We start from the raw sequence: 137,016 nt of genomic DNA, 5'->3' as shown, positions 1-137,016 counted from the left end.
CCACGACTCCATTTTGTTGATCCCTGCCTACAGACAGAAACTAAAACAAGAAGCTCCCACACTGAGGTCTGTCCAACACTGGTCCGACTAATCTGATTCCACACTCCAAGACTGCTTCCATCACGTGGACTGGGATATGTTTCGTATTGCGTCAGACAACAACATTGACGAATACGCTGATTCGGTGTGCGAGTTCATTAGAACGTGCGTTGAAGATGTCGTTCCCATAGCAATGATTAAAACATTCCCAAACCAGAAACTGTGGATTGATGGCAGCATTCGCGTGAAACTGAAATCGAGAACCACTGCTTTTATGGCAAGGTTACCGGAAACATGACCGAATACAAACAGTGTAGCTATTCCCTCCGCAAGGCAATCAAACAAGCTAAGCGTCAGTATAGAGACAAAGTAGAATCTCAATTCAACGGCTCAGAGACAAGAGGTATGTGGCAGGGTCTACAGTCAATCACGGATTACAAAAAGAAAACCAGCCCCGTCACGGACCAGGATGTCTTGCTCCCAGGCAGACTAAATAACTTTTTTGCCCGCTTTGAGGACAATACAGTGCCACTGACACGGCCTGCAACCAAAACATGCGGCCTCTCCTTCACTGCAGCCGCGCCCTCAGAGCATGCGCAGACCAGCTGGCTGGTGTGTTTACGGACATATTCAATCAATCCCTATCCCAGTCTGCTGTTCCCACATGCTTCAAGAGGGCCACCATTGTTCCTGTTCCCAAGAAAGCTAAGGTAACTGAGCTAAACGACTACCGCCCCGTAGCACTCACTTCTGTCATCATGAAGTGCTTTGAGAGACTAGTCAAGGACCATATCACCTCCACCCTACCTGACACCCTAGAACCACTCCAATTTGCTTACCGCCCAAATAGGTCCATAGACGATGCAATCTCAACCACACTGCACACTGCCCTAACCCATCTGGACAAGAGGAATACCTATGTGAGAATGCTGTTCATCGACTACAGCTCGGCATTTAACACCATAGTACCCTCCAAGCTCGTCATCAAGCTCAAGACCCTGGGTCTCGACCCCGCCCTGTGCAACTGGGTACTGGACTTACTGACGGACCGCCCCCAGGTGGTGAGGGTAGGCAACAACATCTCCACCCCGCTGATCCTCAACACTGGGGCCCCACAAGGGTGCGTTCTGAGCCCTCTCCTGTACTCCCTGTTTACCCACGACTGCATGGCCACGCACGCCTCCAACTCAATCATCAAGTTTGCGGACGACACAACAGTGGTAGGCTTGATTACCAACAACGACGAGACGGCCTACAGGGAGGAGGTGAGGGCCCTCGGAGTGTGGTGTCAGGAAAATAACCTCACACTCAACGTCAACAAAACTAAGGAGATGATTGTGGACTTCAGGAAACAGCAGAGGGAACACCCCCCTATCCACATCGATGGAACAGTAGTGGAGAGGGTAGCAAGTTTTAAGTTCCTCGGCATACACATCACAGACAAACTGAATTGGTCCACCCACACAGACAGCATCGTGAAGAAGGCGCAGCAGCGCCTCTTCAACCTCAGGAGGCTGAAGAAATTCGGCTTGTCACCAAAAGCACTCACAAACTTCTACAGATGCACAATCGAGAGCATCCTGGCGGGCTGTATCACCGCCTGGTACGGCAACTGCTCCGCCCACAACCGTAAGGCTCTCCAGAGGGTAGTGAGGTCTGCACAACGCATCACCGGGGGCAAACTACCTGCCCTCCAGGACACCTACACCACCCGATGTTACAGGAAGGCCATAAAGATCATCAAGGACAACAACCACCTGAGCCACTGCCTGTTCACCCCGCTATCATCCAGAAGGCGAGGTCAGTACAGGTGCATCAAAGCTGGGACCGAGAGACTGAAAAACAGCTTCTATCTCAAGGCCATCAGACTGTTAAACAGCCACCACTAACATTGAGTGGCTGCTGCCAACACACTGACTCAACTCCAGCCACTTTAATAATGGGAATTGATAGGAAATGATGTAAAATATATCACTAGCCACTTTAAACAATGCTACCTAATATAATGTTTACATACCCTACATTATTCATCTCATATGTATACGTATATACTGTACTCTATATAATCTACTGCATCATTATGTAATAGATGTATCACTAGCCACTTTAACTATGCCACTTTGTTTACATACTAATCTCATATGTATATACTGTACTCGATACCATCTACTGTATCTTGCCTATTCCGCTCTGTACCATCACTCATTCATATATCTTTATGTACATATTCTTTAATGAAATAATAAAATGTTGTGTAGTGGCTTTGCTGGCATGCATCTATACAAATTGGCTGAGTTTTCCCCACCAAGATTTACAGGCTAAAATCACCACTGGTGGCTAGTAATAAGCTAGTCCTAAATACACTGAAGAAAAATATAAACACAACATGTCTAGGTCCCATGTTTCATGAGCTGAAATAAAAGATCCCAGAAATGTTCCATATGCACAAAAAGCTTATTTCTCTCAAATGTTGTGCACAAATGTGTTTACATTCCTGTTAGTGAGCATTTCTCCTTCGCCAAGGTGAACCATCCACCTGACAAGTGTGGCATATCCAGGGTTGAAAGTAAAGCGGTATGGTCCAGTAACATGTGAGCCTTCGAATTGACTGGAAACCTGGTGGTATATGCTCCAAATTGACTGGAAACCTGGTGGTATATGCTCCAAATTGACTGGAAACCTGGTGGTATATGCTCCAAATTGACTGGAAACCTGGTGGTATATGCTCCAAATTGACTGGAAACCTGGTGGTAATATGCTCCAAATTGACTGGAAACCTGGTGGTATATGTGTAACGGCGTTCTTCGTTTGTAGAAAGAGAGTCGGACAGAAATGCAGCGTGTTTGTTACTCATGTACTTTAATAAAGAAAAAAGGAACGATACATGAAATAACTTACTACTATGAAAACAACAAACGGAACGTGAAACTTATTACAGCCTATCTGGTGAATACAACACAAAGACAGGAACAATCACCCACGAACTACAAAGCGAAACTAAGGCTGCCTAAATACGGTTCCCAATCCGAGACAACGAGAAGCACCTGACTCTAATTGAGAACCGCCTCAGGCAGCCAAGCCTAACTAGACACACCCCTAATATACGCAATCCCAAATCCTATAAAACCCCAATACGAAACACAACACATAAACCCATGTCACACCCTGGCCTGACCAACTATATAACGAAAACACAAAACACTATGACCAAGGCGTGACAATATGCTCCAAATTGACTGGAAACCTGGTGGTATATGCTCCAAATTGACTGGAAACCTGGTGGTAATATGCTCCAAATTGACTGGAAACCTGGTGGTAATATGCTCCAAATTGCCTTGTGGTTTGATGAGAACACTTACATTTTGTTAAGGCAGAGATAAGTGGCCGAGATGCTCATGGACAGCTTACTCCTGTCTATACAGAAATGAATAAACATCATTCAAAAGCATGATTTGTCCACAGAGGATCATTAGCTTCTTTTTTAAAAAGCTGGATTTTTTAAATCGCATAGCCTACAGTCAGAACGTCCCGCAATTTGTGGAGCGAGCTGAAAATGCCAAATATATTATTATTTTTTGCGACTGTCACTGAAATCAAAGCGACCCATCCAGGCATATTGTAATATTAAAAGTACAATCATAGAAAAAGTGTTTGGAAAGCAAATGGCTATTACTGTAAAGGAAAGTGTAACATCTGTTCCTGCCACGCCGTCTAATGCTAATCCTGTGTCTCCTTGACCTGCTGCCACTCCCCCAGTGTTCTCTCCCTCTCTTTCTCTGTGTGTGTGTGATTGTGTGGGCAGAGACAGGTATACTGGAGTCAGAGCAGATTCCCACCAGCTGCAACCTGTTCCATAATCAAGGCCTTTACAAATACTCAGTCCTGCCATTTCCACACTGCTAGATCGTAATCTCTGCTCAGTCAGTCCATGTTTCTAGCTATTTGTTCCTGTTGTCCTGTTGTGCCTGTTTTCCCTTGCCTGACGCTGTTTTTCTCTCTGCTACAGTTCTGCCCGTTCTGACTCTGGTCCCTGTCTCCAGTCCGACTTCTCATCAGTCCTGCTACTCTATCCTGGATTCCCCACTCTACGCTCCCTCGGATTCCCCTCCGAACCTGCTTACCCTGTCCCAACACCTCTCACTCCAGCCTCAGACCCGCACATGGTTACCCGCAACACGCTCGGGCTTCCCCTGTCCTGCACTCAATCTTCCCCTCGTGTTTCAATAAATACCTTGGTTACCTCATCCAAGTCTCCTCGTCTGAGTCTGCTCTTGGGTTCACCCGTTACGGCTCCGCGTGACAGAAAGGACTCCAATCTGTCTTTTCGTTATTAAAACTTAATTGAGCGAACAGTGGCCTATTGGCACCAGCGGAGCACAGCGGTGAGTGTGCATATTCACTTTGTTTATAATCGTGTCAGTGCCACTTTTGTTTGTTTTGTTTTCCTCCTCCAGGTTAGATACTACTTGTGTCTCTCCTTTTCGTAGGCCAATTATATGGATCAGACAACATGATTTATTGATCTGTTTGTCAGTGTCAGCAGAATAGGCTACCCTGTAATTTTTGTAGTATAAAACCAATTGTGTTTGTGTGCACACTTGTGTGTCCCTTACCGGTAAGAAATGAAATCTCTTTTCACCCCTGAATAAACAGTATGATCATTACAGAGGTAAAAAAAAAGGAGTTTTGTCACACAACACAATGCCACATGTTTCAAGTTTTGAGGGAGCATGTAATTGGCATGCTGACTGCAGGAATGTCAACCAAAGCTGTTGCCAGAGGATTGAATGTTAATTTCTCTACCATAACCGCCTCTAACATTGTTTTAGAGAATGTCACAGTACATACCGTGATGAGTTCCTGAGCCCCGTTGTTGTGCCATTCATCGGCCGTCATTACCTCTTACCTGTGGCAATTGAGCAAGTTGAGGAGACTAAACTGCTTGTTGTAACTCTAGATTAACATGGTCAAAACATATTGATGCAATGTTTGCTAAAATGGGGAGAGGTCTGTTCATGATCAAGCAATGCTCTGCTTTCTTGACATCACGATCAACCAAACAAGTCCTACAGGCCCTAGAGCAGCACTGCTGGCCCGGAAATGTACACGGAGGGCTTATATCAAAAACATGCATGTCAATCTCTCCTGGCTAAAAGTATAGGAGAGATTGAATGCATCACTACTTGTCTTTGTGAGAGGTATTGACGTGTTTAAAGCACCAAACTGTCTGCTCAAACAGATTAAAAACATCAAATAACTCCTCACGACACCACACAGACTGTGAAGAGACACATACTGTACACACACACACATAATCTCTAACACACACATACACTCTAACACACACACTTTACACACACCCACACATTGTAATATTGCATTGTTGTAATATCGTACATTTTATATTGTCCATTTTTGTAGTGCACAATGTCTTGTGTGAATTGTTCTATTTATGATTATTATTCTGTTGTGATGTATTGTTTTGTTACTGTTCGGACCACAGGAAGAGTAGCGGCTGCTTTGGCAGCAGCTAATGGGGATCCTAATTAAATACTAAATGCCATGTTAATATTTTGGCTTTGTTAGGGAGACAGCCATTTAAAAAAGCAGAGTTCTATTTTGCTTTCATAACACGTCTAGTTTACATTCAATTGACAGGCTGAGCGGGCCAAAGAAAGCTGCAGATGTTTTGGTGTTCAGTCTCATCCAATTGAGGCCTCGGACTAAGCCACACGTGACTAGTTGAGCTTTTAAACAACTCACAATGAAAATCATTATGCATTGTATTGTCTCAGCTGCAAAGGAATGATGTGACTTTGCGAAGATAAATAGAAATAGGACTCAGGGAGAGGAGAGTCAATCATTTCAATTCTATGACAAACACAGTTATCACTCACCAGGAACTTATGGATGGAAGCTCATAAAAAGAGAGGGATGGTTAGGCACTGTCATGTTTGCTACATTTGATGGATTATTTTAATTAATATTGCTTATGCCTTTCTTTCTCTAAAACACCACTGTCTCGACACTCTTTCTCCTCAATTTCACAGAGCTTTTTTTATTTCACTCAGCTTTGAAATTAGATTCAATCAAATTGGTCCATGCATTCTGATGAAATGAAGCCAGTAAGGTTTGGTAATTACACCAAATTGAAGAAAGGGATGACATGTCACGTTTGATAAAGGATTGGGTCTCCAAAGGTGTTACTGAATTTCTCGAAACATTTAAAGTAGTTATGTAAGATATTTTGTCATCAGCCACCATTAAAAACCAAACAGTAGGCTACTTTATTTAGAGATGTATGACCTTAATTGTATCACACCATTGTTGATTAGAAGTTTACTGCACAGCAGGAAATGCTAACTTGTAGTGCATTCGAGGATTAAAAAGTATTCTAAAGTTTGTAATTTCCACTTTAAAATGTTAGACTTAATTTGCCAAAATGAAACATTTTTCATTAATTACAATCCACATAAAAATGCAATTTTCCTGTTGCTGCAGGACTATTTTCCAACTGTAGCAAACTGGCTCAAATTAAGATCTGTATACAAAACAGCTTTGGATGAATGTCCCTTGTGTTTTTGGCAAACATAACATACTGATTTAGTTCCAAATAGACTAGGCTAGAGCCATGGTAAAATCTTATCTTCTTGACATTTAGTCTGTCAAACATTGACATAAAGTCAATCATAGGGAAGGTGGATTAGGGTTTCTGGGACCCAAGTCTATGTGGAATAAGATAATCAACTCCCAAATATGAGCCAGGGTTGGATGTATGTCTTCAGGCGATCAACATCATGTGTGACAAGGGTTGTGGCATGACATCATTGGCTGATTGAGCCCCTGCTGTCTGATCTAAAAATGAATAGAGTCATGTTTTGTAGAAAATACTGTGGCATTTATTTTGCCGATTGCGTGATCACGCTAGCAGCGAGTAGATATGGTTGTCCTTGTTCAGTAGAGCCATTGGACTTGTCTCAACAACGTTCCTATCTGCCAGGACATTGCAGGATATCTAGGTTGACTTGTTTTCCCTGGCTTTGTAAAGACTACTGTAAGGATCGACGCAGGAGATGAGAAGCAGGTACCTTTATTTAACTAGACACGTCAGTTAAGAACAAATTCTTATTTACAATGACAGCCTACCAGGAAACAGTGGGTTAACTGCCTTTTTCAGGGGAAGAACGACAGCTTTTTACCTTGTCAGCTCAGGGATTCGATCCAGCAACCTTTTGTTTACTGCCCCAATGCTCTAATCACTAGGCTACCTGCCGCTGAATGAGGAGCTGGATGATGATTACCTGCTGAACATGGTGTGTTTGTAGTAGATGCTCTTTTACATAGGAACATACAGCCCCTATTTATTTGAGCCGGAATACACTGAATAGGAGTTGAGACAGCGAGAAAAATAATTGTGGCAGCGGCGACAGCCTAGACCAGCTGGACCAGGACTCAAAAGAGTAAATTACAAATTAGTAAGTTGTTTTGCTGTTGGTAGATAGATAGCAATATAAGCTATCTTTTTACACAAGGCAATGTTGTTCAGTACAGTACAATTCGGTGATAGATCTGGCAGTAATGGGCCTGCTAGTACCACTACAAGCCAAGCTAGCCAAGTTTAGCTAGTTAGCTCTGTTTGCTATACCTAAAATGTACTCTAGTCTAATGTTATAGCTATCTAACCAGCCTAGCTAGCCTCAGTGCTTCTCATTAGGAGCAAACTGGAGAAATGTTTTGATGATGCTGGCGGAGAGTAAGAGAATGACTTTGGCTTGATGACAAATATTAATCTTGGAGGAACTATACCTGTGTGTTGTACAGTGCATTCTGAAAGTATTCAGACCCCTTGACTTTTTCCACATTTTATTATGTTACAGCCTTATTCTAAAATAGTTTCAACTTTTTTCCCTCAATTTACACCCAATACCCCATAATGAAGTACCAAAAACAGTTGTTTTTTTAATTGCAAAACAAAAAGCCTGAAATATCACATTTGCACAAGTATTCAGACCCTTTACTCAGTACTATGTTGAAGCAATTTTGACAGCGATCACAGCCTTGAGTCTTCTTGGGTATGACCCTACAAGCTTGGCACACCTGTATTTGGGGAGTTTCTCCCATTCTTCTATGCATATCCTCTCATGCTCTGTAAGGTTGGATGGGGAGCGTCGCTGCACAGCTATTTTCACATCTCTCCAGAGATGTTAGATCAGGTTCAAGTCTGGGCTCTGGCTGGGCCATTTAACCAACAATGCAGTTTTAAGAAAATAGAGTTCAGAAAATATTTACTAAATAAACTAAAGTAAAAAATAAAAGTAACACAATAAAATAACAATAATAAGTCTATATACAGGGTGTACCGGTACCGAGGGGGTACAGGTTAGTTGAGGTAATTTGTACATGTAGGTAGGGGTAACGTGACTATGTGTAGCTAATAAACAACAATATACACTTGTATCAATGACCCCAAACACCTCATAGCACCACCCAAATACACTATATGCAAGTATTCCCTTCTGTAGTATTTATTATAAGCGCAGCCATGGGTGGGCCTGGGAGGGCATAGGGGCCAGGCCAGTCAGTCAGAATGTTTCATCAGCTGTCCAGGTGGCTGGTCTCAGACGATCCTGCAGGTGTAGAAGCTGGAAGTGGAGGTCCTGGGCTGGCGTGGCTACACATGGTCTACGGTTATGAGGCCGGTTGGACGTACTGCCAAATTCTCTAAAAAACTTTGGAAGCGGCTTATGGCAGAGAAATTAACATTACATTTTCTGTCAACAGCTCTGGTGGACATTCCTGCAGTCAGCATGACAATTGCATGCTCCCTCAAAACTTGAGACATCTGTGGCATTATGTTGTGTGACAAAACTGCACATTGCAGAGTGGCCTTTTATTGTCCCCAGCACAAGGTGCACCTGTGTAATGATCATGCTGTTTAATCAGCTTCTTGATATGCCACACCTGTCAGCTGGCCGGAATATCTTGGCAAAGGAGAAATGCTTACTAACAGGGATGTAAACAAATTTTTGCACAAAATGTGGGAGAAAAGCGCTTTTTGTTTGTGTGTAAAACGTCTATGAGCTTTTATTTCAGCTCATGAAACATGGGACCAACACTTTACGTGTTGCGTTATCACAATTCAGTTGTGAGCATACTATGATATGTTGATAAACATATTAATTGACATTTATAGTGAAATGGAGCAGCGGTAAACATTCCCTTTAAGAAGCAGCAAATACTCTCCATCATTTTCAAGTTAATCTGTGTGTTTGAGCAGGCTGATGTCCGTGTCTTGTGTTGTGATTGTGTACTGGAGTACACGGTAAATGGGTAAAATGGGAACAAATCAATATGAACATGGTTTGTTGTGTGTGGACTGACCACATCAGTGCCATTTGAGGTGCTTCTTCAACTTTTGAACTTGTTCAAGATCACTGAGCAAATACAATTTTGTGGCTGAACAGATCAGGGCTCTCCATCAAACAGAACACACTGAATGTGCTAACATCTTTCTCCAATCGGTTGGAAGATGGACTTTACACATAGACCAATCCTAAAACAAATAATTGACATGTTCACCATGGACCATCTTTTAGGATGTTTTTGCAAAGATAACCTTGTATGCCTCAGTACAAAGTCTGAGATTTTTACTATTTAGTCTGAAATATGTATTCATTTGATGATACAAGAGAAAAGTTTCCTCAGAATCAGTTTTTCTCTTCGTTTACATTTAGTTTATAGAGAACATTCTGTCTGTCACGCCCTGACCGTAGATTGCTTTGTACAGTATGTTTCTATTTTTAGTTTGTTCAGGGTGTGATGTGGGTGGGTATTCTATGTTGTAGGTCTAGGTTTTCTATTTCTATGTGTTTGGCCTGGTATGGTTCTCAATCAGAGGCAGCTGTCTATCGTTGTCTCTGATTGAGAGCCATACTTAGGTAGCCTGTTTTCCTATTTTGAGTTGTGGGTGATTATTTTCCGTTTCAGTGTTTTCACCATACGGGACTGTTTCGGTTTTCCTTTATTCTTTTGTTCGTTTGTATTCAGTGTTCAGTTTATTAAAGGCATCATGAACACGTACCACGCTGCGCTTTGGTCTTCTCCTTCTTCCACCAACGAAAATCGTTACACTGTCTTCTGATAATACAGAGATATTGTCTAACAAAACCAGAAACTGGTACTGTGAAATGTATTTTCATTCTTAACAGTCCAGTCAAAATAGCACTAATGCTATTGATATTTTATGTCAGTACAACAATGGCACAGATAACGCACATATACAGTATATGTATAAATCAGTGAAGATGAGCACAGATCGCAGGGTACGTAGAGGAGATATGGAAGGGGCCACAGTATCAAAGGCATCCACACGAATAGCAAGCAGCTCTCTGCATTCCACAGGGATATCTAAAAATTCCCATTAGTTATTCCTCAAGTTGGAAGCTGCTCTTTCCTTTTCATACATATGGTTTTGAAATGTGTTTTTATTCTATTCCTGACTGTGTTTCATTGATAAAATCATGTAGATAAATTAGCTGATGAATGAAATTGCACATCAATTATTCAATATATGGAAACTCACTGTTTATTGAAGGACTTTTGTTCTCGCTTTATGTGTGAATGGAAAACACAGCATCTTAAAATTGCATTTTACTCCCATTTACTGTAACAGAGTTCAATTGGAATTGGATTCTAAATTCTGGGAAAGGAAGGAGAGAAAGTGTCACAAAAGTGTCTGCATGGTTGGTCTACAAATAGAACCCTCTCTCTCTTAACGGGAGAATAATTATAGAAACATATTGAAACCTGGGTACAAACAGGGTTGCTAATCTTTTTCAGGAGACAGCCCTTTTAAGTTAGAGCATGTGTGGCCATTAGGGCCACTTACTGATCCTCAAGACAAGAGCTTAATTGATTAAGCTCGAAGGGCCCCCCACACACACACTTTTAAGCTAAATCCAACGACATAGTGACATTTTATTTAGATTTCACACTGAATTCACGTTAGTTGACAACTCAACCAAATATAAATCCCAACTAGGTGTTGAAATGACATTTGTGCCCAGTGGGTAGGTTCTTACCATCATCTATTGGCTGTAAGGGTAATATTATGGGGAAATAGTGGTAAATCATTATTAGAAGGTTTTATTGGAAGATAAGTACCTTTATTTAAAGCTCAATTTAAGTTGTTGGGAACAACATTTATTTGAGAAAAATGACAACAATAATCTGTACAAACACTTACTTGTGACCCAATATAAATAGACTAGCAATCATTTAGGACAGTTTTTTGCATCACAATAACACCAGATTTATTGACAATCGACAGTCTCAAAGCAATGTTGTTGTTTTCTTTTGTTGACCTGGTTATAAATATTCAAACAAACTAAACTACTATAATCTGGATAGGATGGACAAATATTCACTGGCAGATTTGAATTAACTTTGCAAAAACCCCACATGGTGGTAACAATCAGACCAAGGGCCTAAGTCAGAGCACATTTCTCCCTCTCACTGCGTACACTCTCAGAGGCAGCCACAGACAGCTAATGGCACTCCAAACTAAAGTCCCTCTTTGTCTATCCTTTAAGAATTCTTTCAGGTACTTCAACCGAACCACCATAGTAAAAATAGCACTTCTCTCTCTCAAAACTGTCGAGCTGATGACCTCATTGGCCTCTTCAGTTAGTGTCTTCCTTGAGAGCCCTCAGTATGTGGGCTCTGAGGGCTTTATTCAGCTGACTCAGTGGATGCCTGTGTTCTTACCTTTAAGGGCAGTTGAGAAAAGGCCTTCTTAGTGGCCATCAGGTACTTCCTGACCAGCGGAATTATAGGTAACCCTCAAGAAATCTTTGGCCGCCTCTTCAACTGTTTACAAGATGGGGGATGTGAGGAAAGAAGGGTTTATATCTGGACTAAGTGGATGTTATGTGTTAGAAGGGCCTCAGAATCTGGACTTCTTTCTTTCTGGCTGATCCTGGTGGCATTTTGTTAGCCTGACGACTCACACTTAATTATTCCGCTGCTCTGTTGTTCGCTACATACTTTAGTCTGAGACTGCCATCATTGAAGTTCTTTATGGTGATCAGGGGCAGGAGGGGCATTGTACAAAACAAAGTAATCAGTGATTGGATCGTTTCTAGCCAATCAGAGTATCAAAGCCAGTGACAAATCAATCCGCCGCTTTACCTACGTGTGTTCTGGCTCTGGCCCAACCCATCGGTTTCTGGACCAATCAGACGGCCCTGAATGTGTTCACATTCAGTGAAGGGTTGGGGAGGTATTCAGATCCAGACTCATTGTGGAGAAGAAACTAATGCCCATGGGTATGATGTAGCGTTTGGCCGGAGCAAGGAGTCTGGGTAGCCAGGCAAACATCAATTTTATGTATCCCTACCCCACTCTGTGGGCGTTGATTTAACATAGTTGGTTTGCTACCATGACCAACAAGGAATTAAAACTTTTCATCAATATGACTGTCCCATATTCACTAATGAAATCTAGTTGAATAAGGCAGCGTATTTGAATTTTCTCTCTCCAAAGACAAACTCGATCATTAGGAGGGATGTGATGCAACAGAGAGAATAATAGATATGAAACATAAAATGAAATATCCCTAGATTTTAGATGCTATTAAAAATGGGAGCCAAAAATAAACGAATATCAACATTAAAAAGACACCACGTTTTCCTCTGAGCTGTGGGGGTGGGAGAGCAGAACACAAAGAAAAATACATATTTGTCTGTTGTTTTTGGAGACTGATGCATACACTAAACTCAATCTGTGAGATGAGGTCCAGGTCCAGGTCCAGGTCCAGGAGGGAGTGTGGGTTGGGTAGGAACGTTGTAATGGGAGAGAAGTGGAACCAAAGTCTTAAGTCCTGGGTGACTTTGATCTAGAATACCTCTCCTAGCCTCAAGGATAGGATAGGAGAGTGGTAGGAGTTATTGGATAGGTTCCATTTTCTGATGTTTTCCAGCTGCAGGTCCCACTTATGGGGAATTGTAAGATGCTGCATTGAAAAATCCCGTTATTCTCGTTTGCACATTTATTCGTTTTGAGAGACGAGTGATTGATATTCTCAGAGTACCGGCTTGGAGAATAAAAGGTGAATGACCCTTTTCAAAAGATCTACAATACCGACATTCAATTAGGTCTTTCTAATGGATATTGCGAGTAGAATGAGAGATGTGAGAGAAGTCTAACTGCACAATGATGAATGAAAAGAGACCAGTATTCATTTTGAAAGGTGTAGTCATACTCTAGCTTGCTAATTCTGAATGCACATTACATGGTATTGTTTTATATTGTTTCCACCAAGTGGATGGCTAAACATAATTTACACTAAATGTGCTATTTAAGTAATGTTGTCAATTTGTGCATGTGTGGCACGTTTCTTTTAATATCAAACCACAAATTCCTATTTTCAGGCATTTTCTATAACAACAAAGCCTAATCCAAGTGATTGAAAAGAGGAAGAAAGGGAATGTTGTGAAATGCACTTTTATTCTCACCAATGGAGGCTGAGGGAAGATGAGTGGGCCGTTCCTCCTCCAGCGTGACAAAAGAACCATAAAGAATATGGATGTGAGAGATATAGAGAGATCAACCTGAGGTGGGAGCTGGAGCAGAACGCCAATTCATCACCGCAACCTAGCCCTTTCTCTGTTTTATCTGACTCTGGAGAGCGTTTACCATTCACCTCCATTCTACTCCTGTTCTTTTCATTCCTCCCTCTCTACTACTATACTGCATAGCTGTCTCACTCTCTTCACTTCTCCTCCCTCTACCCTGGATGGAATGCTGTCATCTACTATCATCTGTGTCGTTAACAGGGAAGGGATCAAAGTTTGGACCGAGTCTCAGGAGCGAGCAGATCAAAGTTAGGATATATTCTCATCTGGAATGAGGATGGAGGCTGATCAAGGTTTCACGAAGGGGAGGTCTGATCTTACAGAGGGACTTTAACCATCAAACACCAAAGGAGCTTAATGCAAAGAACGTGAGGCATAGTCCCACACACAACACATTCTAGTTCACAAAGAGGATCACATCAGAAAATGTTGTACAATTAGTTTTTTTTTAAGTATACTTTCTTGCCACAAACTCTTCTGCCGATGTTGTTCAATATATTTATACGTTGAGGGAAAGAGAACTACATGCTGTTTCTGTATCCCAAACGTGCTACAGGGCAGTGTGTGATCCCTGCTGGTCTAAGAAGAAGTGCTGCAGAGAGGAGAGGAGATAAACGACTGGGAGATCTAGAGAGAAGGTGGTATTCTTGATTAAAGTTGCTATTTGTATGTTCATAATTCACAGCATAAGAGCTCCAGAGTTCCAAGATGGAACATGTCATGTAAATAGATTTGATGATCATAGTGCCTGTGCCTTCCAGTATTAGTTTAGACTGATTGGTCATATTTGTTACATGCATATATTTGCATATTTGTAATATAACAAAAATACATTTCTCAAGTCTAGTGGCTTGGAATGGTAGCGTCCACTGAAGGGTCCACTTTGACAAGAAATGTGCTTCAGGTAGATGCAGATTATGGATTTCTATGTGATGTGTGATTGGGGTGGTCTACTGCCTGGAAAACGGTTCTAAATATGCTTTACAATACAAATGGCGCAACATGAATTGCAATTTTATTTAATGGGTGAGTGCCAGCACTCAACACAATGCAGTCTCTATAAAAGAGGGAGGGCTGGTGGGTTGGGGAGTTGCCATGTATTCTGGAGTGGCAAGATAGCAAGGTAATTATGTTTTTGTGTTTTTATATTCGTTTATATTTCTATTCATTTTGGCTCTGGCAGCTCCGGACAGGAGGGAGGCTCTGGAAGCGCTGGACAGGAGGGAGACTCTGGAAGTGCTGGACAGGCGGGAGCACCTGGAGGGAGGAGACGGAGAGACAGCCTGGTGCGTGGGGCTGCCACCGGAGGCCTGGTGCGTGGAGGAGGCACCGGATGGACTGGACCAATGGAGGCGCACTGGAGGTCTCGAGCACCGAGCACCGAGCATCGAGCCTGCACAACCCGTCCTGGCTGGATACTCCCCGTAGATGCCCACTCTAGCCCGGCCGATACGAGGAGCTGCGATGTAGCGCACCGGGCTATGCCTGCGCACTGGAGACACTGTGCGCCTCACGGCATAACTCGGTGCCTGCCCGGTCTACCTCTCTCCATGGTAAGCACGGGGGGTTGGCTCAGGTCTCCTACCTGACTTAGTCACACTCCCCGTGTGCCCCCCCCCCCAAGACATTTTTGAGGCTGCCTCTCGTCCCTGTTGCGCTGCTCCTCATAATGCCGCCGCTCGGCTTTAGCTGCCTCCAGCTCTTCCCGGCGGTGGCGATATTTCCCAGCCTGTGCCCAGGGTCCCCTACCGTCCAAAATCTCCTCCCAAGTCCAGGAGTCCAGAACCCTCTGCTCCTGGTTACCACACTGCTTGGTCCGGTTGTGGTGGGTGGTTCTGTAACGGATCTCTTCGTCGTCTGACGATGAGTATGAAATATCGGACCAATGCACAGCGTGGTAAGTGTCCATGTTCATTTATTAACTGAACACACAAAAACAAAATAACGAAGTGAATGGAAGAAACAAAACAGTTCTGCAAGGTGACATACACTAAACAGAAAACAACCACCCACAAACAAGAGTAGGAAAACAGGCTACCTATGTATGGTTCTCAATCAGAGACAACGATTGACAGATGCCTCTGATTGGGAACCAGGCCAAACACATAGAAATATAAACACAAGAACAAAACATAGAATGCCCCACCCCAACTCACGCCGTGACCAACCTAAAATAGAAACATACAAAAGGAACTAAGGTCAGGACGTGACACCAGGAACAGGGTTGGAAAGCCCTTCGCTATATTAATAATGCAAAAATGTGTCAAAGCAATTCGCTTTTTGTCCTGAATACTAAGGGTTATGTTTGGGGAAGTCCAATACAACACATTACAAAGTATCCCTCTCCATATGTTCAAGCATAGTGGCGGCTGCATCATGTTATGTGTATGCTTGTAATCGTTAACGACGGGGGAGTTTTCAGGATAAAAAATAGACAGAATTGGGCAATGCACAGGCAAGATCGAGAGGAAAACCTGATTAAGTCTGCTTTCCACCAGAAAATGAGAGATAAATTCACCTTTCAGCAGGACAATAACCTAAAACAGAAGGCCAAATCTACACTGGAGTTGCTTACCAAGAAGACAATGAGTGTTCCTGAGGCCGAGTTACAGTTTTGACTTATATCTAATTGAAAATGGTTGTCTAGCAATGATAAACAACCAATTTGACAGAGCTTGAAGAATTTTGAAAATAATAATGGACAAATGTTGCGCAATCCAGGTGTGAAAAGCTCTTAGAGACCCAGAAAGAGTCACAGCTGTAATCGCTGCCAAAGGTTATTCTACAAAGTATTGACTCAGGAGTGTGAATACGTATGTAAATTAGATATTTCGGTATTTCATTTTCAATAAATGTGCAAATGTTTTCACTTTGTCATTATGGGGTATTGTGTGTAGATGGGGGGGGAAACGATTTAATACATTTTGAATTCAAGCTGTAATACAACAAAATGTGGAATAAGTCAAGGGTTATGAATAATTTCTGAAGGCACTGTATGTTAGCTTTGGGTTAAAGGATCGGACCCTTTTTCTCACTTTTGCCTAAAATGACATACCCAGATCGGCCTGTAGCTCAGGACCTGAAGCAAGGATATGCATATTCCTGATACCATTTGAAAGGAAACACTTTGAAGTTTGTGGAAATGTGAAATGAATGTAGGAGAATATAACACATTAGATCTGGTAAAAGATAATACCAACAAAAAAACAAGTGTTTTCTATTATTTTTTTTGTTCCATCATCTTTGAAATGCAAGAGAAAGAATGCTATGGAAATAAAAAATGTAAGTTTACACACTGCCAGGAATGTCATATATTGAATGAATTCTTGACGCACAACCAAAGATTCTGTAATATCCTGTCAGTACGCCCACAATCGAGCCACTCAGCGCAAACTGGCCCTAACTGGAATAGAAAAGGGAGGCAGGAGGCCCCGGTGCACAACTGAGCAAGAGGACAAGTTCATTAGAGTATCTAGTTTGAGAAACAGATGCCTCACAAGTCCTCAACTAGCAGCTACATTAAATAGTACCTGCAAAACACCAGTCTCAACATCAACAGTGAAGAAGCGACTCCAGGATGCTGGCCTTCCACTACATGTTTTATTGACTCCAACCAAAGTGTATGTAAACTTCAGACTTCAACTGTACTTGTCCTCTTGCTCAGTTGTGCACTGGGGCCTCCCACTTGTCTTTCTATTCTGGTTAGAGCCAGCTTGTGCTGTTCTGTGAAGGGAGTAGTACACAGCTTTGTATGAGATCTTCAGTTTCTTGGCAATTTCTCGCATGGCATAGCCTTCATTTCTCAGAACAAGAATAGACTGACGAGTTTCAGAAGAAAGTTCTTTATTTCTAGCCATTTTGAGCATGTAATTGAACCCACAAATACTGATGCTGCAGATACTCAACTAGTCTAAAGACGCCCAGTTTTATTGTTTGTTTAATCAGAACAACAGTTTTCAGCTGTGCTAAAATGATTGCAAAAGGGTTTTCTAATGATCAATTAGCCTTATAAAATGATAAACTTGGATTAGCTAACACGTTGTGCCATTGGAACACAGGAGTGATGGTTGCTGATAATGGGCCTCTGTGTGCCTATGTAGATATTCCATAAAAAATCTGCCGTTTCCACCTACAATAGTCATTTATAACATTAACAATGTCTACACTGTATTTCTGATCAATTTTATTTATTTTATTTAATAGACAGAAAATGTGCTTTTCTTTCAAAAACTTTTGAACGGTAGTGTAAGTATTCAGACCCTTTACTCAGTACTTTGTTGAAGCACTTTGGCAGTGATTACAGACTTGAGGATTCTTGGGTAAGATGCTACAAGCTTGCCATACCTGTTTTTGGTGACTTTCTCCCTTCTATGCAGATCCTCTCAAGCTCTGTCAGGTTGGATGGGGAACGTCGTGGCATAGCTATTTCCAGGTCTCTCCAGAGATGTTCGATTGGGTTCGAGTCTGGGCTCTGGCTGGGCCACTCAAGGACATTCAGAGACTTGTCCCAAAGCCACTCCTGTGTTGTCTTGGCTGTGTGCTTAGGAGTGTTGTCCTGTTGGAAGATGAACCTTCACCCCAGTCTGAGGTCCTGAGTGCTCTGGAGCAGGTTTTCATCAAGGATCTCTCTGTACTTTGCTCCGTTCATCTTCCTATTGAAAGTTCTCTGGTCTTTCCCATAGTGATGGATGACTATGGGAACTTGGCCTGTATGTCAGCTCATATTTATACCCCAGTGAAACAGGAAGTCATGGCTTACCACTTAAGGATTCCTAATCACTCAGGTGATCTTAAAAATGTAAAATATGACTGGGAAAATACTTCAGTTAGATTAATTGTAGCACACATGTTTTGGAGAAAAATATTGATTTAATTTACTTTACATTTATTTTTTCCAATCATTTTACATAAATTAAAATGGTTAGATTTTTGGTGAATATTTTGAATGAAAGACCAAGATCACTAAATAATAAACAATATGACACGATTGTTCCCATGGACCATTCTTAACATTCCTATCTTATGAATATTGTTCCAAAGTTCATTCTCTTGGAGAAAAAGCTTTTGGTGGCAAGAGTCTCTCTCTACCCAAAGCACATTCCTTTCCCAATACTGCAGAGCAAGAAAGACTCTTTTGCAACACACAATGCATGACCGGGTGTTAAGGTGTACCAAACCGGCACAACTTCCCCCTCTCCTCTGGCTAGGTCTGGCTATCGATCAGCCATATGCCAAACTGATCTGGCGCCTTTGATCCTCACCCAGGAGAGAGTCATGAAAGCAATCTCCAAGCAGGCTGTCATCTGCCTCTTACTGAGGAGTGGCTTCCGTCTGGCCCCTGGCCTGATTGATGGAGTGCTGCAGAGATGTTTGTCATTCTGGAAGGTTCTCCCATCTCCACAGAGGAACTCTGGAGCTCTGTCAGAGTGACCATCGGGTTCATGGTCACCTCCCTGACCAAGGTCCTTCTCCCATGATTTCTCAGTTTGGCCGGGCAGCCAGCTCTAGGAAGAGTCTTGGAGGTTCCAAACTTCATCCATTTAAGAATGATGAAGGCCACTGTGTTCTTGGGGACCTTCAATGCTGCAGACATTTTTTGGCACCCTTCCCCAGATCTCAGCCTGGACACAATCCTATCTCGGAGCTCTATGGACAATTCCTTTGATCCCATGGCTTGGTTTTTGCTCTGACATATACTGTCAACTATGGGACCTTATATAGACATGTGTACCGTGGATATATATATATATATATATATATATATATATATCATCCTTGAGATGTTCCTATATTTATATATACATATAAATATATATAAATAAAGGTGATATTTGAGGCTCTCTCACTAATTGATTTTACAATGTGTACACACAGTTTGTGAGTGTGATATAGATACATGTTTATTTCAACATTATAACGGAAACCTTTTATAAACAATGTCAACACTGCCATGTTGATCTGTGCCTTGCTGTGGGAAAACCACATTCGTGTCTGACTTTTGGCTGCTGCATATGAACCTCCACTGACTTCACTCCTCAACTATCGTCTATTGTTGGTTGCTTTAGCCTTAGCACTCAGACACACCCAATATTTGAGGTGCTGCTCAGGGCAACGTTGTCTCGCTGAGTGTACCTTTAAATTATCAAGTCAATCTCAAGTCAAGTTAAATAAAGATTCGTTACATTTTTTTTTGTTTTATCTCAACATGCCCGGCCAAATTCAGAAGCTTGAAAACACCATTAGAAAATAAAGTTTGAAAACCATGATGGTTTTTATTTTATTTTTGTTTTGGAGTCAAATATAATAGTTCCAGTATAGTTTTAGTTTTTCAAAAAGTTTTAGTTGACTATAAGGACCTTGTAAGGCAGAATGTATTATAGTCAATCACAGACCTTCTGACCATGACTGTCTGTATTAGAAGAAAAGCTAGAAGTACAGTATGTCTGACTTTGGTCCTCAGATACCTTTAAACTCAACCCCACCCAGTGACAAAATAGATTTCATATTGTTTGGTAGGCAGTGAAAAAAATGAAAAATTGCTGTGTTTAAATCCTGCCTGTCGAGGGTCTAAAGATTAGTATGGAATATTTGAGTGACGATACAGAGAAGAGCTCCACAGGGAGCTCACAACATGGGGTATGGAGAGTAAAGCAGGTTTATTCAAATTCTAGGAACTTGTGGAAGAGTGGGACAAATCTAATTGTCTCGGAGCCAACAACATGGTACTGAGGGGAAGAAAAAGAGAGAGAGATAATTAAAAGGCAAGAGAGAGAGAGAGAGAGAGAGAGAGAGAGAGAGAGAGAGGAAAATAGAAAAAAAGAGAGTCCACCAGATTAGGTTAGGGAGAGAGACCAAACGCAGATTACCACCCAGCTGTTCCCTGTGATAGCCCTGCCCTAGTCTTTGAATACCTTAATTATGCTTCAGGGGGATCTGATGGGTCTGAACTGCATGACCAATGCTGTAAATGTAAATTATGTCCTGTGTGTTATGTATTGGCTCTGTCACTCAAGCAAAGCAGGGGGTGTATCTGCTCCAGCTGGCCAGCTATAGGTATCTATCAATCTTCAGTGAGTTGGGAGGGAGGTGGGTAGGGCTTGCAGCTAATAACAATGCATCTTACAGTTCTACTGTACACATACAGCGCAGAACACACACAAAGACTATGACAGACACACAGAGACGCACACACGCACACACACACACACACACACACACACACACACATATATAGCTACCTATACGTCCACTCCAATGTGTCATAAATCACCACCTGTCTATGTGTGGTATTTCGCTGTGCCGCCCAGCGTCCCTCAGAGACCAAACTGTCACCAGGCAGCATGCTCAACTGTTTTCATCTTTTTACAATCGATCATCTCATCACTCTAATGCACCGCATGGAAGCAGCTGGCTTAGCAGCAGGTAGGTGAGAGAAATGGTGATGTGAACTTTTATGTGTAGTTGAGGGAGGGTAGGCTACTGCAAACTCCTGAGACTAAATGATAAAGGGCAGCTATCTTGATTAAAAAATATGTTGTTCAAGGACATTATCATACAGTAGATACTGTATTAACTTGGTACAACCATTCCAGAATTGTTGTGCTGTTTAAGAAATATGATAGAATATTACTATTTCCTATAGACGATCTCGACAGATGACTATATTGAGCTCTTAGCCAGAGAGATCACTAAAGAGCACTAGATCATAATAGGCCTAAGCTAACTTGGAATGAATAAGAGTCCACTTGGTCAAAAATATACCCCATCTACCCCATCTTGTGTAGTACCAATACCATCTAAAGCACTTGCTTCTGTTCCTGAGAGTCTATTTGAAAATGAATAATGTTGCCTAGGCTACGGCAGGAGCAGAAGAGGAGAATTCAACAGTTTAGTTGTCTGTACATACAGAGAATAGAAATGGCTTCCACCACAGCAGTCAGCCATGGGTGGTGTGGGCAGAGGCTAAACAGCTGTTTGGAAGATGAGCACGACCTCTCCACTCTTCCCCAAATTGGAGAGGTTGAGATTGCAGGCTAACCCTTCCCCTGCACATACAGATACTGTATTATGAAATATGGATGTGATTGCCAGTGGTGATACTGTACAATACAGTGGAAGGAGCATCTCAGGTCACATTTGTCCACGTCAAATTGAATTAACCTCTTTGATATTCTCCAAATACTCAGGCTATGGCAGGTCAACGCAGTGATTTAATTGTGTTGTTTTCTAACTATCTTAATTTCACAAAAATGTTGTGCCATATAAGCCTTTTATTAGTTTTGCATACAGTGATGTTGAAATACTATTTTCTCATTTGTCCCACCATCACAAACACCTACTGTTGCTTTGAATAGGCCTATCGTTAAGGGCAGTTGGGCCGTAACTAATATATTCATTTCATATACTTGTAGTATTTAAATGTCCTCATAACACACAGCATCATGACGAAGTTGGATGCATTGTGTTTGTGAGGGTGTACTAAACTAGTTCACAGGATGTGTCCCCACCAAGAGTGTCCTTCAGCAGATAATTACATTTTCTTTAGAGATTATTGAATGTTCTGTGCTGCTGTATCCTGTCAGAAATACCCACCAAGGATGACCCAAGTACAATTCTGCACACCAATATTTCAACAATTGAGTCCAGGAGAATGGACATGACTGTACTGTGAAACTCGAGCATTTTATCCACTCTCTGATAAACGTATGCCGTAAGTCCACCACACAGCCAATAGACGTTCACAGCATTGAACACCCTCTGAGAAAATAATAACATTCAGTGAATCAAAGATAATCCTTTTTCTGGTCTCTTTATCAGAGAAAAGCTTAGAATGGCACACAGTAAGCCACCATCTGCTGCACGAGAGCAGCTAGCAGACCATTATCCATACATCAACCTCATATGGAAATTAGGGACATAAAGATGGGACAAGAATTGACTTCCTCCCTCTTTCATGTTCTAGAGAGAAATTAAAATGAATGACTTAGTAGAGTAGAATGAACAAAAGGTCTATAAAAGGTTCAGTAGTTCAGTCACAGGTGCGGAGGAGAAAGCGTTCGAGCAGGCATAAAAGAAAACGGACCCCCTAGAGAGAGCTCCTCAGTGCCATGAGAAGTTGATGAACACTGTCTCACATTTAGATGTGCCACTCTGAATAATACCCTTCAGCAGGAATGGTGCTGAGACTGTAGGGATGATGAGAGGAGAGACACAGTCCTCACAGAGTCCTCGCAGAGTCCTCTATTATATGAATTTAATGTTGAAGGGGAAGTATTTTACAACTTTATTTTGCAACTTTAATGTTAGATGGTTCCTCACGTTGGTCTATGGGCCAAGAGAAACAGTAATCCATGTTTTGGTTCTCTTTACACAGCAACCGCTAGCTGAAATTGCAAGCTGAATTGCTGAAATAGCCTATGCCTAAGGGACAGATCGAAATGTGATGGGGGGAAGGGGCTGATCCAACTCAATGTGTCACCCCCCTCCCCAAAGTAAAACATATTTTCACATGGCCCTTTTCTTGTACTGTAAAATAAATGAAACACCCTCCCCCCTCATAGAATGAACTCAAAATAATGTTAATGACCACAAATAACGATAACTGTAGGGACCCTGTGTTTATAAACGTGGCTATCAACTTTGCCACTTCAGCATGATTTTGTGGCACATTAGATGCCACGCAGGGCTACAGGCCAGAAGGTTGAGGGTTCGCCATCCACCACATACGAGCTCACTCTCCCTGCCTGTTTCATTACACTACGATCAGCAATGGCTGCAGATAATGATCAGCTGGGGGAAATCAGATGTTCAACATTTTGATGGCATAGTTATAATTATAGAAAATATATGCAACAAGTTTTCCACCATTTGGTTTCTGTGCCAATGCACCACACAACCAATAAACAAAGCATACAGACTTTGGGCACTTCAACATCATGGTTTACATTTTCAACACCACAATAAATAGACTATATCAATCTGGACAAACAGAAAATGCATCCTTCCCTACCTTGTAGGCGTACAGTACCTAGTATCGAAGGCTTGTGTTGACAACCTCTGAATGTCATTAAACTTTTTGGTGTTTTGTAACATATATTGTGCCTGGGATTTGCACAATAAAGTCTAGGACTTATTTCAATTGTGGTCCCTATGTTTTACATGAATACATGTACAATTACATACATTAGATACAGACACATTACAGAGATAGAGATGAAAAAATGCACTACCTCCAGATTATTTCTTTCTTTCTTTTTTTCTTTTTTTTTTGGGGGGGGGGTTAAGTACAATCTTTGATCTATGATATACAGGCATAATCAAAGTAACACGGGACAGGCGCACTTGCCAGTATTTAGGGTGTCTATAGCTAGGTTTCCATCCAATTGGTGACAGATCCTACCTGGAGCAGACAGCGTCATCAATAAACGAGTGATGTTGGCCAAATTAGACACATTTACGTGTTCTTAAAAACAGCCTATAACAAATGACAAAAGCACTATTCCTTATGTTTCAATGTACGTGTATAGCATATGACAAACTTCATAGCCATTTTTTGAAGGGGATTTCGGCTACTTTCCTAAACAATAATTGTCCACATCACGGTTCAGCTGTCAGACATTTGAGCACTAAATGTATCAGGGCATTGCATGTAAAGGCCCTGATACATTTAGTGCTAAAATCTATATATATATATGTATGTATATTGCATGGCACCCTATTCAAACACTCCATCTTTTTCACATCCCGCGGTATCACTAAAATGTATACTAAAATGTATATTGCCTTATCAAGCTCCCAGGCTGTGGGAAACATTGAGCCACTTTTATCCACGGTCGGGGAGAGATGACAAACCAGAATATCAGAAAAGCACATCTATTTCCACGTCACTGATCCAGAAAGCTCAGTGCGACTGGGGCCTTCGTTTTCCAGAGGGAGCCCCATTCTGGCCATGTCCTTAGCTCTAGTATTCTGTGTCTGTTTATTATTCATGAAACCTGAAGACAGAGATAAGATGCATCAGAGTTTCAGTGTCCTGCCTGAGTGCCTGGTCGGTTGGCTGGGGTGATGAAAGGGCATCGATGGAACTGAATATGTGACAAAACATCCCCATCACGCTATGATGAAAAGAGTTCAACCATCCAAGAAAAGTGGTGGTGAGAAGACAATAAACTTTTCAGATAACTAAAACAAGTGGACAGCCAAGCTTGGGCCCCTTTCAGACTGAGACTCAAAACACAAGGTTTACTCGAAATTACCATATCCTAGTCCCGCAAATATACATTTTTGATTTGTTTTAATTCAACAATTGTGTTCACTCTATGTAAACATGCATGGCATGTAGTGGATGACATCGCAACATCATGACATCATGACATCACATGACATCACTAATCAGATTCAATGCTTTGGACAAGCACACAGTATTAACTGATTAAGGATCAGGGACCACACACAATAAAGTCATATTGAAATCTGAAATTATATCCATCTGATACATAATCCTAACAATAACAACTGGTGTATTATTTGTTGTAGGTTCATACACATCCGAAACCGTTAACACTGATAAAGAAAAAGATGATCTGTTTGGTCTTGTTGGATGGCCAGATGTTCTAAACCTTGTTTCTGCTGTAACATGGTAAGCTGTCACAAATATTACTACGGTGCAGTGGGAAAGGCCATGGCACACTTCATGATGAGAGACACAGAGCACACTACAAGAAGCAAGGCACCAATCATAATCCTGGAGTGAGCATGACTGGAATGCGGAACAAGCACATCACTTCATCATCCTAGCCAGTGAGATGCTGGTTTAGTACTGTAGGTTGTGTCTTGAAACAGTTACGAAACGCATCACACAAGCTAGAACCCAACAAGATCGTTATAATTTCAGTTCTGCGTTGCGTTGCCTTGCTTGTGGGTACTAATTTCCTTGCATAAAATATGACTCATTTCATTGACATTGTTGGATTTTATGATAAATAGCGCTCTCTGCTGGTGTGTCAAGGAATGGGTTCACCTTCTTTAAAATCAAATCAAATGTTATTTGTCACGAGTTGACTACAACAGGTGAGGGGTAGACCTTACAGTGAAACGCTTACTTGCAAGCCCTTAACCAACAATGCAGTTTTAAGAAAAATACCTAAAAAGAAAATAAGAAATAAGAAAATAAAAACATTATTTAAAAACTGAATTAAAAATATAAAAATATAAGAAATAAAAGTAACAGATAATTAAAAAGCAGCAGTAAAATAACAATAGCAAGGCTATATACAGGGGTTACTTAGGACAGTCATAGTGTTTCCCAACTCCAGTACTCAAGTACCCTCAACAGTATTTTTTTATTTGACCTTTATTTAACCAGGTAAGCAAGTTGAGAACAAGTTCTCATTTACAATTGCGACCTGGCCAAGATAAAGCAAAGCAGTTCGACACATACAACGACACAGAGTTACACATGGAGTAAAACAAACATACAGTCAATAATACAGTAAAAAAAAACAAGTCTATATACAATGTGAGCAAATTAGGTGAGAAGGGAGGTAAAGGCAAAAAAGGCCATGGTGGCAAAGTAAATACAATATAGCAAGTAAAACACTGGAATGGTAGTTTTGCAATGGAAGAATGTGCAAAGTAGAAATAAAAATAATGGGGTGCAAAGGAGCAAAATAAATAAATAAATTAAATACAGTTGGGAAAGAGTTAGTTGTTTGGGCTAAATTATAGGTGGGCTATGTACAGGTGCAGTAATCTGTAAGATGCTCTGACAGTTGGTGCTTAAAGCTAGTGAGGGAGATAAGTGTTTCCAATTTAAGAGATTTTTGTAGTTCGTTCCAGTCATTGGCAGCAGAGAACTGGAAGGAGAGGCGGCCAAAGAAAGAATTGGTTTTGGGGGTGACTAGAGAGATATACCTGCTGGAGCGTGTGCTACAGGTGGGAGATGCTATGGTGACCAGCGAGCTGAGATAAGGGGGACTTTACCTAGCAGGGTCTTGTAGATGACATGGAGCCAGTGGGTTTGGCGACGAGTATGAAGCGAGGGCCAGCCAACGAGAGCGTACAGGTCGCAATGGTGGGTAGTATATGGGGATTTGGTGACAAAACGGATTGCACTGTGATAGACTGCATCCAATTTGTTGAGTAGGGTATTGGAGGCTATTTTGTAAATGACATCGCCAAAGTCGAGGATTGGTAGGATGGTCAATTTTACAAGGGTATGTTTGGCAGCATGAGTGAAGGATGCTTTGTTGCGAAATAGGAAGCCAATTCTAGATTTAACTTTGGATTGGAGATGTTTGATATGGGTCTGGAAGGAGAGTTTACAGTCTAACCAGACACCTAAGTATTTGTAGTTGTCCACGTATTCTAAGTCAGAGCCGTCCAGAGTAGTGATGTTGGACAGGCGGGTAGGTGCAGGTAGCGATCGGTTGAAGAGCATGCATTTAGTTTTACTTGTATTTAAGAGCAATTGGAGGCCACGGAAGGAGAGTTGTATGGCATTGAAGCTTGCCTGGAGGGTTGTTAACACAGTGTCCAAAGAAGGGCCGGAAGTATACAGAATGGTGTCGTCTGCGTAGAGGTGGATCAGAGACTCACCAGCAGCAAGAGCGACCTCATTGATGTATACAGAGAAGAGAGTCGGTCCAAGAATTGAACCCTGTGGCACCCCATAGAGACTGCCAGAGGTCCGGACAGCAGACCCTCCGATTTGACACACTGAACTCTATCAGAGAAGTAGTTGGTGAACCAGGCGAGGCAATCATTTGAGAAACCAAGGCTGTCGAGTCTGCCGATGAGGATGCGGTGGTTGACAGAGTCGAAAGCCTTGGCCAGATCAATGAATACGGCTGCACAGTAATGTTTCTTATCGATGGCGGTTAAGATATCGTTTAGGACCTTGAGCGTGGCTGAGGTGCACCCATGACCAGCTCTGAAACCAGATTGCATAGCAGAGAAGGTATGGTGAGATTCGAAATGGTCGGTAATCTGTTTGTTGTCTTGGCTTTCAAGACCTTAGAAAGGCATGGTAGGATAGATATAGGTCTGTAACAGTTTGGGTCAAGAGTGTCCCCCCTTTGAAGAGGGGGATGACCGCAGCTGCTTTCCAATCTTTGGGAATCTCAGATGACACGAAAGAGAGGTTGAACAGGCTAGTAATAGGGGTGGCAACAATTTCGGCAGATAATTTTAGAAAGAAAGGGTCCAGATTGTCTAGCCCGGCTGATTTGTAGGGGTCCAGATTTTTCAGCTCTTTCAGAACTTCAGCTGAATGGATTTGGGAGAAGGAGAAATGGGGAAGGCTTGGGCGAGTTGCTGTTGGGGGTGCAGTGCTGTTGACCGGGGTAGGAGTTGCCAGGTGGAAAGCATGGCCAGCCGTAGAAAAATGCTTATTGAAATTCTCAATTATGGTGGATTTATCAGTGGTGACAGTGTTTCCTATCTTCAGTGCAGTGGGCAGCTGGGAGGAGGTGTTCTTATTCTCCATGGACTTTACAGTGTCCCAGAACTTTTTTGAGTTAGTGTTGCAGGAAGCAAATTTCTGCTTGAAAAAGCTAGCCTTGGCTTTTCTAACTGCCTGTGTATAACGGTTTCTAGCTTCCCTGAACAGCTGCATATCACGGGGCTGTTCGATGCTAATGCAGAACGCCATAGGATGTTTTTGTGTTGGTTAAGGGCAGTCAGGTCTGGGGAGAACCAAGGGCTATATCTGTTCCTGGTTCTAATTTTCTTGAATGGGGCATGTTTATTTAAGATTGTTAGGAAGGCATTTAAAAAAATATCCAGGCATCCTCTACTGACGGGATGAGATCAATATCCTTCCAGGACACCCCGGCCAGGTCGATTAGAAAGGCCTGCTCGCTGAAGTGTTTCAGGGAGCGTTTTACAGTGATGAGTGGAGGTCGTTTGACCGCTGACCCATTACGGATGCAGGCAATGAGGCAGTGATCGCTGAGATCTTGGTTGAAGACAGCAGAGGTGTATTTAGAGGGGAAGTTGGTTAGGATGATATCTATGAGGGTGCCCGTGTTTAAGGCTTTGGGGGTACCTGGTAGGTTCATTGATAATTTGTGTGAGATTGAGGGCATCAAGTTTAGATTGTAGGATGGCTGGGGTGTTAAGCATGTTCCAGTTTAGGTCGCCTAGCAGCACGAGCTCTGAAGATAGATGGGGGCAATCAGTTCACATATGGTGTCCAGAGCACAGCTGGGGGCAGAGGGTGGTCTATAGCAGGCGGCAACGGTGAGAGACTTGTTTTTAGAGAGGTGGATTTTTAAAAGTAGAAGTTCAAATTGTTTGGGTACAGACCTGGATAGTAGGACAGAACTCTGCAGGCTATCTTTGCAGTAGATTGCAACACCGCCCCTTTGGCAGTTCTATCTTGTCTGAAAATGTTGTAGTTTGGAATTAAAATTTCTGAATTTTTGGTGGTCTTCCTAAGCCAGGATTCAGACACAGCTAGAACATCCGGGTTGGCAGAGTGTGCTAAAGCAGTGAAAAGAACAAACTTAGGGAGGAGGCTTCTAATGTTAACATGCATGAAACCAAGGCTATTACGGTTACAGAAGTCATCAAAAGAGAGCGCCTGGGGAATAGGAGTGGAGCTAGGCACTGCAGGGCCTGGATTCACCTCTACATCGCCAGAGGAACATAGGAGGAGAAGAATAAGGGTACGGCTAAAAGCAATAAGAATTGGTCGTCTAGAACGTCTGGAACAGAGAGTAAAAGGAGGTTTCTGGGGGCGATAAAATAGCATCAAGGTATAATGTACAGACAAAGGTATGGTAGGATGTGAATACAGTGGAGGTAAACCTAGGTATTGAGTGATGAAGAGAGATATATTGTCTCTAGAAACATCATTGAAACCAGGAGATGTCATTGCATGTGTGGGTGGTGGAACTAATAAGTTGGATAAGGTATAGTGAGCAGGACTAGAGGCTCTACAGTGAAATAAGCCAATAAACACTAACCAGAACAGCAATGGACAAGACATATTGACATTAAGGAGAGGCATCCTTAGTCGAGTGATCAAAAGGGTCCAGGGAGTGGAGAGGTTGGTTTGGGGGTCACGGCGATTTAGACAGCTAGCCAGGACATCGGTAGCAAGCTAGCATAGGATGGAGGTCTGTTGTTAGCCACCTCTTGCGTTCCGTCAGTAGATTAGTGGAGTTCCGTGTTGTAGAGGGGATTAGTCCAAATCACACAACAACAAAAAAATAAAAACAATAGATATAGTTATAGAGGCCCAAGAAGAAACATAATAATAATAAAAATAAATAAATTGTCCGATTGTCTATTCTGAGAGCAGCCGGTATGACAGCTAACGGTTAGCAGGCCGCAGATGGGCATTCAGGTAACGTCGCGACGGAGGAGCCAGCCGGATCTCCTTCGGGTAGATAACGTCGGCAGTCCAGTTGTGAAGGCCCGGTGGGGCTCCGCGTAGGCAGTAAAACGGGTCCGGATAGGTGACTGCAGCCCAGGAGTGATTGACGGAGCTCAGGAGTGATTGACGGAGCTGGCTAGCTCCGGAGTAATTGATGTTTGCTCCGGAATCGACGAAAGCAGATAGACACACGGATAGCAGCCAGCTAGCTGTGAGATCCGGGAGTGAATGTCCAGAGAGCAGTTGAAATCCAGGGACATGGAGAGAAAAATCGGTCCGGTATGTTCCGTTCCGAGCCGCGCTGCGCCGTACAAAACTGGCGATAGATTTTCGAGTTAAAGGATAGCTGATGACCACAAACCGTGGTTAGCTAAATACTAACGAGTTGCCAGTAAAGAAGCTAACTAGCTTCTGATTAGCTCCTGGCTAGCTTCTTGGAGTTTCTGGCTAGCTTCTTGGAGGATTGCAGATTTGAGGTAAATAATACGTATTTATACATATCAATTGGTGAGGCAGGTTGCAGGAGAGTGTATTGAAGATGAGTTGATGGAAAATAAAAATAAAATGTATGTGAAAAAAGTTGTAAAATATATATATATACACGACACGACAAGACGAGGACAAAAGACGTCTGAACTGCTATGCCATCTCGGGCAGAAGATGTACACATTTGTACTGTAGTCCCAGACAAGCACACCGGATTCAACTGGATTTGGGAAAGAAATACTGTACACCTCAACAGGACACACTTGTGTATGTGATCATATGTAAGTGTACAAAATTATGTAACAAGGAAATATATTGGCAAGGAAATATATCATTTGCAGCATCATTGGAAACATGAAAAATCTTTTGAGATGCTTTATTACAGTAATTACAGAAGTGTGTGTGCCTTCATAACATACTGAAGAGATGACATGTGCTCATAATAGGTGCCAGAAAGGCTTGTTCCAATAAGCAGCTGGATTGTGTGATTCCCAAATACTTCTGCTAGAAGTTCAACAGTATTTTGAAGAACTGTCAAAATCTGCAGAGAAATTCTTAACATCTGAATAAGAAGAGACTCAGACAACCAGAAATCCTGAAGTAAAAGTTTTAACATCAGAATGAATATGTTTTTATAACCATATAACCAGATCTGACTGAGCACTTACAAAGAGAATCATGGCAAAAAGAGATAATAAAATCAAAGGGAAATCTGAGACGGCAGTTGAAGAGGTAAAAAAAAGAGGAGAGAGGGCCAGGAGGCACTGATCGTAGTGGAGGGAATTTCAGGGCAATCAAATCAGTCATTTTTGTAAATAAAGTCCAACCCCCACTACTTCCTCATCCTCGACGGTTAGCGTGATGCAGGCAGCCACCGCTTACCCAGCCACCCACTCACCTCCAGCGGACTGGGCCGCGACCAATCAGACAGCCAAAGGGCCCAGGGCCATGTGGAAGATGCGCTGGATGGGGAAGCCACGGCTGTGTGGGATGAGCCTCATAAGCCGTGCACACACACACTGGCTGAGTCTTTCCATTTGGAACTTTGGGAGAGAATAATAACAGGAGGTTGATGATGAATACATCACTGATATGAGACGAGGCAGCAAGAAAGGGGTTGAAACTTGTTTATAGAGCGCTAGAGAGACAGAGAGAGCGAGAGAGGGAGATCTAAATCAAACAAACACAGCATACATAGTAGAATACAGTAAGTTGCACACTGCACAGTGAGAGAGGGTGAAGAGGGAACATTATGATGGGCAAAAAAAGAGACAGAGCCTTGGTGAAGAACATAGAAATCCATCAGACAGGTATGATTTATTTAACAAGGCCCCGCCAAAACCTAAACTAATATTCCAAAATGAGAGTGGTCAATGTGTCCTGAGGAACACAGAGAGATTTCTCTGCCATTCCAAACTGATGAGGCATAGAGCGCTGTGGGATGCTTACAGTATAGATGAATAACACTGTATCAAAGTTTCTCTCTACCATCTTCTTGTCTCACCTTCTGGTGGACTTTTCAAACAGTTACAGACTCAGAGGGTGTGAAAGGCATATAATATGAGGAATAATTCAACAAAAGATTACTCTGCAGCACCTTAAACTTGGGTAGAGCTTTGAAACTCCCAGACTTGAGGTATCTGATTTGAACTCTGAGCCAGCCACCTCTTTGACAGGCAGTGTGTGAGAGCTGGAGAGATGAGTAACGTGCAGGAGATATACTGCTCAAAGGACAAGAAAATAACACACCTCACCAGTCTTACTCAGTCCTTACAGTCAAGAGTAGGAATAAAATGAGCAGAGTGCCAATTCAAAAAACTATACTGTCATGGAGGTTTTTGAATTGGCACTCTCCTCATGTATCTCTGCTCTGCTGAGTTGTCTCCATTTCAAAAAAGGTTCATACAAGTCAATCCATTAGCAGAAAAGGTTGACACAAGTCAATCCAATTGCAAATGTGCTAAAGGTTTCTGCTGGCTATCAGCAACAGTTGGAGAGATTTGAAGTGAGATTTGAAACCCTTCCTAAGGTATTTAGCCTACAGGGATACCATGCAGGCATAATATGTCTATCTGTATTGTTTTTTTATGTAAGTAATTGATACCGGAGTGCCAAGTCTAGGTCCAAGAGGCTTCTAAACAGCTTCTGCCCCCAAGCCATAAGACTCCTGAACATCTAATGAAATGCCTACCCAGACTATTTGCTTTGCCCCCCCCCCCCCCCCCTGTATATAGCCTCGCTATTGATAATTTACTGCTTCTTCGTTAAATATTTGTTACTTTTATCTCTTATTTTTTTGGGGTGTTTTCTTAAAACTGCATTGTTGGTTAGGGGCTTGTAAGTAAGCATTTCACTACACCTGTTGTATTCGGCACATTTGACAAATACTATTTGATTTGAAATAAGGCAATATTTATCAGAGCAGAGAGCACACCCCATTTGTTTCAAAGCCAAGAGGGATCTGTGCAATTACAACATTCTTTATCGAAATGGACATGGGAATAGGCTTGCAGTGACGTTGTTGCAGTACACTTAACTACTGTAGGCAATATGCAGCCAAATCAATCATTCTGAGGCAGATGATACAAGATACATGTTGGCATCAAAGCAAGCAGGAAAACGGCTCCATCAGAGCGGGAAGGGCTGCTGTCTCTCTGATCTCTAACCATGATGTAGATAAAGTTGTTTTGAGGATCAATGTAGAGAAAAGATCCAAACCTTACGAGTACAAAATCTAAAGTTGAAGACATCAGCTGAAAGTTGACCCTCACTTTTTGTACTGACCAATAGAGGGCAGAATTGTAACAAATATATTTAAATCTTTCTGATTAGTAGACTACCAGTACTGTAGGCTGACTAAAGACTCCTACAACCGTTTTTCATGAGTTACAAATCGAGAGTAAAATATAAAAACGACCATTTTAATGCATGACATATGCTCCAGCTATTCGACCGTGTTTCCAGTCGGTGTAAAAGAGACGGTGGACACTATCACACCAATCACAAGCTGGCTTTCAAATACCAGCCAATAGAAAGTCAGACATATGAGAGAGAGGCGGTCGTGTTTGGGTTTTGTTTTCAGACAGGTGTCGCATGCAAACCTGAGTCTTCCTAGCTAATATTTCAGAGATTATTTGAAATATACCTAGTTCACAAGTAAAAACAACATCGGACTGAAAAATGAATTGTCCGCCATCGAAAAGGATTTATGCAGATTTGCCCGTATGGATCGTAGAAGATCACTGTGATGTAAGAACATTTAGCTAGCAGTAGCTATATTTAGTTAGCTAGAGTTAGCTACATTTTTGTAATATCTAACGTTATCTTGCTAGCTAATTGCACACTGAAAAAATACAATATATTACCCATTTGAGTGTCTCTACAATGGCGATCTGCGATGCTACCTCACTTTCTGAAAATAGCAAATTCCTTAGCTGGCTAAGAGATCACATTACATTTGCTTAGCTAGCTGGCAAGCTAACGTTAGCTAGCTACTTTACTAAGGATTCATGCATGCTTACTCTATAATTGTAACCAGATTAGGTCTATTTTCTGGTTTTGAACAACCAGGGTTTTGTTCCAGCCCAGCACCAACACATTTAAATGCAATACTTTGTTATCCAGACTGGAGATCATGATTTTTGTTGATTATCTGAAAGGTAACGTTAGCTTAGTGCTGGAACAAAAGCCTGCACACCCAGTCCAGGACCCTGGGCTAGATATAGATAGGTACCACTGATCCCCCCCAGTCTTGCTTGACATAGACACATTGTTTTAATGAATTTTGAGAATGTATCTATCTTTTATCTGCTTGAATTGTGTCCCTCAGGTGGTAAGTCCTATATATCGGGCTATAGCATCAAGGCACTTGCCGCTGAAGAACATCAAGATGGTCCATCTGGATTCCCACCCAGACCTCCTCATACCTGTCAATATGCCTGCAGATACTGTGTTTGACAAGGACTCCTTGCTCAGGTGGGATTACTGATGAACAGGGAGACTGGCCTGTACTGTACCGGTAAACACACTGTATGGACACGGACATGCCATCATCCCACATTTTATATATCCTTGAAATCTTTGTTTGCTAAGTTACCTCTACAGCACAGACTAACATTCATTACATTTCACTAAATTAATAGGGCATGACATGACCAGTATTAGCAAATGCATTACATGCATTCACTCGCTGATCATGTATTGTTATTTTTTTGCAGTGAGCTGAGCATTGAGAACTGGATCATGCCCATGGTATATGCTGGGCATGTGTCTCACGTGGCATGGCTCCATCCCTACTGGGCACAGCAGATCAAGGAAGGCGAGCACGCCTTTTCTGTGGGAAAAGACTCCTCCACAACCACCATCAGGTAATTAATTGTTAGCCAATCACTTCCTGATTTTCTGGATTTCGTATACAGGGAGGTATGGTTTGAACCCAAATACATTTCTTATTTGTACTTTGTTTGATTTTGTTTCAGAGTTACAAGTAAGGACGATTACTTTTTAAGTGACGGCCTGTATGTTCCTCAGGATCAGCTGGAGAATCCTAAACCTCTGGGACTGAGTGTTGTCTTAGTGAACCCTGTGGCGTGTTGCCAGAGGAAAGACATGGGAAGGGACATTGAAAAGAGCTCTGCCAAAAGACCCAGGATAGAGAACAAGGGAGCTGGGGATTTGAATGATGCTCAACCCTCTGCTTCAGCTTCCAAGTCTGAAAGCAGCTCTAGTAGCTGTACTGACAGTGTTCAGCCACCAGGTGGCAGTATAACATCAGGGAGCAGCAGCAATGGCAACAACAGAGAAGAGGAAAAGGAACCACTCAAAAAGCCTTGTTTGAAGACTGACAAGGATGAGGGTTCAATGACCTACGCTGTGAACAGCCTTCTCTCCGTTATCAAACAAACTGATCCATACATACTTGACATCGACCTTGATTTTTTCTCTTGTAAGAATCCTTTCAAGGAGATGTATACACAGGTAAAGGCAATTATTGGTTACCAGAGACTGAACCTTCTCAAGAAAACATATACTGCTGAGATGTTGCAGATATCTTACTTAGAATCAGCAGAAATGTTGTAAGATGTTTAGACATGTTGGTTTTTCCTTGGCATTCATCTCATGATTTGACGCCATCAGTTTTACTCCCCCCTCTGTATACCATAGGATGAGTACAATATTCTACAGGAGCTATACAGCTTCAGGAAACCTAGAGAAGACCCAGATGAGGTGAGAGAAAATACCGTCTGTTCTGAAGGTGTTATGTGTGTCGGAAGGTGTCTCTGTATCAGAAGCATGTGGTGTTTCTCCCCTGCTGTACACTACAACTGTGTCATGTTGTGTTGTTTTCAGGAGGAGTTGACAGAGTGTGTGGAGAGACGTATCCGGCAGCTGGAGGATCTGGAGGCAGCATTTGCAGACCTGGTGGAGGATGATAGTGAGGAGACAGTCAAGCGCTGGGCTGCCAACCCTGGGTAGGGTAAATCCCCTCTACCTTCCTTATGGTATCTGGGCTGGCGTTGCTGAGTAAATCTTCTGTACCTGCCAGGCAGTAATTTCTGCATCAGCCCAACTAGCCCTAATCCTCAGAACCCTTCTATCCTTAGAATCCTTCACTCAGCACTGGCCAGCTTAAAATTGGTACTGGAGAAAGATTAGATGAGATTGAGATCTACTTATGATTATTTACCCACATATAGTCCCTTGAGAAAGTATTCACACCCCTTGACTTTTCCCACATTTTGTTGTGATACAGCCTGAATTTAAAATAAATTAAATTGAGATTTTGTCACTGGTCATACAATACCCCATAATGTCAAAGTTGAATTATGTTTTTTAGATTATTATTTTTTTACACATTAATTAAAAATGAAAAGCTGAAATGTCTGGAGTCAATAAGTATTCAACCCCTAGAAAAAAAAGAGGAAGGGAAGCGCTGCTAAGGTACACAATAGTAGATTTTGGTAGACTGAAGGTGTTCTTTGGTAAAAGGGGTCAATTGGTCATCAAAAAGAAAGGAGGACCAAGGCACTCTTCATATAATTAATTGAAATGCCTTTATTTGTATGGCATGTTCAATGGAAACAAAGTTTCCAAACTCCGACGCGTTTTGGCTGCTTGGCCTTCGTCATGGAGTACAAAGAAAGGATTTTGAACAGCTTTTTCCAATCAGCCCTGATTTGAAGAGCGAATGGATCAGCATCAGAACGACTACAAAGGTAGTTTTAACCTTAAATATGACTGGGCAAAGTGCCAAGAATAGGAGAGCCATCTATTCCATAGTACACTAGAACACAGCCAACATGGACAACAACATAACTGAGGGCAATGGAGCAAAATGTCCACTAGATGACAGCAAATGGACCTATCACGACCCTACAGGAAGGTTGAGAAATCCATATCTTCATTTAAACCAGGGTACTTGGTGGCCTGTAGTTGGTAAATTCATATCTTCATTTAAACCAGGGTACTTAGTGGCCTGTAGCTTGTAAATCCGTATCTTCATTTAAACCAGGGTACTTAGTGGCCTGTAGTTTGTAAATCCATATCTTCGTTTAAACCAGGGTACCTAGTGGCCTGTAGTTTGTAAATCCATATCTTCACATACACCAGGGTACTTAGTGGCCTGTAGCTTATAAATCCATATCTTCATTTAAACCAGGGTACTTAGTGGCCTGTAGTTTGTAAATCCATATCTTCATTTAAACCAGGGTACTTGGTGGCCTGTAGTTTGTAAATCCATATCTTCACATACACCAGGGTACTTAGTGGCCTGTAGCTTGTAAATCCATATCTTCATTTAAACCAGGGTACTTAGTGGCCTGTAGCTTGTAAATCCATATCTTCATTTAAACCATGGTACTTAGTGGCCTGTAGCTTGTAAATCCATATCTTCATTTAAACCAGGGTACTTAGTGGCCTGTAGCTTGTAAATCCATATCTTCATTTAAACCAGGGTACTTAGTGGCCTGTAGCTTGTAAATCCATATCTTCATTTAAACCAGGGTACTTAGTGGCCTGTAGCTTGTAAATCCATATCTTCATTTAAACCAGGGTACTTAGTGGCCTGTAGCTTGTAAATCCATATCTTCATTTAAACCAGGGTACTTAGTGGCCTGTAGCTTGTAAATCCATATCTTCATTTAAACCAGGGTACTTAGTGGCCTGTAGCTTGTAAATCCATATCTTCATTTAAACCAGGGTACTTAGTGGCCTGTAGGTTGTAAATCCATATCTTCACATACACCAGGGTACTTAGTGGCCTGTAGCTTATAAATCCATATCTTCATTTAAACCGGGGTACTCAATGGCCTGTAGCTTGTAAATCCGTATCTTCATTTAAACCAGGGTACTTAGTGGCCTGTAGGTTGTAAATCCCAAAACGTTATTTTTGGTTTAGCTGTGTAAGACGGTCCCCTTTTCTAATTGAGGCCGGAACATGATCATGATGATTTCTCACCTTTCCTGTAGGGTTGTGATTAGGGAAGCACAATATATCGGTGAACATATCGGAATCGGCCAATATTAGCTAAAAATGCCAACATCGGTATCGGCCCGATGTCTAGTTTAACGCCGACGTGCAAAACCGATGTCAAAGCTGATGACGCCACGTAAAATGTTGCATTACACGTGCAACACAGCATTCCTAACCTAGCCCACAATGTCTGCTGTGTGGATCAAGCAGTCAACAAATCGAGCAGTCATTTGAAAGAGTAAGAACATTTCAGCGAGACAACTCAAAGGCGAAATCCATTAACACCAAGATAATGGAATTCATTGCCCTTGACAATCAACTGTTTTCTGTCATGGGTGATGTTGGCTTTCGCCGACTGGTCGACCACCGGTACACATGTTGCACTACCGGAGTTCCACAGTAATAGCGTCACTGCTATTAGCTTTAAGACATAATATGGAACGCCGTTTGGGTCTTTACGTGTCAAAAATTAATTTGACGCATTAAATAAGCTTGTCATTTGACACGTCAAATAACAGATCTAGTATAGAATGTTGTGTGATGAATTTGCATTTGCAAGCCAAGCGCCACCACTACTATCAGTAGCACTGTCAAAGCTGTACAAAAAAAGTCTGCAAACACCGGACACGAACGATGTGCTTACAATACTGCTTTAGTAATATATCATTATTTGTTCGACCACAACTTCTGGGGTAGCTAGCTAGTTTTATCTTACTTAGCTAGCACCAATAGAACCAGCCTGAAAACAATGACCAGTAGAAACTGCAGTCATTTTCATTATTCTTAACAATGATTTAGGAATCCTTGTGAGTAAGTATTAGCTAGGTAGCCACTTGTTGTCTTCCTATAGAAATTGAACTACAGTTCATGAAAATAAATGGCTAGCCAGCTACTTAACCCTGTTGCCCAAAGCTCATTTTATATGTAGCCAGCTAGCTTCATCTGGCTAATGAGGCTTGACCGGACCGGGTTTTGTGTTGTGAAGCTAGTCACAATAAGGATTAGGCACAATAGTGGAATTTGCGGTTTGCCTTCAAAATGAAAGCGATGCAGAAGGTTACAATTAGTGGAATTTTGCCATATTTAGACTAGATCATGTTAAACAAGGTTGGAATGTGAAGCAATGAAATGGGGTATAAGTCTACTCTGTGACACCCACAGAACACAACTGTGGAGGCCAAATATACACTGGAGTTGATTACCAAGAAGACAGAATGTTCCTGAGTGGCCTAGTTACTGTTTTGACTTAAATTGTCTTGAACATCTATGGGAAGTCTTGGAAATGGCTGTCTAGCAATGATCAACAACCAACTTGACAGAGCTTGAATATTTTTTTTAAAGAATAATGTACAATCCAGGTGTGCAAAGCTCTTAGAGACTTGCCCAGAAAGACTCACACCTGTAATCTCTGCCAAAGGTGATTCTAACGTATTGACTCAGGAGTGTGAATACTTATGGAAGTGATATATTTCTGTACTTCATTTTCAATAAATTGGCAAACATTTCAACAAAACACTTTGTCCTTATAGGGTATTGTGTGTAAATGGGTGAGCAAAACAATTAATTGGATACATTTTTTAAATTCAGGCTGGAACACAACAAAATGTGGTATAAGTCAAAGGGTATGAATACTTTCTGAAGGCACTGTAGATCTAGGCCTACTCTATATCTGCACTGTGTCTTTCCCATGAACAACTGATATAATACCTTTTATCCAAGTTGTCCTCTGGGGTTGATCACCTCTCTGCTGTGTGCCTCTCACACAGTCTGAATTAGATTAGGCTGACATTAGGATATCATTTTAGATAGAGAGATACTGTACAGGCGTGGTACTGTAGGGCTCTGCCTGGAGGTGATTATCATGGTGGAAAATATCGGAAACTTCTTTTGAAAGTCGTTTTTTTTCTCTCCTGTTTTTAGGATGACCTCTTTGGTCAAACTGGTTGGAAGCCTGCGGAGTCGAAACGAGGCCCCTGACTACGAAATGGTAAACAGCTTTTTTCACCGACCGAGTCATCACCATTAGTGTGTTTTTTTTTCTACATTTCTAATTTCAGGGAAGGAAAATAAGATGAGGAAGAACATAATGTAGCACTAATTAACAGTTCGATTAGATCATTTAATATAGCCTGTCACCTTAACAGCTAAAAGGGTTTTCTTTTTGCTCCCTGCCTCTTTCCAACCTTTTACTCTGAAAGGCACCATGATGATAAAAAGCTGGCTTTCTTTATGTGGTTGGCTGACATTCTCTCCCTTCCTATGCGATGGTTATGATGATGATGAAGGTGCACCAGGCGGGGCTGACCTGTGACTACTCGGAGCTGCCCCACCACATCAGTAGTGAGGAGGAGGTTGAGAGACTGGTCCTGGCAGTGGAGCTCATCCTGGAGGCCCTGCCGAAGCCCACCCTTGTCACTGTCTCCAGGTACGTCAGCGCCACTCACCCTCCCTGGAAAACAGCCATTTTACTTATTCAAAGAAAATGGGATTTGTAGCTTGCTGAAGGACATTGGACATGTAGCAAACAGTTTATTGTTGACCGCCATCAATTTATTTGCAAGATGGAAAGTTCATGAAGTACTGACTCATTCAGTTAGTGTTTGTTAGCAAAGGCGGATGTCAAAGATGTGAAAACATAGTCTTGACGCGTATAGACACGTTTGTTCTGCTACTAAGAAATTTGATCTAATCTTCAAATAATGCAGATCTTACGTCAATTGACACAAACACCTTAGTCATTGTATTCTCAGCAAAGTTGTTGTTTTTCATGCAAAGCACAGTCCATTTAACAAAGTATAATGACGCATCACCTTTGCCTGGATGACATTGTTTTTGAATGACTGAATTACAAGATTCTGTTCAATCGTGTTATGCAAACTGTCCAAATTGCCCAATGTGTTATTGGACAATTTGACAGCTGATTGATTCAATGTTGTGTTTGGCAGATCCAGTCTGGATGAGTACTGCCCAACTGAACAGGTAAACTCCATCCAGAGTAGGATACTAGCTGTCCTGGAGTCTTTATATGGCTTGTTGGATGTCCATAAGGAGTACGAGACGAAACCAGAGGACAACCTGCCCAAGGCATCATGATACAAATCATCGTCATTTGTGATGCATCCATCAAATGACTGACTTTCACTCAGAAATCATGCACTGGTGTCAGTGTGAGGATTCAGCCTGAAGATACACACATGTACTAGTTTATTTGAAAGGCTTTAAGTTTAAAGTATGAATTAATGGTTGAATATCAAGATAGCATGTCTACCTGCTCCTGTTATTTTTTATTTTAGGTGTATCAAACATATCTATATTCACCTGACCATTGTTACTGATACTGTACAATTTAATGAGGACAGTTTTTATCATTTGTGTTCCATTACTTGTTTGATACTTCCTTGCCCAGTCCAGACAATTTCATATGCAGGCATAATTCACGAAGTGAAATTTTGACTATGGAGCCATTTTACACTAAATGCAGTGATTGCACTGGCAAATTGTTCAACTGTATCTGTAGGAATTTTTCATTTGAATTAATATTAATTTTGTGCACATCTATTTCCCTTTGCTCATTTCGCAAATCTTTTCCCTAGATGCATCCCTTCAATACAATCTGAGGAAGTGCTGAGGACTCTTTTTTTTCTTTGTACTTCAAAGCAGCAAATGAGTATGATTAGATCCTATCCTACCCCACCCACTTCGGTTTGTTTGCTCCCATTGCCAGTTGCTTAGCAACTCTATTCAGTACTTTCACATTTTCATCTCACTGTTTGTACAAATGTATAAATAGATTATTCTCTCAGTCAAGACTATTACATATTATGACAAAACTTTAATGCCTTGGCTGTCAATGCAGAGTACAATTTGTCCCAACTACAGCACTGTCATTTTGAGTGTACAAGAATACCTATTCATGGTTGTACATGAATATATGAAACTTAATTTAATGTTATTCTCATTTAATTCTTACAGATGCTCTCCATAATATTGTTCTAATTTTGAATTGTCTTCTAAGGAAAGATAGGATACCCATCAGAGGAGGCCATATTTGTTGTAATGTAATCTATTACATTTTCCATGGTTATTATAGACTCAATGGGATTGTTTTTTTTCCTGTTTTAATATTGCCTGTGTTACTTTGAACAGAGCTGGTGCATTTAAATAAAATTTAAAATTAAAAAATCACCCATGACAAATTGTCCAATTATAATATTCATAGCTTTGCGTATGATATCTTCATGCATCCTGAGGATTGGAATCAGCCTTTCATATTGCCTGGGGTAATTCACAACAGAAACACACACCGACTCAATTAAGAGGACATTGATGCACCTCAAACATAATCATATGATTTTATTTTGGGGATTGCAGCCCACCATTTAAAAAATAATTTATACCACAGCATGGTGTAGCCTATTCCACACATCAAGAACATTCTGTGTGTGCACAATCTCTGCTATTTGATGATCCAATGGCTGCTTTTACGCAGGCAGCCCTATTGACACAACTTAGTCCTAATACAGTACCATTCAGAAGTTTGGACACACCTACTCATTCAAGGGTTTTTCTTTATTTTTACTATTTTCTACATTGTAGAATAATAATGAAGACAACTATGAAATAACACATGGAATCATGTAGTAACCAAAAAAGTTAAACAAATCAAAATATATTTGAGATTCTTTAAAGTAGCCACACTTTGCCTTGATGACAGCTTTGCACACACTTGGCATTCTCTCAACCAGCTTCACCTGGAATTTTATTTGGGCTGCAATTTCTGAGGCTGGTAACTCTAATGACCTTATCCTCTGCAGCAGACGTAACTCTGGGTCTTCCATTCCTGTGGCGTTCCTCATGAGAGACAGTTTCATCATACCGCAGTTTTTCAACTGCACTTAAAAACTTTCAAAGTTATTGAAATGTTCTGGATTAACTGACCTTGATGTCTTAAAGTAATGATGGACTGTCATTTCTCTTTGCTTATTTGAGCTGTTCTTGCCATAATTTGGACTTGGTCTTTTACCAAATAGGGCCATCTTCTGTATACCACCCCTACCTTGTCACACGCAAATGATTGCCTCAAATGCATTAAGAAGGAAAGAAATTCCACAAATGTACTTTTAACAAGGCACACCTATTAATTTAAATGCATTCCAGGTGACTACCTCATGAAACTGGTTGAGAGAATGCCAAGAGTGTGCAAAGCTGTCATCAAGGCAGAGGGTGGCTACTTTGAAGAATCTCAAATATAAAATATATCTGTATTTGTTTAACACTTTTTTGGTTATATATATTTATGATATTATTTTGTGTGCAGTCATATTCAAGACCATTTCAACAACTTAAGCCATTTGCAATGAACCTACACAGTGAGTGAACCACATTCTTATTCTCCACCATATCAACTCTGATACTTCCTGCCCAGTGGGTCATTGTCCATCACAGACATAACCTTGATGCCTCCCTCCACGGGACTCAGACCAGTGTTCTGTATCCTGTATGCAGACCGCTATCCCATTGTAAAGGATGGTGTTGGACCGAGCATTGAGATGGGCCTGCGTGCTTAGCCTACTGATGCCCCAAACCAAGGCAGTTGGATCTTGACACCTTCCATCTGACTGGCATGTCTTGGCTGCCATGGATGGGATTAGGAAGGCTTCACCATCCAAATTAATTAGGTTGACCAACCTATTGGATACGCTCCAGTGATGCCTGCAAAGAAGTGTACTGTCTGGAGAGTGGAGTCAGTGGAACATGAAAAGTAGTTATGTGCAAGAAAGGGATCTCAAATGGGTTGTGAGACCCAAGATGTGCTAGAAATGTGTAAAGTGTGAATTGTTATAACATCCTTTGCAAACAGAGTAAACAATACTTTTCTGTGTTAGAACAGCTAATTCGAGTTGCATCCCCAACAGAACAGGTCTGTGAGAACCTTCAGAGATGAGTCAGCGACCTCCAAATATTAAAGTTATGTAACCTTTTTTTAATGCACCTGAAGGCTGTTGGGTATTGTGGTTGACTTTAAAGAGCATAATTGTTTTGTGCCTTTAAATAAAATTCTGACTGACACCCACTTCCTTTTTTTCTCATGTATGTTGTGCAGTCTGTCAGCTGTTGTTAAATAATGTAAAGTAAACTGAGGATGTATCACACTACTGCACTAATAGGAGCCTCCCCACTGGGCACATACGTCAATTCAACGTCTATTCCACGTTGGTTCAACATAATTGTATTGTGTGTGCCCAGTGGGTCATTTTTTTTTTTATCTATGAGGGGAAATGTCTTCATAAATTAATAAAAGTTTGAAAAATAATTTACTTAAATAGGCTAATGGATTGATTAAAAAACCTAGGCCTACATGTTCTGTTAATAAGAGCCCTAGGATGGCCAACAAGGCCCATTAAAACATGGCTCTTTATGAAGCTAAATGATCCTTAGTATGACCTTCTTAAACCAATTCCATATAGCTTAGTAGATCCCCCCCGGCTTAGACAGAGCTTAGACTGTAGAGGGTTAAAGCATGGCTCATTATGTCTTTCCAGTGCTTAACTCCACATCATCAATAGACACTATAGCTTTCAGCTCCTGCTCTGAAGGGAATTATGTCAAAAGCCACCTGTTCATTTATCCTGGCTGATACCTAGAACAGAGCTGCCTGGCTCCCTAACAGTTTTCAGTGGTGTGTTATTGTCAATACGAGGAACCAACTAAATAACCAACATCAAAAGCAACAGATCAGCAGAACATGTATCTCTTGCTGTAACATTCCCAGTACAGCTAACTGACTGAAATTACAGGAGCCTACTAGACCAATGCTTTGCAGTTTCAATTTTTAAACCATTCCATCAAGTGAAATGACCCCTATAACATTGGAATAGATTTGGAATTGTTTTAGTTTCCCTGTGCTGGATGATGGATTGGGTAAGAGTATCAAAAGACATCTGGGACATTGGTAACCACGCTATGGTACTAGCAAGCAAGATACAACCTGGGAACAAGTAGAAATCTTGGTTAGATTTCATTTGCAACCTGGACAGGTTTAATCCTCAAAACACATTGCTTTATCGTCCTCAATTCGTTCCACATTAAAATAGGCAAAACATGGCGATAGGGGAGAGTGAGTTGACCCTCATGAAGAATTACTATTTAAATAATACTCTTCACTACAACACAAAACTTGTTTTACTACTTGATTTCTATTGAGATGTGTAGTAAACCAGTAGTGATTTATGTATTAACTGAAGTAGTAATGAGTGATACATTGGGAGGATTCACTGCTGAACACTACAATACTCTGCCTTCAGAAGTTTGACTTTTTCCACATTTTGTTGTGTTACAGCCTGAATTTAAAATAGATTAAATTAAGATTTGTCACTGGACTACACACAATATACCCAATAATGTCAAAGTGGAATTGTGTTTTAATGAAAGGAAGGAAAACGCACAGGGAATTCACCATGAGGTCAATGGGGACTTTTAAACCGTAACAGAGTTTAGTGTCTGTGATAGAAAACTGAGGATGGATCAACAACATTGTAGTTACTCTACAATACTATCCTAATTGATAGACTGTAAGAAGGAAGCCTGTACAGAATAAAAAATGTTCTAAAACATACATCCTGTTTGCAACAAGGCACTAAAGTAAATACTGCCAAGAATTTGGCAAAGCAATTCACTTTTTGTTCTGAATATAAAGTGTTATTGGATTTGCCCCAAATATATTACTTAGTACCACTCTCCAATTTTCAAGCAAAATGGTGGCTGCATCATGTTATGGGCATGCTTGTAATCGTTAAGGAATGGGGAGTTTTTTAGGATAAAAAAGCTAATCACAGGCAAAATCCTAGAGGAAAACCTGGTTCAGTCTGCTTTCCACCAGACACTGGGAGATTAATTCACCTTTTAGCAGGACAATAACCTAAAACACAAGGCAAAATCTACACATGTTTACAGAGTAGACTTGTGAATGTTCCTGAGTGGCCGAGTTACAGTGTTGACTTAAATCTACTTGAAAATCTAAGGCAAGACTTGAACATTTTTGTTTAGCAAATTTTTTTAATAATAAATGTTGCACAATCCAGGTGTGGAAAGCACTTAGAGACCCAGAAAGACTCAAGAGCTGTAATCGCTGCCAAATGTGACTTTAACATGTATTGACTCAGGGGGGTGAATACTTAAAGTGGAGCAAAAAAGTATTTAGTCAGCTATCAATTGTGCAAGTTCTCCCACTTAAAAAGATGAGGCCTGTAATTTTCATCATAGGTACACTTCAACTATGACAGACAAAATGAGAAAATAAATCCAGAAAATCACATTGTAGGATTTTTAATTTATTTATTTGCAAATTATGTTGGAAAATAAGTTTTTGGTCAATAACAAAAGTTTCTCAATACTTTGTTATATACCCTTTGTTGGCAATGACAGAGGTCAAACGTTTTCTGCAAGTCTTCACAAGGTTTTCACACACTGTTGCTGGTATTTTGGCCCATTCCTCCATGCAGATCTCCTCTAGAGCAGTGATGTTTTGGGGCTGTTGCTGGGCAACATGGACTTTCAACTCCCTCCAAATATTTTCTATGGGGTTGAGATCTAGAGACTGGCTAGGCCACTCCAGGACCTTGAAATGCTTCTTACGAAGCCACTCCATTGCCCGGGCGGTGTGTTTGGGATCATTGTCATGCTGAAAGACCCAGCCATGTTACTAGGCTAGGCTTTGTTACTTTGGTCCCAGCTCTCTGCAGGTCATTCACTAGGTTCCCCCGTGTGGTTCTGCGATTTTTGCTCACCATTCTTGTGATCATTTTGACCCAACAGGGTGTCATCTTGCGTGGAGCCCCAGCTCGAGGGAGATTATCAGTGGTCTTGTATGTCTTCCATTTCCTAATAATTGCTCCCACAGTTGATTTCTTCAAACCAAGCTGCTTACCTATTGCAGATTCAGTCTTCCCAGCCTGGTGCAGGTCTACAATTTTGTTTCTGGTGTCCTTTGACAGCTCTTTGGTCTTGGCCATAGTGGAGTTTGGAGTGTGACTGTTTGAGGTTGTGGACAGGTGTCTTTTATACTGATAACAAGTTCAAACAGGTGCCATTAATACAGGTAACGAGTGGAGGACAGAGGAGCCTCTTAAAGTTACAGGTCTGTGAGAGCCAGAAATCTTGCTTGTTTGTAGGTGACCAAATACTTATTTTCCACCATAATTTGCAAATAAATTCATAAAAAATCCTACAATGTGATTTTTTTCTCATTTTGTCTGTCATAGTTGATGTGTACCTATGATGAAAATTACAGGCCTCTCATCTTTTTAAGTGGGAGAACTTGCACAATTGGTGGCTGACTAAATACTTTTTTGCCCCACTGTATTTAAACAAGATGTATTCTTGTTTTTTTATGTTATGTTTTTTTTTCTCCACTTTGACAGAGTATTTTGTGTAGATTGTTGACAAAAGATGACAACTAAATCCATTTTAATCCCACTTTGTAACACAACAAAATGTCAAGGGGTGTGAATATTTTCTGAATGCACTGTACCTATTTCCTATTAACATCTTAAATTCTCCCTCAATGACTACTATGTAACTGAGCATCTGCTACTTAAAACCTACACAATTCCTACACAGTCACTATTGAATTACTATGTAATGCCTACCTATTTCAAATGTATGTCTACTCAATCCCTATTGAATTAATATTGCCATTTGTGTATGTAGTGTTGTGTCACTATTGATCCCGACAGAATTGCTCCAGATCCTTTTACATTTCCCCCTTTCAGCCCCTTGAATTACTGTTGACATCTTTTTCACTAGCAGCGGTGGGAAAAGTACTCAAAAGTCATACTGTAGTAAAAGTAAAGATACCTTAATAGAAAATTACTCAAGTAAAACTCACCCAGTAAAATACTACTTGAGTAAAAGTCTAAAAGTAATTTGGATCTAAATATACTTAAGTATCAAAAGTAAATGGAATTGCTAAAAATGTACTTAAATTCCTTATATTATGCAAACCAGACAGCACAATCTTGTTTTTTATTTTATTTACGGATAGCCAGGGGCACACTACAACACAAATTTACAAACAGAACATGTGTGTTTACATTTACATTTACATTTAAGTTTAGTGTGTCCACCAGATCAGTGGCAGAAGGGATGAAAAGGGGTGTTCTCTTGATAAGTGCATGAATTGGACCATTTTCCTGTCAAAATGTAACTAGTACTTTTGGGTGTCAGGGAAAATGTATGGAGTAAAAAGTACATTATTTTCTTTAGGAATGTAGTGAAGTAAAAGTAGAAGTCAAAATTATAAATAGTAAAGTACAGATACCCAAAAAACTACTTAAGTAGTACTTTAAAGTATTTTTACTTAAGTACTTTACACCACTGGTTACTAGACTAGTGCACATGCTATTTCCTCAAGTTATTAGCTGTAGTTTTGCGTTGCAGCCACATTTCTCCACCCCTTAACCTTTTAGAAAATAAAATCAAGCAAAAGAGACAACCAATTATAAGCCATTATTCATCATCTGCTAATGAAGGTCACATAAAACACAGAAAAGCATTTGATAAACAATGTTAATCTTACAAACAATGGCCTCCAGTCTTCTTACAGTATGTCGAGGGTCTCTTTGGCAACAGGTCAAGAGGTAAGTAGAACTAAATGAACATACTGTACATTTGCATACAAACACACATACGAATTAGCTAGCATGACGAAACACAGGCTACATTGCTACAGTCTATTTCAATGGGGCTAACAAACAAGGCCATTTTGGCTAGCAATCTTTTTCATCTGGTAAAAAGTTATATAAATTACATTAAAGTATTTATAAAACATAAAAGGAAAATTAAACTTACAGGCCGGCATAAGGGCTACGAAAGACAGGATGATGAAGGATGGAAGTTGATTACAGGATGGTCAAAAACAGTAGAGAGCTAACAACAACCAGACTACTTCCTGTTTTGTCTCCTGCGGCAGCGAAAAACTTGCGTAGAAAAATCTCTACCTGATTACTACTAGAAACACTACTACTGTTTTCCTACTGAACACTACTTGTGTATCTTGAGTAGTGCATAAACTACACAATCCCTACAAGTCTTTACATTGTCACTACTGTAACTCATGCAAGCAGTCAAATTTAATTCAAAAAAACAGATACTAAACACACCTCATGGAACAGCAGGAACTGTGAAACACAAACATTGGCACAGACACATGCATACAAACACATGATAACATACACACTATACACACACATATTTTGTGTTGTAGATATGTGGTAGTAGAGTAGGGTCCTGAGGGTACACACTTATGTTGTGAAATCTGCTGTGAATGTATTATATATTTTTTTTTGAAATGTGTAACTGCCTTCATTTTGCCCCACAAAGAGTAGCTGTTTTCTTGGCAGCAGCTAAAGGGGATCCATAATCAATTCAAATACTGCACAAATAGGTTTTGTGTAGTAATTCAGTAGTACTTTTTCATGAGGGGGGGGGGGGGGGGGGTAAATTGAGCCACCCTTGGTTTCTAGGAAACCATACACAAAATGAATAATTTGACCAAATATTTAGGAAGAGATCATAATTTTATGAAGTCTGAAGAAAGAAACCACATGGAAAAAGTGGTAATCAAGTCTAAAAAAAAATGATTTTCACCAAGTCAACTGAATGTATTGTGTTAGAGGTTTCATGATACTTGTATCTAAACCAAACATTTTCATTCTATACATCAGTTGGGATCTCTATAAGCTTCAATATGAGGTCCATCCTTGTAACTGTGTGGGCTGATATAGCGCTAGGAATATGGGACCAAATACTAAACCTTTGACTACTTTAATACTCATAAGTGAATTTGTCCCAATACTTTTGGTCCCCTAAAATGGGGAGACTATGTACAAAACGTGCAGTAGTTTCTAAACAGTTCACCCAATGTGGATGTAAATACCCTCAAATTAAAGCTAACAGTCTGCACATTAACCTCAAAGTAAATGTATCATTTAAAATCCAAAGTGCTGGAGTACAGATCCAAAACAACAAAAAAGGTGACACTGTCCCAATACACTGTACCAATACTCACTGTATCTGGAAAGGCATTATCCTAAATAACATGCAAAGACTACTCCTTTAAAAGCACTGTGATGCATTGTACTTGCACATTTCAAGGAAACAATATTTCATAGCAATATCGCTTTCTGTCTTTCTAAATATTCTCAGGGTGTTAGAGAGCAAACAGCATCTAACAATTCCCAAACCTCTCAATGTACTGATAGCCATACCATTTGTTGACAATTTGTTTGATCGTGAGATAAATCTATATACATGTACAGGAAACTGCCAAAATAATGGAAACACTTGAATAAATGAGGGTCCTGGCGACTCTGTTATCACGTGGGGTGCATTTTCCTGGCATGGTTTAGGTCCACTCAACCCAAGGTAAACGCCAATAAATAGTGATTACCTTCAACCTGTGGTGAATCATTTCTATCCTGATAGGAGTGGATGACAATGCCCCCATCCACAGGGTACAAGTGGTTACTGAATGATTTGATGAGTATGAAAACGATGTAAACCATATGCCATGGCCGTCTCAATCAAGATCTGAACCCAATTGAACACTTATGGGAGATTCTGGAGCGCCGCCTGAGACCGTTTTCCAAAACCATCAACAAAACACCAAATTATGGAATTTCTCATGGAAGAATGGTGTCACATACATCCAATAGAGTTCCAGACACTTGTAGAATCGATGCCAAGGCGCATTGAAACTGGTGGCTCGTGGTGGCGTTTCCATTATTTTGGCAGTTACCTTAGGCAGGTTAAACAATTTTGCCATTCTTATTTGGATCATGAGGCAAGACAAAAATATGTCCTTATTTACAAATAATATAATTATGTTTCTTTTAAACTGTTCACCTTTTCCCTAAACAGTTCACATGCAGTATCTCCATAAGATTCACTATCTGCTGGGCATTTCACATAGAGAAACACACAGAGAGGCGAGACCATACCAACAGCAGAAGATCTCCTTGAAGGTTTTCCTCATCTCCTGGCTCCTGAAGGCGTAGATCAGCGGGTCAATGACAGAGTTACACATGATGAGGATGAGGTACATGTTAAAGTGGGTCATGAAGCACACGCAGTAGGGGTTCCTAGGGCAGGAGATCATGAGGATGAGGTGGAGGAAGAAAGGAGCCCAGCACACTATGAACACCCCCAAGAGAATGGTGAGGGTGATGGCCCCCTTCATGTTGGCTGCCTGCCAGATGGGGCCGTTTCCCGGCAGAACGGCGATCCTCTTCATGTGCAGACGCGCCAGCATGAACATGTGGACGTACAGCGAGGCCATGAGCACCAGCATGCTAAAGAACATGATGATGAGGCAGATGAGGACGGTAGTGCTCTCAGAGTAGACGATGAAGAGGACGCCCGACACGGTGCAGAAGGTCCAGATGCTGGTGATGATGGCGGCGGCCCGGCGCGTGGTCATGATGTTGTGGTAGCGCAGCGCGTAGAAGATGGTCACGTAACGGTCCACGGCGATGGCCAGCAGGCTCCAGATAGACGCCAGCAGGGAACTACAGATCATGGAGTCAAACACGTTGTCCATGCTCTTGATCACGCCGCCACCAATCCCCAGATTTCCGTCAGTGATCATTGCCATAACAATGGTCTCGGTGGCATTGGAGACGCTGACCAGCATGTCGGCCATGGCCAGGGAACAGATGAAGAAGTACATGGGAGAGTGCAGATTCTTGTTCTTAATGATGGCGGCGATGACCAGGATGTTCTCCAGCAGGCTGACGATGCCCAGCGTGAGGAAGACCTCGGTGGAGATTAGCAGCTGCTCGTAACACCCAGACGAACCATGGTGTCTCTCCGCTCCGGCTTGGTGCTGTTGATGGCTTAGAGGCGGAGCTCCAGAGCTGTGGTTCCATAGGTGAAATGATCCATGGTGATGCTGGTGTGTGGCATTCATTGTTTTTGTAGGAACTCTTCAGTCAGTACTCTTCAGTTTACTTCTTTCTTCATTATTCCCTTAATCCGTCTAGAGGGTTTCTGTGCCTAATGAGGAGCTGCTTACTTCAAGCTCCAGCTTTGAATGCCATGCAGACACTGGGCAGTGAAGTAAAGTCTGAAACACTGGGAGGAAGTTCGATACGTGACCACAGGCGCCCGTCTGACTACTTCTGGCACTGACTCTACAGGCAGGAAAGCCTTATCATCCTTTGGTCTCACACTGCCATCTATTTACCACAGCTTCAGCCAGAGAGGTCTCTGAGAAAGAGAGCGCGGAGAGAGCAGGGAAAGAGAGAGAGTGAGAGAGAGAGAGGTGGACACGAGAGGGGAGAGAAGAAGAGAAACAGACAGAGACAGGGAGAGAGGCAGAAATTGTGAAAAATAGATGGAGAGGTTGACTGAGGGTGTGTGTCTGTGAGTGAGTCCCGAGAATTTGAGTCACTAACTGAAAGAAAAGGTATTAAAGCACAGATAGCCAGCCAGGGCTTCACTTAACAGAATCATTCTCACTTTTCGTATAGACACCCCTCAGCACTCTCATCCCTGACTCCTCCCCGTCTCTCAGCCAATGGGGGAGTGCTTACAAGGGTGGGAATCACATCTGGAGTGTGTTCTTGGTCTGAGAGAGGTATGAATAGCCCTGCTGCACCTCACTTCAGCACATACAGATTGATTAAATTGGCACATGCTACAAGGACAATCTAATTGATGGTTTTATTAATGTCAGAAATGTGAGTCTTGATCGAGGTCTTTTGAAAAGCATTCACAGGGATGATTTACGTAAGTGTATCAATAACATTTAGGAACTGTATCCTATCTACCACTATGTTTCAAGCAATCAGATCTACTGGACATGCTCTGTAGCCTTGTCATTCATCCCCAGCTGCTGAATACATTGCAACCTCCCCATTTTGTCCTAAAATTAATCACACCTGCGTCGTCCAACGAAGAGAGTTCCTTTTGCATCCCTTTGATATTTTAAGTAGAAATTGTGCTCCAATTTAACATTTTAAAACTCTATATTAAATGACGTGCCCTTTAATATAGACCACATGGAGAGAAGGCTTGCTGAAGTGTCAAGTGTCACTCCTATGAAGATTCCAATCCACTTAATCAGAACATTTCACCATCATTGCCAAGCACTAGTTATTTTGTTGCTTTGACAAAGCCATTTCTGAAGAGTATTACTTATTTAATGTGATTAGTGATTCATTTACGTACTGTATGTCCCTCATTTCAATGTGAACACTGTTACTTGAACTGAACTCTCACTTTAATCTGGTGAAGCGATTCATTTTTAAATATTTCAATAGAAACAATGACCATTTAATCATAGTGTAAAAGTAGATGTGCTGGTTCTACTGTTTTTGGCCATTTTCTGGTGTTTTGTCATGGAAAACTGAGCTGGTCGAGCACAACACATCAATCCTGTTACCCATAGATAGACGGGCTAGAAATGTTTTAGCAATTCCATTTGTTTGTTTTTGCATTCAATTGCCACTCCCTGTTGCACACAAGCTTCTATTCCCCCTGTCATGAGAGGATTTATGATTAAATCGTCAACCCTGTTACTTCATTTGGCACTTACTAGAGTCATGTTTTTATTTAACCTTGAGATGGGAAGACGTGTTTTTATTTAACCTTGAGATGGGAAGACGTGTTTTTATTTAACCATGAGATGGGAAGACGTGTTTTTATTTAACCTTGAGATGGGAAGACGTGTTTTTTTATGTTCATAATGAACATGTGCTCTTTATGACAGAATGTTTAAATGAGGTATTTCATCCTCTAGTGGATAGTCTTTTCTTTTTACACTTCTCAAATAGCACCGAATTGGTGGAACTGTCGAAGCCTCCCAGGGCTTTAGGCTAGCTTCCTAGCCTATTGATCACACCTCTAGGTGTTTGAAAAACACACACACAAATACATACACCAGCTTAGGACAGGACATAATCGACATCACCCCATCCCCTGGGCTGAAAAGAAGCAGAAGTTAAATAAAAAAATATTAGATAAGTAATTAGAAGGTAGTATGCAAAGTAATAAACTGATATGTACACAATAGGATATACAGTATAGATTATGAATGTGCTATGTCAAGTATGACTGTATTTACAAATAAAGTGGATAGTCATGGTCGCGCAGTTAAATAGTATATGATAGAAGAGCAGCATCGGAAATATTGTGTGTTGAATAAGCCATCAATTGACCTAAAACCCAGTGTAAGTCAGGACTACTTAGCCTCATTCAGGGAGCTCAGAAGGCTAAACGGAAGGTCTCTCAAAAGGTATGTCACGCGCTAACACGTATCAAAAAGGCTCAATTGGCTCATGTCCACACTTTCATCAGTAGGCATCTATACAGATCAAATGGATGTGCAAATGATTTTATCCCCAAGTGGTCATGTCATCAAGGATATTAGAATATACAAGGCAGACTGATCAGATAAATATTAGATGAATATTGAGTCATTGTTACAGGCTATTCTCAATGCCATCAAAGCATGGTCTGGAATGTTTTTTGAAAAGCTGAAGCTGTGACGATTGTCGTTGGTGGAATTAGACCAAAATGCAGCGTGCGGTAGGTTAATCATATTCTTTAATGAAAACCAGAAAAACAAGAGAGAACCAACGAAACGTACAGCCTTGTAGGGCTCAACAGCAACAACAGAAGGACAAGATCCCACAACATAGGCGGGAAAAAAAGGCTACCTAAGTATGATTCCCAATCAGAGACAACGATAGACAGCTGCCTCTGATTGGGAACCACACTCGGCCAAACACAAAGAAATACAACACATAGAATGCCCACCCAAATCACACCCTGACCAAACCAAATAGACATAAACAGGCTCTAAGGTCAGGGCGTGACAGAACCGAACCACAAAATAATCACTTTGGCTAATAATGTGCGTTCTATCCATCCTTTTGTCTCGGAGAATGAATCTGCCACTGTCTCACACTGGCATTGGCTTGACTGATTAGCCAATGGTCAGTACAGACAGAGAGGGCCAAATCAGATAAGTCCTTTGTCAGTCAGCACCCTGTGGAACAGTCACACTATTGGAGGATAGATCCACTCCAAGTGACAGTGAGCAAATCAATGAATTAGCTTGTCAGCTACTGTCTGTAAATGAGCCAATGAAGCTTAAGTTGTTCCAAAAGCTTGTGTCATCACAATAACTATTTGTACTTATTAGGTGAAATCTTTTCTAGTTTTTCTAAATATATTTTTTGACTGAGATTCCTTTAAATATAATTTGCTGATCTTCTTACAAATCAAAAATACTGTCGTCAAAAGCATACTTATCTTTATTCGATTTCTACACAACTCTGGAGTACACTACCATACTTTTCATAGTTGTCCCCATGTGTACTATTGAACTTATGGATCCACCGTTATGGCTGTGTTTACACAGGCAGCCCAATTCTTCACATTGCAATCTTCCATCCTCACTCCTCAACAACAAAAGGAGGTGGGAGGGTTTGGTGCTGATCTGATATAGTATGTCATACTTGAATTTATCCAGGAATCTCAAGGTTAGCTTATTAACACATCACATTCTTTCAAACCGTCATTCAGTGTTTTGCTGACAGCTTTGTAACAACTTTCGATCACACTCGCGGTACTCTGACATCACCTCAAAGGATCCAGACAGCATGGTAATAGAAAAAAATAGTCACATTTAATGTGGCCTTAACATTTCTTGGCACAAAATTATAAATATTAACCACAAATCAGATGTACTGTGTCTTGGTCCTAAAATACTTCAAGAATCAATGTGAGTTTGTGAGAACATGTTGCAAACAGTCAATTGTTGTAGGGGTCAGGTTGGTTTTCAGTATTCCCTAACTGTAACAGGATGTACTAGACGTCGTCCACCTTAAGTGGGTTTTAAATAGAGAGGATGGCTTCAGGTACACCCACAATCACTTGGTTACAAATTGTACATATTTTGTCAAATGTATGTCTTTTTCAGGGATAGCTTGGGTTAAAGCAAAACAACATTTCTGACTCAGGCCATTAGCACGAAAATTCTGGAAAGTTGCCATGGCTGCATTGCAGTTTGGGCAGTTGACATCTTTGCAAGAATCTGTTAAACAATCAACAGGTTGATCATTTCAGAGGTTTCCTATAATCCATCAGCAACAACCATTCATTCATGTACAGTACATAGAAATATCCCTCTTTACAATCCTTGTTTTTTCTCTGTTATTTCTCATTCATGCTTTGTCTCTGCTTTGTTTTGATTTAGGTGGAGTTGGTTTCTGTGTCCTGGGACCAGCTGGTGAAAGAAATGGGCTGTCCTTTCTCTTGTGTGCTCATGAACAAGGCAAAATTAGAAGTTGTACATGGCTGCAGCAGCTATGGTAATATATGGATATGACTAAATAAATGGTGGTGAAAGAATAGCTTTTTCAAAGGGTTTTATTGGTCTAACCTTTATTACCTGGAGGCCACTTGGTTATCACTCTTTTTTCAAGAGAGACCTGATGAGACTTATCATTTGATGGGGAAATAAACCACCAAATCTTCAAGTGATTTTTGTTTGTGTGTCTTGTATGCAGATAACACCTGTTACGAACCCCTTTGGCCCTGCAGTCTAGGGGGGGGATGGAAACGAGACCCGTAACATATCTGAGGGGGGCTGAGCTGGACCCAAGGAAAGAACTAATAAATATCCCCCCAAAAAAACCTAAGCTAGTCTAGCCTGCTTCGTGAACAGCTAGCTGACTAACCGATAAAATACAGTGGGTGGGCCTCACAGTTCTAACTAGGGTACTTAGACAAAGTTTTCCTACGGGTAACGTATGGCCATGGGCAACTTGGCTTTGTGTCCCCTTTTCCCACCAACAAACAAACAGTCATACACCACAACAATACATACTCACATAATAACGGACAAATGTGACATGTAGGGGCAAAAACAAAAGAGAGATAGCTCCAGAGCCAACTGATTGGGTTTCTTTTAAACCAAGGGAAAGGGGATGTGATTGGGTAAGGGAAAAGGAGTAGGTGCGTCTTCAGATTGGCAACTGATTGGCGACTGATTGGCAACTGATGACTGCCACCTGTGACTAGGGCAGAAGGAGAGAAATCAAATACACACAGGATACTTGTATCCGTAACAACGCCCTTCTCAGATTAGAATCTAGAAAATGTACTAACATTCCAAGTGTTAGATTGATTGATTAATTTAATTTCAGTGTCATACACCAATTGGTGCCAAGCCCACATGTGCTTATAAGACACTATTTCTTGAAGTACGATGTGCACAAAACACAAAACGACATTTTTTTATTTATTTATTTATTTCACCTTTATTTAACCAGGTAAGCAAGTTGAGAACAAGTTCTCATTTACAATTGCGACCTGGCCAAGATAAAGCAAAGCAGTTCGACACATACAACGACACAGAGTTACACATGGAGTAAAACAAACATACAGTCAATAATACAGTAAAAAAAAAAAAAAAAAAAGTCTATATACAATGTGAGCAAATTAGGTGAGAAGGGAGGTAAAGGCAAAAAAGGCCATGGTGGCAAAGTAAATACAATATAGCAAGTAAAACACTGGAATGGTAGTTTTGCAATGGAAGAATGTGCAAAGTAGAAATAAAAATAATGGGGTGCAAAGGAGCAAAATAAATAAATTAATTAAATACAGTTGGGAAAGAGGTAGTTGTTTGGGCTAAATTATAGGTGGGCTATGTACAGGTGCAGTAATCTGTAAGATGCTCTGACAGTTGGTGCTTAAAGCTAGTGAGGGAGATAAGTGTTTCCAATTTAAGAGATTTTTGTAGTTCGTTCCAGTCATTGGCAGCAGAGAACTGGAAGGAGAGGCGGCCAAAGAAATAATTGGTTTTGGGGGTGACTAGAGAGATATACCTGCTGGAGCGTGTGCTACAGGTGGGAGATGCTATGGTGACCAGCGAGCTGAGATAAGGGGGGACTTTACCTAGCAGGGTCTTGTAGATGACATGGAGCCAGTGGGTTTGGCGACGAGTATGAAGCGAGGGCCAGCCAACGAGAGCGTACAGGTCGCAATGGTGGGTAGTATATGGGGCTTTGGTGACAAAACGGATTGCACTGTGATAGACTGCATCCAATTTGTTGAGTAGGGTATTGGAGGCTATTTTGTAAATGACATCGCCAAAGTCGAGGATTGGTAGGATGGTCAATTTTACAAGGGTATGTTTGGCAGCATGAGTGAAGGATGCTTTGTTGCGAAATAGGAAGCCAATTCTAGATTTAACTTTGGATTGGAGATGTCTGATATGGGTCTGGAAGGAGAGTTTACAGTCTAACCAGACACCTAAGTATTTGTAGTTGTCCACGTATTCTAAGTCAGAGCCGTCCAGAGTAGTGATGTTGGACAGGCGGGTAGGTGCAGGTAGCGATCGGTTGAAGAGCATGCATTTAGTTTTACTTGTATTTAAGAGCAATTGGAGGCCACGGAAGGAGAGTTGTATGGCATTGAAGCTTGCCTGGAGGGTTGTTAACACAGTGTCCAAAGAAGGACCGGAAGTATACAGAATGGTGTCGTCTGCGTAGAGGTGGATCAATTTTGCAATTAACACGCATACATAATATGGAAGCCTACATAATGATCATGGCAAGTACAGCTACCATTTTGTAACATTATACAAACAATACATTTCTACTTCTCCCCAGGCTTTGAACATAAATTGAGCAATATCAAATACGCTCTGTGTAAAGGGGATTTTCAGGTGAACAAAATAGAAGATCAGTTGCGGATATAGTCAATCAAAAATCAAACTGGTTTAATATAAATTTGCAAACAGGGAACACAGTATCTGCACAGGAGCAGAGAATAATGTCTTACTTGACCTTATATCCTAATTCCACAGCACCAGAAAGTCAAAACAAATTTGTCAGCTGCTAAAGAATCACAGTGTTTCACAGAATACAACAACAATCACTGCCCTTAGTCCTTGGACCTCCAGACCTCCTTGCGGCCCTATCAACAGATACGAGTTTAACAAACAGCATTGAATCTAGTGTCCATCAACCCGCACAACCAGAACACTGGAAATCACAGAAAGAGAAAACATATTGTGTTAATCACTCTAAAATGAATAAGAACTTTAATCATCTTAAATATTCTCCATTACAGTCCCCCGTTTTGGTCGTTCGACATATCCATCAAAAGTGATATGTCAATGGCCAATCAGTATCTCAATGCATTTTTAAGTTTAAGATTATTACAAATTTCACAGTGTGTAGACCCCCACAATCAACCTGCAGTTCCAAAAATAATTATTCAGATATGCTACAGTTCAGAACTCACAGACGTACAGTAGAAGCCATTGATGATGTCCAGGATATTGTATTTCCCAACCAGACAAGCTTTAGTCTGAGCTGTCACCACCATCACCTGCTGTACATTCAGCCTCATCAGATTGTCCCAAGCACCAACAGCATGAGAGAAGTTTAGTTGCTCCACATCTATCAAAGATCCACCACCATATTGTACATTAAGTATGGGGTTATTTTCTGCTTATGCATCCTTTTCACCCTTTTGCATCCCGTGTAGCTCAGTTGGTAGAGCATGGCACTTGTAATGCCAGGGTTGTGGGTTCGATCCCCATGGGGGACCAGTATAAGAAAAAGTATGAAAATGGATGCACTCACTACTGTATGTTGTTCTGAATAAGAGTGTCTGCTAAATGACTAAAATGTAATTATTTAGATGCCAAACTCACCATCAGTATGTATGGCCAAAAGCTCTATGTTCATGTCATCTGATCAGGACTGGCTCCAGGCAAAAGTGACATAGGCAGCCCCCAATACATATTCACAAATTGAGGGTGGGAACGATGTGGGGATTTCCACGTGGAGTAGAGAAATGACAACAAGTAGAGCACTGTCAGTGTAGCTACCTAGCATGCTAACCTTATTTAGCTAGCTAACCTTATCTATCTTATCTGTTGTTGTACACTGTATTCAAAAGATTAGACAGATATCTAGGCTATGGCTTGTTCTGAAGCTGGATTTGTCATAAGTATTGAGGGAAAACTTTGCCACAGATGGATAGGGGAAACCAGCATCTTTGACTTTGCCATCTATTGTTATCGTCAAAGTTTTGTCATGTTCCATAAATTGCAGGCACAAATCCGCAAAAGAAATAGAAAGAATAAGATGAAGCTCCTATAATATGGATAGCCTAACTATTGAACGGTTTTGGACTAGAGACAAGTTTTTCTACCTTGTAATGGACATAATGCAACCTTTAGTAGGCTGCTGGCAGGCTATTTTGGCTGAGCTACAGCAATGCCAAGTCAGCCCATACCAGTGTTGGGGAAGCTACTCTGAAAATATAGTTTACCAAGCTACCAATTTCTTCACACTGGAAGAAGATATTCTACACCAAAGCTAAAGTTAGAAAAGTAGTTCAGTATTTCACTAGATTCACTAGTTCACTACATCCAAACTACTAGATAATTACAATATCTAAATCTCAAGTGTCTTAGACTACAACTTGCGAGAACAGATCATTCCAGAATCAGATGTTACCAGAATGTGTAACTTTGGCTATTAAACACAAAAAGTGAGAATTAGGCACACAAAAAGTGTTTAAAGTGAGAATTAGGCAGGTATGATGAAGAAAAAGAATGTCAATTATTGCCTACTTCACCATATTTTATTTTATTTGTGAGAAGTAAGAAAATGTGTGAGTAGTTCCAGTTCACTAGCTATGCCGTAGCCTCGTTACGGGAAGCCTGAGGAAGTTCCATGGCAGAAATCAGCTAAAGAGGGGTCAGAACCTGGTGTAAATCAGTGGCACCTCACAAAACGTTAAACCAATCAAATGCGTTGCTTGGATGGAGTTCTAAAGGTGCTCACCAGATTGATGCTGCAGGAGCAACAGGGAGGACTAAACATGTCAACAAAACAAGCACTGGTAACAAAACATTTTAGAACGTTTGCAGCACGCTGGTTTTCACAGCAATTCCCTGTTATTTCGAGATGAGCAGCTAAAGCTGCAGCAAGAGGTGAGAAATGGTACACAATGCTGGCACTTCTCAATTAAAAAAATGTTGACGTTTCCGAAGTGATACTGTATTTGGCTGTAAAGGCTAGCATGAGGGACAAATAGCTAACCACAATGTTTGTTTTGAGAAGTTAGCTAATGTGAGGTTCTGTGTTATACACTATAGCCCGTTACCATATCATATGTGATGGAATACTATTTGCTGTTGGCTTTTTCAAGACTAGTCATTCAACTGAGACTGCTCTTCTCTGTATCACGGAGGCGCTCCGCACTGCTAAAGCTAACTCTCTCTCCTCTGCTCTCATCCTTCTAGACCTATCGGCTGCCTTCGATACTGTGAACCATCAGATCCTCCTCTCCACCCTCTCCGAGTTGGGCATCTCCGGCGCGGCCCACGCTTGGATTGCGTCCTACCTGACAGGTCGCTCCTACCAGGTGGCGTGGCGAGAATCTGTCTCCTCACCACGCGCTCTCACCACTGGCGTCCCCCAGGGCTCTGTTCTAGGCCCTCTCCTATTCTCGCTATACACCAAGTCACTTGGCTCTGTCATAACCTCACATGGTCTCTCCTATCATTGCTATGCAGACGACACACAATTAATCTTCTCCTTTCCCCCTTCTGATGACCAGGTGGCGAATCGCATCTCTGCATGTCTGGCAGACATATCAGTGTGGATGACGGATCACCACCTCAAGCTGAACCTCGGCAAGACGGAGCTGCTCTTCCTCCCGGGGAAGGACTGCCCATTCCATGATCTCGCCATCATGGTTGACAACTCCATTGTGTCCTCCTCCCAGAGCGCTAAGAACCTTGGCGTGATCCTGGACAACACCCTGTCGTTCTCAACTAACATCAAGGCGGTGGCCCGTTCTTGTAGGTTCATGCTCTACAACATCCGCAGAGTACGACCCTGCCTCACACAGGAAGCAGCGCAGGTCCTAATCCAGGCACTTGTCATCTCCCGTCTGGATTACTGCAACTCGCTGTTGGCTGGGCTCCCTGCCTGTGCCATTAAACCCCTACAACTCATCCAGAACGCCGCAGCCCGTCTGGTGTTCAACCTTCCCAAGTTCTCTCACGTCACCCCGCTCCTCCGCTCTCTCCACTGGCTTCCAGTTGAAGCTCGCATCCGCTACAAGACCATGGTGCTTGCCTACGGAGCTGTGAGGGGAACGGCACCTCAGTACCTCCAGGCTCTGATCAGGCCCTACACCCAAACAAGGGCACTGCGTTCATCCACCTCTGGCCTGCTTGCCTCCCTACCACTGAGGAAGTACAGTTCCCGCGCAGCCCAGTCAAAACTGTTCGCTGCTCTGGCCCCCCAATGGTGGAACAAACTCCCTCACGACGCCAGGACAGCGGAGTCAATCACCACCTTCCGGAGACACCTGAAACCCCACCTCTTTCAGGAATACCTAGGATAGGATAAAGTAATCCTTCTCAACCCCCCTTAAAAGATTTAGATGCACTATTGTAAAGTGGCTGTTCCACTGGATGTCTTAAGGTGAACGCACCAATTTGTAAGTCGCTCTGGATAAGAGCGTCTGCTAAATGACTTAAATGTAAATGTAAATGTAAATGCTTGTGTGGGTGTATGTGTTGTGCAACATAGTTGACTTGAGACATTGTTAACAGTTTCAGGGCCATGTGCCTTTCTCATGATGGAAAAATACAGAATAACATGAAGACAGGAACTGTGCAATGAGTTGGGGGGCACATTCAGAACGTAGTGCTGCAAGAACAAACGGTCTTTTGTTAGATAACAGGAGCCAGGTGCCTGATAACTGTATATTCTACACAACTACAACGACTGACCGCTGAAGCGCCCAGGGTGCTGGGCCCAGCTTGGGCGCCAACAATCAACGATAGGCTGGGTGAGTTTAAACCACGCCCAGTCTCTACTCTGACAGGCCGGCTCGGAAGCAGGAACTACCTCTGTCAGAGTATATTATAATAATTTTGTCAGGAACAAATCAGTTCTCTGTTTGCTCTGCGAGGTGGGACAGAGAGCCTTTATATACGAAAATTGCATTTACCACTTATTGCTTAGCTAATAAAAAATACATAGTATACAATCGGTGACTCAATGTCATATTTATCCTGATACCAGATTCGAATTGATGCAACCCTAACACTAATCTTGTAATATACCTAGGTATAACTAACTAACTAGCTACCAGCTAGTTCAATTTCTCTCATGATTATGAAGCCAACATTAAAAAAAAAAAAAAGCATATTATTGACCTTAAAGTTTAGCTGTGTTAGCCCAGTCGCTAGCTTATCCAGGGTCAGTGATGCGAGCAACCATGTACTGTCTATAGGAACTGCAATAATTTTGCTAGCAAAAATGATAAATTGAATGAAATTAAATCAAATGAACCTCGTAAAATGTTACCTGTAAAGCTTATCTCCTGTAGCCTAATTGCCATTTCCTTACTTTCATACTGTACCTAAATTAAAAGGCATGTACAAAATCTGGTATAATTGAGAACATATAGCTCAACATGTAAACAATGTGTGAGTTTAGCTATTCTCTGCTTCAGATGAAGATGCCGATAATAACAGTAATGTCATCATACTGGAGACCTATGGCTGCATTCGCGATGCATGCAATAAGCTGCTAAATGTAGTCACATAGTTGATATACTGACAATCAAATAAAACTGGAGATCTTACCACTAGACAAAAAGGAAATATTAATTTGAGAATACAACACAGAAACACAGACACATTAGAGACAGAACCCCTCTTTATTGCAGGATTGTGATGATTAATCAACAGTGACACTAGATCATTTTGAATAACAGTTTAACAGTTAAAACAAATTTAAACACTTCAATTCAAAGATTCAACACTTCATCACTTCAAAATGTAGAAATAAGATAACTCATAATATGAGTAGGATTAGATAGCTTAGTGTAAACAACAATAGACAATTGAGTAGTCACAAGTAGGCTATTATTACTAAAGCATGGCCAACAATGCTCTACTGAACCCTGATCTACTGGGTGAGGAGACTTCCATTCCAGCCCAGCAATAGCACACTTAATTATCAACACAATAGATTTGATCAGTTGAATCAGGTGTGCTACAGCTGAGCTGAAACAAAACCCTGCACACCTAACAGGGTTGACCTGCTCCAATTTTAATTGGTTTATACATTGTGTTTGATGTTTAACAGTATTTTAGTATACTACATTTGCTAAGATAGGTAGGCCTACACATGCAGTATAACCAATTTTTGTATTTATTTAACTAGGCAAGTCAGTTAAGAACACATTCTTATTTACAATGACAGCCTAGGAACAGTGGGTTAACTGCCTTGTTCAGAGGCAGAACAACAGATTTTTACCTTGTCAGCTCAGGGATTCGATGTAGCAACCTTTCGGTTACTGGCCCAATGCTCTAACCACTAGGCTACCTGCTGGCATATAGCACATACCTCTAGTCTCTTAGATATGCATTGGGACCTCTCTCTTCATCTGCAAACAGGCTTTCTCATCTTTCCACATCTGAGAACAGAAAACAGGCTTAATTTGACAAAAGTTAGACAGCACTGAATATTATGTTCCTATTTTCTCTCAGTCTTCAAAGTTTCCCTCTCTAGGGACTGGAACTGGAGAAGCTTTTCAAAACGTCCTCCCACAAAATGACCTGCCCTATCCAGTAGCCTACATTCTCTCTTTACCGACAGCTGAAGCTGCGATTTCACCATGTTCCATGGCTGCTATCCACTAATGCATTTGGAGACTGTGTTTTTAATTTAGAATGATTACATCAATATAGCTAGCTAATAGGAAGATAGCTAGCTGGTGGCATAGCTGATGACATTTAATTAACTTACCTAAACACGGTGTAAAGTTAGCTGGCTAGCGATCTAGCAGCTCACTTGAGTTAACCTGTAAAGTGGCCTACTGTAGCCAGCTAGATTGTTTTTAAAAATGTAAAACATGTATTTACTTACTTGAATAGGTTCCCCCACTGCCTCCATTTTTGGGGTCCTTACACAAACGAAATAATGGGCAATCTTCAAGATATTTCGGTGATAGCAAAGCGCAGCCAGCAGCCTTTGTGGACAGGACGAATGGAGTCAGAGCGGGTTGGTGTCATTTTTTTCGTCGAAATAAGGATGCATAAGCAGAAAAGAACCCCATAAAATATGGTGTTGGATCTTTAGTGTTATGGGGCTATTTTTCTTCCACTGGTCCTGGGGCCTTTGTTAAGGTCAACGGCATCATGAACGTTACCCAGTACCAGGACATTTTAACCAAAAACCTGGTTGCCTCTGCCAGGAGGTTGAAACTTGACTGCAAATGGATCTTCCAGCAAGACAATAACCCCAAGCTCACATCAAATTCTCCAGACATCAACCCCATTCAAAACCTGTGGTTTTGGGCAGTCCATAAGCACAGACGTAGGATATTGAGGATCTCAAAATATTCTGTATGGAGGAATGGTCTAAGATCCCTCCCAATGTGTTCTCCAGTCTCATAAAACATTTTAGAAAACGTCTCAGTGTCGGTATCCTCGCAATGTGGAGGGTGCTGGAGTATTGATAACAGGCGATCCAAAAAGCTTTTTAAACAGTATGTCAGCTCTGTTGATACACACTGTATTAACACAGCTGCCTTCTCAGCTTTATCTTTCTTATTTTTTGACCAAAGCCATTCGCTCACCTGACTGTTCACATCCCATCCTCGTCACCAAGCTTAAAAGATCATTTTCAGGTGAACAAAAGAGAAATGCAGTTACGGATATAGTCCATCTTAAATCAATATGGTTTAATACAAGTTTGCAAACAGGGAGCACAGTATCCTGCACAGGAGCAGAGAATCATGTTTAACTTGGCCTTCACCCTTATATCCTATTTACACTGCACCAGGAAGTCAAACCAACTTTGTTAGCTGCTAAAGAATCAGCCTTTCACAAATTACAACAGTGTCCTTGGTCCTTGGACCTCCAGTCTGGTGTCAATCCCTATCAACAGATATGAGTTTAACATATAGCATCGAGTCTAGTGAACATCAACCCACACAACCAGAACCCTGGAAATCATGTGTATTACAGATAGGGAAAAAACATACAGTGTTAATCCCTCTAAAATTAATAACAATTTTATTAATCTTAAATATTAATTGCGCCCTGTCCAAAAAATAATTCAAGCTTTTGCTCGTCATATTATAATAGATAACGCCATAATGTCTTGTTTGCAAATAACACCCTTCTCAGATGAGAATCTAGAAATATTACCAACATTTCAAGAGTAAGAAATTCATTACTATGAGTAAGACCATGTGTATCAAGAAAGACATTGAGCTAGACACTTAAACATGCTCTCACAAACAATAATTATTATTTTAATGTCATATAAATCCAGTTGCCAGTTTTAATATATTATTCCAATCATGTCTTCAGATCAAAGGAAACATTCACAACAGTCTCTTTTTGATCCTTCAGAGTACTGTATGCAGGTTGAGTAGCACACACAAACATATTTTGAGCCAAATAATTACACACAAAAGGACAAAAAAAAAAGAAGAGATCATAATGAATTGATGTGGTAGCTAGTGATTGTCAGAAACATTTTGGGGAGGCTCTCATTCTCAAAGGTTTTTGGAATAGCATTGTTTCATTCAGGTTGAATAGCCTTGTGTCATAATGCGCCCACCACCACGCCTAGTTCCTCCAGGGGGTTATATATTCCACAAAACCATTCCAGGTGCATCTCATGGAGGGGCAGCAGTGGAACAGTGAGATACTGGACAAACTTCACTCTCAGAACTCAATCATATGTGGACACATTATGGATTACTTGCAGCTACCAGGTCAGAGTCAAGTGAGCATATCAATTATTTAGATGTATCTCTATGGTATATCCATGGGGTTATGTCAGTTATGTCATGATGTGATTTTTGTTTGTGTTTTGAGACATTCACTCAGGTAAAGCAGTAAACCCTGAGATAAGGCTTTAGGCTCATTTTTTTTACAAGTGTCTTATGATATCTATGAATAAGAAATCGTATTTGTGTTAGCATATCAATCTATTTGAACAATATTTTGTACTCACATGGTACACATGGTATGTAAATAACATATGCAACGTGTGATCTGGTTGGGAACTCTGTATTTGCTTGATATTGTTGAGTGGAGACACAGAACAAGTCAGACTACTTTTTAGTTTTAATAATGTGTTGCAATTACTTTTGTTAAGTTTGTATCTATTAACTGCATGCACACAATCGTCCCTCCAGGCCAGACTCACAATCTTTTGACAGTCTGTTCATTTCTCTGACCTGGCCCTGGCCATTTTGATCCTTCAAACGGGCAGACTGGGTTACACACAAAACTTTGCTCCTGATTACATGGCCTGAGTTTCCTGTTGCTTACATGGTTTCATTCAAAGAATATACGGGTGACTAAGATGCTTCTTCCCACCCTGCCCTCACAACCCACCTGACTGGCACGCTTTCCTTCGATCTTCAGTCTCTACTTTACAGGCAAAACTCAAATAATTCTTCATGACAATTTACAGCAGATATGTTAATATTGGTGTCGGATCATCATGTACTCTGCGTTTATTTGTTCCAGAAAGCATGACAGAAAAATCTACACCTGGTGGGCAGATTTTGGCAGAGAGTAAACAGAGAAGCTCCTCTGACAATATCAACTCTCCACAGACAAGTGACAACACCTGCATACCCAAGGACTTCAGCTGCATATACAACAAAGGTAAAGCCAGGCCAACAAAAGCTGCATTATGAGGCTGATGAAAGCTACTGCTGGTAGCCTTTTCATCAGTTAAACTGCACTCGAGGTCTTCGTCCCAAATGGGACCTTTTTCCCTATAGAGTGCCATACTTTTGACTAGGGCCCATAGGGTCAAAGGTAGAGCAGTGTGGGGAGTAGGATGCCATTTGGGACACATATCAATAAAATGTATTTATTAAACCTTTTTTTACATCAGCCGATGTTACAAAGTGCTATACAGAAACCCAGCCTAAAATCCCAAACAGCAAACAATGCAGATGCAGAAGACACATACAAGATCAACATGGTCTGGCTTTCTATCCTGAAGGTGAAAGAAATGTACACCTGTTTAGGCGACGTACTGGCTAGTGGAGTAGAACACTTGGGGAAAAAAGGACAGCCGCACACTCTAGGAGCTCAGATGAAATAATTTAATAACCAAAGTTTTGACAGCCAAGCTGTCTTCATCAGGGTATATTGACAAACACTGCAGGTCACTTAAGCAATAAGGCCCATGGGGGTGTGGTAAATGGCCAATATACCACGGTTAAGTGCTGTTCTTAGGCACAACGCAACGCCACAAACCCTCAAGGTGCCTTATTGCTGTTATAAACTGGTTACCAATGTCATTAGAACAGTAAAAATAACTGTTTTGTCATACCCACGATATATGGTCTGCTGTACCATGGCTGACAGCCAATCAGCATTCAGGGCTCGAACCACCCAGTTTATAATAGTTTTATATAGTTTAAAAGGACACACACAGGTGTCTGTAATCATGGCCGGCTGTGGCTTGATTATATTGGTTGATTATTTACAGATATACTGTAAATAGAACATATAAAAAACATGAATGGATCACATACGATCATAGATACAATTTGGCTACATAGGCCTACAAATAGTATTAACAATGGATAGCAAATTAAATTGAAGGTCCAAACGGCCTCTCATTTTAACAATAAATTGTCACGGTCATCCCTTCTCCTAGGGAGGGGGATGTGTTCAATGCTGATATAATGAAGGGACAAAATAAAGTTGTTGCGCCTAATTCTTGTAACGTCTGCTTCCAACTCATACTCTCAAACACGTAGATCCCCTGAACGCAGCTCACTTTCCAGCCCACTTTCCAGCTCACACTCTCAAACACATAGATCCCAATCACCTGAATTCTGATCACCTGTTCACACACCTGTATGTCAGTATCACACACACTATTTAGTTCAGTTCTTTGCACCCCATCATTGTGAGGTATTGTTTGTTTTGTGACACACTTCTAGTCGAAGCGCTGGTTTTCCCGTAATTTAATCCTCTCGTGTATGATAGTTTTTGCCTGCCTCACTAACGATGCCTTTTGCCTGCCTCACTAACGAAGCCGTTTGCCTATTCCCTGCCTGTACTTTATTTAGCCTATTGGATTTCCTGTTAACTACCTATTGCCTGATCTCCCAGACTATGTTACTAGCCTTTTCCCTGCCTGTACTGTTGCCTTTTTAGACCCCCAGACAAGATTAAAGAATGGGACATGTAGAATATAGAGGAAAACCTGGTTCAGTCTCCTTTCCAACAGACACTGGTAGACAGATTCACTTTTCAGCAGGACAATAACCTAAAACACAATGCACTAAGTGTACAAAATATTAAGAACATCTGCTCTGTCCTTGACAGACTGACCAGGTGAATCCAGGTTAAAGCTATGATCCCTTATTGATCTCTTGTTAAATCCACTTCAATCAGTGTAGATGAGGAGGAGGCAGATTAAAGAAGGATTTTTATGTCTTGAAACAATTGGGACATGGATTGCGTATATGTGCCATTCAGAGGGTGAATGGGCAAGACAAAATATTTAACTGCCTTTGAACGGAGTATGGTAGTCAGTGTCAGGTGCACTGGTTTGAGTGTATCAAGAACTGCAACGCTGCTGGGTTTGCATGCTCAACAGTTTCCTGTGTGCATCAAGGATGGTCTACCACCAAAAGGACATCCAGCCAACTTGACACAACTGTGAGAAGCATTGGAGTCAACATGGGCCAGCATCAACACATTGTAGAGTCCATGCCCCGACAAAATGAGACTGTTCTGAGGGCAAAAGAGGGTGCAACTCAGTATAAAGAATGTTATGTATACTCAGTGTAAGTCAGTGCTTGCGTATGCAGTTTGCATGAATTTGAGTGGTTAATAGAATACATGTTGACAGAATGGCTGTGAGACAGGTAAGGCCCTTCCCAGATAGGGCCCTTGCTTCTGGTACCACTGAAGGCCCCAGTGTTCAGTCAGGCAGCTTGAAGAAGATGTGTCACCATCCAGGCTCATGTCACAGCATACAGTGGCCTGATAGCGAGATTAAAATAAATGCATTATGTACCTTTCACCACAAAAGCCATGGTAGCATTCACTGCACATGTTGCTGAACAATTCAACCCTTTTGCTAGTGTCATTGATATATGGAAATTCACATACAATATTCATAAGCTTTGACTAATACCTGTATTGTCTTGTGGGCCGCTTTAGCATTAGCTAGCCTAACATGAATCATATTACCGGAGCAAATAACTTTTTCTTTCAATGCATGTGTTCTGGACCTTTTAAAAACTACTCGCGGGCCGCTAACTGTTAGATAACAAACAACCTTATCCAGTCATGTTACCTAGCTGACTAACAACCTGATAACGCGACCACCAGTATGCTTTAAGATGGCACTGGAAAAAAGGAAAGGTGCTCTTGGATGTGCTCTCAGGCCTATAGGCTAAATCAATTGAAATCAATACCTTTTTTATGGTGCTCCTAAATACTTTTTGGTGCTCTTAATTATTTAAAGATGAGCACTGACTACCAATTTAAAAAGTTAATTTAGAGCCCTGACTGTGTCCCTTTTATGTTTAGATCTACTCCCTGCTCTCAGTGGTGAGGACACAACCAAAAGTTTCTTCCAAGAGCTGGTGAACATTCTCCTCAGCTATGTCTGCAAGTCGTTCAGACGGAGCTCCAAAGTCCTGGACTTCCACCACCCTCACCAACTCAGAGAGGGCCTGGAGGGCTTCGGTCTGGAGCTCCCAGACCAGCCTGAGAACCTGGAACAACTCCTGGTCGACTGCAGGGACACCTTGAAGTATGGAGTCAAAACAGGTACCGTAAGAGCTGTTGACTGTTTTGCCAAACGTACTCCATTAGGGGTGTAAACGGTTCACCAAGCCCAAGGTTCAGTACATATTGCAGTTTTGGGGTTAGGGTTCAGTTCAGTTACAGCGAGAAAATGAAATGCCAACAGTTATTGTAGTTCCTTTTTGTTTATTTAAAAAAATACGAAGTATTGGTACTCCTGATTCAAGATGATCATGAGTCATAATGCTTTATGACAGCACAGGTGAAATTGTTTAAAATACAGATTTCTGTACTCTAACGCAACCCCTGGATATGATGGTTATTATATCAATATTTGAGCATTAAAGCTTTTCTAGTGCCATTTCTTGCATAATTAATTTTACAGACACAAAAATATCCCACCTTGTTAAGTGTATTTTGTTTTGTCGGCATTTGGAATGTTTGCCAACAAATTAGCTAGCTGTTTACATCAGGCTGGTCATGAAATGCTTTATCCAACATGTACTTTACTCGCATTAAAAGGATGGATGGAAACCGGGTTAATGTCAAGCCATTTTGAGGATGCTGGAATTATATTTTGGACGAACTTGCACATGCCTACAGGAGACTTTTGAAGTAGCCAAATCAGATGAAAACATTGTGACTGGTTGTAAGCTATATGTAAGCTATATTTTGTCTCCAATGTTTATTGAAAACATACATACATTTGCACAATAACCACTTGTTGTCTCTCAAATACATTGTTACAGTTGGTGGTTAACTATCTAGCAATTTTTTTGCCATATTAGCATTAATGTGAAATGTGTCAAAACACAAGTTGAAACAAGTTGAAAATGAGCCACTTACAATTCCCCACATGGCAATTTCTTGTCATTCTTGCTAGTAATCTGGCAACCCAGAATCACAACAACAGAATCACAACAACAGGCTGACTTCTCCCCTATGGAAGCGAACATAGTTTTCGTGACATTATCAGCCAACCCATCTCTATGGCCACATTATTATAGGACGACTTGGGAAAATAATGATCTGCAACAGATCACGCAGTATCAGAGGTAAAAATACAGCCATACTGGCCTGCTACTATACCTTTCTAGATCTTATACACTGTCGAGAGTAGACCCACAACTGATCTAAACGTAAAGAAACATTCATATCACAGGGCTTTTGCACGTTATTCAAATAAAAAATGTTCACTGCAGCCAAGAGTAGAATTTTGTACTCACTTGAAAACAATAATGCAATTATTCATTGCATTGTGGTGTTGTAGGCTAGTCTAGGTAAGATACTTGTATTGTCCCTAAACAAGATCAAATCAAATTGTATTGGTCACATACACATATTTAGCAGATGTTATTGTGGGTGTAGCGAAATGCTTGTGTTCCTAGCTCCAACACTGCAGCAGTATCTAACAATTCACAACAACTGAGTCCGCAGTATTCTGTCAAATATTATTAAAGTGCCAGTGTTCCATGACTATGTGCTGTACATAGGGCAACAGCCTCTAAGGTGCATGTTAGAGTAACCGGGTGGTAGCCGGCTAGTGGCAGTAACTAGGGGTACTGGGCGGAGGCAAGTGGTGACTATTTAATAGTCTGATGGCCTTGAGATGAAAGCTGTTTTTCAGTCTCTCGGTTCCAACTTTGATGCACCTGTACTGACCTCGCCTTCTGGAGGGTAATGTGGTGAACAGGCCGTGGCTCGGGTGACTGAGGTCCTTGATGATCTTCTTGGCCTTCCTGTGACACCATGTGCTGTAGATGTCCTGGAGGGCCATACTAGGTGGTGATATATTCCAATGGTGCATTTGTAAAAGTTTGTGAGGGTCTTAGGGGCCACGACAACTTTCTTCAGCCTCCTGAGGTTGAAGAGGCGCTGTTGCGCCTTCTTCACAACACTGTCTGTGTGGGTGGACCATTTCAGTTTGTCAGTGATGTGTACCCCAAGGAGCTTTTCACCTTCTCTACTTCGGTCGATGTGGATGGGGGCGTGTTCCCTCAGCGCTCTCCTAAAGTCCATGATCAGCTCCTTTGTTTTGGTGACATTGAAGGAGATGTTATTTTCCTGGCACCACTCCACCAGGGCCCTCACCTCATCCCTGTAGTCTGTCTCAATGTCGTTGGTAATCGGGCTACCAGTGTTCTTTCATGCGCATTGATGCACTTGGCCTCTCCTCAGCTATTCCTATTTGTTCTTGTGGATTCATATTGAGAATTGATGCAGCTTTGAATGCTTTTATGTGTGCTATGATTGCTAGTTAGCCTATTGCAGATCTGGACAATAAGGCCAGAGGGGGTGTGGTATATGGCCAATATACCACGGCTAAGGGTTGTTCATAAGCACAACGCAACGTGGTACAGTATATTCGCCATAAACCCCAGAGTTGCCTTAATGCTATTATAAACTGGTTACCAACATAATTAGAACAGTAAAAAGTTATTTTTTGTCATACCTGTGGTATATCAGTTTTCAGGGCTCTAACCACCCAGTTTATAAGGAAAGTTGGTGCACGGAAAAGCGAATTGTAAAAGGGATGTATCAAAACACCTTGATATTGTCACGGGAAACTAGGTGAGTGAGGAAGAATCAGGCGCAGAGAGCATATAGTTCCACAGGAAGAAGTGCACTTTAATATCGCACCGAAAACAATGCCCACAACACAGGGCGCGGAAAATGTGGACCAACCCAAACACACAGGGTACCAGGTCCGGAGCACGCACACCAAAATCATACACACGTAACATAATAGTAATCCCGCACAAAACAAGGGCGGGTAGCCTAGCTATAAATAAGGAAGCCCATCAAGCAAACACAAAAGACACAGGTGCAACTAATAAGACAAAACAAAAAGGGATCGGTGGCGGCTAGTAGGCCGGTGATGACAACCGCAAGCAGATGAGCAAATATGGATAGAATGGAAGACATTCTATAGTAAAACCTGCCAAAGAGTGAATGTAAACCAGGGGGAAAAAACTCACTACCCACCTCTGTGTCCAATAAAAAAAATCACCCAACCCTCCCCAAAGCAGCAAAAAAACTGATAGACAACTCTCCCCTATTGCAGAGTGGAGACGAAGTTGTGCTGTTTTTTCGTTTTGTGGGTGATGTAGGCCAACCTGGACTCAGGAGTAGATGTAACATATTACATTTAAATCTGGGACATTCCAATTAGTATGATATGTTAAGTTTCATGGTATGTATTAATTTGTGGATGTCCATCATCCATTTTGTATGATATGTTGCGAATTACAATTTGTATGTTACAAATTTCAATTTGTACAATAAGTTACGAACTGAGTACAATATATCACAAATTTGAAAATCGTATGATATGTTATGAATTCCAATTTGTTGTGGCTAAGGTTAGCTAGGTCACTAATGCTAACATTAGCTAGGTGGATAACGTTAGCTAGGCTAGGGTTAGGGCAGGGTTTTCCAAACCCCAAGGGGTGCACGTTTTAATAATGCACCCCTTGGGGTCCCGAGGACCGAGTTTGGGAAACGCTGGGTTAGGGGTTAAGGTTAGTGTTACGTCTGTGTCGGCATTAATGTGTCAACATGTTTGAGGTGTTGACAGCTACATGGGCTATTCTCGTTGATCAGTGTCGACATATTCTCTCTGTCCATTGCTGTTGTAATCTACTGGGAAGTCAAAATGTTCTTAAACGATGATGTAGAATCCTCCTTGTTTATCGACCCAACCACTCGCCATCATACAGATCTAGTTCTTGGCTGCAAAAGGACTTTATGAAATTTGCCAATTAAGATTTGAATTTATACTACAAAATGTGCATAGGCTCCAGTTGTTTTAACAGAATAGCCTGAAATGGGGGTTTTTCAGCTCAGATTTACTCTAAGCTTATACTGTAGGCTTAGTGGTTTTTTGTGTGTTTTTTTAATGTATTCATTCGGGAACCGAAGTCCCAGTACCGAACGGTCAAGTAAAAATATGTGTACAGTTACCCCCCATACTCCATGTACCAGTATGTCATTGGTTCTGGCCATGGGAATGGCTGACATTATAGACATCATAGACATTATAGATTAGTAGAATGTTCCAGAATGTCCTCATCTGTCCCCAGGTCACCCACGCTTCTTCAATCAGCTGTCATCAGGGCTGGATGTCATCGGTCTGGCCGGGGAATGGCTGACGTCTACCGCCAACACAAACATGTAACATTTACATTCCTTTTTATTTAACCCTTATTTTACCAGGTAAGATGACTGAGAACATATTCTCATTTACAGCAACGACCTGGGGAATAGTTACAGGGGAGAGGAGGAGGAATGAATGAGCCAATTGGAAGCAACCAAAAAAAATCATCATCAAGCTTTAATTATTTGAATCAGCTGTGTAGTGCTAGGGCAAAAAACAAAACATGCACCCAGGGGGGAAATATATATTTTTAAAGTACATTCCCTCTGGGTGCATGTTTGGGGGGGCAGGACCGAGTTTGGGAAACGCTGTTTTAAATCATAATGAATAAAATAATATGGACAGGGTGAATCTGATCCTATATCAGCACTCCTATACGCTTGATACATACAGCCCCAGGTTACACTACATTCTTAGAAAAAAGGGCTCCAAAAGGGTTCTTCGGCTCTCCCCATAGGAGAACCCTTTTTGGTTCCAGGTAGAACCCTCTATGTTAAAGGTTATACATGGAACTCAAAAGGGTTCTACCTAGAACCAAAATATTTTTTCAAAGGGTTCTCCTATGGGGACAGCCGAATAACCCTTTTAGGTCCAAGGTAGCACCTTTTTTTCAAAGAGTGTATGGCCCATGGTGGGATCTGTCCTCTGGTAAATGTCATTCTGCAATATGAGTTAAAGTGTAAACTTTTTTCTAGGTTTACTTATGAAGTGTCCCCAGTGTTCATTCTGATGGAGGAGATTCTACTGAAGAAGATGCAGGAGATTGTGGGTTGGTCAGAGGAAGAGGGGGATGGAGTGTTCTGTCCAGGTACAGTGTTAGCTACAGTGCCTTGCGAAAGTATTCGGCCCCCTTGAACTTTGCGACCTTTTGCCACATTTCAGGCTTCAAACATAAAGATATAAAACTGTATTTTTTTGTGAAGAATCAACAACAAGTGGGACACAATCATGAAGTGGAACGACATTTATTGGATATTTCAAACTTTTTTAACAAATCAAAAACTGAAAAATTGGGCGTGCAAAATTATTCAGCCCCCTTAAGTTAATACTTTGTAGCGCCACCTTTTGCTGCGATTACAGCTGTAAGTCGCTTGGGGTATGTCTCTATCAGTTTTGCACATCGAGAGACTGACATTTTTTCCCATTCCTCCTTGCAAAACAGCTCGAGCTCAGTGAGGTTGGATGGAGAGCATTTGTGAACAGCAGTTTTCAGTTCTTTCCACAGATTCTCGATTGGATTCAGGTCTGGACTTGGACTTGGCCATTCTAACACCTGGATATGTTTATTTTTGAACCATTCCATTGTAGATTTTGCTTTATGTTTTGGATCATTGTCTTGTTGGAAGACAAATCTCCGTCCCAGTCTCAGGTCTTTTGCAGACTCCATCAGGTTTTCTTCCAGAATGGTCCTGTATTTGGCTCCATCCATCTTCCCATCAATTTTAACCATCTTCCCTGTCCCTGCTGAAGAAAAGCAGGCCCAAACCATGATGCTGCCACTACCATGTTTGACAGTGGGGATGGTGTGTTCAGGGTGATGGGCTGTGTTGCTTTTACGCCAAACATAACGTTTTGCATTGTTGCCAAAAAGTTCAATTTTGGTTTCATCTGACCAGAGCACCTTCTTCCACATGTTTGGTGTGTCTCCCAGGTGGCTTGTGGCAAACTTTAAACAACACTTTTTATGGATATCTTTAAGAAATGGCTTTCTTCTTGCCACTCTTCCATAAAGGCCAGATTTGTGCAATATACGACTGATTGTTGTCCTATGGACAGAGTCTCCCACCTCAGCTGTAGATCTCTGCAGTTCATCCAGAGTGATCATGGGCCTCTTGGCTGCATCTCTGATCAGTCTTCTCCTTGTATGAGCTGAAAGTTTAGAGGGACGGCCAGGTCTTGGTAGATTTGCAGTGGTCTGATACTCCTTCCATTTCAATATTATCGCTTGCACAGTGCTCCTTGGGATGTTTAAAGCTTGGGAAATCTTTTTGTATCCAAATCCGGCTTTAAAGTTCTTCATAACAGTATCTCGGACCTGCCTGGTGTGTTCCTTGTTCTTCATGATGCTCTCTGCGCTTCTAACGGACCTCTGAGACTATCACAGTGCAGGTGCATTTATACGGAGACTTGATTACACACAGGTGGATTGTATTTATCATCATTAGTCATTTAGGTCAACATTGGATCATTCAGAGATCCTCACTGAACTTCTGGAGAGAGTTTGCTGCACTGAAAGTAAAGGGGCTGAATAATTTTGCACGCCCAATTTTTCAGTTTTTGATTTGTTAAAAAAGTTTGAAATATCCAATAAATGTCGTTCCACTTCATGATTGTGTCCCACTTGTTGTTGATTCTTCACAACAAAATACAGTTTTATATCTTTATGTTTGAAGCCTGAAATGTGGCAAAAGGTCGCAAAGTTCAAGGGGGCCGAATACTTTCGCAAGGCACTGTACATTCCGACCTTGCTATCGATACAAACAATGTAGCCAATGACAAACATACACATTGTTACATTTATCCTTGGTACTTTCAATGAATTGGTTCATTGTGTCCTCTTAATTTTGGATATATTGTTTAGTTGTTATGAAGTTCAATGAAATTATAAGCTTAAGACAATCTCTCAGATATCCACCTATAATACAGTACTCTCTATGACTCCCTGTAGGTTACACAGACCTTTGGCCCCGATCCTATTCTAACCACCTCTCGCCGGCTTTGTATTCATGCTACCTGATGAAATTGCTGTATAACATGATCATGTTGCCATCTAATGCACATTCAAATGTCACAAATCAACACTGCAGAGCTTTCCCTGTCCTCTGCCGTGCCTTAATTGTATTACTGTTGATGATAAATGGAAATGTGCATGTACACCCTTGCCCATCTACTGTTGCTAGCCACAATTCTGACTTGTGCTCTGATATATGTTTCACTGATTTCAGCTCTCGTAAAAGCCTGGGATTTCTGCACGTTAACACTAGAAGCTTCTGATTTGTAATAGACGCTAGCTAAAAATATTTAATGAGCAAGCCTTCCTTCATGACCTGGCCTCTGTAAATTGGTACAGAATCTGCTTTATTCATTCTGTTCGAAGAAGCTTGGACCTTCTATTTTGATATCTTCAGTGATATTGTTAACAAACCCTCCCCCATAAAGAAAATGAGAATTAGATACAGGTTCAGCCCCTGGTTTGACCATGATCTTGCAGAGTTACTCCACCTCAAGAATTGCATTTGGCCAAAGGCTCAGCACGTGCATACTCAGGCTGACTGGCTCTCGTTCAGGCAAATGAGAAATAAGTACACTCAGGCTATCCGGAAGGCCAATGTTAGTTACTTTAGGGAGCAGTTCTCTCTCTGTGGGTCTAACCCCAAGAAGTTCTGGAAAACTATTAAAGACCTGGAGAATAAACCCTCCTCCTCACAGCTGCCCATGTCCCTTAAAGTTGATGATGTGGTTGTTACTGACAAGAAGCACATGGCTGAGCTCTTTAATCACAACTTCATTAAGGCCAGATTCGTATTTGACTCAGCCATGCCTCCTTGCCCGTCAAACATTTCCTCATCTCCCACTAATGCAACTAGCCCCAATGCTCCTCCCTCTTTTTCCCCTGCCCCGCTACAAAGTTTCTCCCTGCAGGCGGTCATTGAGTCCGAGGTGCTAAATGAGCTCCTTAAACTTCACCCCCAAAAAACATCTGAGTCAGATGGTTTAGACCCTTTCTTCTTTAATATTGCTGCCCCGTATAATCGCGACGCCTATCTCTGACCTTCTCCTTAAAGCTTGAGGTAGTCACCTCATTCAAGTACTTGGGAGTATGGCTAGACAGTACATTGTCCTCCTCTCAGCACATATCAAAGCTGCAGGCTAAAATTAAATCTAGACTTGATTTCCTCTATTGTAATCTCCTCTTTCACCCCAGCTGCCAAACTAACCCTGATTCAGATGATCATCCTACCCATGCTAGATTATGGAGACGTAATTTATAGGTCGGCAAGTAAGGGTGCTCTCGAGCGGCAAGATGTACTTTACCATTTGGCCATCAGATTTGCCACCAATGCTCCTTATAGGACACATCACTGGACTCTATACTCTTCTGTAAACTGGTCATCTCTGTATAACAGTCGCAAGACCCACTGGGTGTTGCTTATTTATAAAACCCTCTTAGGCCTCACTCCCCCCTATCTGAGATATCTACTGCAGCCCTCACCCTCCATTCACATCCGACCGTGATTGGGAGTCCCATAGGGCGGTGCACAATTGGCCCAGCGTCGTCCGGGTTAGGGGAGGGTTTGGCCGGCCGGGATGTCCTTATCCAAAAAATAGGCACGCTGGGCTTTTGGTTTCTCTCCCTCTAAAAACAGAAATAAATATGTTGGCCTTTATAAATATTATTTTGGCCTTTATTCAGATTACAATCACTTTAAATTCTCTAGTACAGACAGTATTGAAGACTATCAAATGCTTCTCAAAGATGCCCTCTGGTGGTCAAACTAGCACTAACTAGCATAAATGGCAACAATAGCTAACAGTGAAAAAACGGGCCATAGAATTGTGCGGCAGCCCGCAAGGTGTGCAGCAGTATGGCGCAACTTTTACAGGAAGAACTACTGTACAACACCCGTTCTGCCAGTCACATTCTGTTAAAGGTACTGACAGTTGTGGCTGCTTTGTGTGATGTATTGTTGTCTCCACCTTCTTGCTCTTTGTGCTGTTGTCTGTGCCCAAGAATGTTTGTACCCTGTTTTGTGCTGCTACCATGTTGTGTTGCTACCATGCTGTGTTGTCATGTGTTGCTGCCATGTTGTCGTCTTAGGTCTCTTTTTATGTTGTGTTGTCTCTCTTGTCGTGATGTGTGTTTTGCCCTATATTTTTTTTAAATGTATTTATATTTTTAATCCCAGCCCCCATCCCCACAGGAGGCCTTTTGCCTTTTGGTAGACTGTCATTGTAAATAACAATTTGTTCTTAACTGACTTGCCTAGTTAAATAAAGGTAATATAAAAATAAAATAAAATGTATATATTTCCTTAGGTGGGACCATGTCCAATCTGTACAGTGTACTACTGGCCAGATACCACTTCTTCCCTGAAGTGAAGACCAAAGGGATGACTGCTCTGCCCAGGCTAATCCTCTTCACATCAGCACATGTACGCATCACCAGTATTCACGTTAGGTCATGCTTATTCATATTATCTACAAACATGTACTGACATATACTTTTTCCCTATTCTAGAGTCATTATTCAATCAAGAAATCTGCAGCAGTCCTTGGGATAGGAAGTGAAAATGTTGTGGTGGTGAAATGTAATGACCGGTAAGCAAGGAGGGGAGTGTGATTTGCATTTGTTGATCGTGAACATTGACGATATCATCAGAGCTAAATGAGTGATGTCCTTTTTTTACTATTCAAGGGGGAAAATTATCCCTGCAGAATTGGAGTCAAGTATCCTTACTGCCAAAGATGAGGTAATGGATGAATGAGTCTTCTCTTGCCAAACTGAGGGATACAGGGCTGTGAATTAAATACATGAAAGCATATACAGTGCCTTGCGAAGGTATTCGGCCCCCTTGAACTTTGCGACCTTTTGCCACATTTCAGGCTTCAAACACAAAGATATAAAACTGTATTTTTTTGTGAAGAATCAACAACAAGTGGGACACAATCATGAAGTGGAACGACATTTATTGGATATTTCAAACGTTTTTAACAAATCAAAAACTGAAAAATTGGGCGTGCAAAATTATTCAGCCCCCTTAAGTTAATACTTTGTAGCGCCACCTTTTGCTGCGATTACAGCTGTAAGTCGCTTGGGGTATGTCTCTATCAGTTTTGCACATCGAGAGACTGAATTTTTTTCCCATTCCTCCTTGCAAAACAGCTCGAGCTCAGTGAGGTTGGATGGAGAGCATTTGTGAACAGCAGTTTTCAGTTCTTTCCACAGATTCTCGATTGGATTCAGGTCTGGACTTTGACTTGGCCATTCTAACACCTGGATATTTTTATTTTTGAACCATTCCATTTTAGATTTTGCTTTATGTTTTGGATCATTGTCTTGTTGGAAGACAAATCTCCATCCCAGTCTCAGGTCTTTTGCAGACTCCATCAGGTTTTCTTCCAGAATGGTCCTGTATTTGGCTCCATCCATCTTCCCATCAATTTTAACCATCTTCCCTGTCCCTGCTGAAGAAAAGCAGGCCCAAACCATGATGCTGCCACCACCATGTTTGACAGTGGGGATGGTGTGTTCAGGGTGATGGGCTGTGTTGCTTTTACGCCAAACATAACGTTTTGCATTGTTGCCAAAAAGTTCAATTTTGGTTTCATCTGACCAGAGCACCTTCTTCCACATGTTTGGTGTGTCTCCCAGGTGGCTTGTGGCAAACTTTAAACAACACTTTTTATGGATATCTTTAAGAAATGGCTTTCTTCTTGCCACTTTTCCATAAAGGCCAGATTTGTGCAATATACGACTGATTGTTGTCCTATGGACAGAGTCTCCCACCTCAGCTGTAGATCTCTGCAGTTCATCCAGAGTGATCATGGGCCTCTTGGCTGCATCTCTGATCAGTCTTCTTCTTGTATGAGCTGAAAGTTTAGAGGGACGGCCAGGTCTTGGTAGATTTGCAGTGGTCTGATACTCCTTCCATTTCAATATTATCGCTTGCACAGTGCTCCTTGGGATGTTTAAAGTTTGGGAAATCTTTTTGTATCCAAATCCGGCTTTAAACTTCTTCACAACAGTATCTCGGACCTGCCTGGTGTGTTCCTTGTTCTTCATGATGCTCTCTGCGCTTTTAACGGACCTCTGAGACTATCACAGTGCAGGTGCATTTATACGGAGACTTGAGTACACACAGGTGGATTGTATTTATCATCATTAGTCATTTAGGTCAACATTGGATCATTCAGAGATCCTCACTGAACTTCTGGAGAGAGTTTGCTGCACTGAAAGTAAAGGGGCTGAATAATTTTGCACGCCCAATTTTTCAGTTTTTGATTTGTTAAAAAAGTTTGAAATATCCAATAAATGTTGTTCCACTTCATGATTGTGTCCCACTTGTTGTTGATTCTTCACAAAAAAATACAGTTTTATATCTTTATGTTTGAAGCCTGAAATGTGGCAAAAGGTCGCAAAGTTCAAGGGGGCCGAATACTTTCGCAAGGCACTGTATTTTCAGCCAGGGATGGATTTAGTCAAATTAGGATGAAACAGACACCCCCAACAGAATACGCTCATATCAGAATTTCTGTTTACCAGTCAACAACATTGACTGGTGCATAAAAGGAGCTACCAGAGCTCCAGTGTGTTGGCAGGGACTATTTCACAGGAACAGGTCAATACACTCATCATGATTCTTGTCATCTCTCTCTCTCTCTCTCTTCAGGGTTGTGTCCCATTCTACGTCAATGCCACAGCAGGCACCACTGTGTACGGAGCCTTTGATCCTCTCAATGCCATCGCAGACATCTGTGAGAGCCATGGACTCTGGCTGCATGTTGATGTATTTACCTTATAGCATCCATCATGGCTTACCGGACACACATTTAGCCTTATTTCTGACATATTTTAATTGGGCATGCTTTAGTCCAGTACTAAGCATAATTTGTGTCTGGGAAACCGTCCCCATAAGAATTTGTTATATATAAAGACAAGATTGTAGTTAGAGTAAAATTCTCTTTGTTTCTTAACAGGCAGCCTGGGGCGGAGGACTGTTGATGTCCAAGCGGCACCGTGTGAAACTACAAGGGATTGAACGGTAGGTACGGTAACCAGAGAGAACAGAGACTTGAGGACACCCAACATTTACAGCTCTCCAAAAGGATAATAGATTTCTGAATTTCACTCTACCATACAGCCAGGATCAATTACATTTTGGGGTTTTTGTTTCCATTCACAATTGAAATGGAATTGACCCTCAACAGTTCTGCCTTGATTGGATCTTACATGCAGGTCTATTTGAATTCTGTTTATTACAGAGCCTGGTCTGTGACTTGGAACCCTCATAAAATGATGGGTGCTCCGCTGCAATGCTCAGCCATACTGGTGAAGAAAAGGGTGTGTAGTCTAACGCTATGAATATAAAAAATCAAGACTACCAAAACATTCCATCCTGAATTACAATTTGCACGCATTCAGAAATACACATGCATAATGTAGTCAGTGGTTTCTCACTCACAGGGCCTCTTGAAAGACTGCAATCAGATGTGTGCTGAATACCTTTTCCAAACTGACAAGCACTACGACACCTCTTATGACACTGGAGACAAGACCATTCAGTGTGGCAGGCATGTTGATGTCTTCAAGCTCTGGCTCATGTGGAAGGCCAAGGTATGTAACATACTCACATGGATTTTATATATTTATTTATCAACTGGTAAATAAAACTAACTTCATTCCCACCTTGATACATTTATAGTGCTTTATATATATATATATATATATTATATTATATTTCTCTTCTTAGGGTTCAGAAGGCTTTGAATCACAGGTCAATAAATGTTTGGAAAATGCTGAGCACTTGTTTGACAAACTCAAACAAAGACCAGACTTTGAACTTGTCTTCAAAAGCGAAGTAAGTCTGTTTTTTAAAGTCCCTTGTAGTTATTGAATAATTCCTCAGTGAGATGAATCGTTGTAAGCCTTTTATCTGTGATACATCCCCATGCAGCCTGAACACAGCAACGTGTGCTTCTGGTACATCCCACCAAGTCTGAGGAACATGTCACCAGGTCCTGAGAGGAACAGGAGACTCCATGAGGTAATGCTACACCTTGGATCTCTAATGTTAGTGATATATTAGATGCGTCTTAATTCAACCTTTGTGGTTCTTCATCCATTAGATGCTGCAGATACTGTATCTGTACTCATAACTAGCAGCAGCACATTGACTTCTGTTCATACTCTATCAAGCTAAATCACTGTTTGGTTTCTAAGGTGGCACCAAAAATCAAAGCCAAGATGATGGAGCAGGGGATGGCCATGATTGGCTATCAGCCGCTCGGAGACAAAGTTAACTTCTTCCGATGTGTCTTCTCCAACCCGGCCACACAGACAGAGGATGTGGACTACCTCTTGGAGGAGATCGCTTCTCTTGGTCATGACATCTGCATCAGGACTGAAACCGATTTGTGAATCAGGTTTGAGACCACTTTATGAATCAGATTGTGGCTCAGATTAACTGTAAATCATGCATTTAGAGGGAAATGGGTAAAAACAATCAGAAAACTAAATATATCTCTAAATGTTTTGTTGTGTAATTACAGTCCTTCTTATGTAAAAATATATACAAATATGATTTTTGTATTCCAGAGTATCAGGGAATTGTTATAATGTAGCCAGTTCATTTCTACATTCATTTTATTTGTGTACAACAATATTGTAGCCTATACAGTGCATTCGGAAAGTATTCAGACCCCTTGACTTTTTTCACATTTTGTTACGTTACGGCCTTATTCTAAAACTGATTAAATAATTGTTTTCCACATCAGTCTATACACAATATCCCACAATGACAAAGGAAAAACAGTTTGTTAGAAATGTTTGTAAATTTATAAGAATATACAAACAGAAATACCTTCTTTACATAAGTATTCAGACCTTTCGCTATGAGACTCGAAACTGAGCTCAGGTGAATACTGTTTTCATTGATCATGCTTGAGATGTCTCTACAACTTTATTGGAGTCCACCTGTGGTAAATTCAATTGATTGGACATGATTTGGAAAGGCACACACATGTAGGTATATATAAGGTCCCACAGTTGACAGTACATGTCAGCCAAAAACCAAGCCATGAGGTTGAAGGAATTGTCCGTAGAGCTCCGAAACAGGATTGTGTTGTAGCACAGCTCTGGGGAAGGATACCAAAACATTTCTGCAGCATTGAAAGTCCCCAAGAACACAGTGGCCTCCATCATTCTTAATTGGAAGAAGTTTGGAACCCTCAATACTTTTCCAAGAGCTGGCCGCCAGGCCAAACTGACCAATCAGGGGAGAAGGGCCTTGGTCAAGAAGGTGACCAAGAACACAATGGTCACTCAAACAGAGCTCCAGAGTTCCTCCGTGGAGAAGGAAGAACATTCCAGAAGCACAATCATCTCTGCAGCACTCCACCAATTAGGCCTTTATGGTAGAGAGGTCAGACTGAAGGAGATGAAAGATGAAAGGAGCAAAGTACAGAGAGATGCTTGAGGAAAACCTGCTCCAGAGCGCTCCGGACCTCAGACTGGGGTGAAGGTTCACCTTCCAACAGGACAAGAACCCTAAGCACACAGCCAAGACAACGCAGGAGTGGCTTCGGGACAAGTCTCTGAATGTACTTGAGTCGCCCAGCCAGAGCCCGGACTTGAACCCACTCGAACATCTCTGGAGAGACCTAAAAACAGGTGTGTCAAGCTTGTAGCTTCATACCTAAGAAGACTTGAGGTTGTAATCCCTGCCAAAGGTGCTTCAACAAAGTACTGAGTAAAGGGTCTGAATACTTATGTAAATGTGATAGCTCCATTTTTATTTTTAATACATTTGCTAAAATGTCTACAACCTGTTTTTGCTTTGTCATTATGGCGTATTGTGTGTAGATTGATGTGGAATCAAAACATTTGAATCCATTTTAGAACAAGGCTGTAATGTAACAAAATGTGGAAAAGGTCAAGGGGTCTGAATACTTTCTGAATGAATTTTTTATATATAATTTCTCAAGTTTGATATTTTCAAACATTTCAAAATATTAATGTTAAGTAGGCAACAGTTGACGCTGTAATTTAGTAATTGTATCAATTGAAGGGTTATTAAAGTGTTTAATCATATTGCCGTCATTGTGTGTTGCCTAAAATTCAGAGTAAAATGTCACTAAAAAGTCCATCACTACCATCTGTAGGTAAAAGGGAAGACTTGAACAAATCCAATCATGAGCTCTAAAATGGGTCAGTTTTTATGTTTCTCATATGAATGAACACAAAAAGGATTTTCTTTTTCTTTTTTGAATGAATCACAATAGAGAAGCTGGAATGATGGTGATTGGTTATATTGTTTTAATTGCACAACAATATGAAAAATCCTTTGAAAAATTCAAATTCATCATTATAACTGTACACATTCCTAAAACAAAGTATAACAACCATTTCTTCCCTCAGTATGACAGCACTATCTCTGGTTAAGAAATAGCCTGAATACTGGCATTGTGACAATGTCCAGTCATTTTTGGGAGTGAGATAGAAAGATTCCAAACAGCTTATTAGTATCCAGTCTTTTAGGCACAGGATATCATGGTGAACCGTTTGTAAATGCATTTCATGTTGTACAGTACAATGTACACAAGTAAGAGTAGAACAAAACCCAGAAGAACCACTAAGCCTGCCCTGGTCGTGAACGAGCTCTTACAACAACCTTCCTCCCTCTCCCCATGTTCCTCCCCCAACCCTGGGCTTCCCTCGTCAGACACAGGCACTGGAGACATCTCCTGTGTCTGCCCAGCCTGCAGGTGCCTACCTGAATGTTCACCAGACACTGTGGCCCTCTCTTGGTGGTCTATAGACAGGTAGCAGGTGTTACTAAGCAGCTGTTTGAAGAAGACAGGTGTGTATTCTGGGGGGGATGGGACAGAGATGACGGCCATAATGTCGGGGTCATCTGGGAGCTGGGAGATGGAGACCCCAGGTGGCAGGGTGGTGACAGAGCGACACCAGGGGCAGCGCAGCTCACTCAGGCTCATCTTCATCTGGGTCAAGCACACAGAGCAGCAGGTGTGTTGGCAGTCCAAGAGCTTGGGCCTGTACTGCAAATTGTAGCAGTTCAGACAGATCTGACATTCTAACATGAGGTTTTGTTGTGAGACGGTTTCCATAATCATGAGTTTGGTCTGTTGTGTCAATGTCAGGCACAAGATGTCAAACCACAAACATTCTTGTTCCCTCAGTGTGTGTGTGTGTGTGTGTATATATTTATATGCAGATTAGGGAACCATTGCACATCCAGAGAGAGACTCACAGATATTTCATGCTCTTGGTCTCGCCTCCCCTCCTCTTTACAGTTGTGTTGTACTTAGTTAAATCCATGTCTGGCTCCATCTACCCTATTAGAGAGAAGACATTTGTCAAGGCAGTGTGTGATTCAGTAATTTTCATTTAATTAAGTAATTAAAATCACTCATACTGAAAAAGTCAAAAGACTACTTGGTCATGTCCTGCCCTGTGTGTGCTGTGTGTGCCCGTGTCCTTCAAGACCCTGCGTATGACTATAAGGATAAAGTACAAGAAACCATTTTTGTCATTGAACAAAAAAAATTAAAGAAGCCTAGATAATGAGCAAACCTGTATCTGGTATGGACTGGCAAGGATGTTGACCTCTAGATCTTTATCGCTCAGCAGCCTAAGGAGAAGTTCCTGCATGACGTTGCTGAAAATATCTTAAGACAATCTTATGGGCTTAGTCCAGGTTGAAGTTTTTAGTTGAAGAAGCAGTCGTGAGTTACAGAATGCATGTCAGCCCACAAAATGTTTTCAAGTTCTTGCAAGTACTGACATACCAACCAAACCAGTTCACCAGGTTGTCTAAATAGGACACACGAGCACAGTCAAATTATCCCTCTACATAGCGGCAGGAGATACAGTTCTGTAACCTGTCTTCCACAGTTACTGCAGTAGCCTATCCTAAGTCCTGAAATTTGCAAAAATAAAATGTACTTTAATTAGAGCTTTCTAAGGCAGTCCTTGGAGTTTTCATATGCAAAGATAATGCTTTGCCACTAACTTGAAATGGTTATATATAGTTGATAATCACCTGAAAAGAAAAGTGGATGGAGCTGTAATCTGAAAGCAAAATATTACATGACGCCACACGTACCTACCATATAGCCTAAATCATGAAGTTAAAAAGTGAATGTCTACTTTAAAGGCTATGTAAACACTGAATGCCATGAAAGGTTGTTGCATTTAACTGCCAATAATGCTGTCTTCAAGGTCATTTCCTTAGTAGGTGATGTCAAAGGTTAGCATGTGAGAGGAGTGGGAGCTCATTTTGTTTAACCTTTATTTTGACAGGGAGTCATGCATTCTCACAAAGCAATAATAACAATTTTGCTGTCCTATAAATCCAGTTGCCAGTTTTAATAAAATATTTCAATGGTGTCCTCAGACCAAATGCAGGTAACATTCACAAGTCTTTTTTTTATCCTTCAGAGTGCTGTATGCGGGTTGAGTAGCACACACAAACATATTTTGAGCCAAATAATTACACACAAAAGGACAAAAAAAGACAGACGAGATCATAATGAATTGATGTGGTAGCTAGTGATTGTCAGAAACATTTTGGGGAGGCTCTCATTCTCAAAGGTTTTTGGAATAGCATTGTTTCATTCAGGTTGAATAGCCTTGTGTCATAATGCGCCCACCACCACGCCTAGTTCCTCCAGGGGGTTATATATTCCACAAAACCATTCCAGGTGCATCTCATGGAGGGGCAGCAGTGGAACAGTGAGATACTGGACAAACTTCACTCCCAGAACTCAAACATATGTGGACACATTATGGATTACTTGCAGCTACCAGGTCAGAGTCAAATGAGCATATCAATTATTTAGATGTATCTGTATGGTATCTCTATGGGTTATGTCAAGATGGGGGGGGGCTAAAAATGTCAAATAACTGTCCTTTTTCTGGCTATACTCTTCATGTATTTTGAATGGCATGGCAGATTTTCATTTATGATATCTTTAAGTATGACAACTTATTAATGGTAGTATATCTATTTGAATAATATGTTAGATTCACATGGTATGCAAAAAAAAACATATCCAACATATAGACCACTCGAGTGGCGCAGCGGTCTAAGGCGTCACTACATACCCTGGTTAGTTCCCAGGCTGTGTCATAGGACGGTGCACAATTGGCCCAGTGTCGTTAGGGGAAGGTTTGTCCAGGGGTGTAGACTGTCATTGTAAATTTGTTCTTAACTGACTTGCCTAGTTAAATAAATAAAAATATATTGGATACAGGCCTAATGTCAAAATTCAAAGAATTCCACATGACAATATAGTCATGTCAATATTGTATTGGATCATCATGTACTCTGGGTTTAATTGTTCCAGAAAGCATAATTGAACATGCTAAACCAGGTGGGCAGGTTTTGGCAGAGAGTAAACAGCACAGAAGCTCATCTGACATCAACCCTCCACAGACAGCAAGTGATAACACCTGCAGCATAACCAAGGACTTCAGTTGCATCTACAGCAAAGGTAAAAAATAAAATAAAAAAAACAGCCCAACATCATATGTGGGCATTTATGTATCTAATCCGGTTTCGGTATGAAAAATAACTGACAAAATCCCAAATTCCCGCGAGATACTGCGTGGCTCCTAATCTGTGACCAGAAATTTTATTTGCGAGGCTCCGTTTCCGCGACTGCGCAGATCCTCGCAGTATCTCAGTGGAATGTGGGAAACCTGAATACGGTAGATAAATAAATCCACAAAGATGATATTCTAAATGTCACTAAGCAAAAAAACAAAACAGAAATAGCCACTACAATGTCCAAATATGATTTTGTTAAGAGTTCTGTACCATTTGCTTGTGTATCCATCGTCATTCACTACCTAATCTGCGTTAAATAGTTTGCCAGCCTAGCAAACTCTGGTCTAGTCCAATGGAAACCGATGCAACCAAAGATCTTTATAAAAACAAGATAGTCCACAGCCTGTCGTTTCAAACGTTAACAAATGAGTCATGGTGGGCAGAGCCAAGCACGAGCTAGCGCATATTTTCGTTGGGGAACGCCTACTCGGTCAAGTATTTTCTATAACTCAATTTGTCTACGCACTCTTTCTAAACAACTTTTTTTTTTACTTTGGCAAATAGTAAAGTCTACTGAACTTGATCCACATTTTTCGTAACCTATTCTATTTTTGGGAACAAAAAATTGTATTGAGATCAAATGTTTCATCGATGAGAAAGTTTGCAGAATGTAGACAAAAAAAATCATCTCATTCCATCTCCCACTGCTGGCAACTAACCTTCCTCTCACTACCATATTTGGTAGTAAGTGGAAACAAACATGCGGTGAAATATCTGTCTAATTGTTCTATCTGTAATGCAACCCTGCTGGCTAGCTAGATGACCAATGTTGACAGTCAGGTACGTCACTATGAGATTCAAGGCTCTATTTTGATGGTTAGGGAGAAATCAACCACAAGGTTGTTGAGATGTTTTTATTTAATTTATTTTTTAACAATTCTAATTAATGCAACAGTTTGACAATGGATGAAGATACTCCAAACGTGTAAACATTTTAAAATACATCAAGTATTGACTGAATTATATCACATAAACATTTTACTGACATATATATAATGACTGGAGTTCAGGGATTTTGATGGGAATTCAGGTATTCAATATATTGTAAAATCTCACTTTTTTTCTTAGGATGCACTCATATGTACATTTTCTAATGGTATCAGGTATTTTTTTTAATACTTTGTGTTAAAAGAAATAATTATTTTTGCTACCTTTGCATGAATACACTGGGAGTATTTGCATATATGACTAAATTAACCTAAAGGGGTGGAATTTATCACAGGTGGACTACAATCAAGTTGTAGAAACATCTCAAGGATGATCAATTGAAACAGGCCGCACCTGAGCTCAATTTCGTGTCTCATAGCAAAGGGTCTAAATACTTTTATAAATAAGGTATTTTTGTTTTTTATTTCTAATACATTTTCTAAAAAATGTAAAAACTGTTTTTGGTTTGTCATTATGGGATTGTGTGTGTTGAAGGGGTGAAAATAATGAAATCCATTTTAGAATAAGGCTGTAACGTAAGAAAATGTGAAAAAAGGTCAAGGGGTCTGAAAACTTTCAGAATGCACTGTATATGTATATATGTGTATATATATATATATATACACTGAACAAAAATATAAACGCAACATGTTAAGTGTTGGTCCCATGTTTCATTAGCTGAAATAAAAAATCCCAGGGAATGTTCTATATGCACAACTTGGCTGCAATTTAAATGAATCTCGTTTTCTGGTGCTCCTACAAACTATTGCAAGTTGGGAGCAATTGCTACCATTGAAAAAATGAGCCCTGAACGTGTCCCTTTATGTTTAGATCTACTCCCTGCTCTCCGTGGTGAGGACACAACCAACATTTTCTTCCAAGAGCTGGTGAACATTCTCCTCAGCTATGTCTGCAAGTCATTCAGACGGAGCTCCAAAGTCCTGGACTTCCACCACCCTCACCAACTCAGAGAGGGCCTGGAGGGCTTCAGTCTGGAGCTCCCAGACCAGCCCGAGAACCTGGAACAACTCCTGGTCGACTGCAGGGACACCTTGAAGTATGGAGTCAAAACAGGTACCATAAGAGCTGTTGACTGTTTTTCCGAAAATTTACCAAAAAATGTACTATAGGTAGAAAACATGTACACCATGTATAAGTAAGTCATTGCTTCTGTCCAGGCAATGGCTGACATTATTGACATTATAGATTCGTATAATGTTCCAGAATGTCCTCCTCTGTCCACAGGTCACCCACGCTTCTTCAATCAGCTGTCATCAGGTCTGGATGTCATCGGTTTGGCTGGGGAATGGCTGACATCTACTGCCAACACAAACATGTAAGATTTACATTATCCCTAAGGTGTAAAATCTAATTTCTCACTAAGTCCTCATATTGCAGAATGACATTTGCCTAAGAACATATCTGACATTTACCAGAGAACAGTATATATCAAGCTTCTCAGAATAGTTGTTCTGATCTTATAGACAGGGTGGATCTGATCCTGTATGAGCACTCCTATGCTGAGGCGTTTGACGCGTATGGCCCCAGATGACACTAGGGCCTACGGTGTGCTCTGGTAAATGTTATTCTGCAATATGAGATAAAGTGTAAAACAATGTGTTAAACCTTTTTTCTAGGTTTACTTATGAAGTGTCCCCAGTGTTCATTCTGATGGAGGAGATTCTACTGAAGAAGATGCAGGAGATTGTGGGTTGGTCAGAGGAAGAGGGGGATGGAGTGTTCTGTCCAGGTACAGTGTTAGCTACATTCCGACCTTGCTATCGATACAAACAATGTAGCCAATGACAAACATACACTGTGATACAATTATCCTTGTTACTTCCATTGAATTGGTTAATTTCGTCCTCTTAATTTTGGATATATTGTTTAGTTGTTATGAAGTTGAATTAAATTATAAGCTTAAGACAATCTCTTAGTGAGATATCCATCTATAATACAATATGTATATATTTCCTTAGGTGGGACCATGTCCAATCTGTACAGTGTACTACTGGCCAGATACCACTTCTTCCCTGAAGTGAAGACCAAAGGGATGACTGCTCTTCCCAGGCTAATCCTCTTCACATCAGCACATGTACGCATCACCAGTATTCACGTTAGGTCATGCTTATTCATATTATCTATAAACATGTACTGACATATACTTTTTCCCTATTCTAGAGTCATTATTCAGTCAAGAAATCTGCAGCAGTCCTTGGGATAGGAAGTGAAAATTTTGTGGTGGTGAAATGTAATGACCGGTAAGCAAGGAGGGGAGTGTGATTTGCATTTGTTGATCGTGAACATTGACAATATCATCAGAGCTAAATGAGTGATGTCATTGTTTTACTATTCAAGGGGAAAGATGATCACTGCAGAATTGGAGTCAAGTATCATTACTGCCAAAGATCAGGTAATTGATGAATGAGTCTTCTCTTGCCAAATTGAGGGATACAGGGCTGTGAATTAAATACACGGAAGCATACCTGTACACAGTACGTCCAGCCAGGGATGGATTTAGTCAAATTAGGATGAAACAGACACCCCCAACAGAATACGCTCAAATCAGAATTTCTGTTTACCAGTCAACAACATTGTCTGGTGCATAAAAGGAGCTACCAGAGCTCCAGTGTGTTGGCAGGGACTATTTCACAGGAACAGGTCAATACACTCATCATGATTCTTGTCATCTCTCTCTTCAGGGTTGTGTCCCATTCTACATCAATGCCACAGCAGGCACCACTGTGTACGGAGCCTTTGATCCTCTCAATGCCATCGCAGACATCTGTGAGAGCCATGGACTCTGGCTGCATGTTGATGTATTTACCTTATAGCATCCATCATGGCTTACCGGACACACATTTAGCCTTATTTCTGACATATTTTAATTGGGCATGCTTTAGTCCAGTACTAAGCATAATTTGTGTATGGGAAACCGTCCCCATAAGAATGTGTTATATATAAACAGGGATGGGGAGTAACAGATTACATGTAATCGCAAATTCAAGTTTGTTCCACCTGAGCGAGTCTGACAATAAATCAGAGACTACTATGACGACACAATAAATGTGTTTGACGGAACGCGGGAAAAGAGCAGGAACAGGCTTTTGTGGGCTACAGTCCAAGCTATGTCTTCCAATGGTGCGACTGCTGTCGGCATCCAAATATTATCCAATTTGAATAAACGCTTGGGGGTAAGGATGACAGCAGTGGTGTAGTCTACGGCGATACGGATATCACTTATTATTGATACCTACATACAGTAGCGCATTGATGTGAATCACACTGCTGCTCTCTCATTTAGCTCTTTGCGTCTTACGGATTGTGGTTGTTGAGGATGGCTGTTCACAAATCTAAATGTGTATTTGAACCCAATAATGGTTGAATTCAAGAAGTTTAAACTGCCTGTACACAGTTTTTTAAACTAATGGACAGCCAGTGAAAAATGCGGTCTTGCAACAGCTGCATAGTGTGGATCCCAGCCTATGGAATATATGTGGGGCTTTTTTGCTAAATCTAATTCATGCGTTTAAAAAAATAAAAAATCCATAGACCTAATGGAGACATGCTCAATCTCGCACACTTTTGATAGACAAAGGGGCAATCTGTAGTTGCTACATCCATTTCTGGATTTATAAATGATATATGTATATGTAGGATGTATGTATGTAAATATATAATTGAATCCTATTATTATATGCAGTAGAAAGCGATGGGTTAGAAGAAGCCTACATAAACAACCCATGAAGTAAAATTTAACATCAATATATGGCCAGCTATGTAAACGTTAACATTGATTTATCCTGCAATAGATGTCAATCAATTGGTAACATACATTTTTGTCTTCTTCTAATATCACTTAAGGGGAAAGTAATCTAAAAGTAACTGAATGTAATCACATTACGTTACTGAGTTTGGGTAATCCAAAAGTTACGTTACTGATTACAATTTTGGACAGGTAACTAACGGATTACATTTAGAAAGTAAGCTACTGTACAACCCTGCATGTAAAATATTAAATATATAAAGATAAGATTGTATTTAGAGTAAAATTCTCTTTATTTCTTAACAAGCATCCTGGGGCGGAGGACTGTTGATGTCCAACCTGCACCGTGGGAAACTACAAGGGATTGAACGGTAGGTACTGTAACCAGAGAGAACAGAGACTTAAGGACACCCAACATTTACAGCTCTCCGAAAAGATAATAGATTTCTGAATTTCACTCTACCATACAGCCAGGATCAATTACATTTTGGGTTTTTTGTTTCCATTCACAATTGAAATGGAATTGACCCTCAACAGTTCTGCCTTGATTGGATCTTACATGCAGGTCTATTTGAATTCTGTTTATTACAGAGCCTGGTCTGTGACTTGGAACCCTCATAAAATGATGGGTGCTCCGCTGCAATGCTCAGCCATACTGGTGAAGAAAAGGGTGTGTAGTCTAACGCTATGAATATAAAAAAATCAAGACTACCAAAACATTCCACCCTGAATTACAATTTGCACGCATTCAGAAATACACATACATAATGTAGTCAGTGGTTTCTCACTCACAGGGCCTCTTGAAAGACTGCAATCAGATGTGTGCTGAATACCTTTTCCAAACTGACAAGCACTACGACACCTCTTATGACACCGGAGACAAGACCATTCAGTGTGGCAGGCATGTTGATGTCTTCAAGCTCTGGCTCATGTGGAAGGCCAAGGTATGTAACATACTCACATGGATTTTATATATTTATTTATCAACTGGTAAATAAAACTAACTTCATATATTTCTCTTCTTAGGGTTCAGAAGGCTTTGAATCACAGGTCAATAAATGTTTGGAAAATGCTGAGCACTTGTTTGACAAACTCAAACAAAGACCAGACTTTGAACTCGTCTTCAAAAGCAAAGTAAGTCTGTTTTTTTAAAGTCCCTTGTCCATTGAATAATTCCTCAGTGAGATGAATCGTTGTAAGCCTTTTATCTGTGATACATCCCCATGCAGCCTGAACACAGCAACGTGTGCTTCTGGTACATCCCACCAAGTCTGAGGAACATGTCACCAGGTCCTGAGAGGAACAGGAGACTCCATGAGGTAATGCTACACCTTGGATCTCTAATGTTAGTGATATATTAGATGCGTCTTAATTCAACCTTTGTGGTTCTTTATCCATTAGATACTGTATATGTAATCCTTCATTACTAGCAGCAACACATTGACTTCTGTTCATACTCTATAGAGCTAAATAACTGTTTGATTTCTAAGGTGGCACCAAAGATCAAAGCCAAGATGATGGAGCAGGGGATGGCCATGATTGGCTATCAGCCGCTCGGAGACAAAGTTAACTTTTTCCGATGTGTCTTCTCCAACCCGGCCACACAGACAGAGGATGTGGACTACCTCTTGGAGGAGATCGCTTCTCTTGGTCATGACATCTGCATCAGGACTGAAGCCGATTTATGAATCGGGTTGGGTGAATCAGGATTTAGACCACTTTATGAATCAGATTGTGGCTCAGATCAACTTTAAAACATGCGTTTAGAATTATTCTCAAATGTTTTATTGCGTAAATATTCAATTTTTAAAATATTCAAATATTTGTATTTCAGATTCAGGTAGTCAGTTAATTTCTACATACATTTTGTGTACAACAATATTGTATCTAACAGGACAATGAACATGGTTTAATTTTTAAAATATAATTTCTCAAGTTTGACATTTTAAAATATCAATGTTAAGTAGGCAACAGTTGATGCTGTAATTGTATTAACTGATGGGTTGTTAGTGTTTATCATATTGTCATCGTGTGTGGTCTAAAATGTTACATTTGACTAAAATGTCCAACATCATCTGTAGGTGAAGACAGATTTGAACAAATACAATCACAAAGCTCTAAAATGCGTCAGTTATGTTTTTCATGTCAATTAACATAAATACAATTTTTTTTGCTTTTGTACTGCATGTTTTACAGTACAATGTACATAAGAGTAGGACAAAACCCAGAAGAACCACTAAGCCTGCCCTGGTCGTGAACGAGCTCTTACAACAACCTTCCTCCCTCTCCCCATGTTCCTCCCCCAACCCTGGCCTTCCCTCGTCAGACACAGGCACTGGAGACATCTCCTTTGTCTGCCCAGCCTGCAGGTGCCTACCTGAATGTTCACCAGACACTGTGGCCCTCTCTTGGTGGTCTATAGACAGGTAGCAGGTGTTACTAAGCAGCTGTTTGAAGAAGACCGGTGTGTATTCCGGGGGGGATGGGACAGAGATGACGGCCATAATGTCCGGGTCATCTGGGAGCTGGGAGACGGAGACCCCAGGTGGCAGGGTGGTGACAGAGCGACACCAGGGGCAGCGCAGCTCACTCAGGCTCATCTTCATCTGGGTCAAGCACACAGAGCAGTAGGTGTGTTGGCAGTCCAAGAGCTTGGGCCTGTACTGCAAATTGTAGCAGTTCAGACAGATCTGACATTCTAACATGAGGTTTCGTTGTGAGACGGTTTCCATAATCATGAGTTTGGTTTGTTGTGTCAATGTCAGGCACAAGATGTCAAACCACAAACAGTCTTGTTCCCTCAGTGTGTGTGTGTGCATTTATATGCAGATTAGGGATTATTGCACATCCAGAGGGAGACTCAGACATTTCATGCTCTTGGTCTCACCTCTTCTTTACAGTTGTGTTGACACAGTACTTAGTTAAATCCATGACTGGCTCCATCTACCCTATTAGAGAGAAGACATTTGTCAAGTCAGTGTGTGATGCAGTAATCCTCATTAAATCACTCATACTGAAAAAGGAAAAAGACTTGGTTAAATCCAGCCCACTGAGCTCTGTCCAAAACACTGGTGTCAGAAACAAACAGTAGCATTAAGGCTGCACAATTCTGATCTTGTTCCACCAATCAGCCTTTTGACCAATCACATCAGCTCTGAAAAAGATCTGATTGGTCTAAAGACAGGTATTCCACCAATCAAATCAGATATTTTTCAGAGCTGATTGGTCAAAAAAGTTTAGATTGGGCTGCCTGTCTAAACTGTGTGTAAGGATAAATAAATAATCTAGTTAATGTGCAAATTTGACTGCTGAGTGATAATGGTCTAGCAGCCTTAGTAGGTAAAGTTTGTGAATGACATTGCTGCACTTCTGTTTTCAAGGCAATCTTTGTCCAGGTTGAATTTGAGTTAAAGAAGCAGTTGTGTTTGACTACATACTTTTGGTCAACAACAAAAAACACCTGAATAGAGCTGTAATCTGAAAGCTAAATATTTCATATAGGGACATATTACTAGTACCATATAGCCTTATTCATGACGTTGCAAGTTAAAGTCGTGGATATAATGATGGCGCCGGAGGAGATGGCTGACGCTTTTCGGGCACCAAACCAATTGTGCTATTGTGAGTTTTTTTGGCGTTATTTTTAACTTATTTTGTACATAATGTTTCTGCCACAGTCTCTTACGACCGAAAATAGCTTCTGGATATCAGGACAGCGATTACTCACTTCGTACTGGATGCAGTTTCTCTCTTTAACGAGTCGGCCGTGAAGGATTTACTTCTTACACCTGCCAATGCTCAAATCTCCATTAGTGTGAAGAGACATCAGGGACGTAGGTCGGGGTGCCTTGTAAGGATCTGACGGCGAGTGAGTAATCCCCCTCTACCATCAGTCCTATTAGCCAACGTGCAATCATTGAATAACAAAATGGATGAGCTCTGATCAAGACTATCTTACCAATGGGACATTAAAAACGGTTATATCTTATGTTTCACCGAGTCGTAGGCTGAGCGACGACATGGATAACATACAGCTGGCTGGGTTTTCGGTCCATCGGTAATATCGAACAGCTGCCTCCGGTAAGACAAGGTGGCGATGTGTGCATCTGTAAATAACAGCTGGTGCACAAAATCTAATAGGTTTTGCTCTCAGGTAGAGTATATCATAAGCTGTAGACCACACTATTTCCCAAGAGAGTTTTAATCTATATTTTTCGTAGCTGTCTATTTAACACCACAAACCGATGATGGCACTAAGACGGCACTCAATGAGCTTTATAAGGGCATAAGCAAACAAATGTGCATCCAGATGCGGCGCTCCTAGTGGCCGGGGACTTTAATGCAGGGAAACATCAGTTTTACCTAATTTCTACCAGCATGTTAAATGTGCAACCAGAGGTTTTAAATTAAGACTCCAGACCACCTTCACTCCACAGACAGACATGTACTAAGCTCTCCCTTATCCTCCATTTGGCAAATCTGGCCATAACTCTATCCTCCTGATTCTTGCTTACAAGCAAAAACTAAAGCAGGAAGTACCAGTGACTCGCTCAAAAAGGAAGTGGTCAGATGACGCAGATGCTAAGCTACAGGACTGTTTTGCTATCACAGACTGGAATATGTTCCGGGATTCTTCCGATGGCATTGAGGAGTACACCACAGTCACTGGCTCCATCAATAAGTGCATCGATGATGTCGCCCCCACAGTGACCGTATGTTCATACCCCAACCAGAAAGCCATAGATTACAGGCAACATCCACACCGAGCTAAAGGGTAGAGCTGCCGCTTTCAAGGAGCGGGACTCTAACCCGGACACTTAAGAAATCCTGCTATGCCCTCCGAACCATCAAACAGACAAAGCGCCAGTACAGGACTAAGATCGAATCGTACTACACCAACTCCGACTCTCGTTAGTTTGCAAGCCCTGCCACATATTACGGACTACTGCACAGCCACGAGCTGCCCAGTGACACGAGCCTACCAGATGAGCTAAATAACTTATGCTCACTTTGAGGCAAGCAACACACGAGCATGCATGCATGAGTGCATCAGCTGTTCCGGACGACTGTGATCACGCTCTGCAAGCTACACTGCCCTTTCCCACCTGGACAAAAGGAACACCTACGTGAGAATACTATTCATTGACTACAGCTCAGCATTCAACACCATAGTGCCCTCAAAGCTCATAAGTAAGCTAAGGACCCTGGGACTAAACACCTCCTCTGCAACTGGATCCTGGACTTCCTGACGGACCGCCCCCAGGTGGTAAGGGTAGGTAATAACACAGCCGCCACGCTGATCCTCAACACGGGGGCCCCTCAGGGGTGCATGCTCAGTCACCTCCTGTACTCCCTGTTCACCCATGACTGCATGGCCAAGCACGACTCCAACACCATCATTAAGTTTGCCGACGACAAGTGGTAGGCCTGATCACCAACGAGACAGCCAACAGGAAGGAGGTCAGAGACCTTGCAGTGTGGTGCCAGGATAACCTCTCCCTCAACGTGATCAAGACAAAGGAGATGATTGTGGACTACCTAAAAAGGAGGGCCGAGCATGCCCCCATTCTCATCGAGGGGGCTGTAGTAGAGCAGGTTGAGAACTTCAAGTTCCTTGGTGTCCACGTCACCAACAAACTATCATGGTCCAAACACACCAAGACAGTTATGAAGAGGGCACAACAACACCTATTCCCCCTCAGGAGATTGAAAATATTTGTCACGGGTCATCAGATCCTCAAAAAGTTCTACAGCTGCACCATCCTGACTGGTTACATCACCGCCTGGTAAGGCAACTGCTCTGCATCTGACCATAATGCGCTACAGAGGGTAGTGTGTACGGCCCAGTACATCACTGGGGCCAAGCTTCCTGCCATCCAGGTTTCCTGCCATCCGGGACCAGGCGGTGTCAGAGGAAGGCCCCAAAAAAATGCCAAAGACTTCAGCCACACTAGTCATAGACTGTTCTCTCTGCTACCGCACGGAAAGTGATACTGGAGCGCCAAGACTAGGTCCAAAAGGCTTAACAACTTCTACCCCCAAGTCATAAGACTCCTGTACAGCTAATCAAGTTGATCAGGCCATCTCACAGCCTTATCAGAAAGTGTATTGGGTATTTTTTTTAGATTAGACTGAATTCATCCTTCATTTGAGACTACTAGACACTGATTCTGCTGTGCCTTTCGCAATTGACAGTGAATACATTTTTCTTTCGAATTGTTGTGTGCGTCTATAGAATTCAGCTGTCATCATTAGCAAACTACCACACTTATTATTTTATTTTTAAATATAACCTTTATTTAACTAGGCAAGTCAGTTAAGAATACATTCTTATTTTCAATGATGGCCTCCCCCGGACGACGCTGGGACAATTGTGCGCCGCCCTATGGGACTCCCAATCATGGCCAGATGTGATAAAACATACTTATAAAGCCCATTTCCATCCACATTTTCATCTCAAATGCCTCCATTACTCCAAAAGACCAAAATACAAGGAATTATTTAAAAAAAGTTTAATTTGGTTGTAGGTAGGCCTATAAATAGAGTTAAAATATCTTTCATTTGTCCTCAGTCTGGTCAGTCAGTACCTTGTGTGTTTTTCCCATTTGCTCCTGTAGAGAAAAATATAATTAATTCAAAATGGTTAACAATTTTCATGACCATTTTAATATCTTCTATACAGGATCTGCTTGTCTTTTCAAAAAGTACATCAGAACTCCAGCATAAGGCTTCATCTTGGAATATTCATGAAGATCATTAAAATGGTTCTACTTGCCTCTTGTTTTACCAGATCTGCCATAATACCCATTACAGCGTTCTTGGTAGCCATTCCTCTGGGTGTTCCACTGTCCAAGGGAGTTTGATGGGTTAGTCTGTGCCTGTGTTCTGTCTGTAGACAAAACCAATAACACCATCAGGTATTCAGCATTGCAAACACCAACACAATGGAAAATAGTTATATGTTGAACATACCCTGTGGTCCATTTTGCCATGGTCTCCGTTTCTTTTTATTATTGTTCGGGCCATACCCAGTTTCACAAAATTCATGACCAGGCCTGGCCTTGTTTGCTTTCCTGGAATCTGCAGGAGAAAGGTAAAATGTACGTGTCATTTTCCAGCATAATTTCAAATGTGCATTTTGTGTAAGAATACAGTGGTGTAAAGTACTTAAGTAAAAATATTACTTAAGTAGTACTTTGAAGTAGGTTCACTTTACATTTGACAACTTTATACTTTCCTAAAGAAAATATTGTATGTTTTACTCCATACATTTTCCCTGACATCTAAAAGTATACGTTACCTTTTGAATGCTTAGCAGGACAGGAAAAGGACCCAATTCACACACTAATCAAGAGAACATCCCTGATAATCCCTACTGACACATTAAACACATATGCTTTATTTGTAAATTATGTCTGCGTGTTGTAGTGTGCGCCTGGCTATCGGTAAATAAAAAAATGTAATTGTGCCATCTGGTTTGCATAATAAGCTATTTGAAATTATTTATGTTTTTACTTTTGATACTTAAGCATATTTTTGCAATTACATATACTTTTGATACTTAAATATGTTTAAAACAAATATTTTTAGACTTTTACTCAAGTAGTATTTTACTGTGTGACTTTCAATTTTACTCATTTTCTAGTAAGGAATCTTTACTTTAACTCAAATATGAAAATTGGGTACTTTTTCAACCACTGAGAGTACATCAAATCGTACAGTAATTCAGACCAGTGTATGAAATTACTTACCCATCTGTCGTTTCTGATTCTGTAGAATGCCACACTGCTGCTCCTGAGGCTTGGGGAGATCAGGGGCCACATTTCCCTCATTCAGTCTGCCTGTGGGGCTCTTCCTGAAACTCGCAACGTTTAGCTTTGGCTCATGACAGGAGCAGTTCCTCTCCTGTAGCTTTGAACACTTCAGACCATACACCTTGAACTGTCTGTTTGAGGAAGGAGCCGTTAGCATCCTAACATCTGCGATCATCTGCTTGCAGCCCTGTCGACTGGGTACAACAGGCCCAGTCTGTTTGGCAGGCTCCTTCTCTTCAATCTCCATTTCCTGGTTGCAGGGACCTGGACAACTGTAACCAGGCTCTTGGTCTCCTGCCATACATTTGGAGGCATATGTTTCAGGGTCATCTGGAGAGCAGAGTGGGCTCTGAGCCCTGTGCTCTGTAACTTCCAGAGGCTGCTGATTTGGGCTACATTGAGCCTTGGGTTTCAGTGACCCTTGAGTGCTATTCAATGATCCTTCAAGACTTGGGATCATTGTACTTTTGCTTGAGAACATAATAGGCAAACCATCCACACTGGCTTTTTCCACAGGCGCCACTGACCAAACAAACTCCTTATCATTTCTCTGTATTTGCCTATAATGGAATGACTCCTGGTATGGAGTAGCATTCTCGTCAGACATTTTCTCAGCCTCTTTCACATTTTCTAAAGTCAGCGAAAACCGCCGACTTCTCCTCCTCTCTGTTATATCAATGACCTGACTGGCTCGGAGGCCTTGATTGACCTTAGCAGGATCAGATTCCCTCTCAGTCACCACCTCAGGATCCATAAGGACGTTCTCTATCAGCAATTCCTTGGAGGGGACATATGGGGCCAATGACTGCACTGACCATACTGACTCATTCAACTTTTTCGGTACCTGCCTATAATGAAAGGACATCTGGCTTTGATCAGCTGAAACTTTCTCAGACGACTCCTGTGCCACATCTTCTGGCGCCATCAGTCCATTTTGTATCAGCCACTCTGTAGAAGGGACGTATGGTGCCATTGACTCCACTGACCACACAGACTCATTCACCTTTGACTCCGTCATCAAGTCATGAAAGATAAAAGGTAGCTTCAGTATTTTGTAGTGGCTATTGTCTAAGTTCGTAACACCTTCACAGCTTCCTGTCATGACCACAGGAAGCCCTCTGGAGCCCTCTGTGGTATTCTCATGTGTAATTTCTTGGGTAAGAATCTGACCGCATTTGGGTGCCCTCTCCATTTTGGAAGATGGCGAACCTCCGCCGATCAACACATCTGGGAAGGAGGAGGACACACACCTCTCAGCCATGATAACCTCATCCGCCTGGTCAGAGGAACTACACATGGGGACCATGCCATCAGCAGAGCTAACTGACCACACATCATGATGCACTAGGTGACCTCCACCATGGACAGGCTTCCCCAGTGCCTCTATAGAGGTCCTATGTGAGTGGATGGTCTTGGTTCCTGCAGGTGGGTCTGTGGGGGAATTAGGTTCTACTTCCGGGCAGCTCTGTTTCTCTGCATTGGAGCATGGCGAGGATGGGGTGGTGGAGTGGGTAGAGTTGGTGCCTCTTCCAGAATCTGACCCAGCCAGAGGGGCAGCTGAGGGAGCATAGTCTTTCTCCGCTTCAGGTGGTGGTTCAGTCTGTACTTCGGAGTTGACAGTCTCTCTGGGTGTGGTGTTCTGGTAAAATGTTCTCAACCTATTGTGGTGGTTCTGGTAGACCATGGCAGCAGGACGAAACTGGTATTGTCTGTACTCAGCAGGGTGCAGCTGGGCATGGGGAAGAATATAACCTGGGGCCTCCATGTATGGTTGGGGAGGGAATGGTGGCATAACCATGCCCGGCATACCGTAACCTAAAGACAGAATTAGAAGGGATGAGCATCATTGAATTGAATCAATTATTAAATAAAAAGACAGCTGAAAAACATGGTGTTCCTAAAATTATGGAAGTGTACATTGAGTTTGTACAATAGTATATTAATCAGAACAAACATTTGGTTTAATTATCATTAATATTACTTTATACACCCAGACTGAACATTTCATAGCTTTTATACTACAGAGTATGAAAAAGGATTCAATCGTACCCATCCCTGGAAAGCCAGAGTATGGGTTGTAGGGCATGGGCCACTGGTAGTGGTAGACAGGAGGAGGAGGCTGCACAGGCTGCACGTAGAAGTAGGGTCGAGGCTGGTGCACATGGGGCGGATGTTCGGTCAGATAAGGCCCTACTCCTTGGGGTCCATGCACTGGGTGCCGTGTACCAGGGTTAGGCTGACGAACTGGCTGGCGTGGCCCAAGGCGCCTTGCATGTCGACCATGCAGTCCATTTTCAAACGGGGTTGCTGCCATAACTCAACTAGTCAAAGAAAGAGATGGTAACTATAAGGAAATACATTGAATCAATGAAAAGTCTGACATTGTAATTAATTAATGACCTGAATTCAATCAATGTCATTGAATAATAAGTGCATCTTACAAATGGTGACACTTCAACAATTAACTCCAATTTCCCTGAATAAGAAAATAACTCTAAAACAGAGCACACAAATGTAAGAAATGACCTGATCACCACCAAAACAATAGATCAACTTGCATTGCCTAACAACACGCTGATTGAAAGTGGAAACTAGACACACCTGGCATTAAGTAGATGACTATGAGGGGTGTGGTTTCAGTTTGAAAAACAGTTCCTTATTTGGATTGGTTTACCAAAGCTACCGGTAATTTACCAAAGTTACTGGGATCTTTGGTAATTTAGGTAATTTAACAGGTAATCTATAGCAATGTATGGTAACAATGTATGGTAACTATGTATTCATATAGTATACTTAAAAAAAATATTGGTGTCAATATTATTGTCCTTGAGTTTCTAGTGGTTAGACCAGGGGCCTGTTGCACAAAAGTAGAATTAAGACATCCGGGATAAATGACTCAGCTGAGCTCAATGAAGCCAAAACATGTGCGTCCAGGCTTAATTGGTTGCACAAAGACCAAGCCAGGATGAGCAGACACGGATTCATTAAGCCAGGTGAAACCAATCCTGGATAGGTGCGCGCTCACGGCTCACTCAAATAGACCCCGCCACAGATCACAGATTAACTGATTTACCATGGCAACTAGAGCCGCGTACTTTTCCCCGTCGGAAGCACAAATCCTCATGGAGGCATACGAGGAGGTAAAAGATATCATTAAGAAGAAAGGCAACACCGCCACAGTGATAAAGCAAAGAGAAAAAGCGTGGCAAAGTATTGCAGACCGCCTGAATGCGTAAGTAGTGCACAATTACACACTCACCGCTCCGCTGAAACATCACAATTACAATTCAAATATTTAATTCACATCTCCAAAAATGCAGTTGTACTGTAATTATGAAACGGTTAAATTTTTAATTGAAATGCACTGCAGATATGAGAGAAATTGTGTAAAGTAACTCCATCACACTGTATAAAGCTATGATCAATTTTTTGATATTTTTACTGAAAACAAGACAAAAATACCAAGTAATTTTTTGCAGTGTGACTCCATTAAATGTGTGTGTGTGTGTGTGTGTGTGTGTGTGTGTGTGTGTAGATTAAACATGAACGGGCCAAAACGGACATGGCAGCAGGTCAAAATCAAATACAAGAACATTCTGCAGAATGGTATGGTCCCTGACTAATATATTTAACAAAGCACAAGCATATATTGTACCCAGAAGGTGCCTGTTCACACATTGTCTGTACTGTTTTAGCAGTGAAAAAGAATACCCACAGACAAGGCACGGGTGGTGGGTCACCAAAGGCTGACCTTACCCCAGCAGAGGACATGGCCTTGGAGCTAAATAAAGGCAGGCCCGTCTTAGAGGGGATCCCTGGGGGGAAAGAGACGAGCATAGGTTCCTCCCAAGATGCCACCCGCTTCATTCAAGGTATGTCCTTCCATCTCTACATGGGATACAACCACATTCATATTGAATCAATTTGGACTGTCTGACTTTGGTTTACCTATTGCCTTGCAGTGCCTGGCAGCACTGTGTTCCTGTTAGAGCCACCAGCACAAGCACCAGACGATGCTGATCCAGTGAGTACTCCATCAAAGGCATACTGTAGGCCTGGCATGTCTTGTCTACTAGCTTCAATATGAATCCGATTAAATGTGATAGGGTGAAGGCCCCAGTGCAACAGCACATGATGGAGACGATGATGAGGAGGAGACCATCTCTCTGGATTCCAGAAGGCATGAGGTATCATGTTAAGACTGTGAAAGTACTATTTACTCTACAATGGTGAGGAGTCCTCATCAAAATCAAAAAATCTAATTTCTTTTACAGGACCCAGATGCTATACAGTGGGAAAACCAGCCTGGCAACATAGTGCGTATTAATAAAAGGACACCACATCCTGCCAAATTCCAGCTGCGCTAATTGTATTGTGTTCACAGAGCTCACGAGCTATCAGAAAGTTGTATGGCAACCACCTCCGGCGCCAAATAGAACTGGCAGACATAGACATTCAGTACAAGAAGAAAAAGATGGAAAATCTTGCACTGGAGACCGAAATAAAAAAGAGGACAATTAGGAAACTGGACCTTGAAATAAAAAAACTTGAGAGGGAGGTGAGATATGCCTTCAATGTACACTGTATGCTAACTGTAACACAAATGTATGAATCATTATTTTTCTTTCCTCCCCCAGCTCCAAGAAGATGACACAGCTCAAAATAAAAATTAGGTATATTCTCGTAAAGTCAAGTGAGCCATGACATATGAGCTCTTATTGTGAGCACACAGGACGGTGGCATCTTTCTAAGGTTTTTTTTATTTTCCCAGCAATCAGTACAACCAAGTCATCGTTATAAGGCATCGCCCTCTTTTGCCCACCCCCCCAGCACCAGGTGTGGCCACTAGCCTATATGAAGGCCCAAAATTGTGTGTTCCTTTCTGCTCTGACAATGGCATGCCCATTCGTGCGAGATGTGGTGGATGAAGAAGCACTTGTGCTGAGGAGAGCCTTCAGGCGAGAAAGGGTCTTCAGGGACCGGTTGGACCCACTGGCCTTCCCTGATGACCATCTATATGAAAGATACAGGTTTTCTGCAGATGGCATCAGGTATCTATGCAGACTACTGGGTCCCAGGATTAAGCACCGCACTGCACGGAGCCATGCACTGAGTGTGGAGCAAATGGTTTGTGTGGCCTTGCGCTTTTTTGCTAGTGGAGCCTTCCTGTACTCAGTGGGGGATGCAGAACAGCTGAACAAGGCCACAATTTGCCGCACAATAAGGAGTGTGTGTCTGGCTATCAAAGCATTAGCAGATGTCTTCATCTCCTTCCCTGGCCACAGAAGACTCTGTGACATCAAAGAGGAGTTCTATAGGATTGCAGGTAAGAGGATCTACAAATTACAGGACAACTGTTAACACATAGTAGGATACTCATTACTTTGTGTGACAGGTTTCCCCAATGTCATTGGTGCAGTGGACTGCACACACATAAGGATAAAAGCCCCTCAGGTGCCCATGGGGCCGATTTTGTGAATAGGAAATCCTTTCACAGCATTAATGTTCAGGTGAACATAACTTTTTGATATTGTCCATTGACGAACACTCTGCATTGCCAGTGATGTGCATTGATTGGTGTAATATTCCTCATCTTATGATTTCAGATGGTCTGCAATGCTGACTGTGTGATCAGCAATGTTGTGGCAAAATGGCCTGGCTCAGTCCATGACTCCAGAATCTTTCGGGCCTCTGAAATCTATCACAAGGTAAGCCACACAACCCCTATTTATAACCATCATGGCTGTGTCAAGAATATCACTGTGTTTATGAGGTAGTAATGATGAGATTTTGTGTTGACAGGTGAATTCTCTGGTGTGTTGCTGGGAGACAGGGGGTATGGCTGCCAGCCTTTTCTCCTGACACCTTTCACAGACCCCCAGGAAGCACAGCAGGCCTACAACCATGCCAGGACCAGGGCCAGAGTTGAAATGACCTTTGGCCTCCTGAAGGCACGCTTTCACTGCCTTCACAAATTAAGGGTCAGCCCTGTTAGGGCATGTGATATTACTGTGGCTTGTGCTGTCCTCCACAATGTGGCCTGCCTGAGGAAGGAGAGGGCCCCCAGAGTGCCACCAGCCATGTACTGGGACAATCCGGCAATCTTCCCTGATGACGACAGTGGTCGGCTGCTGAGGGACCAATATGTGTTGAATTATTTTAGTTAGTATGTGTGCTTTCAATTTTGGTTAAATATGTCCTGCGGTGGCAGAGGAATTTGGGTTTTTTGGGTTCGTTTTTTGACGAATTTGGCCTCTTGTGATGTTTGTGCGGTATACTGTGTGTAATACAAGGCTGCAGGGAGGCTACTGCATCCATTCATTTGTCTGTTCAGTTGATGTGTATGGATTTGTCCTGCATTTATTTTAGTGTGCAGACATGCAGGGTGTGTTATATACAGACCTTTGAATGTGTATGTATCATTTTGTATAATATGCTTGGATTCTGTGCTTTCCATCTTGTAGAGTCACTGTGACTTCAGTTTCGAAAGGAGCTGATGGTTTACCTGCTTTGTTTTGTCCTTATTCAATAAAGGAACATAATGTTACACATTGTGTTTTTATATTCATATGGAATGTGTATTTGTTTATATGACAGAGTACTAGGGCCACACTGAAGAAAAAGGATAAAGTCATAAATTTATGAGGCTGGTTCTTTCTGCAGAAAAGCTACATATTGTTTTTACAGTTTTGATACTTATGACAATGTGATACTTAATATTCTGGCACATCAGCATGTCTTTGTTTATGAAACCATACTGAAGTACAATTTCACGAAATGCCCCACATCTGTCATTTTAACAACTGTCCTCCTTTAAAACAACTGGTTACAATATTATGACTTGTGTTTTTTTCCCCTCTGTGGCCCTAATATTCTATCATTTTATATATAGCCTTATAGTCTATGGGAAACTGTGAATTATCTAATGATAGCAACATAATCTAAAAATCATTTTTTATCCAAAATCATTGAAATTAATGATCACAAACGTTTAAATAATAACAGTGGGTCTAGTTATATGTGATAACAATGTATAGTGAGCAGTGAAATAACTATTGGTTTCCATTTGTGGTGACTGCTGACTGACATTAGGGATGAGATTAAATAGATCCTGGAATTTAGCCTGGTCTGGAGCAGGCTAGCTCCACAGAATAAATCTCCATGGTAATTTATACCATAACATATCCTCCTGCCCCCTATCCATCTTTAGTGCAACCGGATTACGGATCAATTGAGCCAGGATCACCAAGATATCCTGGCTTAATCCCTTATCCTAGTTTTGTGCAACAGGCCCCAGTTGTGGCAAAACATTTACAACAAACACATATTGACATATTGAATTAAATTTTAAAACATTTGTTTAAAAAAATCAAGCATATTTATTTATTTTATTTTTTGAACCTTTAATTAATTAGCCAAGTCCTGCAGGGATGGGGGCTGGGATTAAAAAACTAAAACTAAATATAGGACAAAACACATCATGACAAGAGAGACCTAAGACAACAACATAGCAAGGTAGCAACACAACATGGTAGCAGCAAAAAACATGGTACAAACATTATTGGGCACAGATAACAGCACACATGGCAGCTGGGGTGAATGAGCAGTGATTACGATAGAGGAAACCAAGTCTAGATTTAACTTTAGCCTGCAGCTTTGGTATGTGCTGAGAGAAGGACCGTCTAGCCATACTACCTCAAGCTCTAAACCCTCAGAGGTAGTAATCACACCTGTGGGGAGAGGGGCATTCTCCTTACCAAACCACATGACCTTTGTTTTGGAGGTGTTCAGAACAAGGTTGAGGACAGAGAAAGCTTGTTGGACACTAAGAAAGCTATGTTGTAGAGCGTTTAACACAAAATCCGATGATAGGGGTAGCAACCTGAAAGAAGAAAGGGTAAAAACCATCTGACCCAGATGTTTTTTGGGGGGGGTCAAGTTTCAGGAGCTCCTTTAGCACCTCGGACTGAGTGACTGCCTGCAGGGATAAACTTTGTAGCGGGGCAGGGGGAAAAGAGGGAGAAGCATCGGTGCTAGTTGCATTAGAAGGGGTGGGAGATTAGGAAATGTTGGACTGGCAAGGAGGTATGGCTGACCCCTCCTGTCTCAGCCTCCAGTATTTATGCTGCAGTAGTTTATGTGTCAGGGGGCTAGGGTCAGTTTGTTATATCTGGAGTTTTTCTCCTGTCTTGTCCTGTGTGAATTTAAGTATGCTCTCTCTCTTTCTTTTTTTCTCTCTCGGAGGACCTGAGCCCTAGGACCATGCCTCAGGACTACCTGACATGATGACCCCTTGCTGTCCCCAGTCCGCCTGGCCGTGCTGCTGCTCCAGTTTCAACTGTTCTGCCTGCAGCTATGGAACCCTGACCTGTTCACAGGACGTTCCACCTGTCCCAGACCTGCTGTTTTCAACTCTCTAGAGACAGCAGGAGCGGTAGAGATACTCTCAATGACCGGCTATGAAAAGTCAACTGACATTTACTCCTGAGGTGCTGACCTGTTGCACCCTCGACAACTACTGTGATTATTATTATTTGACCATGCTGGTAATTTAGGAATATTTGAACATCTTGGCCATGTTCTGTTATAATCTCCAACCAGCACAGCCAGAAGAGGACTGGCCCTCCCTCATAGCCTGGTTCCTCTCTAGGTTTCGGCCTTTCTAGGGAGTTTTACCTAGCCACTGTGCTTCTACACCTGCATTGTTTGCTGTTTGGGGTTTTAGGCTGGGTTTCTGTACAGCACTTTGAGATATCAGCTGATGTAAGAAGGGCTATATAAATAAATTTGATTTGAGTCAAATAAGAATCCTGACTTAATAAAGTGTCGATTAAAGAGCTCAGCCATGTGCTTCTTGTCAGTAACAACCACATCATCAACATTAAGGCATAGGCAGCTGTGAGGAGGAAGGTTTATTCTCCAGGTCTTTAACTGTTTTCCAGAACTTCTTGGGAGTAGACCTAGAGAGAGAACTGCTCCCTAAAGTAACTAACTTTGGCCTTTCGAATAGCCAGAGTGCACTTATTTCTCAAGTATGCGTGTGCCAAGCCTTTCGCCAAATGCAACTCTGAAAGAGTAACTCTGAAAGATCACGGTCGAACCAGGGGCTGAACCTGTTAATTGTAATTTTCTTTATGGGGAGGTGTCTGTTAACAATACGACTGAAAATATCAAATAAAGAAGGTCCAAATGTCTTCGACATAGGGAATCAAGCTTATTCTGTACCAATTTACAGAGGCCAGGTCATGAAGGAAGGCTTGCTCATTAAAGTGTTTTAGCAAGCGTCTATGACAAATCAGGACAGGTAATTTCACTGAGCAGCCATTACGAACACAGGCTGTAAAACAGTGATCACTAAGGTCATTACAGAAAACACCAGACTGATACCTATCAGGATTATATGTGAGGATAACATTGAGAGTAGCCTTTTCTGGGAGTTTGGAGTCATTCTTTGTGGGATTGGTAATAATCTGAAAGAGATTTAGGGAGTCCATTGCTTTAGGACTTGGTCAGGTGGTTTAAGCATGTCCCAGTTTAGGTCACCTAGCAGGACAAATTTAGACAGTGTAAGGGGCCAGGAGAGAGCTTAGGGCAGGTAGGGTACAGTCCGGTGCTGATGGAGGACGATAACATCCAGCAACAGTCAAAGAGCTATTTGAAAGTGTAATGCTTAAAACCAGCAAATCAAACTGTTTGGTGACAGACTTGGAGACAACCAAGCACTGAAGGTGATCCTTGGTAAAGATTTCAACTCCCCCACATTTGGAAAATCTGTCTTGATGAAAAAAAAGTTTACAACCAGAAAGGTTATCACAATTCAAAATTCATGCCAAAACACTCATTTTAGACACCAATTGTATTCACTAAGTTGGTTTGTATTTAGGATAACGTTTTACAGCCGTCATTCTATTTTTATTTTATATGATAAAACCTCAGAGGGGCCAGAGATAAGTACACCTGTGATAATCTGAAGTACCTCAAAAGGCCACTAGATGTCATGTTATTAAAAAAAATGGAAAGTTACCAACATTTGGTAGTTTACTGGTACATTTTGAAAAGCCAGATTGAACCAGACTCATTTGCTTTACAAAACACACGTCACAAAAATATAACCGGAAATCAGTTAATTGAAATAAAAACATTAGGCCCTCATTTGTTTTCACATGACAGGGAATACAGATATGCATTTGTTAGTTACAGAAACATGTTTTTTTTAAAGGTAGGGGCATGGATAGGAAAACCAGTCAGTATCCGGTGTGTCCATTATTTGCCTTATGCACAGCAACATCTCCTTTGCATAGAGTTGATCAGGCTGTTGATTGTAGCCTGTGGAATGTTGTCCCACTCCTCAATGGCTCTGCAAAGTTGATGGATTTGAGGGAACTGGAACACGCTATAGTACACATCGATGCAGAGCATCCCAAACATGCGCAACGGTTGATGTCTGGTGAGTATGTAGGCCATGGAAGAACTGGGACATTTTCTGTTTCCAGAAATTGTGTATAGATCCTTGTGACATGGGGCCTTGAATTATCATGCTGAAACATGAAGTGATGACGGCGGATGCATGGCACGACAATGGGCCTCAGGATCTCGTCACAGTATCTCTGTGCTTTCAAATTGCCATCATTATAACGCAATCGTGTTCGTCGTCCATAGCTTATGCCTACCCATACCATAACCCCACCGCCACCATGGGGCACTCTGTTCACAACGTTGACATCAGCAAACTGCTCACCCACACGACACCATAGCTTATGGTCTGCCATCTGCCCGGTACAGTTGAAACCGGGATTCATCCATTAAGAGCACACTTCCCCAGCGTGCCAGTGAATATGAGCATTTACCCAATGAAGTAGGTAGATCACAATACCAAACAAGTCAGGTCAAGACCCTGGTGAGGATGACGAGCACACAGTTGAGCTTCCCTGACAGTTTGTGCTGAAATCCTTTGGTTGTGCAAACCCACAGTTACATCAGCTGCCCGGTCTCAGATGATACTGCAGGTGAAGTCAGATCTGGAGGTCCTGTGCTGGCATGGTTACACATGATCTGCCGAAGTGAGGCCAATAGGACGTACTGCCAAGTCTAAAACCACATTGGAGGCAACAGCTCTGAAGGACATTCCTGCAGTCAGCATGCCAAGTGCATGCTCCCTTAACTTGACACCTGTGGCATTGTGTTATATGACAAACTGCAGATTTTAGTGGCCTTTTGTCCCCAGCACAAGGTGCACTTATGTACCTGTCACCCATTAGTCAGAATAAAAAAATAAAAAATGGTGCGTATAAGGCTGTGCTGGCTTCCAGATTACCTTGAACAAGTCAGACAAGCCAATGATTAAGGCTGTTATAATAGTACAGATGTGAAGTGGTCTGCTCTTCCATGAAGTCCATAATACAAGGACAGCCAGCAATTACAGCAGTCTGATCCAACTTGTAGAGCACTAGCCACAACTTTCATGAAACTGAGGCATCAAACTATTCTTCATGATGAATGTAGCCCAAGTCTATTAAAATAGTCATTTTTTAAAGTGCAATGCAAGGATTTTAATGACACAACAACACTGTGCAGACAAGTAGATGTCAGTTTGTCAACATTAAACTGCAATGCTTAAAATATCTGCACAATAATAAAAAGACACATTTAGATTGACTGGCTCTTAGCTTCAAACTAGCCCAGCAATTTTTTTCTTTTCCATCTCCTCTCCAAGCCACTGCATTTCCACTGCTTGATACATCTTATTACCTGGGCTTCATCCTCAGTGAACGACACAGACACTGAAAAAAAGAGTTTAAAAGCTGCAGAGTAGACTGGACCTACACCTCCCAGGTCCATTCCGGTCTGCAGGTCAACATGGGGGTTAGCGTCACAGTACGGTCTGTGAGGCTGCAGCCCAGGCTGTGATTAGGATGAACACACAGCGTCCAACATGGCTACCATCGTCAAGCAATGGAAATGCAGGCATTTACTGTGTAGCTAGTTGTTGAACTGCCGCCTGAGATTCTTTTTTTAACCACGTATACAAACATTACGAGTGTCTATTAATTTGTTACAATGTGTTTTGTGTGCATTTCATAGTGCAAGTGAATTTATATATTAGGTAATACATTTAGAATAAATATATTAGGAGCGGTGCAATTCTTAAATAGGCTAATATCTTGTGCCCCTTCTCTTTGTGGTCCCTGAAAAAAAATGAAAAAAAGTTTGTGATAATTTTGAAATGTGACAAAAGTAGTAGTATCTCTATACGCAACAACCCTTACCTCGGCCCCTCTGGCAGCGAGAGAAGTCGGATTCTTCATGATCGTCGTAGTCAGTCCTTCGGGGCCTCTGCTGAACGAATGGCCTTCTGCGTGGGGGTCTCACTGAAGGATACAGAGAGGGAAGCATGAGCTGGGACAACAGGTCAAACAGTGAATGACTAGTGAAAAGTAGAGAACTGATTAAGGCAATGAGTAACTCAGCAGTTTGAAAAGGAAACTCACTTTGTTCTTGTGACCCATTGTACGGTCTCCAAGACTTTGGCTTATATTTGGCACCAGAACTCCCCCAGCTATCTTGGTCTGATGCCACAGTGCCCACTCTCCAAGGTTTCTCTGGGAAACATGACAAATTCACAACATCACATTTGTAATGAATGACAAGGATTAAAAGTAAAAACACTATTTAGAAGGGGACATCAGACCATGTCAAGAGATGGAAAGAATCTTACCATTATAAGGCCTGCATGGGGCATTTCTTTGTCCTCCTTTCCCTTTATACTTGTCAGCTTTGCCAGTCGCTTTGTGGTCCTCACAGCAGTCAAAACTCCAAAGGTAACCGTGCTCCTGCTCTTCATGACACATGACTTCATGGTGGTCCTCACAGCAGCCCCTCTTTGGTTTACTGTTATGAAACTGGCGAGCAGACGGCTGAGGCACTCCGTTAGGGTGATGTGGTTTCTTCACAGGCACCTGACAGGCGCTCAACAGCTCCCCTCCCTCATTGTAGTCATCTTCCTCTAGCACATGGTCATCCGTTTCCTCCCGCTCAACATAACGGCATGGCCCTTGCGAGTCGTCTGGCCTCAACTCCTCCGCCAGGCTCAGGCCACAGCTGAGACAGGTCTTCGAACAAGCTGCAAACCCTTCTTCTACTGGGTTGGATTGAGTTGGTACGTTTTCCTTAACAGAGAGGTCAGGTGTATTGCAGGTTGCCTCGGCTAGCTTGCCGCCTCCCACATACATGTGACCACCAGAGATAAGGTCCACATCTTCGATATCAGTGGAGAAGAGCTCGTCTCTGGAGGAGAGCTCGTCTATGGATGGGCTGAGGACACTCTGGCGCTCCTGGGCCACTTGGGGGTAGTAGCTACAGTAGTAGGCACTCCCAAGCGGGGACAGATGGCTTTGCGGTGGAGGCACCAGACTGGACGCAGCAGAGTCAACATACCACAGTGGATCGTCCAGCAGCATGCCTGTAACCTTATCACAGGGCAGCCTGAGGATTCTGTAAGGCAAGTCAGAGGACTCTGCCTTGGAGGCTAAATTTTCTACAGGGTCCTTCAGCTCAGAGGCAGATGGTATCAGAACCTTGTCACAATCTTGTTCTGGAGCCAGATAGTCAAGTGAGTGGTGGTCATGTGAAGCCCCATTCAGTTCAAGGCTCTGTGTCAAGGCCACAGAGTCACATTTGACATCCTCTGGAGCATTAGGATGTTCTCTGGACTGCCCCTCCATCCCAGGTTCTTCAGGATTCAGGTGGCTCTTCTCAGAGTGGCATTGCTGCCTAGACTCTTCCAGACTCTCCTCATGGACAGAAGAGCTGTCGATGGGCAGCACCACAGAGCCCAGGGACCAGCAATCCTGCGTGGCCATCACCTCCAGGCAACTCTGACTGGTTTCTGCATGATATACCACTGCTGTAATAGCAGAGTCACTGAATACACTGCTGGGCAGAGGAGAGTCCCTCTGCCTCCTCTTACCCTGTTGGGGTTGTCTCTGTGGCAGAGGTCTCAACTCCAGCTCCCTACCCGTCCCACTGAATTCTTCCATATTTCCAGAGGAAGAGATGGTCATCCCAGAGGAAGAAATGGTTGTGTCAGAGGTTAGGGACCCTAGGTCAGATTTAGGGTTTAACTCACTGTCTTCAGGTGGCTTCTCATTGGTTCGGAGCCTGTCCAGACTGTCGATCAGCTTGTGGACAGTGTCGCTCGGATCAGTTTGAACCTCTGAACATGCGGTCTCTCGCAGTACACAGGCCTGTTGCTGGTAGTGGTGGCGGTACTGGACGTCATAGGTCGCAGAGGAGATGTGGGGGTTAAACACCCTACTGTAATCAACAGGCTGCATCGGAGCCTGGGGAACCACATAGCCAGGATACTGCATACCAGCGTATAGATATGGAGCCATATATGGCCGCCCATAAGGAATAACTGGAAATAAAGACATTTTAAATTAATATGTAAATTCATTTGTTTAAGATCAAGAAAAATGTGTGCCATTGTACCTGGTGGGGGAAGACCATACTGGCCATATGGGTTCATATTCCATTGGTACATATTATAATAAGGTTGAGTTGGTGGTTGAACATAGAAAAATGGTCTCGTGTGATTAGTTGGATGATGTGGTTGCCCAACTCCCATTGAGTGTGAAGAATTATTCATATCTGAATGAAAGAAGAAATGAATTAGTTGATTTGACACTTCCCGCCACAAATATTCAATTGAGTAACGTCACAATTTATCAAACCCAGTACACTAATAAATAATCACCTTCCATTGCTTGGTCAAGGCTGAAAGAGACAGCACAGGATATTATACACCGCAAGTCTAGTGCAAAGAGGAAACAAGAAGTTAACGTAAGCCTACACATCATTAGATCGGAGTGTTGCAGAGGCTATGCCTTCCATTCAAATAAGGCGACAATCTGACTGCATCCACGAACAACAATAAATATGTATTATGCCATTACATCAGAGTAATACACATGAAAATGACGTGGGGTGGAAATGTATAAGGACTTACATGTGACCGTGACGGCTCAACAAAAAAAAACCGTGAGACCGTAGGCGTGCACGAAACGAGAGCAACACAAAACTCTCCCGTTCTTCACCCTCCCCACCATATTTATCACCTACTGCGCGTGGGCAATGCAACACCCGCGCCCCACACCAATTAGCGTGTAATCAACTGGATATTTTTCAGGTGAGCCGAAAGGCAAATTAGGCAATTGGTCATTTTCACCACAAGGTGACACCAAAACTTCACAAACAATGTACTGCACTGCAGTTTTGCGACGTTTCCTCAGTCCAAGCCATATTGGCTCCGGGGATCTCTGTTTGAGATTTAGGTTTTGACACACAATGGCGATGCATGGGGGTTAGTTTCTTTGCGCAAAGCAGAATACGGCATTTTTCTCACGCAGTTGTTTACATTCGTAGCTAGTACTGCAGCTAGATTTTACTACAACCCTGTTACTACTTGTTTTAGAATGACATTTGATATATAACAATATATATAAATACATGTTTGTAGCGCACAAGTCTGTATTGAGGTGCGTGACATGGTGTTTTGAAAGCCCCCGCTTTTGAATGAAATGCCATCTCATCGTGATTCATTGGCTGTCACTGCAGACAGTTGAGCGAAAACACTGGGTAAGCAGATTGCTTATATGACAGTATTTTCACATAGGTAGAGATATAATGTCCACTTCAACTTTAGTTAGCTAGTAATTGTGTTGTTGCAAATATAGAGTACTGCAGATGCAGTAAAAGTCTCTGGTTGCTGTGCGTGTCGCTTGATATGACAGCCTTGTGATTTATAAGCCACACACTTGTCGGGGTTTACAGGTAACGTTTTATGGTTGAATGGATGTCAGTAAGGCAAGCATCTTGCTCATACTCATCAACCCTGCCTGTGGTGTGGCAGTGCCCTCAATGATTTGCTATCTGATCTGTGTGATGACGATGACTGATGTCTCTTTTCCAGGATGGCTAGTACCCTTTCAGACCAGCTAGAGGAGGTACGATGCCATGCGGAAGCTTGTCTGTATTCCACTGGCTCAGTGCTGGAGGTCCGTGCAGGAATATCAGCCATGGCCAACATACCCTTACCGCCATCGGTCAAATACCGCTACATTGCTGCGGAGACCATGATCATTGAAAACGGCGTCAATAACAACAGGAAAGAAGTGAGTTAGTTTGAGTGTGCTTGAAACGGTAAACAATGTCCATATCACAATGACATAATTACCTTCACTTAGCCTACATCTTGGAATAGTGACCCCCCTCTCTCTATACATTGTGCTCATATTTTTGTTCACTGTCTATTCTTTTCTCAACCTTTTTCTGTATCAAACTTTTTTCATCTTTGTCCTCTCTCCTGCCAGACCATAGGTTCCCTGCAGAGATTGTCCACAGCACTGAACATTCTGGAGAAGTATGGCTGTAACCTCACCAGCTCCAGTAGGCCCAAGTACTGGCGCGCTGTCAAGCACAACAACCCCGTCTTCAGAGCAACAGTAGATGCCATTCAGGTGAGGATGTCTTCAATACAGGCAGGTGAGATTCTGGGTGATGATATGTAGTCTACTGTCTTGTCACTATTATCTTATTGGCATCATGTTGATATAGGCTTAGTTCAATATGAGTCTATAGCCTACTACCTTGTTAATGAAGTTAATTGTGCACACACCACAACACTAATGTTATGCCAACAGTATTGCATAAAACCCTCTATATCCTTTCCTCTCCTCTGTTCTACCCCAGGGAGGAAGGGCAGTGCTTCGTCTCTATGGTTACTCCAATCAGCAGCCAGACGGCCTGAGTTTCCCTGATGAGGTCGTGGAACCTGACATTGAGAAGGTCGCAGCGGTCACCTTGGAGGTCATGAGTCTACGCATGGAACTGGACATGCTCATCAAGGTCTGGACCAATGGCAGTTATTCTGAAATATTTCAGAGGTTTCTAAAGTCAGTTGTACTACTGAGTCGTTGATGTTTTCACAGGAGGCTCACCCCCACCCAGAGTTCTTTGAGAGAATTATCCCATCACTGAACCAAAAGGTATTTTTCCTATCTCCCATAACCTATCCTCTTCCTCTCTGCCTTCTACATGTTTTTTTTGTTTACCCTATTTGCCTTTCTCTACTTCTGGCAGTTTTTATATTTGTGTGGTTTTGTGCCTGGTTGTTTCCACCACCATCAGATGACTGAATTCTCCTTTATGATTCCAGGAGGACTTCGGACCCATTTCTGATGCGGTAGCTATTCCCTCCAGCCTCAGAGAGAGCCAGCCCCTGTACATGTCTCTGGCCTCCCTGTCTCAGTCTCCCACTAGTGCCTTTCTTCCAGTACGGACCGCTAACGCCTCAACCTCCACCTCTATCTCTACCAGACACACAGGTTGGAAGTGTGTGTGTGTGTATTTTTTACATCTGAAACTTGCATTCAACTTTCCTTGTTTCTCTTCCCCTTTGCAGACAACTGCACTATCTGTGCTATATTCCCAGTGGCTGCCCACTGTAACTCTTGTGTCCAATGGCTGTGTACTGAATGTGATAGACTGTACCACTCCTCTGCAGAACGAGCCAATCACCACAGGACTGTCGTGACATCCTCTAAAATGCGAAAGAACCACAGGTAAGTCATGACAAGTAAGACAAAATGGAAACTGACAGGAAAGGGTGAGAATCGCTACATTTTCAAAGGTGGTGATTATTGCTGAAATGCAAGTCTCTGTGTTGGGCACTAGATTCACTTCCTCCCTCTCTTTCCCAGCAGCTCCCTCCTGTCATGGCACTGTACCCACTGCACCAGGGTCAACTCCAACCAGGACATACTGTGTGAGACATGTGAGAGACCACGCCTGGCCTCCTCTGGCTCTGCTAAGGATGAGTTCCCACAGCCCTTCACCATCACTGGTCAGTATACACACACACAACCAACCAACCAACAATGTTTGTGTTTTAATAGTGGTGGTTTGCCTTTTTTGCACTCCAATCAGTCTCACTCCTCTGTATTTCTATGTATACTTGTTTATTGTCTGAAAATGGAAAGACACTCTTGGTGTATATGAGCTGTTGAGTTAATATTCACCTCTTCCATAGTCCTGTGTTGAGTGTGTTTTCACTATGTATGTCACCAGAGTGGCAGTGTAAAAGCTGTACGGTGGTGAACGCGGGCAGTAGTATCCTGTGTGCGGTGTGTGAGCGCCCCCGCCTGGCCACCAAGCCTCCGGCAACCCCCACACGCCCCACTCCTACACCCAACCGGCCTGCTGCTCCGGTACTGGGTATGCCAGGAGACCCAGACAGCCAGGTAAACTACTGTTAAAGTCAATGCAGAAGCAGCACATTTTCAGTTGAAATGAAAGTTTCAGATTGTGCCTTTATCACCATGTATTACAGTTGATGTTGTTCCTCTATTCCTGTGTGTCTAAGCTCATGCAAATGATCTCTTCTTCTCCCATCCTTTTGCAGTGGATGTGTCAGTTCTGTACTTACATCAATTACACTCCAGCATCAGTGTGTGAGATGTGTGACCTCCCCCGCCCCGAGCCCACCAAAATGCGAGTCAAACTCCACCCTCCGTCCCAGGTCAAAAAGGTCCCCGTGCTGTCCGTCAAACCCAAAGACCCGCCCATGGAGGACCCTGATTTGACGAGACAGAAACTGATGAAGGAGGAGGGGCTAAAGCTGATCCAGCTCATTAGAGTGAGTGAAGGCTTTCTGTTTTATCTATAATATGGTGTATAATCACATTACCCCACTACTTGTAATATTACAAGCTATTAGCTCATTTAAGATTTTGATTCAGTAAAGTCTTTATTGTACCATTGCTGGCCAATTTGGTTGCAGAAAACAAACGATTTCAGAAAACAAACATTGTGTAAAAATAACCTTAACATCCTCTAGGTGTGTAATATACATCGTGGTGAGTAGCAGCAGCTGAGGCCTAGTGAATATGTATGACAAATTGGTTTCTTTATTTCCCTCTCTCTTCCTGTCTCTGTTAACTCTTTCTCCATCCTGTCTATCTGTCTGTCTGTCAGGATGGAGAGAAGAAAGGAGTGAGTCCAGAGGAGGTGTACACAGGCATGCGCGTCTCCGGGGTCGGAAACATCCTTCCCTGTGATTGGCTCAAAGCGGAGCTACCTCACTTGCTCGACCAGATCTGTGCCACGGCCACTTCGTCTCGACTAGCAGACCTGAAGGCCGGACAGAACCAGAATGGTACTGGTACTTCAGAGGATACAGGTGTGGAGGAGGAGCAGACCAGAGGGGGAGGAGTGACACTGTCCAGGGCTGAGGCCAAGCTGGCCTGGCTGTCTGCAGGGGGAGACACTGAGAGAGCAGCGAAACAGGCTCTCAGAGACAGACACTCTAAGGTGAGAGACGGGTCAGAAAGTCTATTGCCCACTAAGAACTGGTCTACGGTCAGTTGTACTGTCACTTTTGTTCACTTTGCTGGTTTCCTAGACCTAGATTAAGCCTAGTCTTGGCCTAAAACAGACCTTCAATGAAGATTCTCTACTGACTATTTTGAGTCCCAAATTAGGCTTAATCTTGGTGTGGGAAATTAGCCCAATATGTAGGAGATTAGCCTTCGAACGCTCAAGGAAGGGTTTGGTCTCTCATGTACCTTTGCAGGTAAAGGAGCTGTGTTCTCTGGGGTTCACTGACGAGGTGCAGTGTCAGGAGGTTCTGAGGCAGAGCGAGGGAGAGGTGCGGGGGGCTCTGTCTCTGCTGCAGCGACCCCTCATGGAGCCCTTCCACCAACGCATGTGGAGCGACCAACCTGAGCCACCCATCGACATTAACCACCCCGACAAACAGGTGGGTCACTGGGGCTCTCTGAACTCCACTATATTTTTCTGGCCATACATTTAGCTGAACACAGAATAGCTATATTGATGATAATCTGTTTATACCTACCACCATTAGAAAGGCCCACAGGTCACACATGTTCTTCAGTCACCTTGACAATTGCTTGATGTCTCATGTACATTGATGTTTTACAGTGATAAGAGTTATTTTTGAGTGTGGCATATCTCTCCTTTCGTCATTCCTCTGTATCTGTTTGTCCACTTCACTGGTCTGATCTCTCTCTCCTCTCACTCTTCCCCCCTCCACTCCCTCCCTCTTCCCCCTGGGGCCAGCGTGTGTGCCGGAGGCTGCTGGCGGTGTATGACCTGCCCAGCTGGGGCCGCTGTGAGCTGGCCCTGTCCCTGCTGCAGGAGCGTACCGCCTCCTACTCCCTAGACGACGTGGTACAGGCCGTACGTGAGTCACATGACCGAGACTTCATCCGGCGGGTGCTGGCCAAAGAGTGCCCCATCTGCCTGTCAGACTTTCCCCACAGCAAGGTACTCTCTCAAGTGTGTGTGTGTGCGTCTGTGTGCGTGTCATAGCACAAGCTTATCTTTACTCAAAATGTAGCAAAGCTTTTCTCCTTTTTCTTCTTTTTTTTTGCAGTATCCAACCCCCACAACTCTCCTAATCCTTCCTTTCTTCCTCTCTCTTCTCTCTCCTTCCCTGTTTCAGATGCAGTCTCTGACCTCCTGTCAGTGCTCGGTGTGCTGTGGCTGTTTCCAGCAGCACTTCACTATAGCAGTGAGAGACAAGCACATCAGAGACATGGTGTGTCCCGTCTGCTGGGAACCTGACATCAACGACCCCGAACACCTCAACAGCTACTTCTCCACCCTGGACATCCAGGTAGTACATCACACAGAGAACAACGTCACACAACATCTCCCTCAGACTCTCTATTTGAAGAGAGAAGAAACAGTGAGAAAAAAACACAAGGCTTCTCTCCCTTCAAAATGCAGTTTTTGGTGGTGTCAGTGTTGTCTCACGAGACCATAGATTAGTTTTCTGGGTGTGTGTATGATGGTAACACCTGTAATCATATTCTCCTGTGTGTGTGCAGCTGCGGGAGTGTCTGGAGCCGGAAGTGTATGATCTGTTTCATAAGAAGCTGACTGAACAAGCCCTCATCAAAGACCCCAAGTTCCTCTGGTGTAGTCATGTGAGTTCTAATCACATAAAAGCCTTGAGTGGGTTTTTATAGTTTATTTCCTATGTGTACAAAGGCAAAGGAAAAATGTTATGTTTGTTTCCAGACATAATTTGAGAATCCCTATTTGAGGCTGTCATAATAAAATACAAATCACAGTTCACTAGCTAAGAAATGGCAGTATTACAGTCCATTCGGAAAGGATTCAGACCCCTTTCCACATTTTGTTACGTTACAGCCTTATTCTAAAATGTATCAAATAGTTTCCCCCCCTCATCATTCTACACACAGTACCCCACAGTGACAAAGAAAAAACAGTTTTTTAGAAAGGTTTGCAAATTTATCAAATTTAAAAAACTGAAATATCACATTTACATAAGTATTCAGACCCTTTACTCAGTACTTTGTTGAAGCACCTTTGTCAACGATTACAGCCTCAAGTCTTCTTGGGTATGACGCTACAAGCTTGGCACACCTGTATTTGGGGAGTTTCTCGCATTCTTCTCTGCAGATCCTCTCAAGCTCTGTCAGGTTGGAAGGGGAGTATTGCTGCACAGCTATTTTCAGGTCTCTCCAGAGATGTTTAATCAGGTTCAGGTCTGAGCTCTGGCTGGGGCCACACAAGGACATTCAGAGACTTGTCCCAAAGCCACTCCTACATTGTATTGGCTGTGTGCTTAGGGTCGTTGTCCTGTTGGAAGGTGAACCTTTGCCCCAGTCTGAGGTCCTGAGCAGGATTTCTTCAAGGATCTCTTGGGGACCTTCAATGCTGCAGGCATTTTTTGGTACCCTTCCCCAGATCTGTGCCTCGACACAATCCTGTCGCGGAGCTCTATGGACAATTCCTTCAACCTCATTGCTTGGTTTTTGCTCTGACATGCACTGTCAACTGTGGGACCTTATATAGACAGGTATGTGCAATGTGCATTTGCAGGTATGTCCAATCAATTGAAGTTACCACAGATGGACTAAAATTAGAAACATCTCAAGGATAATCAATGGAAACAGGATGCACCTGAGCTCAATTGATAGCAAAGGTATTTCTGTTTTTTTATTTAATTAACTATTCCTCCCCTTCCTCCCCTCCCTTCCTCCGGTCAGTGCTCCTATGGGTTCATCTATGATGGAGACCAACTGAAGGTCACCTGTTTCCAGTGCAGGAACAGCTTCTGCGCACAATGCAAGAAACCTGTAAGTGACAAACATCCACTCTATTTATGTGTGATAGAAGGGGATTTTTCTTTGAAGTGAAGCTGGCGCCTAATCTGTATATCATCCTCTCTTGTCACCGTGCATTCTCTAGTGGGAGTCTCAGCACGGTGGTCTGTCGTGTGAACGGTACCAGTCCTGGAAGAGAGAGAATGACCCAGAGTACCAGAGGCAAGGCCTGGCCGGATACCTGCGTGACAACGGCATCAGTGAGTCTCTCTCTCTCACACACACACCTTCTTAAACACCTCTTCCATTGAGAGCTACTGTAGCGTTTAACCAGGAAAGGCAGGTACTTGCGGAGGTATGAACGACCAGACACTTTACTAGGTGTTGGGCTGAGAGAGATCAAATTAGTCTTACTCATAGTTCCTCTTCCAAACCGGTACATTTCATTAGCATCATGAATAACACTCTTATAGAGGTACTGTGGGCCTTCTGCCTGAACTAAGCCAGAAGAATAAGGACGAACCGGACAGTGCCGAAAAAAAACAGTTAAAAGCAGCATTTGGCCCTCCTATCGCATCTGACCACGTTGAATATTGTCTGTCATTTTCTGTTCATTTCTCGACAATTCATATTGAATTGTTACCTTTCATCGACACTCAGGTGTTCTACTGCACCTCAGCAGGTGTTCTACTGCACCTCAGCAGGTGTTCTACTGCACCTCAGCAGGTGTTCTACTGCACCTCAGCAGGTGTTCTACTGCACCTCAGCAGGTGTTCTACTGCACCTCAGCAGGTGTTCTACTGCACCTCAGCAGGTGTTCTACTGTACCTCAGCAGGTGTTCTACTGCACCTCAGCAGGTGTTCTACTGTATTTACCTTTAAACCCTGTTTTTACCAAGTTAGAGCGAGTTAGACCCTTTAAGTATTTACGGTCTCTTCCATGACCTTCATTTGTGGGAATTATCTCATTTAGTTCCTTTCCCTGATGCATTCTCATGTGTACTCTCCCAATACCCGGGAATCGTTTCCATGAATTGACTCCCTCTTTCCCTCAGCATGTCCAAACTGCAGGTTCCAGTATGCCCTGTCCAAAGGAGGCTGTATGCACTTCAGCTGCTCCCAGTGCAGGTACCAGTTCTGCAGCGGATGCAACAACCCCTTCCACACTGTAAGTCCCTTAAATGGCTTGGTGTGTTTGTGTTCTTCATTTGTGGGTCGTTCATTTGTGTGTCATCGATTGTGCTAGTTCCTGGCAAGGTTTTATCTTATGGGAGTTGACTTGAATGTCACTTTAATGTGGGTGTTTTTCTTTCCTTCTCTCTGCCACTCTCTCCCTCTCCTCCTCTCCCACCATTTCTCTCTTTCTTTTCTCTCTCTCTTGCACCTTCTCTTTCTCTCCTTCCTTCCTCCCTCTTCTGTAGACTTGTGCAGTGATCCATTGTAGTGTGACAGGCCTGCATGCCCATCACCCTCGAGACTGTCTCTTCTACCTGAGGGACTGGGAGCCTGGCAGACTACAAGCCCTGCTGCAGGTAGAGACTCACACGACACACACATGGATGCTCACACTCCATTACAATCACCATAACCACATTATAGCACCCTGACTCACATAACTGATTTTATTGCAAGAATATCTGTAGATGGACCGCATTAAAATAATTGTTTATTGTTATTGTCTGTTTGCAGAACAAGGGTGTTGAGTTCAATACGGACACCCCTCCAGGAACTCAAGCAGGTAAGATTCTATGTGTTATTTTCTTTTTACTCAGAAAAACTGAAACGGAGAAATACTAAGATATATAATTTTCTTTCTCTCTCTCTCTCAGGGCTGTGCGGAGTGATAGAGCAGAAGGATGAGAGTGGGCAGCAGACGGACTCGGCCTGTGGGGCTCAAACTCAGCCTGGCCATGCAGGACTGTGCGAGTATGTTACCTCTCACTGCCACCACCAGTATATTTCAAGGACTCAAAGGCGCTTTAGAGAACAACAGAGTTCTCCCATGATAAACATGTATCGACGTAACCTAACTGGTTTTTGTCTAATCTATTCCAGGAAACACTACAGAGAGTACTTGGTGAGCCTCATCAATAGCCATTCCATCGACCCGGCCCCTCTCTTCAATGCCAACGAGCTGGTGCTGGCCTGTCGGAGATACCAAGTGGATGACGCCCGGGGGGAGCTGGAAGACGATGTGACGTACTATACTCGAATACTGGAGGTATGCTTTGATGATCCTTGTGGAGGGATTTGTCTTTTTCCAAATATTTAGTCACTTGGTTTGAACATTTCTAATCTTATTTCAGAAACTAATTGATGAAGTACCACTTGGAGACAAGGTTCCACGGAAGAAATGAAAACTACTTGTTTGTTCGTTGAAGTGTTTTTAGTATTGAGTGTTGGGATTTTGGCTGTATAAGCCATCAAATGTGTTTGCGTCAATGTGACTGTTACACCACACAGCAGAAAGCTCTGCTTACATCCCAATTATTGTGCTACAGTTATTTATGAATCTATGTTAGGGCTAAATGCTCAGTTGCACATTCATTTAAAACAGAGAAGTATGAGTGGGTGTGTGGCTGTGTGGCCGTGTGTGGCCGTGTGGCCGTGTGGGTGTGTGGCCGTGTGGGTGTGTGGGTGTGTGGCCGTGTGGGTGTGTGGCCGTGTGGGTGTGTGGCCGTGTGGGTGTGTGGGTGTGTGGCCGTGTGGGTGTGTGGCCGTGTGGGTGTGTGGGTGTGTGGCCGTGTGGGTGTGTGGCCGTGTGGGTGTGTGGGTGTGTGGGTGTGTGGCCGTGTGGGTGTGTGGCCGTGTGGGTGTGTGGCCGTGTGGGTGTGTGGCCGTGTGGGTGTGTGGCCGTGTGGGTGTGTGGCCGTGTGGGTGTGTGGGTGTGTGGCCGTGTGGGTGTGTGGCCGTGTGGGGGTGTGTGGGTGTGTGGGTGTGTGGGTGTGGGTGTGTGGCCGTGTGGGTGTGTGGCCGTGTGGGTGTGGGTGTGTGGGTGTGGCCGTGTGGCCGTGTGGGTGTGTGGGTGTGTGGGTGTGTGGCCGTGTGGGTGTGTGGGTGTGTGGCCGTGTGGGTGTGTGGCCGTGTGGGTGTGTGGGTGTGTGTGGGTGTGTGGGTGTGTGGCCGTGTGGGGTGTGTGGGTGTGTGGGTGTGTGGGTGTGTGGCCGGTGGGTGTGTGGCCGTGTGGGTGTGTGGGTGTGTGGGTGTGTGGCCGTGTGGGTGTGTGGCCGTGTGGGTGTGTGTGGGTGTGTGGCCGTGTGGGTGTGTGGCCGTGTGGGTGTGTGGGTGTGTGGGTGTGTGGGTGTGTGGCCGTGTGGGTGTGTGGGTGTGTGGGTGTGTGGGTGTGTGGGTGGCCGTGTGGGTGTGTGGCCGTGTGGGTGTGTGGGGTGGGTGTGTGGCCGTGTGGTGTGTGGGTGTGTGGGTGTGTGGGTGTGTGGCCGTGTGGGTGTGTGGCCGTGTGGGTGTGTGGGTGTGTGGTGTGTGGGTGTGTGGGTGTGTGCATAACACTTCAAGACTGTGATAACAGGGTTACAGCTTAAATAACCAGTTATATTTAGAGGCATCGCTTCATTGCACAGAGTCTGGAGGCTCTTAACTGTATATTTCTGTCTGGGGGGAAAACAAGATATATATTTAAACACCCAATAAACCACTAGGTTTTCACACCAACTCTAATCTAGCACACCTGATTTTAATAATTAGCTGGTTTATATGCTGAATCAGGTTAGTTAAAACTGAGGTTGAACCGAAAACCTGCAGGAGGGTAGAACTCTAGGAATGGGGTTGGAGAGCCCTGCCATAAACCAAAAGATCAATCATCCACTATGGTTCTGTCATGCTTTTTATCCAACATGTTCCTGGTATGCTTGCTGGAAGGGAGGTAGTTGTGTCCTCAGAGTAACTGCAGGGTTGACATAGTTACTGGATTGGATCAGTACAGCCCCAGAGGTACCGCTTCAACACTGGACATTTACAAACTGAAGATTGTTTCCCCTCCAGGTATCATTGTGAAGTATTTCTACAGTAAATTAATCCTACACAATCATTAACAATAAACTTCAGATTTTACTTGAGATATTAATTGTTTTCCCTTAATTGCGTTTGTCTTCAGTGTCAGTGAATTATGACTGAATGTCACTTTGTGTAAGTTGGCTATGACTAATGTGGGACTGATTATAAAGGATGTGGCCCACTGTGTGTTGCGGCGCCAAGCGCTATGATTAGCGGCCACTGTTATTCACTGTTCAGACTGAAAAACACGCAGAGCAAGAACTTTATTGTAACTCAGACCTTTGAAATTGCATTTATTCTACACCAGGTTTCAATGTGCTTATTGACTTTCATGTATATGCTCACTCTATTGTTTGCATAAAAATCATGTTTGTTTAAAAGGGAGCAGCCTTGACATTTTACGGTCAGAGTATTTCAAAACATTTGAGCTTGAACCAGCCTATTGACGGCTCAAATATGAATAATCATACGTGTATTGCTGTTTTTCACTCCAATACTAAGTCAGATGAGTCAGCTTCTGACATGGCTGCTAATGTCTTGTGACAGATGAACTCTCTTGTGCTTGTCTCTAGGATGTTTTGGGAAGCGAAGCAGCCATTGTCTGAGATAGATATCAGTACAGCAGCAGGATCAGAGACAAGTGGAGAGCCTGCAGGTTTATGGGTACTGCTGTGATGGTGTTTCTGTGCCACAGGGCAGGCGTTGGAACAGAGCAAGGCACACTGCCAAAAGACAGAACTCGTATTTGTACCCCCTGCTTAGGCCAACCATCCAGTGAGTGCCCTGAAGAGACAGGGTTCCTGATGAAATGAACAAAATAGGAAATACACTATACGGCAACATGTTTTCCTGACATATAACACACACCCTCAGGTCGTGGTATTTAGGTTAACCTAAGCCAGAATTGTTGTCATGAAATATAACGTTTTATTTCAAGCTCAGCCAAGCTAGATCAATTGTGTTATTGCTCTATCTGCTCTGGAATTGACCTCTGGGGTAGTTTGACAGGTTGGTGATGATGGGGAAGGGAACGGCTTTTTAACATGCACCACAAGACCTGTTTGACCTTCATTATCCACAGCCAGATAGCAGCCCTGCAAAGCAAGTGTATCTGTGGAATGTTTATCAGCCAGCTGTGTCAAACTACATTGGCTCCATCAGATACATTTAAAATGAGAACATTCAGTCTGTCAAGGGGCAAAAACTGAAGGACGACAAGGGAACTTGAAAAACACCAATATCATCAACGGGGGAAATTGTAAACATTAAAAGCTTGAGACTATAAAAGACACGTAGTGGTAGGTTACGTTTGTTTACCACAACACTATTGATTACACTGATGCAGGTTGTGATAGCGTTACAGAAGCCATAACTCCGATTTTTCTTTTGCTGCATAATAGGCCTACAGTACAAGTCAAGCTGACTATCAAGTGCTTCATACTGGATGGATTTTTGACTGGCATGTAAATGGGCTGACATATAAAACAGGTTTTCTGTCAGGGGTCTGACAAAATGGTTTGCAATTTCAATTTTCATACCATCACTATTAACAGTCAAGTCTTGTCCTCGGGCTTGCTGAAATGGTGGAATCTACCAATCAATCGGGTTGTAAGATTCGGAGTGCTGTATGTCAAGATTGGTTAAAACCATGATGAGCAGCTAAAGGGACATCAAATCAAATGTATTTATATAGCCCTTCGTACATCAGCTGATATCTCAAAGTGCTGTACAGAAACCCAGCCTAAAACCCCAAACAGCAAGCAATGCAGGTGTAGAAGCACGGTGGCTAGGAAAAACTCCCTAGAAAGGCCAAAACCTAGGAAGAAACCTAGAGAGGAACCAGGCTATGTGGGGTGGCCAGTCCTCTTCTGGCTGTGCCGGGTGGAGATTATAACAGAACATGGCCAAGGTGTTCAAATGTTCATAAATGACCAGCATGGTCGAATAATAATAAGGCAGAACAGTTGAAACTGGAGCAGCAGCATGGCCAGGTGGACTGGGGACAGCAAGGAGTCATCATGTCAGGTAGTCCTGGGGCATGGTCCTAGGGCTCAGGTCAGTTGAAACTGGAACAGCAGCATGGCCAGGTGGACTGGGGACAGCAAGGAGTCATCATGTCAGGTAGTCCTGGGGCATGGTCCTAGGGCTCAGGTCCTCCGAGAGAGAGAAAGAAAGAAAGAAAGAGAGAAGGAGAGAATTAGAGAACGCACACTTAGATTCACACAGGACACCGAATAGGACAGGAGAAGTACTCCAGATATAACAAACTGACCCCAGCCCCCCGACACATAAACTACTGCAGCATAAATACTGGAGGCTGAGACAGGAGGGGTCAGGAGACACTGTGGCCACATCCGAGGACACCCCCGGACAGGGCCAAACAGGAAGGATATAACCCCACCCACTTTGCCAAAGCACAGCCCCCACACCACTAGAGGGATATCTTCAACCACCAACTTACCATCCTGAGACAAGGCTGAGTATAGCCCACAAAGATCTCCGCCACGGCACAACCCAAGGGGGGGGGCGCCAACCCAGACAGGATGACCACAACAGTGAATCAACCCACTCAGGTGACACACCCCCTCCAGGGACGGCATGAGAGAGCCCCAGTAAGCCAGTGACTCAGCCCTTGTAATAGGGTTAGAGGCAGAGAATCCCACATCCTTATGAAATCAATAGGTTTAGTGCCGTTGATGAACTATCAATACATATTTTTGTATTTTACTGTCAACACTGAATTAATTAAAAGCTAAAATATCGAACTGTTTACTGTATCAAGCAGGTTGGGCGTCATCAGTACTTACAGTTGAAGTTGGAAGTTTACATACACTTAGGTTGGAGTCATTAAACTCATTTTTCAACCACTCCACAAATTTCTTGTTAACAAACTATAGTTTTGGCAAGTCGGTTAGGACATCTACTTTGTGCATGACACAAGTCATTTTTGCAACAATTGTTTACAGACAGATTATTTCACTTATAATTCACTGTATCACAATTCCAGTGGGTCAGAAGTTTACATTCACTAAAATGACTGTGCCTTTAAACAGCTTGGAAAATTCCAGAAAATGTCATTGCTATAGAAGCTTCTGATAGGCTAATTGACATTTGAGTCAATTGGAGGTGTACCTGTGGATGTATTTCAATGCCTACCTTCAAACTCAGTGCCTCTTTGCTTGACATCATGGGAAAATCAAAAGAAATCAGCCAAGACCTCAGAAAAAAAATTGTAGACCTCCACAAGTCTGGTTCATCCTTGGGAGCAATTTCCAAATGCCTGAAGGTATCCCGTTACTCTGTACAAACAACAGTACGCAAGTATAAACACCATGGGACCACGCAACCGTCATACCGCTCAGGAAGGAGACGTGTTCTATCTCCTAGAGATGAACGTACCTTGGTGTGAAAAGTGCAAATAAATCCCAGAACTACAGCAAAGGACCATGTGAAGATGCTGGAGGCTACAGGTATCTATATCCACAGTAAAACGAGTCCTATATAGAAATAACCTGAAAGGCCGCTCAGCAAGGAAGAAGCCACTGCTCCAAAACTGCCATAAAAAAGCCGGACTACGGTTTAGACTATGGCACATTGGGACAAAGATAGTACTCTTTGGAGAAATATCCATGGTCTGATGAAACGAAAATAGAACTGTTTGGCCACAATGACCATCGTTATGTTTGGCAGAAAAAGGGGGAGGTTTGCAAGCCGAAGAACACCATCCCAACAGTAAAGCACGGGGGGCAGAACTGAAAAAGCGTGTGCGAGCAAGGAGGCCTACAAACCTGACTCAGTTACATCAGCTATGTCAGGAGGAATGGGCCAAAATTCACCCAACTTATTGTGGGAAGCTTATGGAAGGCTACCTGAAACATTTGACCCAAGTTAAACAATTTAAAGGCAATGCTACCAAATACTAATTGAGTGTATGTACACTTCTGACCCACTGGGAATGTGATGAAAGAAATAAAAGCTGAAATAAGTAATTATCTCTGCTATTATTCTGACATTTCATATTCTTAAAACAAAGTGGTGATCCTAACTGATCTAAGACAGTGAATTTTTACTAGGATTAAATGTCAGGAATTGTGAAATACTGAGTTTAAGTGTATTTGGGTAAGGTGTATGTAAACTTCCGACTTCAACTGTACTTGTCGATCTTACCATTGTAATAGCTAGCTAACTTGTTCAAGTGAGAGATTCAAATACAAACTGAAGAGAGAGAGCGAGGGTGTAGTCTATATTTTTATGTGGCTGATATGTAATTGTCCACAGAAATCAGAGGCCTAGGTATTTAGCCAATCTGCAGCAGGCAGCGAGGCCAGCTTGACTCCTCCCATCTTTTTGCCTGAACTCTGGTATTGCCCTGAGGGTCTGGGTACCACCACCCAGGCATGTCACTCCCTCTCTCACACTCCTCTACAGATCATCCAGCTGGAAAGAGACAGGGCCAAGGCATGGGACAGGGTCAGCATCCCTCTCCAAAAATACCTTTAGATTAGAACACTCATGGGCTCCATGCAATGTCAACATAGAGCTTGTGCTGTTGAATTGTATTGAATTGAAGCAGCACTTGAGTTTTTGCATTCCACGAAATGAGTGCCTTTTGCGTGCTTTTGATATTTTAAGTCGAAATTGTGCACAAATATTGAATTAGAAAAACCTGTTATTAAATGAGTTGCCCTTTAATATAGACCACATGGAAAATGCAATTAAATCTGATATTGTTATGTGAATAAAATTCTGCTTTTTGTCCCTTTGTGCATCCTCTGTGACTTCTAGGAAGATTTTAACCCTAATATTTTCGTAAGTTTTCACCATCATTGCAAAGCCCTAGTTTTTAAAAAATGTAAGTCATTTCTGAAGATTACAGATGATTTAATGTGATGAGTGATTAATTTTAATTAATGTCCAACTTTTTAAGGTCAACCCTGTTACGTTAACAGAACTCCCATTTTAATATGGTGAAACATTGAACATCTAATAGTCAAATCATAGTGTAAAAGTATGCAGGTGAGCTGGTTCTACTCTTTTGGACATTTTCTGGTGTTTTGTGGTAGAAGACTGAGCGGGTCGAGCATTACAGGTCAACTCTGTTACTCATAGATATACAGGCTAGAAATGTTATGCAGAAGCTTTCATTCCCCCTGTCACGAGGGATATATGGCTGATTTAAGATGAAATCATCAATCCTGTTACTGTCAACCCTGTTACTTTATTTGGCACTTAATAGGCACTTACTATAGTAATTTGTTTATTTAAGATGAGATGGGAAAATTTTGGTGAAATAAAAAGTTACACTACTCAAAAGGCACTTAATTAGTGAAACGACCCATCTGTATTACCAAGATATTGCCAAAAGCCCTCTGTTGGCTACTCCAAGGACAACATTTTATGTTGTGGTTGTTATTACTTTGGCCCTGTTCCTATACACCACAATCTAGCACAAGTCAGCATGTAAGTAGCTGCTTTTTCATAAATGTCAGCGATACATGCATCATTCTGTGTTGTTTACCAATGAAAACACCTCATTTGAAATGTCATGGCAATTAAGTCTGAGCTAATTAATTATGTTGCCCCCCTATTTCCTCTAGCCAAGCCAGTCCCCAAAGTAGACCATGGATCACAAGCACCCTCCCACTGGGCACACACTGGCCGAATCAACGTTGTTTCCACGTAATTTCAATGAAATGACGTGTAACCAATGTGGAATAGACAATGAATTGAGATCTGTGCCCAGTGAGCTGGTCTCATACCCAGGGGCCAGACAGACAGTACCCAGACAAGATCTCTCAGAAGGGCTAGGCCAGACAGGCACAGTGTGCCCCTGCCAGTGGGAGTTACACAGTAGAACGAGTGACAGATTGACAGATTGAGAAATAATTAGAATATTGTACTCAGCCCATTGGCTGAGTTGGCAGTTGACGGCGGGTCTTTGATTTTGTTGTTGTCTGCTGCTTCTCTCTACCCCTAAACCTTTATTGGTTGGTTAGTGACTTGTTACACTCCAAAGGTTTGGGTATTTCAAACCCATTTCCACTGACTATTTTGTCAACATTATTTTGGCACTGTACCATAGCTTTTCAATGTTTTGACACTTGCCATTTTGTAGTACAGTGCCTTCTGAAAGTATTCACACCCATTGACTTTTTCCACATTCTGTTGTGTTACAGCCTGAATTTAAAAGTAATTAAATTGAGATTCTGTATCACTGACCTACCTACACACAATACCCCATAATGTCGAAGTGGAATTATGTTTTTAGAAATGTTTGCAAATTAATTAAAAATGAGGGTTAGGGTTAGCTGAAATGGTTAGGGTTAGCTGAAATGTTGTGTCAATAAATATTCAACCTTTTCTTGTAGCAAGCCTAAATAGGAGTACAAATGTGTTTAACAAGTCATATAAGTTGCATGGACTCACTCTGTGTGCAATAATAGTGTTTAACGTGATTTTTGAATGACTACCTCATCTCTGTACCCCACACATACAATTATCTGTAAGGTCCCCCAGTCAAGCAGTGAATTTCAAACCAGATTCAACCACAAAGATCAGGGAGGTTTTCCATTGCTTTGCAAAGAAGGGCACCTATCGGTAGATGGGTATAAATTAAAAAAGCAGACATTAAATATCCCTTTGAGCATGGTATTAATTACACTTGATGGTGTATCAATACACCCAATCACTACAAAGATACAGGCAACCTTCCTAACTTAGTTGCTGGAGAGGAAGGAAACCGCTCAGGGATTTCACGATGAGGCCAATGGTGACTTTAAAACAGTTGCAGAGTTTAATAGCTGTGATGAGAGAAAATTGAGGATGGATCAACAACATTCTAGTTACTTCACAATGCTAACCTAAATGACAGAGTGAAAAGAAGGATGCCAGTACAGAATACAAAATATTCCAAAACAAGCATCCTGTTTGCGATAAGGCACTAAAGTAAAACTGCAAAAAATCTGGCAAAGAAATTAACTACCACTATTCATATTTTCAAGCATGGTGGTGGCTGCTTCATGTTATGGGTGTGCTTGCCATCGGTAACAATTAGGGAGATTTGTGGGATAAAAAGACATGGAATAGAGCTAAGCACAGGAAAAATCCTAGAGGAAAACCTGGTTCAGTCTGCTTTCAAACAGACACTGGGAGACAAATGCACCTCTCAGCAGGACAATAAACTAAAACACAAGGCCAAATATACCCTGGAGTTGCTTACCAAGAGGATATTGAATATTACTGAGTGTCCTAGTTACAGTTATGGCTTAAGTCAGCTTGAAAATCTATGGCAAGAATTGAAAGTGGCTGTCTAGAAATGATCAACAACCAACTTGACAGCTTGAAGAATTTAAAAAAGAATGTGCAAATATTGTACAATCCACATGTGCTAAGATTTTCGAGACTTACCCAAAAGGATCCTCAGCTGTAATCTCTGCCAACGGTGATTCTAACGTGTATTGACTCAGGCGTGTGAATACTTATGCAATATATTTCTGTATTTTATTTTCAATACATTTGTAAACATTTCTAAAAACATGTTGCCGTTATGGGGAATTGTGTGTAGATGAGTGAGAGTAAAAAATGATGAATACTTTCTGAAGGCACTGTAAATCCAAGACGTCTAACCCAGTTTGAAAAAGTTTCAGACGAAGCCTCTTCTCGTGACAAGCCTTGTTTGGTTCAGTGGACAAGCCTCCCTGTGTCACCATCTTTACAGTTAGATGCCAGTCTGAGAGTGGCACTAGATAGCAAAGGCTACTGTCCCACTTTTAGCATGTCAGCTCTCTTACTATTCGAACGGACCTGTCACAATGGCATGTTGTCTCACCGCAGGTCCTGACTCTGTTTGAAACGTTGGGGTTTGTTGCTGAGTAACTACGGCTGTCATTAATAACAAAGGAAGAAGATTCTTCACTTGACAAAATTATCACATTTCATTCAAATTCAGAATGATGAGCATGTTTTCTGCCAGATCTGCTGATCGATATACATTTTTTCAATATTCATCACCTCTGAATTCTGCATCTGTGTGTGTTTTACATAATCTATTCATTGCAAGTGTAAAATTAACCCAAACCCTTCTGACAGAAAGGTCAGACTGATCTGAAACTCAGTTTGTGTATCATGTTTGTTACAGGATGGTATATTTTAGAATAGGATATGTCTGTAGAATATACGTATAGTAATTATAGTATAGCATGTGAATTACAGTAAATAGACTGTATCCATTGAATTGATACCATGTGTTTTAGGAGAGGATCACAGCAGCCTGCCTGGTTCTGATGACGTATGATGCTGAGGGTTGCTCTATTAATATTTCATACTGTAGATATGGCCCAGATATTTGATGCAACACTGGGCTTTGAATAGACAATGTCATCTAGATCTTTTAATATACAGTACCAATGAAGCATGCATATTTGGCGACTGCTTTCTTTTATGATAAAGAAAAAAATCTAGGTTGGAAATATATTTTAAATAAAAAATAATCCAGTGAGTTTGTGTCCAGTATTTAACAGTAAGAGACCATGAGGGGTTAAATGTGGAAGACACATTTCAGTTGAATACTTTCCGTTGGACAACTGACTAGGAATCCCCCTTTCCTTTCCCTTTCCCAGTACATTCAGATGAGTATTTATTTGCTGGTTGCCACTGATGCAACTGATTCAAGAGGCCAGTGGAGTTGTATGATTGCTCCTGTCATAAAAAATGTACCTTGGAAATCATTAGGAGGAATTAATGATGGAATTCAGAGCTAGGCATAGCTATCCATTTGACAGAGTGCCTGTTCAAATCAATAAGAGTAGACAGCAGTAATTAAATTGTGGTTGCATAGGGAGGGATGTCTCCTCCACAGAACAGGAGTCTCTCTTGAATAACTAATATGCTTACTGCTGAAAGATTTTAACAGCAATTTATGGTGGAGTAATTGAAAGTGAGAATTCCACATG

General features: G+C 42.0%; 9 protein-coding genes, 1 long non-coding RNA gene and 1 other non-coding gene across 18 annotated transcripts; 6 read left to right on the top strand and 5 right to left on the bottom strand.

The window, feature by feature from the left end:
- The first annotated feature begins 33,593 nt into the window (after nucleotides 1–33,593).
- lg9bh5orf22 (linkage group 9b C5orf22 homolog) lies at nucleotides 33,594–42,196 on the top strand. The gene is made up of 9 exons (XM_029642671.2): nucleotides 33,594–33,789; nucleotides 34,370–34,515; nucleotides 34,758–34,907; nucleotides 35,019–35,517; nucleotides 35,704–35,766; nucleotides 35,890–36,011; nucleotides 39,932–39,998; nucleotides 40,297–40,436; nucleotides 40,957–42,196. Exons 1-9 carry the CDS (start codon nucleotides 33,721–33,723, stop codon nucleotides 41,102–41,104), a joined length of 1,404 nt encoding a protein of 467 aa, XP_029498531.2. The 5' UTR covers nucleotides 33,594–33,720; the 3' UTR covers nucleotides 41,105–42,196.
- Nucleotides 42,197–50,854: 8,658 nt separating this feature from the next.
- Nucleotides 50,855–52,060, bottom strand: LOC115113950 (melanocortin receptor 4-like). The gene has a single exon (XM_029641884.2). It carries the CDS (start codon nucleotides 51,975–51,977, stop codon nucleotides 50,958–50,960), a length of 1,020 nt encoding a protein of 339 aa, XP_029497744.1. The 5' UTR covers nucleotides 51,978–52,060; the 3' UTR covers nucleotides 50,855–50,957.
- A 7,509-nt stretch (nucleotides 52,061–59,569) lies between these two features.
- On the top strand, nucleotides 59,570–59,639 carry trnat-ugu (transfer RNA threonine (anticodon UGU)). Its single transcript has one exon. It is a non-coding gene; the product is annotated as a tRNA-Thr (tRNA).
- A 7,123-nt stretch (nucleotides 59,640–66,762) lies between these two features.
- LOC115113949 (glutamate decarboxylase 1-like) lies at nucleotides 66,763–85,657 on the top strand. The gene is made up of 15 exons (XM_065013439.1): nucleotides 66,763–66,859; nucleotides 67,623–67,763; nucleotides 70,665–70,907; nucleotides 74,966–75,056; nucleotides 75,735–75,847; nucleotides 80,077–80,192; nucleotides 80,279–80,358; nucleotides 80,456–80,510; nucleotides 82,431–82,547; nucleotides 82,738–82,802; nucleotides 83,023–83,101; nucleotides 83,225–83,374; nucleotides 83,511–83,618; nucleotides 83,715–83,804; nucleotides 83,981–85,657. Exons 1-15 carry the CDS (start codon nucleotides 66,763–66,765, stop codon nucleotides 84,176–84,178), a joined length of 1,743 nt encoding a protein of 580 aa, XP_064869511.1. The 3' UTR covers nucleotides 84,179–85,657.
- A 394-nt stretch (nucleotides 85,658–86,051) lies between these two features.
- LOC115113947 (uncharacterized) lies at nucleotides 86,052–87,603 on the bottom strand. Its single transcript, XR_003861169.2, has 3 exons — nucleotides 87,353–87,603; nucleotides 87,030–87,114; nucleotides 86,052–86,817 (listed from the first exon to the last, which is right to left on the bottom strand). It is a non-coding gene; the product is annotated as an uncharacterized LOC115113947 (long non-coding RNA).
- Nucleotides 87,604–88,488: 885 nt separating this feature from the next.
- LOC115113946 (glutamate decarboxylase 1-like) lies at nucleotides 88,489–96,200 on the top strand. Its single transcript, XM_029641880.2, has 15 exons — nucleotides 88,489–88,588; nucleotides 89,128–89,274; nucleotides 91,149–91,391; nucleotides 91,563–91,653; nucleotides 91,955–92,067; nucleotides 92,297–92,412; nucleotides 92,499–92,578; nucleotides 92,676–92,730; nucleotides 93,020–93,134; nucleotides 94,388–94,454; nucleotides 94,675–94,753; nucleotides 94,878–95,027; nucleotides 95,110–95,217; nucleotides 95,313–95,402; nucleotides 95,574–96,200. Exons 1-15 carry the CDS (start codon nucleotides 88,492–88,494, stop codon nucleotides 95,769–95,771), a joined length of 1,749 nt encoding a protein of 582 aa, XP_029497740.2. The 5' UTR covers nucleotides 88,489–88,491; the 3' UTR covers nucleotides 95,772–96,200.
- Nucleotides 96,155–96,902, bottom strand: LOC115114846 (E3 ubiquitin-protein ligase RNF152-like). The gene is made up of 3 exons (XM_065013607.1): nucleotides 96,478–96,902; nucleotides 96,283–96,396; nucleotides 96,155–96,158 (listed from the first exon to the last, which is right to left on the bottom strand). Exons 1-3 carry the CDS (start codon nucleotides 96,900–96,902, stop codon nucleotides 96,155–96,157), a joined length of 543 nt encoding a protein of 180 aa, XP_064869679.1.
- A 3,678-nt stretch (nucleotides 96,903–100,580) lies between these two features.
- Nucleotides 100,581–104,481, bottom strand: LOC115113945 (uncharacterized). 2 transcript variants are annotated; one of them, XM_029641879.2, is made up of 6 exons: nucleotides 104,424–104,481; nucleotides 103,947–104,218; nucleotides 101,835–103,712; nucleotides 101,056–101,163; nucleotides 100,859–100,972; nucleotides 100,581–100,694 (listed from the first exon to the last, which is right to left on the bottom strand). In XM_029641879.2, the coding sequence occupies exons 2-6, from the start codon at nucleotides 104,209–104,211 to the stop codon at nucleotides 100,660–100,662; spliced, it is 2,400 nt and encodes a 799-aa protein (XP_029497739.2). In that variant the 5' UTR covers nucleotides 104,212–104,218; nucleotides 104,424–104,481; the 3' UTR covers nucleotides 100,581–100,659. The 2 variants fall into 2 exon arrangements, with proteins under 2 accessions (XP_029497739.2, XP_029497738.2); XM_029641878.2 differs by having other exon boundaries at nucleotides 104,339–104,475.
- A 259-nt stretch (nucleotides 104,482–104,740) lies between these two features.
- Nucleotides 104,741–108,729, top strand: LOC135565690 (uncharacterized). Of its 4 annotated transcripts, XM_065013438.1 has the most exons (10): nucleotides 104,741–105,503; nucleotides 105,593–105,769; nucleotides 105,860–105,921; nucleotides 106,004–106,084; nucleotides 106,172–106,213; nucleotides 106,282–106,455; nucleotides 106,535–106,570; nucleotides 106,669–107,223; nucleotides 107,504–107,605; nucleotides 107,700–108,729. In XM_065013438.1, the coding sequence occupies exons 1-7, from the start codon at nucleotides 105,440–105,442 to the stop codon at nucleotides 106,568–106,570; spliced, it is 636 nt and encodes a 211-aa protein (XP_064869510.1). In that variant the 5' UTR covers nucleotides 104,741–105,439; the 3' UTR covers nucleotides 106,669–107,223; nucleotides 107,504–107,605; nucleotides 107,700–108,729. The 4 variants fall into 4 exon arrangements, with proteins under 4 accessions (XP_064869510.1, XP_064869508.1, XP_064869509.1 ...); XM_065013436.1 differs by having other exon boundaries at nucleotides 106,282–106,570; XM_065013437.1 differs by adding an exon at nucleotides 107,293–107,407 and having other exon boundaries at nucleotides 106,282–107,223.
- Nucleotides 108,730–113,431: 4,702 nt separating this feature from the next.
- On the bottom strand, nucleotides 113,432–116,987 carry buc (bucky ball). The gene is made up of 7 exons (XM_029641877.2): nucleotides 116,905–116,987; nucleotides 116,653–116,709; nucleotides 116,388–116,546; nucleotides 114,613–116,313; nucleotides 114,386–114,496; nucleotides 114,164–114,265; nucleotides 113,432–114,082 (listed from the first exon to the last, which is right to left on the bottom strand). Exons 2-7 carry the CDS (start codon nucleotides 116,657–116,659, stop codon nucleotides 114,051–114,053), a joined length of 2,112 nt encoding a protein of 703 aa, XP_029497737.1. The 5' UTR covers nucleotides 116,660–116,709; nucleotides 116,905–116,987; the 3' UTR covers nucleotides 113,432–114,050.
- A 279-nt stretch (nucleotides 116,988–117,266) lies between these two features.
- LOC115114438 (E3 ubiquitin-protein ligase RNF31-like) lies at nucleotides 117,267–126,951 on the top strand. 4 transcript variants are annotated; one of them, XM_065013434.1, is made up of 23 exons: nucleotides 117,267–117,533; nucleotides 117,868–118,069; nucleotides 118,268–118,414; nucleotides 118,647–118,802; nucleotides 118,886–118,942; nucleotides 119,113–119,281; nucleotides 119,461–119,518; nucleotides 119,660–119,799; nucleotides 120,024–120,196; nucleotides 120,358–120,591; nucleotides 120,930–121,265; nucleotides 121,528–121,713; nucleotides 122,037–122,243; nucleotides 122,422–122,595; nucleotides 122,810–122,908; nucleotides 123,998–124,087; nucleotides 124,200–124,314; nucleotides 125,110–125,222; nucleotides 125,476–125,586; nucleotides 125,744–125,792; nucleotides 125,884–125,980; nucleotides 126,110–126,275; nucleotides 126,361–126,951. In XM_065013434.1, the coding sequence occupies exons 2-23, from the start codon at nucleotides 117,869–117,871 to the stop codon at nucleotides 126,409–126,411; spliced, it is 3,129 nt and encodes a 1,042-aa protein (XP_064869506.1). In that variant the 5' UTR covers nucleotides 117,267–117,533; nucleotide 117,868; the 3' UTR covers nucleotides 126,412–126,951. The 4 variants fall into 4 exon arrangements, with proteins under 4 accessions (XP_064869506.1, XP_064869505.1, XP_064869504.1 ...); XM_065013433.1 differs by having other exon boundaries at nucleotides 119,657–119,799; XM_065013432.1 differs by having other exon boundaries at nucleotides 119,359–119,518.
- The last annotated feature ends 10,065 nt before the right edge of the window (nucleotides 126,952–137,016 follow it).

Source organism: Oncorhynchus nerka, linkage group LG9b, assembly GCF_034236695.1.
Source record: "Oncorhynchus nerka isolate Pitt River linkage group LG9b, Oner_Uvic_2.0, whole genome shotgun sequence".
Classification (NCBI taxonomy): Eukaryota; Metazoa; Chordata; class Actinopteri; order Salmoniformes; family Salmonidae; genus Oncorhynchus; species Oncorhynchus nerka.
Note: the sequence above shows the minus strand (reverse complement) of the source record. Positions and strands in the feature narration are given on the sequence as shown.

Excerpts from the sequence above, each read along its gene's own strand:
- LOC115113945 (XM_029641879.2), bottom strand. The coding sequence starts at position 104,211 with ATGGCAGCAACCCCGTTTGAAAATGGACTGCATGGTCGACATGCAAGG. Across the intron at positions 101,164-101,834 it reads GAATCAGAAACGACAGATGG|ATTCCAGGAAAGCAAACAAG; the intron begins GTAAGTAATTTC and ends TTTCTCCTGCAG. Across the intron at positions 100,973-101,055 it reads ATGGCAAAATGGACCACAGG|ACAGAACACAGGCACAGACT; the intron begins GTATGTTCAACA and ends TTTTGTCTACAG.
- LOC115114846 (XM_065013607.1), bottom strand. The coding sequence starts at position 96,902 with ATGCACACACACACACTGAGGGAACAAGACTGTTTGTGGTTTGACATC. Across the intron at positions 96,397-96,477 it reads CACCAAGAGAGGGCCACAGT|GCCAGGGTTGGGGGAGGAAC; the intron begins GTCTGGTGAACA and ends TGACGAGGGAAG.
- LOC115114438 (XM_029642670.2), top strand. The coding sequence starts at position 117,869 with ATGGCTAGTACCCTTTCAGACCAGCTAGAGGAGGTACGATGCCATGCG. Across the intron at positions 118,415-118,646 it reads CAACAGTAGATGCCATTCAG|GGAGGAAGGGCAGTGCTTCG; the intron begins GTGAGGATGTCT and ends GTTCTACCCCAG. Across the intron at positions 121,266-121,527 it reads TCAGAGACAGACACTCTAAG|GTAAAGGAGCTGTGTTCTCT; the intron begins GTGAGAGACGGG and ends GTACCTTTGCAG.
- LOC135565690 (XM_065013436.1), top strand. The coding sequence starts at position 105,440 with ATGAACGGGCCAAAACGGACATGGCAGCAGGTCAAAATCAAATACAAG. Across the intron at positions 105,770-105,859 it reads TGCCACCCGCTTCATTCAAG|TGCCTGGCAGCACTGTGTTC; the intron begins GTATGTCCTTCC and ends ATTGCCTTGCAG. Across the intron at positions 106,214-106,281 it reads AAAACCAGCCTGGCAACATA|AGCTCACGAGCTATCAGAAA; the intron begins GTGCGTATTAAT and ends TTGTGTTCACAG.
- LOC115113949 (XM_065013439.1), top strand. The coding sequence starts at position 66,763 with ATGGAGGGGCAGCAGTGGAACAGTGAGATACTGGACAAACTTCACTCT. Across the intron at positions 75,848-80,076 it reads GGATGGAGTGTTCTGTCCAG|GTGGGACCATGTCCAATCTG; the intron begins GTACAGTGTTAG and ends ATATTTCCTTAG. Across the intron at positions 82,803-83,022 it reads AAACTACAAGGGATTGAACG|AGCCTGGTCTGTGACTTGGA; the intron begins GTAGGTACGGTA and ends TGTTTATTACAG.
- buc (XM_029641877.2), bottom strand. Across the intron at positions 114,266-114,385 it reads CAATGGGTCACAAGAACAAA|TGAGACCCCCACGCAGAAGG; the intron begins GTGAGTTTCCTT and ends TGTATCCTTCAG. Across the intron at positions 114,083-114,163 it reads TCGCTGCCAGAGGGGCCGAG|GGACCACAAAGAGAAGGGGC; the intron begins GTAAGGGTTGTT and ends ATTTTTTTTCAG.
- LOC115113946 (XM_029641880.2), top strand. The coding sequence starts at position 88,492 with ATGGAGGGGCAGCAGTGGAACAGTGAGATACTGGACAAACTTCACTCC. Across the intron at positions 92,731-93,019 it reads TCATTACTGCCAAAGATCAG|GGTTGTGTCCCATTCTACAT; the intron begins GTAATTGATGAA and ends CTCTCTCTTCAG. Across the intron at positions 94,754-94,877 it reads CCATACTGGTGAAGAAAAGG|GGCCTCTTGAAAGACTGCAA; the intron begins GTGTGTAGTCTA and ends TCTCACTCACAG.
- lg9bh5orf22 (XM_029642671.2), top strand. The coding sequence starts at position 33,721 with ATGAATTGTCCGCCATCGAAAAGGATTTATGCAGATTTGCCCGTATGG. Across the intron at positions 36,012-39,931 it reads CGCTGGGCTGCCAACCCTGG|GATGACCTCTTTGGTCAAAC; the intron begins GTAGGGTAAATC and ends TCCTGTTTTTAG. Across the intron at positions 39,999-40,296 it reads AGGCCCCTGACTACGAAATG|GTGCACCAGGCGGGGCTGAC; the intron begins GTAAACAGCTTT and ends ATGATGATGAAG.
- LOC115113950 (XM_029641884.2), bottom strand. The coding sequence starts at position 51,977 with ATGAATGCCACACACCAGCATCACCATGGATCATTTCACCTATGGAAC.